This window comes from Ammospiza nelsoni, chromosome 5 (genome assembly GCF_027579445.1).
Source record: "Ammospiza nelsoni isolate bAmmNel1 chromosome 5, bAmmNel1.pri, whole genome shotgun sequence".
Lineage (NCBI taxonomy): Eukaryota > Metazoa > Chordata > Aves > Passeriformes > Passerellidae > Ammospiza > Ammospiza nelsoni.
In genome coordinates, this window is record NC_080637.1 from 60,381,154 (window position 1) to 60,504,445 (window position 123,292).

General features: G+C 43.4%; 7 protein-coding genes across 14 annotated transcripts; 2 read left to right on the forward strand and 5 right to left on the reverse strand.

Moving 5' to 3' along the window:
- The first annotated feature begins 6,847 nt into the window (after nt 1-6,847).
- LOC132073847 (killer cell lectin-like receptor subfamily F member 1) lies at nt 6,848-15,897 on the forward strand. Its single transcript, XM_059473119.1, has 7 exons — nt 6,848-6,929; nt 11,926-12,003; nt 13,300-13,398; nt 14,012-14,152; nt 14,498-14,649; nt 15,057-15,169; nt 15,765-15,897. Exons 1-7 carry the CDS (start codon nt 6,848-6,850, stop codon nt 15,895-15,897), a joined length of 798 nt encoding a protein of 265 aa, XP_059329102.1.
- A 2,152-nt stretch (nt 15,898-18,049) lies between these two features.
- On the reverse strand, nt 18,050-24,074 carry LOC132073674 (C-type lectin domain family 2 member L-like). The gene is made up of 5 exons (XM_059472867.1): nt 23,815-24,074; nt 23,073-23,156; nt 21,996-22,180; nt 21,233-21,333; nt 18,050-19,604 (listed from the first exon to the last, which is right to left on the reverse strand). Exons 1-5 carry the CDS (start codon nt 23,861-23,863, stop codon nt 19,487-19,489), a joined length of 537 nt encoding a protein of 178 aa, XP_059328850.1. The 5' UTR covers nt 23,864-24,074; the 3' UTR covers nt 18,050-19,486.
- Nucleotides 24,075-28,311: 4,237 nt separating this feature from the next.
- LOC132073548 (C-type lectin domain family 5 member A-like) lies at nt 28,312-41,162 on the reverse strand. 2 transcript variants are annotated; one of them, XM_059472641.1, is made up of 10 exons: nt 40,968-41,162; nt 40,576-40,790; nt 39,047-39,148; nt 37,647-37,763; nt 36,288-36,377; nt 34,067-34,159; nt 32,658-32,756; nt 31,613-31,755; nt 30,872-30,981; nt 28,312-30,316 (listed from the first exon to the last, which is right to left on the reverse strand). In XM_059472641.1, the coding sequence occupies exons 2-10, from the start codon at nt 40,655-40,657 to the stop codon at nt 30,175-30,177; spliced, it is 978 nt and encodes a 325-aa protein (XP_059328624.1). In that variant the 5' UTR covers nt 40,658-40,790; nt 40,968-41,162; the 3' UTR covers nt 28,312-30,174. The 2 variants fall into 2 exon arrangements, with proteins under 2 accessions (XP_059328624.1, XP_059328625.1); XM_059472642.1 differs by lacking the exon at nt 40,968-41,162 and having other exon boundaries at nt 40,576-40,806.
- Nucleotides 41,163-41,445: 283 nt separating this feature from the next.
- Nucleotides 41,446-49,871, reverse strand: LOC132073560 (C-type lectin domain family 5 member A-like). Its single transcript, XM_059472658.1, has 7 exons — nt 49,714-49,871; nt 47,620-47,694; nt 46,982-47,068; nt 44,976-45,074; nt 43,931-44,073; nt 43,166-43,275; nt 41,446-42,614 (listed from the first exon to the last, which is right to left on the reverse strand). The coding sequence occupies exons 1-7, from the start codon at nt 49,793-49,795 to the stop codon at nt 42,476-42,478; spliced, it is 735 nt and encodes a 244-aa protein (XP_059328641.1). The 5' UTR covers nt 49,796-49,871; the 3' UTR covers nt 41,446-42,475.
- Nucleotides 49,872-60,916: 11,045 nt separating this feature from the next.
- Nucleotides 60,917-78,573, reverse strand: DYRK4 (dual specificity tyrosine phosphorylation regulated kinase 4). 2 transcript variants are annotated; one of them, XM_059473056.1, is made up of 14 exons: nt 78,334-78,573; nt 74,581-74,664; nt 73,075-73,224; nt 71,822-71,957; nt 70,496-70,659; nt 69,965-70,101; nt 68,980-69,120; nt 67,219-67,357; nt 64,920-65,001; nt 64,023-64,195; nt 63,368-63,428; nt 62,702-62,831; nt 61,841-61,986; nt 60,917-61,399 (listed from the first exon to the last, which is right to left on the reverse strand). In XM_059473056.1, exons 1-14 carry the CDS (start codon nt 78,355-78,357, stop codon nt 61,173-61,175), a joined length of 1,794 nt encoding a protein of 597 aa, XP_059329039.1. In that variant the 5' UTR covers nt 78,358-78,573; the 3' UTR covers nt 60,917-61,172. The 2 variants fall into 2 exon arrangements, with proteins under 2 accessions (XP_059329039.1, XP_059329040.1); XM_059473057.1 differs by having other exon boundaries at nt 70,496-70,593; nt 78,334-78,567.
- Nucleotides 78,574-92,142: 13,569 nt separating this feature from the next.
- RAD51AP1 (RAD51 associated protein 1) lies at nt 92,143-98,451 on the reverse strand. 3 transcript variants are annotated; one of them, XR_009418507.1, is made up of 9 exons: nt 98,379-98,451; nt 96,411-96,460; nt 96,041-96,167; nt 95,282-95,391; nt 94,881-94,955; nt 94,299-94,451; nt 93,511-93,657; nt 92,825-92,984; nt 92,143-92,661 (listed from the first exon to the last, which is right to left on the reverse strand). XR_009418507.1 is itself a non-coding variant. In XM_059472681.1 (8 exons), exons 1-8 carry the CDS (start codon nt 98,396-98,398, stop codon nt 92,534-92,536), a joined length of 810 nt encoding a protein of 269 aa, XP_059328664.1. In that variant the 5' UTR covers nt 98,399-98,451; the 3' UTR covers nt 92,143-92,533. The 3 variants fall into 3 exon arrangements, 2 of the variants coding, with proteins under 2 accessions (XP_059328664.1, XP_059328665.1); XM_059472681.1 differs by lacking the exon at nt 92,825-92,984; XM_059472682.1 differs by lacking the exons at nt 92,825-92,984; nt 98,379-98,451 and adding an exon at nt 96,648-96,789.
- A 44-nt stretch (nt 98,452-98,495) lies between these two features.
- Nucleotides 98,496-118,424, forward strand: C5H12orf4 (chromosome 5 C12orf4 homolog). Of its 4 annotated transcripts, none has more exons than XM_059472195.1 (14): nt 98,496-98,558; nt 99,734-99,928; nt 100,192-100,337; nt 101,417-101,598; nt 103,042-103,141; nt 103,221-103,342; nt 104,558-104,664; nt 106,218-106,415; nt 107,936-108,064; nt 109,110-109,178; nt 110,655-110,857; nt 115,809-115,866; nt 117,108-117,175; nt 118,177-118,424. In XM_059472195.1, the coding sequence occupies exons 2-14, from the start codon at nt 99,751-99,753 to the stop codon at nt 118,267-118,269; spliced, it is 1,653 nt and encodes a 550-aa protein (XP_059328178.1). In that variant the 5' UTR covers nt 98,496-98,558; nt 99,734-99,750; the 3' UTR covers nt 118,270-118,424. The 4 variants fall into 4 exon arrangements, with proteins under 4 accessions (XP_059328178.1, XP_059328179.1, XP_059328180.1 ...); XM_059472196.1 differs by lacking the exon at nt 98,496-98,558 and adding an exon at nt 98,720-98,932; XM_059472197.1 differs by lacking the exon at nt 98,496-98,558 and adding an exon at nt 98,785-98,806.
- Nucleotides 118,425-123,292: the final 4,868 nt, after the last annotated feature.

The following is a 123,292-nucleotide window of genomic DNA, read 5'->3' on the forward strand; positions in this document are numbered from 1 at the left end:
CAAGTCTCCATTAATAATGGCATTAAGCTGCTCAAATGTACCTAAAGTTCCTCAAGTGGGCAGGAACAAAGCAGAACTAAGGATCAATACATATATTTAATTGTCATTTCAGCTATTTAATGAGACCTATGCACACCATCTTCTTTTGGTAAAGTAAGAAGCAATTCCCAGCATTGGAAAAACCCCCCAGGACAGCTGATTTTAATGTAAGATAAATGAAATTAAATCCACCAATCCAGTAAAAGGGGCTTGAGGGACTCAAATCTGTTCTCCCTGCAGGAAGGAGTGTGTGTGCATTGGTTTTGAGGACTGTGAGATTGAAGTGCAGTGTTAAAACTACCTGCTAGAAGGGTCTGGAGTTTGTCAGAGAAGGGCAGAGGAAGAGAAAAGGGACAGAGAAAAGTTCACTTGTCTGTGTAATTTACACTGCACAGTTTCTTTCCTAGCCCTGCTACTGCCTGGCTTCAGTTCAAAGCACAGTGGCCACCTGCAGCTCCCTTCTCCTTCAGCACACTCAGAATCACACCTAGAGACCATCTTGGGTTTGGTGGTGGTTTTTATAGGTTTTGGGGGATTTTCTCTGTGTGTGTCCATGTGTTGTTGTTTGGTTTTGCTTTTTGTTTGATTGGTTTGTTTCACTTTGGTTCATTTGCAGGAACAACATCTAAGGAATATTTAGGTTTTGGTGTTTTATTATAGGTTTTGGGGGCTTCATAGGTTTTGATGGTTTTTATAGGTTTTGGGGAATTTTCTCCGTGTGTGTCCCTGTGTTGTTGTTTGGTTTTGCTTTTTGTTTGATTGGTTTGTTTCACTTTGGTTCATTTGCAGGAACAACATCTGAGGAATATTTAGATTTTGGTGGCTTTTATAGGGTTTGGGGAATTTTCTCTGTGTGCATCTGTGTGTTGTTGTTTGGTTTTGCTTTTTGTCTGTATCACCTTGGTTCGTTTGCAGGAACATCTAAGGAATATTTAGGAATAACTGAAATTGTTACTGTAAGAAAGTAACTTACTGTCCCCTAAGCTCTTTTCAACAACTTTTGGGGATTTTGCCAAAAGCACCAGGAACAGCAAGGAAAAAAGTACAAAGATTTGTGGTGGAAGGCTTTCAAGCTTCTCTTGCTAATCTGTATTTCTTTGAAGTGTCCCAGGGAAGATCCTCTCAGATAATAAAACCCCAACCCTCAGAGAACTTAGACATCCAGTTTCCAAACAGTTAATTAGCTCTGATGTTCAGTTCATGAGCAATACTAGCTGGATGTTTATATAAGAACAATTTGTAACAGAAGAGAAATCAAGAGCCAGCATCAATTTCTCAGCATAGCAGGATAAATTGTGTACAGTGTTAGTGATGTCAATTGTTCCAGTTTGTCCATTATTGTAACTGCACTGAGAGCTCCTGGACTGGGGCCAGTGGAGCTGCAGAGATGATTCAGGGCCTGGAGCATCTGTGGCAGGGAAAGGCTGAGGGAGCTGGGGCTGTCCAGCCTGGAGAGGAGCCCCAGCTGAGAGGGGCCCTCAGCCCTGGGTGTCCCTGTGTGCAGGGAGGGCTCCGAGCAGGGCCCAGGCTCTGCCCCAGGGCCCAGCAATGGCACCAGAGGAACGGGCAGGGACTGAGCCCAGGAGGTTCCACCTGGGCACGAGGCAGAACTTCTGTCCTGGGCAGTGACTGAGGACTGAAACAGAGACCAGAGAGGGTGTGGAGTTTCCCTCACAGGGGATATTCCAGTCTGGACACAATCCTGTGCCCTAGGATGGCCCTGCTGGAGCAGGGAGGTGGAAGCAGCTGACCCACTGTGGTCCCTTTCAGCCTGACCCATCCTGGGATTCTTTACTGAAATCATTTAGTGATGAGAAACTTAGAACTGAAAAGGATTTCTTGTTCTTCTTTCTACTTCCTTGTTTTTCCACATTCAAGATCCACACAACACTGGGCACTCCTGTTAGCACCCTGCTTCACACTTAGCCTCCTGCTCCAGTTCCACTGCTGCAGTTCACTGGTAGCAAATATTACAGGCTGGATTAATTCCAATTGTGTTAATCCCATCCAAGCTATAAATGATCTTACTGCTCACTCTTTGTTGCTCAAGCTGGATTCTTATACATCAAAAGTCTCATAAGTTGAACCCCCTCCTCCAATGCAAACATCATAATTTAGGGGCTGTATCATCTACATTGTTATACTAATCTGTCCTGAGGCCAGTGTGATAAGAGTTTTTGAATCTTGAAACAATCAAGAAAAATTCATTCATTGTTGTATTTCTGCCTCCTGGGGAAAAAAATTAAAGGTGTCACATACTTGTAAAGAAATAAGGCTAGAGAGCACTGGAAATTTGGTGGAAGGGAGTGCTCTTTGTTCTTCATTCCTGCCATTAGGTATTAATTCCAATACCTTCTGGAAGAATTGTAAGCTGTGTGTTCTTACAAGCACTATTTGTCCATTCAATCTACAGAATTTATAGATGGTCTTGCTTTTATAACAGTTTTGCCTCCAATTTCAAAAGCAGACAGAAATTTTTTACCCAAAAGCACTTTGACATGAAATAAATGCATTAATGGCTAAAGGATTTCTAACTCTACATGGGCATGTATTTCCAGAAAGAGCTCTGGAATACATGGAAAGAAGGGAACTGATGAATCTGAATTCAGGTTTTTCAGTTTTTGAAGCAACAACCCACAAATGCATGAGGTATCAGCAATCAGCCTGGCCTGCTGCCATGGTTAACCCATCAGCAGCTCAGAAACACTCTGTCCCTCACACCTGGGGGATGGGGAGGAGAAACAGAAGAGTAAAAGTGAGAAAGCTTTTGGGCTGAGATAACACTCTAATAGATAAAGCAAAAGCTGCACACACAAGGCAAAGCCAAAAGAAGGATTTAACTCACAGCTCCCCATGGGCAGCAAGGTTGGCTCAGCCATCTCCAGGAGAGCAGGGCTCCATCACACATACCTGTGACTTGGGAAACACCCAAAACATTCCCCCTGTGCCCTCTTCCCCCAGCTTTAAATGCTGATCATGATGCCGTGTAGGAAATCCCTTTGGCCAGCTGGGCTCAGCTATCCCAGCCGTGTCCCCTCACAGCTCCTGTGCAGCCTCCTGGCTGCTGGGGAGTGAGAAGCAGAGAGGATGCTGTGCAATCAGTGCTCACCACAGCTCAACCACCCCTGCGTTACTGAGAGCTGTCACCCACACTGCTCCCAGCACAAATCCATGGTGAATGAAATGGGCTCTGGCCCAGCCAGAAAAGGGGGCTGTGCTGAGGGACAGAAGTGCTGAGCAGCTTCTGGCCCTTCCCCCGGCCTGCTGATCGGCTCAGGCAAGTCCTTCTATTTTTGTTCTTCCAGCTGCCTCCTGGAACTGATGCCCTTCTTTCCTAAGGGCTCTCAAACCTACAGGTTAAAGTGATACCCAAACCCAGACTTTCTCAGCCAGGGTAAGAGTCAGGAGCTCTACTAGACCTGAGGCAGGCCGTGTCTGTATGGCAGAATAGAGCACAGCAGGGAAGGACTTACAAAATAGATAAATAAATTTCAGCCTGTGAGTTTAAAAGTTTAAATGACATCTTTTTTTCCTGCTGCAGTGTGGGATAACCATCGCAGACATTCCTTTATGGCAGCAGGTGTCTGTGTTTCAGCCCTAGCTCTGACCATGCCTGCTGGGTGCTGCTTTTGCACCTTGCCATACAAACAGGCTCTGCTGTGATGTGGCATTTTCAGGGTCCCCAGGACAAAGGAGGAATTGAGAATCTGACTCCATGTTCTTAGAAGGCTAATTTATTATTTTATGGTATTATATTATATTTAAAAATGCTATACTAAAACTATACTAAAGAATAGAGAAAGGATACAGACAGAAGGTTACAAAAGAATGATAATGAAAACTCATGACTGCTTCCAGAGTCCTGACACAGCCTGACCCTGATTGGTCATTAAGTAAAAACAATTCACATGAAACCAGTCAAACAACCACCTGTTGGATAAACAATCTCCAGACCACATTCCAAAGCAGCAAAACAGGGAGAAGCAATCAGATAATTGTTGTTTTCATTCTTCTTTGAGGCTTCTCAGCTTCCCAGGAGAAGAAATCCTGGCAAAGGGATTTTTCATAAAATATGACAGTGACACTGTGACAGAGCAGAGGCTAAGAATTGAAACCTAAACTGGACATTTACTCATGGGACTCCCTCGGTTTAGCCTGGAAGCCTCTGTGCTGCAGCTCAGCCTTTGGGAAGTGCATTTTATTGTCAGACTGGCAGCTCAAATTCATTCAAATGTGCATTATGAGGCAGCTGGAGTCCTGGGCTGAGCTACCTGTTCTGTGGCAGGAGGGGCTGGATTTTGCTTTGCTGGGTTCTGCTTTGCAGCCCACATTGCTGTTTTCAGTCTGCCTTTGCCTCCACACGCAGTGACAGTGATGCTGTCACACCCACAAGAAGAGGTGGCATCTGCAGTTGTCACCACGTTTGCTCTGTACGTAGCTGGAGCTGGTAACTGTGCTGCCACCAGAACATCCCTCAGTGACATAACCCAGGCTTGGCAGTTGGCAGGGGGGAGTCAGTGTGCACCCAGGAGCCCGTCAGGATGGGGAATGACATGAGCTCACGTCCCTTTGCCTCCCCCCACAGAGCCCCTGAAGCTCCAGGCTGTCAAGCTTGATGTGATGCACAGAGAAATCCCACACAAAAATCCCACTATCCTTCCTTGCAGGTGCTGCAAGAGAGTCTGGACCCTCAGATATCTCCATGTTCTGCCAAAACCCCTGAAAATCCAAGGCTAAAACACCACCCCCCCCCCGACATATGGATGTTTGATACACCACCCCTGGTATTTTAGGGGCCTCACAGGGTTCTGTAAGGTTTGCATATTAATCCAGATTCATTTCCTGGGAGGAAAGAAGGAAAGGCTCTACCTGAAGAACCCAAAAGGCACAAGGTGAAGGTGGATCATGCAATAAATTAAACTCAACCCAGATTACAGCTTGTGAAGAGGCAGCTGAGGGAGCTGGGGGGCTCAGCCTGGAGGAAAAGAGGCTCAGGAGGGACCTTCTGGGTGCACAACTCCCTGACAGGAGGGGCAGCCAGGGGATGTCAGGCTCTGCTCCCAGGGAACAGGGGACAGGACTAGAGGGAACAGCTTCAAGACTGTACATGGTTACCTCTGGATGGTTGTGACTGGTTTAGGAGGAAATAATGTGAGAAGAGACTGCTAAGTGTGTAAGCAGTGATGGAAAGAGATTGAGAATTCAAACAACCCACCTTCTAACTCTCCTAAATGGGTTAAAGTTTCAGAAAAACCCCAAATAAGGAAGTGGTATTTAGTTCAGGGTTGGGTTTTGGTTATCATTTTTTTCCATTTCAGAGCCCAACTATCCTACTATAAAGGATGCTGAGAAGTTCAGGGGAAAACTGATTCAGAGGACAAAGTTCTGTTGCACGTGAGGCCTGCTGGTATGGCTGCTCTGTAGGTGTGTGTGAAACAAACCTTATCAGGCTGCAGCTCATGGTATCGATTTATCGTTCATTATCAGATAATGAACCCCTCATGATTGAGATACATTGCTTATAAATCATACTCAGGCAGCACTTCTGACTAATCTGTTCCATGACTATCAAAGGTTCTTCTTTTTTTTCTCCCCCAACACCTTTTTGTTTGTGCACTTAACACCATTACCAGCGTTGAACATCATAAGGGAAAAGTCAGTAATAGGAGTTCACAGCCCCAAACTTTGGGTTTTATCAGGTCCCTTTGAATGTAACAAAACCCTGCAAACAGCCTGTGTAAATGTTATTTTCAATAGACCCATGTAGGTGTGCAGACCTTTTCTGTGTTGAACTTGGAGGGAATTTTTTAAGTGGGAATAAAGTACAAAACCCAGAGCAGGAAATGTCATGCTCAGGACTCCATGTCTGAGTGTTTTAAACGTATTTTTAGGTTTTAGAAGGTGTTCATGTTTCAATTAAAATCTGTGAGGCTTTCCCCTGACCTGAAACACAGGACAAAAACAATGTCATCAAAATATCCTGCACCAAACATGTGGACAATGAAAAAGGAGTTTAAGGTCATAAAGGCAACTCAGGTTTTCCATCTGTGGAGTTGTTGGCTCAAGCAGGAAATGGTTCAAGCAATGTAGGAACAGCAGCTCCTTGTGACTACTGTTACAGTAAAGTATGGAAACATTCTGGTAAAAAGCATTGATCATGTTTTTTTAAGTTTTATTTTGAGCTCATATTAATGCATCATCAATATCATCTAAATTCAGCTGTTAAACCATTGAAGTGCTTTGTGGGTGGAGCAGGTTAGAATTTGAGTTACATGTTTGAAGCTGTGTGGTTGCAGTACATTAACCCCAAGACATCTTACAGTGCTACATGTACTTGTTGTTTGTCTTTCTTTCAGGTGGATAGGCTGTGTCAGATCATGCACAGGAGCACATAACAGCCACAGCACAGAAATTGTACTCCCTACTCTCCTGAGAACCAGCAAACCTTTCATACCTGTGTAAGTCCATTTTTGGGCATTCCTTAGAGAATTTCCTCTGCTTTGACCAACGAGATTTTTTCTCATATATTATCTCATATGTTTTCTCATATATTAGTGAAAATGATGGGCTTTAATCTTCATTTGCTCCTTTATTCTGAAGGGCAAGAAGAGACAGAATGGTGGCTGAAAACAGGCTTTGAAGCTGCGCTGAAAGAAGTAACTCAGTGACTTCCTTTTTTTGTGTTTCTCAGCCTTCCTCAGAGCCATAGCACAGCATGTGAGTGTTTTGGAGGCAGGCAGGCCTGAGACAGGATGCAAGTGACTGAGTTAAGGCTGCTTTTTCCATAGCTCTGAGGACAGGCTCACGGATGGCAGGGGACGTCACCTACGCGGCCGTGGCGATGCTGCCGAGGGAAAGGCCCCGCGCTCCTCCAGGGACAGCAAACCCAGGTAAAACCTCTTGGGCACACACTCTCTGCTCTCCTGAGCTCTCTCTCTCTTTCCCTCTCACATTTTAACTTGGGTAAAACTAGTAGAATGCCATAAGATGCTGCATGGGAAGGGCAAGAAGGTGGAGTAGTGGATGAGATCCTCACAGTACAAATCAGCCAAGCTGCTCCAAAGCAGAAGCACCAAAGAACAGCAGGTCAGGTCTGGTCCCAGGCTTTAAGTAACAGAATGAGAAAGAAAAAGTGTTTGTTGGTTGAGTAATAAGCATAATATTTCTTTTTAAAGAAGTAACATGATCAAGACAATGCTCCACTGAATTACTTCCTAGCCCACAAATCAGATCAATGTTTATGTTCATGGAAAAGGAGCAGTAAATTAACCAGGAAATCAGGAAACAAGTAGCAGTCTAAAGTGCAGCCACTGTCACTGAAGGAAGTATTGAATGTCCCCTAAAAACTTCCTGCTCTTTCTCTTTAATTTTCCAGTGGTGATTTTTCAGAACCAAATTATCAATCTGTGATCATTTCACATTTTTGTAAAAAAGCCCCAAAGGATTAAGCCAGTATTCAGGGTAAGGAGATGATTTGAAATAAATTTTCTGAAGAAGTGGCATTTCTACTACTTGGGAAAAAAAATGTAATTAATTCATGAAAGCATTTGGACAAAATTCTGGATCACATCTAACATGAATGACAGCTTATTATGAGCAAATAGGAAATTCTTGTTGCATCAGACTAAGGATATTTTCATGCTCTCATTAGTAATTATTGTATTTAATCCCTTATGGAAACAGCATTGTGTAATGAGCATTTTTACATGTTCTGCTTACAATGGAGATTAATAGTGATGATGGTGCTCTGAATACATGCACTTAAATGACAGAAAATAATAGCTTTTATATATTTTTACAAGAGTGGTATCCAAAAGATAAAAATTAGTTCACTTTATTATATATATTTATATATAATATGTATTTTATATATTACATATATATTTTTATATATGTAATATATACACTTTATTATATATATGGCATGAAATACTAAATAATAGCTTTTATATATTTTTACAAGAATGGCATCCAAAAGATAAAAATTAGTTCACTTTATTTTATATATATATATTATATTATATTATATTTATATTATATATATTATATGTATTTTTATATATTACATATATATTTATATATATGTAATATAAATACACTTTATTATATATATGGCATGAAATACTGCCTTAAATTCTGTGTTCATGCACCTATGGATGTTGTTTGCACTGCTATAACCTGCGCAACACAAAGAGGTCTTGCCTGGAATTTTACCCAATATCCAAAGTGATAAAACTTGTTTGTGAAGGGAGACAGACATCAAATCTTGATTAGAAGACATCCAAAACTAGTCCTTGATCATGCTGTCTAAAGGAAAAGCTCAATTTTGGACAGGCCAGTTCCAATGAAATTTATCATTAATATGTGGATGGCTCTTAGTAAACTTTTGTTGAACTGATTTTAACTCATGTTATTTTCTCATATGAAGCTACTGGCCATGGTAATTAAGTGATTTCTCAATGCCCTGTTCCCTTTAAATATTTAACCTCTCAAAAATGCTAATCATTTTTGTGGCTGTTCTGTTCATACTCCAGTGCTTCCATCCCCTTTAAGAAACAGGCACCAGAGATCCACGCAGTAGTTCTACAAGCCTTAGTTATTCTATCTCAAATATACAGAGACAAAATCTCTTAACTAATCTTTTCTTCAGTGTTTACAGCTCCCAGCCTCACTTTCCCCACTCTTATCTCTGATTATACTCAAATACATTTTGTTTGATTGGGCTTGGATTACAGCTGGACTTCAGCTGTCACTCAGGTGCTCTGGATAACAGGGACGTGGGGCCACGTTTCTCTTCACAGAGAAAAGCAAGGCACAGCTCCCCAAGGATATTTTCTGGGAATCACAGCCAGGAACCTCAGAGAAGGAAACACCGATTCTTATCTCATTTGCTGCTCCTGTGTTGTGCCAAAGTAGAATGCAAAATGAAGATTGTTTACCCAAAGTGATGGTGTTTTGTTTCCTTGCCTTGTTTCAGGGCCATGTGTGTGTCCAGACTGTTGGTCAGCAGACAGTCACAAGATTCTGTGCAGTGGAGTTGAGTGCTTGTGCAGTTTCAGTGTAGATATAGTGTAATATAGCATAAAATAATGCAGTGTAATAAAGTAATTAATTAGCCTTCTGATATCGATAGAGACAGATACATAATTTCTCCCAGATTTTGGGGTCCCCTGCTTTACAACAGGGATGAGGGGATTCCTGGATGCTCTGCCAGAGTGTGTTGAGGAGGATTTAGCAATGGCACTATCTGTGCCCAGGCTTTGCTAGGTGCAGTTGCTGTTACTGTGCATGTGCTTCAAACAGGTGTTCAACAGTATGTGAAAAATGCCAATCATTTGTTTTTGAAATTTTAAAAGTTTAACAATAATAAAATGGCTATCAAAAATAGTAATACAATTGGAGTAATAATAATTTGGACAAATTGAATTGGATAATATGAGACAATAAAAACAAAGAGTTACGGACCACCAGGGTTCCTTTTTCTGGGCAGCACGAGCCCAATAAAGGACACACGTTAACAGAGGATTAACTCTTAAAAACAATAACCTGTTGCATATTCATACACTTCATACATGATGCATAAATTCCATTCAAACACAGGATTCTGTCTGGTCAGTGTCAGCTTCTTCCTCTGAATCCTAATAGCGCCTTCAAGGCAGGAAGAAGTTAATTTCTTCTGATAAGAGAACAATAAATTCTTTTTCTCTGAAAGATTTAGGTGTCCTGTGGCTGCTACCTCGGTGTGAGTCCTTTCTTTAAAAAAAGTATCTTACATAGCATAGTTTCTATTTTAACATTTTTTATAACCTAAAACTATATTTAACACATAATTTAAGAGAATTAATACAGCATAACTTTCTAACACAACACATCTAATATTCATTTTAATATTTGTGAAAAACCAATCATAAAATAATGCATTTTTCACAAGTAGAAAAGTGTTCCTAAATCCCAGCAAGGATTAACACACCTGGGAATCCATTTTCCAGCGAAAGACTCCAGCAGTTTTTGTGTCCCAATTCCCTCACAGATAATTTGAGAGCTGCCTGATTATGAATCCTGAGTGGCTACACAGAACTTTCCCTGGGAGAAGGACAAACCAAGGAGAGTTGAATTCTACCACCAAGCTAACCCACAAGCAGTTGTAGCCTGCTCTTGGTTGTGTCCTTAACTTCTTATTCCCCTCCTTAACCTCCTGGGCTGCTCTGGGTGTTGACCAAGGCCACCTGGAGCCTCTGGAGCTTCCCCCAGACCCCTGGATGTGCTGGCCCACATCTGGACACACCATTCCCTAAGGGACCTCCCCAGGAGCACTCCCTGGCTGCACATTCACCGGGCAGAAGCTTCCAATACACAGGGATGTTTTCTGCACCTGACAACAGGCACAGGGAAGTGAAATTTCTGTTTCAGTGGCTGACAGAGATCTCCACCTTGTTGTTGAATTAGGTGAGGGTGTGGAAGCATCTGGCAGAATTAAGGTTATGTGGTGTTTTAAAGCCTCCTGCTGACTTCCAAGGACTCTGCATTCAAATAATAATTCCAGCATTCAAATAATCATACCAGCCCATACACACTGTAATAGAAGGAATGATTTGTGTTAAATATTCAGCTTGCATGGATGAGGTTTTTTTTCTTACAGGCTTAGAGATATTTTTGAAGGAATAAACGTGCATTTGAGAGAGAAATTATTTACTAACAGTAGCACAATGTCTAAAATACTTATTTTAGAAGTACCTCCATTTACAGGGCTAATGCATTTAAAAGTTTAAAAGTCCTGAGTGTTTTTGGAAAATTATTTACATTCTAAGAAGAAAAACTTTTAGGGCATTGAGAACATGAGAACAACTACATTTAATTCACAAATTTTCTGTAGTTCATTGAATTAATAATTTGAAAGAAAGCAAACAACCAATTGTATTAGGTCATGTTCTCTAAAGCATAGACTGTCTCCCCTATATGAATAACCCTTCTTTGCCAATCAGGTTCTCAGTTGGTTTTTTAACTGTAAAACCTCTCCATACTTCAGTAATTCTCATATGAAATGCTGCCTCATTTAAACCTGATGAAACTCTCTTCCTCTACCAAGTTTTTCCCTGACCAGTGAAATTTAATACAACACTTCTTTTTAAAAGCCGCAGTGGTCACAAACTAGGGTGGTAGCACAGAAGCTTATTCTTGATACAGATGGATAAAAATCTCTCCATTTATGGAACCAAAAGCAGTGTCCCAAAGGTCCAAATACCTTCCATAACACTAACCAGTAGCTCTGCAAAATACCCAGGTAAATTATATTGAAAACATCTTCAGAAAGAATCCACGTGCCTTGAACCCACACCGTGAGATTTTAATGACAGTTTTGGTTTTGTTTTGGCAACGTGCTTTTGGAAAAGGATGTCTTCAACCATCAGGTCCAGCACCTGAAATATCCTGGGATAAGCACTCACAAGTCAGGATTGCCCCCAGGAATTGCCTTACTGCAGCAGCATTTCTCTGAGTGCTGGTTGGCATTTGGCATCTCTCTGCCCCACAGAGCAGTGGTGGGTCTGGTGCCCCTCCAGCCCCTGGGGTACCCTCCGAGATGCCTTAGCAACAGATGGGGTGCTTGCCATGGACGGGATCCAGGTCCTTCCCATCCTTCAGCCTGTTTGGCTCCTGCTCCAGCCACACAGCACCCAGCAGTTCAAAGCTTATGGAGGAGGCTTTTCCTGCCTGACAGCAGGAGGAAGTGGTAAATCATCATCTTGCCTGCCGTTGCCTAGGAAAAGGAAAATGCTGAACAAGCAGCCCTGGAAACACACCCCCCTTTTCATGCAAGCTCCGCCTTTATTGTTCCTCCACCTGGTGATTGGCACAGGCACAAATGTCAGCGCTGCTCTCTCCTTACAGGAAACACCATCACGTATGCTGAGCTGCATGTGAAGCCCCAGCCCCAAGGGAGCAGCAGAGCAGAGACTTCCGCTCCTGGTACTGTGCAATTTTGTTTGGTTACTATTTATAGATGGAGTTTTTCCTATTGCCCACCAGTGAAACCTGCTATCAAGAGCTTTTATGTACTCTCTCTCAATGAAGGGCTGATCTGTCATTTCATCTGCTGCTTTTCTTCCTGGCTTCTCAGATTTTACACTTTCCTTTTAAAAATAATACTGAAGGATGTTTTAAAAATAATTTCTAAAAATGCTTTTGTGCCCTACATGGGAAATGTAGTAAAGCAAAGAAAAATTCCATGGTTTTTGTAGAACCCTCATGGGGAAAGAGTCCCAGGGATGCATTTGGCTTTGGAAGCAGGGTAATGCCCAGGTCTCTCTGTGCCATTAGTGCCTGGTGATTGTCACCCTCCTTGCACTGGGAACATCACACCAGATAGGTCAGGCAGCCAGAGGATGGAGCAGTTGCTCATCTCACGCAGGCAGGGTCAGGGAAACAGAGGTCATGACAGTGCACATCTGTCTTGTGGCACTGGCACCTTAACCCCAAATATCCTCGGTTCTGCAGCTTCCTGAGGGTTTTCCTCTGACACACACAAATGCCAAACAGCTGGAGAGATGCTTGGTTTGATGCACCTCCCTGTGCCGTGCCAGGGGGTGTCAGTATGGGGCTTTTTTTCCTGTGCATTTAGGGAAGTTATCTTTGCACTGCAGGACAGGAACAGTAACACTTGGGAGCAGAGAGGAGCAACACCCCACAGCCCATCCCTGACAGACACCACAACCATCCCTGACACCACATCCATCCCTGACAGACACCACAGCCCATCCCTGACACCCTAGCCCATCCCTGACACCTCAGCCAATCCCTGACACCTCAGCCCATCTCTGACACCTCAGCCCATCCCTGACACCTCAGCCCATCCCTGACAGACACCACAGCCCATCCTTGACACCACAGCCTGCCCCTGACAGACACCACAGCCCATCCCTGACACCACAGCCCATCCTTGATACTTTCCCTGAACTGCTCTGCAAGGTCCTGCAGGCTGTGTGCGGGTAGGTGAGAGGAGGCAATGCTTGAGAAAAATAAGTCAAAGGAGAAAAGGCAAATTCTTAAAGGTTGACAAGCACTTGCTCTGTCTGACCAAACAGATTTTGATTTCACTTCCATGTGTGCAAAATGGATGCAGATTTTTAATAAGTTAAATGCCACTGCATCCTCCTGACAGCAGACTGATTTTAGGCAGATGATTTCTCTGTTGTTTCCCCAGTGTTAAGGTTAAGTTTAAGAGTGCCAGGACCTTAAGGTGCTCTTCCTCCTGCCTCCCTGCAGGCTGCCAGCACAGGAGCTCAGCCTGGTTCTATGTGGCGCTGGTCCTGGCAGTCCTCGTGCTCATCCTGCTGGGAATCGTGGCCATACAAGCCAAGCAGTGTGAGTAGATCCTGCCTCCTGCTTCACCCCTTCACTGCAGACACGGCTAAACCTCTGACAGAGCTGAGAGAAAAATTCCCTTAGTGGCACACTAAAAGGTGTCAACTCGTACACAAATACAGGAAATGAGAAACTCCTGACAAGGGCCTGGAGTGACAGGACAGGGAGCAATGGCTTCACACTGGCAGAGAGGAGGTTTAGATTGGATATGAGGACGAAATTGTTCCCTGTGAGGGTGCTGAGGCCCTGGCACAGGGTGCCCAGAGCAGCTCTGGCTGCCCCAGCCCTGGCAGTGTCCAAGGCCAGGCTGGATGGGGCTCTGAACAAGCTGGGATAGTGGAAGGTGTCCCTGCCCATGGCAGGGGGGTTGGAATGAAATTATCTTTAAAGTCTTTCCAAGCCAGGCCATGCCATGAACATCTCAGGAGGGTTTAGCTCACTGAGCTTTACTCACTGAGTTTGCTCCTAACTGTGTATTAGGCAATGTACACAGAGATATCCTCACATTCCCAGACCAGCTCTGGGTACAGACTGCATTTCCTTATTCTTGCTGTTAACCATGACTTCTTTCTCTTTTTTTTTTTTAATTTTTTTTTACTTTGGGCTGTTCCAGTTTTGAAGGGCATAGCAGGAAAATCAGGAAGTTTGCCCCAGTATGGTCTGAACAGCACCAGCAGTGACATTTCTTCAGAGAGGACTGTCTCAGCAGCTCTCCTGAAACAGCTCGTGGAGGAGCTGTGTGAAGATGGACAGGGTGAGGCACGTTGCTCCTTTCCAGCAGAGAGGATGTGTGGTGTGCACAGTTCTGTTGTCTCTGTTCCCATTTCTCTGACACCCTGCAGTTTATGGGAACTCATGGCGCTCCTGCAGAGCAGTGGTAACAAAACCTAAAGTAACATTTCAATCACGATAGTCTTGCTCCTCTGTTGATATAAAGTTTCCAGTATTTTCATTACGTTTCTATCTGCCAGGAGCTGCTGTCAGAAATGTCATATATCCTCCTCTTGTCCTCGAGAACACTTTCCAGACAATGGTTCATAAACAGGGGGAAAAATTCCATCCATTGCAGGAGCTAAATATTCCCCCTGTCCACCCACAGGGACAACGTGTGAGCTGTGTCCCCCTGGCTGGCAGCTGCACAGGGGCAGATGTTACTTCTTCTCTGAGGAGGCCAGGAGCTGGGAGGACAGCCAGAAAAACTGCCTGGCCAGGAAATCCCAGCTGCTTGTCTTTGAGGATGAAATTGAGATGGTGAGTCTTGCAGCAGTGACAGGCTTCAGCCAAACATTTCTCCAAGAGAAAATGGCCTGGATGTCAGGAGTACACATAGACAACCGAGAGCCCCACCAGGGAAAGGATCTGAGTCTCTCTGCACAGGAGCTGGGTTTGGGAATGTCAGCAGAGCAGAGCTGAAGACAAGCACAAGAGGTGTCAAGAGTAGTTTAGACTGGGAAGAGGAAATGCTGGGGACTTTTTGGCTCAGGGAAAAGAGGAGGCTGGTTGTGTGTGGGGGCTGATGTGAGGGGCTGCTCTGCCATGGCTACACCCCTGCCCTTGCTCTTCAAAAGGAAATAAAAGCTGTGCATGAGGCAGGAGCATGACCTGGGCACAGCAGGAAAGCTCTTCTGTCAGGTAACATCCTTCAAATCATTCCACAGGAATTTATAGACAGCAAAGATAAAGATACCAAATATATCTGGATTGGCTCGGACATCGAAGACATGGAGAAAACACAGAGTTCAGTGGAAGATCACAGAGTAAAAGAAAAGAGGTGATGATTTTTGGGGGGAGGATATCTTTGGGGAAAGCAAAGTGCAACATCCCTGCTTGGAAATACAATTCTGAATCTGAGCTAATTACCCAAAGCACAGATCTAAGCCTGCAGCCTCAGGTACCTATTCAGTCTATTTCGTGGCCAGTTCCAGATCAACAGGTTCCTGCTGGGCACTTTGGGAAACTGATTTCTGCCTCCAGGACTAACCACAGCCACAGCTCATATATTTATTAATGCAGAGATATAATTACACACTTCTGCTGAAATCCCTGCCAACAAACTCTGTCACTTTGCAGACCATGTGCTGCCTCTCACCACATCGCTGGCTGGCATCTCTGCAGCTTTCTTCAGCACTGTGGCTGCATGGGGAGGATCCTTATCTTTGTAACACTAATAATGCCAAGCATCCACCCCTCAGAAGCCAGCAGTCCCTGCTGGGGGTGCCCAACCCACCTCTGCACAGCTGCTGCGCTTCAAGGGGGTGGTCAAGTGGGCATCATCCACGCCCCTCACCCAGAGCATCACCAGGATTTGTAAGCAGTGCTGAGTTTAAACCCAGCAACTCATTGCATTCCTTTTGGTCTCTCAGCAGGACAGCTCTAAAAAGCACTGAGGCTGACAAGAACTGTGCTGTTTACAGAAGGAAAAACCTGATCCAGACGGACAACTGCCAGACCTTAAAGGAGTGGATCTGTAAGAAGAATGCAACTTTGCTGGTGCTCTGAGCCACATTTCCAGACAGCAGGCAGAGCTTCTCATCAGAAGACCCATTTTACAGACAAACCAACTTGTGATGTGAATAATTTTCATCAGACTTGCAGGCAAACTTGCACTTTGCTGTGCTGTGCTCCCCAAGAAGTCAGAAGACAGGTCCTGCAATGGGGCTGCAAGCTGGCACACGAGGATTCTGGGGTGTTGAGCCTTCACACAGACAGATCTTGGCAGCAGCTGCCTCAGGAAGGGTCAGAGGAGGAGAGATACTCGTGGGGAGGAGCACTGTGCACATAAACAGTGTGATGTGCAGGAATTGTGACCCCTGTGGGGCATGAAAGGTGTGCTGGGCCCTCTGCTGTCATCCCTGCTGAGCTGAGGACTTCTTATTTGCGTTTCAGGATTTTAGTGTTTGTTGAAGTTTGTGGCCTTGGGGTTTTGTGGTTTTTTTCCTTGGGGTCTATTTGTGACTCACAGAAGCCACTTGAGGGCTGGGAAAAAATGCCTTTATTGGACAATGTCTTATTCAAAGCTGCTGCACAGCTACTGGGTGTGGACAGCAGATCAGGCATGGAGTGACTTCTAACACTTGTGGTTAATGAGCTAATTGCTCCCATCCTCTTCTGCTGCTGAGCCTTGAAATCTGAAGGGATTAACTAGGGAAAGGGCTTGGGCTGGAAAACAACATTGCAGTGCAAGGAAATAAAGTTGATAACCTTCCTCTCCACCTATATTTTTGTCCCTTTACATTGTAAATTCCAATTTACATTGTAAATTCCACAGTTATGGTATGATGAGGTACCAAAGCCAAAGACTGCTGAAATAAATACCTGGGAGTGCACTCAGTAAATGCATTACTTGGGCACTGAAATGTCATAAATAAATGCTGTTTCTGGGTCTAGAACACAAAAATGCTAAGAGCAGTCTGACCTAGTGTCTTTATTAGATTGCCATGTTTGACAAAAATGAAGAAATGTCATGAATTGAAGGTGCTACTCTAACCAAAATGGCTCCAACTGGAATTTAAGTCCTTACAGCAATGAGAAACAAGTCTAACATGGCTTTTGAGATGGTGAGCCTTTACCTTGTCTCTGCTGTGATGCACACAAATAAAGGCAGCTGCAGTTTCTCAGAGATGTTTTTTCATGCCTGTGCATGCCTGGGGAGGGTTAATGTCCAGCACTTTAGGGCTGCAGATTAAAAAGTGAACCGTACCCTCAGGGACTTCCCTTCAAACAACAACAACAACAAAATCCCAGCATAGATTTGTCATGCAGAATGCAGCATCAGCAGCTCAAGACCCATGAGAAACTGCTGTTATGTAAGAGGAAACAAGAAAAATCCCCCAAACTCAGCACAGCACGTGAGGGGAAGAGGATTGGTTTGCTCATTCTAGACAGAGAAGCAAAGAAAAGGAAAAAGTCTGAAATGAGTAAGATCATCATCTATACCTACATAATACATGCTTTATAGAGAGAGAATTTCTGACTGCTGAGAAATTTTCACTTCAGGGTACTCACAGCACACCCTTCTCCATGCAGTGGAGTTGACAATTGCTGGTTTTCTGGCAGATCTATCTTGACTCATGCTGAATTTAACAAGAAAAACAAACTCCTGCATGCTGGCTTCTCTCATATTAGTTGTGGTGTTTAGATTTTAACAATATTCATGAAACATCTATGATTTGGGCCTTCTTGCTATTATTCATGCAATTAAACAAGTTTTTGCAGGGCCTTACTGAAGTTCTTACCTACAGTTTAAGCAGTCACTTATTTAAAAGAAAAAAGAAAAAGAAATTACCATTGAAGTACTTCATCAAACTCTACTCTGAGTAAAGCAAGTTGGCAGAGTTTGCAGCTTCACTCTTCTTTTCTTAACACCCCCAAGGAAGTTCATTGCATCCCTGAGGAGTCAGATTCCAGAAGAGCTTTCACTTTTTAACCTTTTATTAAAAGTGTGACTCATTATGAGGTGTTAAAAAGGGAAAAACATTCTTTTTTGGATCAAATATTCTGCTTCATGTCAGCCCCAACATTATGATTAAAGATTTTTTCCATGTTCAAAACATGAATGTTTTACTTCGCTTCAGATTTTTTTTTCACCAAAATGGTGCCTGAGATGAAAAATACTTTTAATATCCCAATATTAAGATACAAACCACTGTAATTCAGGGGCTCTGTAAAGATATTTATTAAGTATCTTTTCAGGACTATTGCACATACCATATCCTTCAGAATCAGGTTAATGTAAAAACATTGCAGAATAACACCTTCCCCCCAACATAAAAAATAAATAGATAATTAGGCTTTTAATACTGTAGAGTCCTGTTACTGTGCCTATAAAGAATACAAGCAATTAAGAAAAGTGTAATCCAGCAAAATTAGTGATTATATTTAAATAAATATCTGAAAGGCACAAGCTGCTGACAGTATCCATGTGTATGGTCCTGCTACAGTCAAGTCCTTCTGTCACAGAAAATAATGGGGGTGAACTTCCCATTCTTCCTTCCCTGGAAACTTCATAGTTATATTCCTTCCAGGCAAATTTGCTTCCTCTGGGTCAAATGACACTTTTAATCTTTGGACAACCTGATAGATATGTGCAGGACTCAGACAATCAGAGGGATTGTGCCCTAATCCTGTTCAGGCTCCCAGCAATCCAAGAGCACTGGGGGCTGCTGAAAATGTCACCTACACCAAGAAACACTGACTGTCCACCTGGAAATGTCCCCTTGCTCAGAAGCCTCACCATGACAGGCACAGGGCAAAAGGGAGACACAGGGAAATATCCCTTGCTGTTAATTCTCTCATTCCCTTCTCCTGATTCTGCCTCCTTGCGCTGAGGACTATTCCTACATTTACACATTAATGCCTGCAGTTTCACTATCACCCCTCCAGTTCCAACTCTTCTCCTCCCATCAGTGTAGATGCTCAGTTAAATAAATATCCTTATCTATTGTGACATTTTTTGGCTAAAGAAAGTGTTGTGAGGATAACTTCAGGTGCAGTGCAGCTACATAAATCAGCTTGACAGTGTTATCACCAGGATTTAACAACATTAATGTAACATAACATTAACAAAACGTGGAATACAATGCAAGGTACATCCCATCAAGTGCAAAGAGAGGAATTTGCTGTGATCCTGACTAAAACACCAGTGTTCACTTCTGCATTGCCCTGTATCCACGAGGCACTGGCAGTCCTCCAGACAGACCCACTCCACCACCCTTGCACACAGAGCCTGGCAAAAGGAAAAGCAGAACAAAAACCTCCAACTGCACACCCAAAAAGGGAAAGAAAGAGCAGCTGATCCTACAAGAGAAAAGTAAATGGAGGAAATACTGATGGCACAGCAAAAAGAAACTACAGCTGGGCAGTAGCTGGAAAAATGGGGCAAGGAAATTACTTATCAAGATGCTGAAGAGAGCCTTTAAAATGGTATCTTTAAAGCTTTCCTCCATGGGTGGAGAATTCTGGCTACCAGAAAAGTTATTCACCACTGAGTAGGAGCTGGGACACATTCCCAGGTCCCAAAGTGTAGGCATAGCCTGTGTAGGCATCATATCAGAGCTCTGAGAGTCAGGGGTGGTGGCTTTGTCCACCTTTATCTTGCTGAGTTGATATTCAAGCTACAGACCCATTTCCTGGTTAAAGAACATCCTGAGGCTGAGACTCCTTTGGACTCCAGATAGGCACAGCTGCCAGAGCCTTTCACTTCAAACCTGTCAGGGAGAAGGGGAGACAGGGTTACTTGGACACCCACAATCAAATATTGCAATAGAGCAAAGGCAGCTATGGGCATCTCTGGTTCTCTTTGAATTCTCTTGGAATAAAGCCTGATTTATCTCAGGCAAGGCACCAGAGGAGGATGATGTTTTGTGCCTTGAAGGGACCACCATGGAGATTGTCTTTTCTTAATGTATCTCATGCCCAGAATACAAAATCCAGCACTTGTAGTACTCCTGCATCTTGTTTAGTGGTCACTTAATGTGAAACACACCCTTAGAGCAGAGACTGAAACTCAGGTTTGCCTTTCTCAGGGATGCAAGATAGGCACCACCACCTTGCACCTCTACATCCTCCTATCCAGCTCAAAGGCTCCAGCAGAAGCTGTGAAGGAAATGCATCTCTAATTCCTCCCTTCCTCAGAACCCAACAGGCACCATGGTTAAGGGTTGTTGGGGGAAACAAGAAGCAAACCTCAGTTTCCACACCATAGGTGTCCCTACATAAGAGGTAAGGGACTCCTTCAGCAACTCTGCTTTCAAACAAAGTGCTATAAAGCTCTATGGATAGGCCAAGCAAACTGGAATGGTGTCTGGAAAAGCCAAGGGACAAATCCCCACCAGCTTAGTGACACCTGAGCTTAGATATCAAGGTGTTTGCCCTCCCCTTCAGGAGGGGCCGTTTGAGGCAAGCAGTGAGGCAGAGGTCCAAGAATGGCAAGAAGCTCACTGAAAATGAAAGCTTCAGTGGATGTTTGTACTGCAGAGAGGGGATAAAAGAGTGGGAAGGACTGCAGTTTTCAACTTGAGGTGCCCATGTGTTCCCCACATCTCACATTAAATGCCTTTGTCAGATCAAGCCTTCAGGGCTTGGGGATGAAGTGAATATAGTCACACATCACCAGTAATGTCACAGACTTAAAAGTATTTAAATTTTCCATTTTTTAAGATAATTTCAGGCTTGTGAACTCTCCTTGCTTAAACCTATCAATGGTAATTCTGCCACCTCCTGCCAGCAGCTGCTCCAGGATGAGCTGCAGCAGCCTCTGAGGAGATGGGACAGCTGCAGGGAGAGGAACAAAGTGCCCCACACCTGGCACTGCTGGCACAGAACACACAGTGGGCCCTGGCCACAGAGCAGCTCATGCAACATAAATTCACATCTTCCTTTCCCTCCAGCAGCCTCTTTCTGAGGAACATTCTATAAAAATGAAAACATGTCTTAGGAGTCTCCCAAATCCCTTTGCTATTAACCTCACACAGCTCACATGCAGGTTTGTATTGTTGCAAAATATATTCTATGATGAGGAATTAGTGTTACTGCAATCTTCCCTTCCTCCCCCAATTCCCTTCCTCCCATTGCTTTTGTGTCTCTTGGTTTCACTTTCTCTAATGTCTGTTACCATCAGCCTGCCTCATGTTGCTTCTCAGCATTACAAACTCATCCCCTCACTTACATCTGCCACAGTTTTAACAATGCCATGTGAAATCTTCAGTGCATTCCATACCCTCTCCATCCCTTCAATATAATAACAGAGATTTCCTACAAGTCACAAGATCTGCATTATTTTTCTTACTCTCCTATAATCAAATATCACCAGCAAAACCCCTCCACATCAACTTACAGTTCATTGTCTAATGCTTTTCCATTTACCCAGAGGAACTCTTCATTTCTTTTATGGAGTCCAATCCATGGGTCTTGCTTTGTTATCTTCATCATAAACCTCTGTAGGAATAAACCCACACGAGAAAAGAAGTTCTGCAAGTTCGGCAAAACAACAATCTACCCTTTCCTGCTGAAGGAATAATCTTAAAACCTAAATACACAGAGGAGACTGGTCGGGATAGGGTTGACTCACCTAGAGAGAGGCTATTCTAAAATATCAAGGTCTGCTATCAAGGTCTGGAACAGATCCAGAAGAATATATTCTCCTAGGCCTTTGCTCAGGTTGGAATCTTTCCTAATACTGTGGTACAATATAGAAAAAAAATGCTCCAAGCTGCACTTTGGGTAACTATCTCCTAACTCCAAAGGTCACAATTAACATATTTACCAACTTGTGTGTCATTAACCTATCTCAATATGAGAAAATAATTGTTTAATTAAAGATAAAAGAGATGCAACAGTGTTTACCCTGATAGATGCTCTCAATATGACAATTTATAGCTGTGAGCAGCACCAAATTTAATTCAGAGAAGTACTCAGAGGTTTTTTAAACCATCAACTTCTCAAACTGATGTTTCCTGTTTTCAGGGAGAAGAGGCACAAAGTCTTCTGTGGGCTGTGACTCATTGTGGTCTTACATCAGCTTCCTAACTGTTCAGCTGAGGAGGATGGAGAAGCAGTTCCCTGGAAGAGAACTGGAAGGAAAACAGGATCCCCCTTACCAGCTCCTGGTGATTCTCGATGACCAGCAGGGAAGCGTTGTGGGAGGAGCACTGGCTCTGGCTGAAGTTCCAGGCAGCCTCACTCTCTGAGAGGAAGTAACACTTCCTCTGGAAGTACAGCCAGCCTGATGGACACAGCTCCAGGGGAGGACACACTGGAAACGCTTTGGCCAGAGAAGGCTTCACTGGGAAAAGACAAGAAACAATCTACCCTCTTCTTCCACTGGGAAAGGTTTTACTTTCTGACTGCAGCATCTAAAATAATCCCAGTGTAGCCACAGCATTGTTACTTCTGCCCAGCTGAAAGAATAATAATAATCATTACATCTTCTGGATGATGTTATTATTATTATTATTATTATTATTATTATTATTATTATTATTATTATTATTATTATTATTATTATTATTATTATTATCATCATCATCATCATCATTATAATTATCATTATTATTATTATTATATCTTCTGGATCCTGCACCCTTCTGCCTCTTGACATATCCTTAAAAGGATGGTCAGGGACACGTTGGTAGAAGTAGCTGAGAAGGTGATCATAAAGAAACACCCAAAGACTCTTCTACAGCTTGAAAATTTCAATAACTCCAATTTTTGCATGTGTTGCTTCCTCACAGTTGAATTAATAATTTTGTTTATTATAGTGGCATTTTTGAAGGACTGCAGATTGGTAGGACTACCTTCCTGTTGTTATTTGTTTTCTTGAACTTGGATTAAGACCAACAGGGATGTGACAAACTTGATACCAAAAGTAAACTAAGACTAAGCTGAGCCCTCCCTAGCCCCACTGAAGCACGTGGAGCTGTTCCTGCACTGACCCACAATTTCAAACAGAAATCACATAGTCACACAGGATCACAGAGTGGCTTGGGTTGAGAGTGACCTTAAAGATCATTTTGTTCCACCCCCTGCCATGGGCAGGGACAGATTCCACCAGACCAGGTTGTTCCCAGCTGCTCTGGGCAGCCTGTGCCAGGGCCTCAGCACCCTCTCAGTATGGAACCCCAAACCCTGGTAATTTCTATTGCTAATTAGATTTTCTTTTAAAATTCCTTACTTACCAAACTGGATACAGGAAATCAGAATGACAGCAGCAGTAAGGACTCCAGCGACAGCTCGCCACAGCCAGATGTTTGAGAGCAGACCTGAAAAAACGAATGCAAGAAATTAAAAAACAAAACAAACCCAAAATAACAAATAAGAACCAGCTGAAAGGGGAGTAGAGCCCAGGACACACAAAGCTGTTTAAAACAAATATAGCTCTCTGTGGAGAGCAGGCTGGGAGCAGAAACACTTAGCTTAACTTCACAAGGTTTATCATCTAACAAGAACTCTGAGTTACTGCAAATTTTAGTTACATCATCCAGAACTTAAAGTGATCCAAAGAGAAAGAAACGAGCAAGGAGAAAATGACGGTGGACACTGAGTGCCTAAACACGGCACGGATAAGTTCCATGGATAAGAGGCTGGAGAGGAAATAAGAAAAGCCATCCGTTCTGGAGCCCAAAACTTTTCCTGAGAAATATCCAGCCTTATCCCACGGTCACAGCTGTTTGGTCTCCTTTTGCTCCTGTCCCCTCCAGGGCTGTGGAAGCACACAGGCCCTGCCGCTGCCCGGCCGAGCTGATCCCAGGGGCCCCTCAGGAGGGTCCCCTCTCCGGGCACTCGCTCCGCTGCCAGAACGGAGCGTTTTCAGCGATGCGGCGGCTCCCGGGGGGCCTCCCCGGCTCCCCATGCTCCGGAGGGATGTCCCGGATCCCCCCCGCACCCCAGCGCGGCCCCTCGGTGTCCCCCGCCCGTCACCTTTGGTGCCGCGCCCCGCGGAGCCGCCGCGCTCGGCGCCGCTGCCCATGGGCGCGGGGCGGGCAGGGCCGGGGCCGCCCGGCCGCGCTCGGGCCGCAGCGAGACCGGCCCCTGCTCCCCTCGGTGCCGCTGCTCCCCTCGGTGCCGCTTCTCTCCCTGCCCTCGCTGCCGCTGCCCTCGCTGCCTCTGGCCCCGCTGCCGCTGCCCTCGCTGCCAGCCCCCAGGGGCATGGCCAGGGAGCCCCGGCAGTCACTCCGCAACTCCGGAGAAATAGGAAATGGGGACGCTTTCAAGGAGAAGTCGGCTCCTACAAAATCTCACCGAGATCCTGTGACATCAGCAAATTCCAGGAACTAACAGAACTAACACGAAGGGAGAAGGTTCTGTTTTGGTTTTGTCTGGTGGGGTTTTTTTTTTTTTGGTTTTGCTTTTTTCGGGTGTTTTGGGTTTTTTATGGTTTTGTGGTTCCCCGCTCCCCAATTTTATTTATTTCATGTGTAAAACGCCAATCGCTTGTTTTTAAAATTTTAAAAGTTCGGTAGTAATAAAATGGATATATAAATAGAATATAATATAATTAGAGTAATAATAATTAGGACAATTTGAATTAGGACAATATGAGACAATAAAAACAAAGAGTTACGGACGTCATGGTACCTTTTCCTGGGCAGCATAAGCACGAAAAGGGATCCACGTTAACAGAGGATTAAGCCTTAAAAGCAACAGCCTATTGCATATTCATAAATCTCATACATGATGCATAAATTCCATTCAAACACGGGATTCTGTCTGGTCAGTGTCAGCCTCTTCCTCTGAATCCTAACAGCGCCCTTGAGCCTGAGCAAGGTGGGAAGAAGTTTGTTTCTTCTGATAAGAGAACAATAAATTCTTTTTCTCTGAAAGATTTAGGTGTCCTGTGGCTGCTATCTCAGTGCAAGTCCTTTCTTTTAAAAAGTATCCTACATAACATAGTTTCTATTTTAACATGTTGTTATAACCCAAAACTATATTTAACACATCATTTAAGAGAATTAATACAGCATAACTTTCTAATGCAACACATCCAATATTCATTTTAATATTTGCGAAAAGCCAATCATAAAATACACATTTTTCACATTTCATATTTATTAATTTTCTTCTTTTGTATGGAGAAGGAGAGTAAAATCAAGTATTTAAACGTTGATTACTTAAACCTCTTTGGAAAAACTGGACAGTGATTTGCTTTACCTAGAAGAACATAAAGCCTGATGATGCTGGGTTGCCCGTGGGGATGAAGGTGCAGTAGAAATTTCAGCATTGCTTGGAAGACAGGGCCACACCTATCATCCATTTCACCTGGTGGATTTGCACAATAACTGCTGTACTTACAACAGATCCGGGCTGTGCTTTGTGTTCTAACAGCCTGAGGAACACAGCTCTCTCCAAGTCATCATGTGGGCTCTGTGTGAGGCTGGTGAGGAATTCAGCAGTGATTTATCCAAAATAAGCATCCCTCTGTACCTGGGCAGGAAACTTCAAACAGAAAACCATGGGAATAGGGGGTTACACTTTAAGCTTTCACTGCAATCTCCAATTACTTTGATTGTCAAGGATTCTGAGCAGTGGTGAGTTGCTGAAAATCATCGCCAGGTGTTTATGTTTACAGCTTAGAAAGAACCATATAAACTTTATACTTCCATAAGTATAATTTGAATTGCAGTTGATTTTGGCCTCTGCTTGCAGCAGGAATTCATTTAAGCACTTAACTGGGAGAGCTGGACTGGTCAAAGTTCCCAGGACAGCACTGGAAAAGAAAAGGAAAGATAAAAGGATGAAGAAGAATCCAAAAGATATGTGTGACAAGGCTTAAGGCATGGTGGCTTCAGGGAGGCTAGGGAACCAGGAGAGAGAAGAGGTGATGGGTCCAGAGAGCACAAGCTGGAAACTCTTCCAGAGGAATTGGAAGACATGAATCCAGAGGGGCAGAGGATGAGAGGGGGGTGTGGAATTAGGGCAGCAGGGAGTTCAGTATGTGCTTGATGTAGAGCATGTTTTACACACAAGGAGACAGTGGAGCATTGGTGTATGTAGTGCTGGCATTCTAAGAACAGCTTATTCAGCATTTATTTGCTCTGAAGGAGTGGCTTGGGCTCCTGCCATTCAGTCCTGCCTGTCACTGAGGTCAAAAATAGCATTGTGGCTTTTAACCACAGAGCGTTCAGAAGTGAGCGCTCTCTTTGTGCTCACCCACGAGTACAGAAGGTAATTCTCACAGCCGCAGGAGATTCTCCAGGCTGGCAAGAAACCCTGAGAAATGCTGTCAACATAACTGTGAATCAGCTGACCTCCAAAACTACTGCTATTAACCCCAGATGCTTGTAACTGAGACACTCACCTTCACCTTCACTTTCCCTGATCAGTTTGGCTAAGAAGCCTCCAGACAATTCCTAAAATAAAAGTTGGTTAACAAGATAGGAATTTCTTGCAGGCTAAAGGCAGAAATAACCTCCAAAGTGACTCACTGGAAAGTTACTTTAAAATATTGCCATGATGTAGGGATAAAAATGCGAACATTCTAAGGAAAAAGCATAGCATTGTACAAGAGGGCTTTCATGGGACTGATTTGAAAAGTCAGAGTTGTATCCTGCCTCCTGCCTGCTGCTACCCCAAATAATCCTTGATTACCTTTTGTCACTCTCTGATCATGGAATGGTTTGGATTGGAATAGACTTTATTTAACTCCAACCCCTCTGCCATGGGCAGGGACACCTTCCACTATCCCAGGTTGCTCAGAGCCCCATCCAGCCTGGCCTTGGACACTGCCAGGGATGGGGCAGCCACAGCTGCTCTGGGCAACCTGTGCCAGGGCTTCAGCAACCCTCTGAGTATTTTTCCTAATATCTGCCTTAAATCTTTTCTATTTTAGTTAAAAATTGTTCACTCTTGTCCTGTCACTATCTGCTCATGTAAAAAGTCTCTCTCCCTCTTTTTTTACAAGCTCCCTTCAGGCACTGCAAAGCCACAATGAGGTCACCCCAAAGCCTTCTCTTCTCCAGGCTGAACAATCCCAATTCCCTCAGCCTTTCCTCCCAGCAGAGCTGCTCCATCCCTCTGATCCCCTTGGTGTCCCTGCTCTGGCCTGGCTCCAGCAGCTCCCTGTCCTTGCTGTGCTGGGCCCAGGGCTGGATGCAGCCCTGCAGGGGGGTTCAGCAGAGAGGGGCACAGGGGCAGAATCCCCCCTGCCCTGCTGCCCTGGGGCTCTGGGTGCAGCCCAGCACAGGGGGGCTCTGCGTTGGGGCAGGGCCAGCTCTCACCCACAGCAGCCCCAGGTCCTTCTGCCAGGGCTGCTCCCTCTGCTCATCCCCAGCCTGGATTGATCCCAGGGGCTGTTTTGACCCAGGTGCAGCACCAGCACTTGGTCCTGTTAAACCCCATGAGATTCCCATGGGCCACTTCCCAAGAAAGAACAGAATTCCTTTATAGATAATTTGTGACCCACCACAGAGCAAACATCACACTGCACCTTGAAAAGTCATTCCCCATTTGAAGCCTTTGCAGCCACAAACCCAAAATGGTTCCAGAAAGTCCAGTGTGTGCTAAAAAGGAACCCCCCAATCTGCCAGTGATTGCTGCAAGCTCTGTAACACTGTCAGTGCTATCTTTAGGGTGTTCTTTGTGTGCCCTAAACCCTGCTTGCTGCTCTGACACCAAGTCTGCATTGGCAGTGCATCCTCCCTGAACTGCCCGTTTGGCAGTGAGAGCCATTTCTTGTGTTGGTACAGTTGTCATTTCGAATCAGATAAAATTGTTTGCATGTGCAATACTGCATGAACTTCTTTTGTTTATATAAAGTATTGCTCGTCTCTGAGATGTCTGCTCATGTCTGTCTCTACTTAGTTACTTCTATGCAATATCTTCTGGGCTTTTCAATGGTTTGGAGTGGATTCTTTTAAGAACCTTGCCTTCTTTTGCTGTTTTCTCCTACAATAAAATCAAAATCCCTTGTTTGTGATTTTTGCCAAGATACTCAGAGCATTTTTTCCACCAAGTGTATCCTAAACACCACAGCTGGCTTGAGACACAGTTGGGACACAGGTCCATAGAAGTAGGATGAGCTTTGAGGAGCAGCTCTTGGAGGTGTCCCTGTCACAGGTTCTCCTTGATAAAGGTCACTAAAAGAGCCAGTCCTGGGTCCAGGATGTGCCCCTCTGGGGCTGTGCTGCCAGCCTGGCCTGTCCCAGGGAGTGTCACCCATTGCCCAGCTGCAGCAGAACCAGCCTGGCATTCCCTGAGGCACTGAGCACGGAAGGAGTGAGAGGTCACACTGGGATTGCTTGGCCTTGGCATCAGGATTAGACCCTGACCACACCAGAGTGAGGAGGAAATATTTCACCCTTCTCTTGCAGTAAGGATGCCAGAGGTAATCCAAGAATCACAAGCTGTAAAGTGGAAGTTTATTGTAAAACTTAGCTCACAAGATCAGCGAATTGTGAACAAGAACAACACACAGGCAGAGGAAACAAAGCACTTTCATTTAAACTTCTGCCCTTGGTAGGGATTTCCTTGCAAGCTGTAGTTGCTCCTGAGTCCTGAGACTTCCTGTGGCTTTCTGGATTTGATGGGGTTTGTGCAGTTCCACAGTGGCCCCAGGGTGGGTTGCCCTTCCCACCCCTCTGGTGCACAGCTGCTGCCTCTGCTGCCTGCTGAAGGCTCCAACTGAGGGCCAGTGGCTCCCAGGGAAGAGGCTTTTCCCTGGCCCTGCCTCCAGGAGAGCCCACTTGATCCAAGTGATCACAGCAGCTGGAATATGAAAATAGAAGGCAAAAATCTATAACACAACATAGAATGCTCTCCCACCCTCTCCAGTAAAATGAGTGCAAGCAAAGAGCCCTTCCAACTCAGCTTCCTTCTGGAATAGGAGTACAGATCCTGGGGTCTGACACTGGAATTGTTCTGCTACAGCTTCATGTTCTTACTCTGTTCTCTAGGAATGGAAAGTCAGGGAAAGAAGTGCAAATACATTTCCAAAGCATTTGATGCAAGCAGTGAGTGAGGAGGATGGCTGGTGTGAGGGACATCACAATGTGCTTTTAATTTAGAAAGTCACAGTTTTACCTGTAGGATTCCATTTTCCCTTCCAATGGTCACAACATACGGTATATAGATTTTTTGACTGAACAATTTTTTTCCCAGTGGTAAACCAGGCTATGAGTTTCACAAATTTCACAGAGCTTTCTCCACCCTGCAGCTAAAGGAGAGAGCCATGAAAGGCAGCAATAAAGGAGGAATTATTCTGCCTAAAGGACACAGCAAGAAGAAATATTCTTGGAGTCACATGAGGCCCAGGGTCCCAGGAGTCACTGAAGAACAGCGGCAGAGTTTAGGTGATATTCCCTCTTTCATGATCACAGCTCTGTTTTCCGGGTGTCACCTGTTTCTGCTGTTGGCTTGAACATTTCTGAGCAGGAAAGCCTTCAGGCATCATTTCCACCTGTGACCCATCTCCAAGGAAAAGAGGGCAGAGCACTGTGCCGCCGTTCCCTGAGGGTCACTCCCATGCTTCTGGCCAGCTCCTTCACAGATCACTGTGGGTTTCATTGTTCTGTTTTCTGTCCAGCTCAGTTTCTCTTGGGACTCGGCCTTGCTAGTCTCTGCTGGTCTCCATCCTGTGCCCTTCCCCAGCAGATGTGAGATCTGACATTCCTTCCATTCCCCACACAGGACTGGGGCTGATTTTATGCCCACAGCTGTGCTGCTGTAGGATCCTTTGCCTTGGGCTGATTCCCATTCCCCTCCCAGGCTCTGAGATCCTGTGTGCTCTTGCAACAGTCTGGGACAGGGGAAGGTTTATCCACACCCACACCTCACTTTCTCCGGTCCATCCTGGCAAGGAGTGGGGTTGCCCTTCCCTGCAGGATCCCAGGCAGAAATCTGTGCTGCCCTTCCCTTGTTGCTGCAGGCAAGGCCAGGCTGTGGCCAGGTGGGGAAGGCTCTCCTTGTGCCCAGGCAGGGCTGGGAACACAGGGCTGGGACTGGATGGGACTTGCAGATGAGTCAGGATGTGTTTGGGATCACCCCTGTGCCCAGGCTGGACTCCTGTCCCCTGGCAGTGCCTGCCTGGCAGTGCCACCTCTGGCATGAGACAGTGCCAGAGTGCTCCTGTGTGCCAGGGCCAGCTCTTCCAGAGGGGATCCATCCAGGCTCAGGCAGCAGCAGGGAAAGGCTGGGCTGAGCTCAGCCCCGAGGCTGGAGAGAGGCTGCAGGAGAGCCTGGGAGCAGAGACTGGGCAGCTCAAGGGAAATGGGACACATCCCATGCATGGTTCCTACAGGAAGCTGGGCAGAACAGATCAGCCTGCACCTCTTGCTTTTAGCTCTCCTACAGATGCCTGTTGGAAATTGTTGCAGCTTTTTCACACATATTTTGTGTTGCTCGGGTTCCACCACAAGGTGCAATTGATACTTCACCAAATCCAATCACAGTGCAGTGCAATTCACGGTAATATCCTAATATACGGAACCTGAATAGGGAAAAAAAGTCAAATTTGGTTCCATTCCTGACATGCAGTGAAAGGCAGAGTGGCACCAGACCTGGCTGCTAAGCTGTTTATTGCCACAGGGATCAGGAACTGCCTTGCCGGAATCTGTCTCCCGTTCCTCACTTTTGTTCCCCACATCTCCACAAAAGGTTCTGGGCAATGCTTTCCCATCCAGAAACATTCCCCTGCTTTGCTCCCCTCCAGCCAATGGTGCTGACATCCCCCTCTCTCTCTTGTCCCTGCCTCCTGTCCCCTTCCTTTCCCCAGGGAGCTGCATCCAGCCAGATCCTTCCTTCCCCAGCAGAACTCCAGCTGTGTCCTCTCCTGCCATCCCTACAGGACAGCCCTGTGTTCCCTGGCCCTGCAAGGCTCCCTTTCCTTGGCCCAGGCTTGTGCTGAAGCACCTGCACCTCCAGCAATCAGCTTCCCTCACAGCACAGTCCATGATCTCCCTTGAGCTCTCTGCTCTTTGCTCTGCCTTTGGCATTCTCCTCTTCCCACACACTGCATGGCAGGGCCTTGCTGGGAGGAGCTCACATGGCTGGGTCATGTTCCACGTTGTTGATCCACTTCCACTTCTGCTCCGCTGGAGAGCGTGTCAGACCAAGGAAGTAGTAGTTATGGCTTGATTGTGAGAGCAGGTAGCTCTGGAAAGGAAGCCAACAATGGGAACACTTGAAAATGACATTTTCTTCAGCAGAGGCCCAGAAGGCTCAGGGCTAAACAGGCAGCACAGAGTGTGCAGTGTGCATCCAGCCACAGCACCTCTGCCCACTGCTTCCTAGACTGCATTTCTCACTTTTGGAGGCCCCTTATATGTATAAAAATTGCAAAGATACATCTGTGGAGCCATTATGTGTATAATTTGGAAATTAACAAGTGTGAGTTGATAGCTGTGGACACTTTTCCTTTTGGATGGGGGTGGCTAAGCCTTTCCAGGCTTTGTCCCAGCCATGGCTCTCCCAAAGCAGTGTCTGCTCAAGCTCCATGGCCTCTGTGCTAAATCCCTGGAAAAGCCCAGCCAGCTTGGCAGGGACTTTGCTCCTTGCCATGGGATCAGGCCTGGGCACAGGAGCTTCCAGGGACAGGACTGCAAGGCCCAGGAGGCCTCTCCCTGTGCAGGCCTTTGCTGCCACTGCCAGGCCTGGGCTGTGCATGGCTGGCAGCAGGTCCCAGAGCCCAAGGCCATGGGACAGGGGCTGGCACAAGTGTCACTGCTGAGCCCTTGGCCAGGCAGCTCCAGCCCCCCGAGCAGCTGCCCCAGGAGTTGGATCTCACCAGCTCTTCCCTGCTGTCAATGACCACCAGGTCTGAGCCCATGGCAGTGCATTCTGCACGGGAGGCATTCCAGTCCATTGCTTCCCTCTCTGGAAAAAAGAAGTAGCATTTTCTGCCATGTTTCTTCCATGCTGGGGGGCATCCTACAGAAGGGAAGAAGAGGTGTGTAAAATCTATGTTGACACTGACCAAAGGATACCACAACAATGGAGAGGTCAGAGAGGCCATTCCAGCCCCAGAAATGCCTGTGTGCCACTGCTGAGAATTGTCAGCAGAGCACCAGGGATCCCCCAGAGCCTCTGGAGCTGATGGCAGCCCAGAATCAGCAGGCAGGAGCCAGACAGGGAGCAGCAGCTCAGCAAACATGATCCAGCCTTGCCCAGCTTTGCTCAGGGCATACAGAGAAATGCTCAGGGCACAAAGCAGTTCCCAGATCCCCACAGTCTGGTCTGCCTGATGCAGAATTGGGCAGCACAGGTGCCACTGGCAGCACCAACATTTGTGTGCATTGCCAGGCAGGGCAGCAGGAGGAGCAGGGAGGGGCAGCTGCAAAGGGGATGGGATTCAGGGAGACAGGGCCTGCAGGAAACACTTTGGTTGGGGATCCAGCAGCTTTTGAAGGGCAGCCTGGAATTGCAGTGAGGTTCACAGGCTGGCAGTGGAGGGGCCTTGGGAAAGCAGCACAGGCACATTGTCCATCCTGCTGCCAGCAGGGCTGGGGACCTGAGGGATTGTTCCTCCTGTGCCTTCCCTGCCTCCCACTGCTCTGCTCTGGCAGCACAGGGGCATCCGCTCTTCCCTGGGGAACAGGAATGCAGAGCTGAGCCTGCTCTGCTTCAAAAGGAGCTGCAAATGCAAACCCTCCATGGGCTCCAGAGCTCCTCCTGGGAGTGTCCTAGGGTGAGGTGTGTGCTCCTGACATGGCAGAGGGGTTGTTTGTGTTCCTTCTGAACAAAATCCTGACAGAGTTCCTTTTCTTTCCCCCTTAACCATCAATCCAACAGACTTCTGGCAGCTCCCTTTGGAAAGACAGAGGATTGCCTACCTGGTCCCCTTTCAGGGATGTGGGACAATGTTGTTGTGTCCTCTTGAATGGTGGGGGACAATGTTGTTGAGCCCTTTCGGCTGCCTGCAGTTTGACCATCTAGAAATAAGAACACAATTTCTGCTTGCAAGTAATGACCACTGTGCCTGGCACTGTCAGAGCTCTGCTGGACCTGTCTGAGCCCCATCACCCAACACAGAATGCAAACTCTGCCTCTTTGCTCATGGGGCTACTACAAAAATCATAAAATGGTCAGGTCAGGGTCCAGTGAGGAAAAGGAAACACTTGAGTTGATTTACACAAGTTGTATCTTAATTATGATTTTGTTCCTTGAGTTCCATCTAGATGTCAAGTTTCTTAGTGTATATAAATTTCAGGTCACCAAGGCAGTACTGAACACACAGAAGAGCTATAACTAAAGGCACGCATGGATCCAAGTCTAATGACTCCTCTTTCCCTGTTAAAGCTGCATTAAATGCTAATTACACTTTGTTACTTTGTGCTGCTTTGAATTTATTTAATTTTTCCCATCCTTCCTGGTTAGACATTTTATAAATGTCAGAACGCTGTCAGATACCAATCCCAAACTCTTTGCTTTAAAAAAGAAGAATGACTTGCCTGCCCCAGCCCTATTTTTTAAGTTCCATGGATCAAAACCTTTGCCATGTCTCCCCCATGTGCATCTCTGAGCAGGTGGCAAACTGTGGGACTTGAGAGTTATTGGTTGTAGCAGCTCCTCAAGCTTTTTCAGCTACCAAAGGATGGAAAGAAGAAATGACAACTGAAATTTTAAAATGATTCCTTGAAAACTTTCAGAGGAAGTATCAAATGGATTGATTTTTTTTCCTGGGGTAGATAAGAATACATTTTCCACCAGGTATCATTAATCAGTTAATGTAACTTAAAAATTGTTATGAACTCAGTGCAGAGACTGAGCACAAGGTTTTAATTGAAATTAGCAGGAAATAAATTCCTTTCATTTCCAATTTTGATGCCTTTTTCAAATGAGATTTAATTCAAAATATTGTAAGATTTTTGGTGTCGCATCCCTATGGCATAAGACAACATCATCATCTTGAAATATTCTCAAGGACTACAATCATAAGACCAAAAGACATTATTTGATCTTCACTGGTTTCTTCTAAACATTTGCATCATAAATTCTTCAGTGTCTGAACATTATTGTTTTCCCTTTTGTCACAGATTTTTTTCTTTTGGAATTTTGAACTTTCAAACCCTTTGGCTATTTGCAGATTTCCTTCTACAGCCATGGGTGGCTAAAAACTGTCATTCTTGGCCTTCATACCAGACTTCCATTCCCTCTGGCTTTGGATGCCATGGCCTGGACATCAGGCAGTGGCTGAGTGACACAAATCAATTGCCAGTGTTACATTTCTAGCAGGACTTACGTGGGAGTGTCCAAGACAGGGTGAGGGCCACTACAATGGGAACCAGGACAACAACCAGGACAGACAATTGTGTTCTGGAATAATGGCTTTTACCTAGAGAGGGACAGAAACATAAAGATCAGGGAAATAGCTGGACAAGAGCCCCTTTGCCTGCATTCCAAGGTGCCTTTTCAGGCTCCCACTGGGACTCTGGAGCATTCCAGATCTGCAGGCTGGAGCCAGGCTCAATGTCCTGGCACTTGCCCACTGGCTCTGGAGCCCTGTGCTCAGGAAACTGAACAGATCCCAACCTGCCATGGGATTGAGAAGAGGGGAAAAGCTGAAGAGTCATCATTCAGGAAGGGTGATTGGTCCAGCCTGTTTCAGGAAGTGCAGATGGTGTTTAATATGCAAAAATTTCAGCTGGAATACTTCAGCCTAAATAAGACAAGCCCTTGGTTTCCCAGGTTTGTCATTCCTGCAGGATGAATGCTTTCCTAGAGCAGGAGGTGGCAGCTGTGTGGACATGGTGCTGGCAGGAACTGTGGGAGGACAGATCCTCTCTTTCAGCAGCCATTCCCCATTGCAGATGTCAGCCTGGTTTGGCTTTGGTGCCCAGGGCAGATGGAAGCTGCCAGGAGCAGTCCCATGGCCAGGCTGAGGTACTGCTCTGCACCAGACTCAGGGGAGCCAGCAGTGCCCTGGCAGCTCAGAGGGCAGAGCCTGTGCTGGGGACATCAAACACAGCGTCAGCAGCCCTGGGAGAGGGGATCACCCTGCTGTGCTCAGCGTTGGGTGCATCGCCTGCAGCCCCAGGGGCAGCTCTGGGCCTGTGGCCATTGGACACCATGGGCAAAGATCCCCAAGGAGCCACTGGCTCCCTGCCCCTCCATGGAGAGAGGAGAAGGGAGATGGGCCAGGCTAAAAGGGACAAAACTCCTGGGCTGGGGTAAAGGTGGTTTATAGAAGAAGAGCAACCCTGCATGCAAGCCAAGCAAAGCAGAGAATTCATTCCCCACTTGCCATGGGCAGGCAGGGTTTCAGCCAGGCCCAGGAGAGCAGCTTCCATCCCAAGGAACAGTGGCTTGGGAAGAGTGAATTTCCTGGAGAACTGCCAAACTGAGTTAGTGAGGGGGCTCTGGCAGTCAGAATTCTGTCTGGATGTGAGTAAGAGGCACCATCCATCAGCGCTGGATGGTATTTAAAGAGCACTGCCCTGTGACCTAGAAGGGATCTGGGATCCCTGATGCCAACACTTTGTATTTTCATCCTGTCTGATGAAATTAAATGGCAGTAATTTAAAAGTGCTTTCCAGCACTGAAAAAATTCAGACTTATAAAAATTAATTCAATAACAAATATTATTCATGCTCCAAACCTGTCTCCCGGATCCAAGGGAACTGGCTGCCATTCTCTCCCATTGAAGCTGCACTGGGAGCATTTCCTTGGTCTCCCAAGATTCTTTGTGTAATTTGCTATCAGAGGTGCTTCATGCAGAGGTTTTTGTGTGAGGCCCGTGGTGCCATTGAGTTTCTAAACCTAATTTGCATGATTTAGTCAGAATCTGTGATTGATTGAGGGAGTGTTTCCAGTTTGCTCAACTATCAAAGGATGGACAGTAATGAGGAAAACCATCTGAAATTTAAAAATTATTCCTTGAAAACTTACAAAGGAAGTTCCACATGGCCCTGATTTTTTTTCTAGATGGAGATGATGATGTTTTCTTTTTCTAAAAGATAATATGTTGTTATAAATAGGATACGTATACAGAGATTGAGCTAAAGGCTTTTATCTGAATAGGGTGAAAACAACTGCCTTTAAGATGTAACTTTGAAATTTGCTGTACTTTTCAAATGAGCTTTTACTCTTAATTATTTTAAGATTTTTGGTGTCATATCTTGAAATCATAAAAAGTTATCTTCTCCTTAAAAGATTTTCACATATCCCAATTAGTTATTATCTGCTTTTGTTTCCTCAAAACATTTGTATAAGGAATTCTTCAGAGTTTGAACATTGTCAGTTTTCAATTGGGTTTGTTCTTTTTTTTCTGTTGCAATTTTAAACTTTCAAACCTCTTGATTCTCTTACACATTTCCTCCTACAGCCATGCTGGTTTAAAAACTGCTGTCCTTTACCTGCACACCAGACTTCTGTTCCTGCTGGCCTTGACTGTCATGGCCTAGACCTCAGTCAGTGGCTGAGAGACATAAATTAATTGTTGTTATTCCATTTATAGCACTTACATGGGAGTATCTGACACACAACAATGAGCAGGAGCACAATTATCTCAGTGACCAGGACAGCAACTCGTGTTGTGGAACAACAACTTTTTCCTAGAGAGAGACAGAAAAAAGAAAAATGAGGGCAACACTTGGAATAATCCACCTTTCTCCTGCATTCCAAGGTGCCATTTCAGGCTCCCACTGGGACCCTGGAGCATTCCAGGTTGGCAGGCTGGAGCCAAGCTCAATGTCCTGGTGCTTCCCCACTGGCTGTGGAGCCCTGTTGGCTCTGCAGGAAACATTCAGCAGAGAAGGTCATGGCAGAGAAGATGAATCAATCCCTTGTGACAGGATTGACTGAGTCAGAACTGGGCAGATCTTTCACTTCAAGGCAGTTCCTTGTGAGGAGCCACAAGGACTTTAAACGGTATGGCCTAAATACAACATGGAGGTACTAACAAATCCCAAGGAATCCCTGCTGGCAGATAATGCTAATGCTGGTTTTTAATCCCACTCTTAGAGCTCTCTTTCCGCCTGGGCACTGGGAGGTAACACATCTGATGTGAATTCACAGTAAGAAAGTAAAGAAGAAAGTTCTAGAGGATCTCTGGGAACATCAGCTCTGCTGTGCTGAGCACACACCAGCAGAGTGGTTTAGGACAGAATTGACCTTTTCACATCCCTGAGCCCAGCTCCCCTGCTCAGGTGTTGGCCAGAGCAGGTTGTCCAGGACCAAGCACAGGCAGGTTGGAATATCTCTGGGATGGTGACTCTACAGCTCCTGGCATTAGGAATTCCCTGAGGGAAGAAGGCCCAGGAAGTCCCTGAGGGAAATGTGAGAGTATTGCTTGTGAAACTATGACAGGAAAGTATCTTCAATGCCCTTTCTCTTCTTCCTCATCTCCTGTTATTCACTTTTCACTGCTGGTCTCTGAGTGTCCCATTCAGTTCACATCCATTCACAAATGGGGAGAATGGTTAAAAGGTGGAAGCCTGAAAACTGCAGATCATGCTAAATGTGGAGGTGTGACAGAGTTATGGGATAAATGCAAGCCAGCAGGGAAAAATGCACATGGACAAGTGTAAAGATTAATAATGTGGGCACAAAATAAGACATGGACTATTCCATATTTCTGAAACAATCAAACCCATCCTGGTGTCCAGCACTGAGCCCCCTTGGTTCTATCTACACAGAGAGTTAAATTTTTCTATCAGTTTAAGTGCATTCTGCTGCGTTGTGGAATTAATGCCAGTACTTTGTTGTACTTTGCTGTATTCTTTCTGAACAAAATCCTGACAGAATTCCTCTCTCTCCACCTTAACCATCAATCCAAGAGGGGCTTCTGGACACTCCCTTTGGAAAGACAGAGGGTTGCCTACCTGGTGCCTCCTCATGGCTGGGGGGTAACTCTGTTGATTCCTCTTGGCTGCTGGGGGACAATGGTGCTGAGACATTTTGGCTGCTGGAGGTCAATGCTGTTGAGTCCTGTTGGCTGCCTGCAGTTGGACCATGCAGAAATGAGAATACAATTGTTACTGCAATGAAGGACCCCTGTGCCAGGCACTGTCAGAGCCCTGCTGGGCCTCTTTGGCTGCCCCATCACACAACACAAAATGCCAACTCTGCCTCTTTGCTCAGTCATGGCAAACAGCCCTCAAAGCTGCAGCACACACCAAGGTGTTCCCTTCCCAAGGGCCAAAGCCCAGAACTGACCCAGAACTGCTCCAGCCCTTCCCAGAGCAGAGGTGGATGTGAGGCACAGCACACATGGAACCACAGCAATGGGAGACAAACCACAGCAAGTGCTGATTTTGTGCTCCATTAAATGCAGCCAATTTCACCTCCTTCTGTTGTCTTGGTTTATTATTTCTTTTGAATTTGTCCTTGCTCTGGTATTGCACATTTTGTACACATCAGAGCACTATCAGATATGTGCCCCGAACTCTTTGCATTGCAAAACAAAAAGCAATTACCCCACCCAAGCTTATTCTTTACAACAAATACATTAAAGTCTTTGGCATTTTTTCACCATGGGTAGCTCTGAGTAGTTGGGAGATTCTGGGACTTGAGTCCGATTGGCTTTTGGAAACCCTTCAGACTTATTCAATGATCAAATTATGGAAAGAGAAAATGAGAAATATCTGACAGTTAAAACTCATTCCTTGAAAACTTTCAAAGGAAAAGCTGTAATAATTACACACATTGTTTCTTGGAGATGAGAATATTTTCCTTCTATGGAATTAATGTGTATTTCTAGGTAGCTCAAAAACTGTTATTAGCTCACTGATATCTATGCAGACATGGAGCACAAGGCTTTTATTCCAGTGAGATGACAAAAATTGAAGGTGCAACTTTGCTGTTTTCTCAAAGGAGCTTTTAATCCTAATTATTTTAAGAGTTTTGGTGCCACAGCTGGGTGCCATGATGCAATATCATCATCTCAAAATATTCTCAAGGGTAACAATCACATCAAGGATAGGCATGATCCGAACTTGACTTCTTTCTTCAAAACATTTCAGTCTTGAATTGTGCAGGGTTTTAACTTTGTCAGTTCTCAACTCGGTTTTGTCTTTTTATCTCCTGGATTTTAAAACTTTCAGACCACCTGGCATTTCTTTGACAGATTTCCTCTCACAGCCATGGGTGGCTGAAAACTGCTGTCCTTTGCCTTCACAGCAGACTTCCATTCCTCCTGGCTTTGGATGCCACGGCCTGGACATCAGTCAGTGGCAGGCAGACGCCATTTACGTGCCAGTGTTCCATTTCCAGCAGGACTTACCCGTGGTGAGTGTCAGATACAGGGCTATGGCCAGCAGGAGGATGATCACAAGCAGGACAGCGAGCAGAGCAGCAGCTCGTGCTCTGGAACAATGGCTTTGACCTACAGAGGGGCAGAAACATCCAGGTGTGGGGAGCAGCTGCACAGAGCCCCTTTGCCTGCATTCCAAGGTGCCTTTTCAGGCTCCCACTGGGACCCTGGAGCATTCCAGGTTGGCAGGCTGGAGCCAGGCTCAATGTCCTGGTGCTTCCCCACTGGCTCTGGAGCCCTGTGCTCAGGGAACTGAACAGATCCCAGCCTGCCCTGGCTTTGAGGAGAGGGGAAAAGCAGGAGAGTCCTCCAAGGCCTGGATTGCAGAAGGACACAGAGAGGGTGGGTGGGTGACAGAGGAAGCTGCCTGAAGGAGAGGGGGCTCAGTAAAGAGGAGGTAAAAAGGGCTGCTCAGAGAGAATGGGATCCAGGCAGGAAAGCACCTCTTTGCTGAAAGCTAGAGATCAGTACCTGGAAATATTTGTGCAAAAATAAGAAGGGAGTTGGTAGATATTTTCCAAAAATGCACTGGAAGAGAAATATTAAAATATTATTGAAAATATATAAAAACATGAAATTACAATGACATCGAACCTTTATTTAGGTAACATCCATTGTGGATTCCTGTCAAGTTAGCTGTGAATGCATTTGTCAAAAGAGGCTAAAACCCCATTTCCTGGGATATTAATAACTCCAGTTATCTGAAAAGCGACGCAGAAAGTTCACACTTTGTGCAAAAGACAAGCAATGGATGGCAAGAAATAATTTCTGCCAGAGTGAAAGCAGGGTTAGGAAATAAGTGAAAGAAAAATGAAAATGAAATACAGAGACACACTCTATGAAGTGTGTCAATTTTCAGGATACACATTTATGGCAGATATTGCAAAACCAATGCAAACATATATGCAACCATTTAAAACTCATTAAAGAAAGATAAATCCCTGGTTAGAATTTTTCAAAGTGTTTGATCCCAAATCAGACTAAATCTGCCCATGAAACATTTTTTCACACTGGTGCATTCAACAAGCAGTTGGCACAGCCAGAGCAGGAGGAGGAGCCCCCAGGCAGTGCCTGCTGCGCTCAGGGAGCAGGAGCAGCTGTGCAGGAGACTGCTGTGAGCACCAGCAACAGCAGCCACTCCATCCTGAGCAGTTTGCTGCAGCAATCTCAGTCTGCTGGGGCAAAACAGGCCAGGGCCAGCAGCAATGGATGTTCAGCTCTGGAATGCTCTCCAAAAAGGATAAAAATTACTCTCAATCTCACCCCAGAGACACTGCCTGACACTTGCACCTTAGCAAGAGAAAAGTAGATCTCCCAACAACTTGCCTTTGTAAATATCAACAACCCTCTCTGGACACTCCACCTGCAGTTTTCCAGCCCTGGCCCTCATGTTTCCCTTGGGCTCTTTGGGGCTTTGGTGCTGCAAGGAACTCTCTCAAGAGATGTGGGAGAGAGAGTGGAGAATGCAAAGAAAGCTCAGTGCCCAGCACTGGACCTACCTTGGCCGTCAGGGATGGTGTGTAGCCTGGCTCTGGGTGGTTCAGGCAAGTTGCGGTCAGAGTTAATGACATTTTCTGCCATTCTGGTTCCACTCTGCTCTCTCCTGCCTCGGCTGCTGTGACAGTGACACTCTGGGCTGGACACGACTCAGAGCTCCCTCCCCTCTCCAACCTTCAGAAGGAAGTTCTTGACCGTTCCGGTCATTTAGAAACTTCTAATGAAAAGAGAAGTCTATTTCTACTTCATCTTTTGAAGGTTCATGGTTTTATGTCAGCAACATGAGCAAATACAAATTCATTGTCTCCATGTTATTTTCTCAAAAATCCCTTCCCCAGGATTTTTTCTCCTGGGAAGCTGAGAAGCCTCAGAAAAGAATGAAAACAAGAATTACCTGATTGTCTGGAAATGTGGTCTGAAGATCATCTTCCAACAGGTACATCATTGATTGGTTCTATATGAATTGCTCTCAAAAAATGACCAATCCCCATCAGCTGTGTCAGACTCTGAAGAGTCAGTCATGAGCTTTCATTATCATACTTGTGAAGCCTTCTGAAGTCTCCCTTCTCTTTCTTTAGTAAAGTTTTAGTATATAATTTCTTTTAAAATAATATATTAAAATATCATAAAACAATAAATCAGTCTTGTGAGAACATGGAGTCAAATTGTCATCCTTAACTTCATCCTGGGAACCTCACAACAAGAGAAGTCTATTTCTACTTCATCTTTTGATGGCACAGGATTTATGTCAGCAACATGAGGAAATAGAAGTTCATGGCCTCCCCGAGGTCACCTGTGTTGGGAAGTGGTTCTGGATCGGAAGTGTCTTGAGTTCCCAAAGCTTCACGCACCCACACACAAGCACTGCTCTGTGTTTTGAAAAGAAAAGCTTTATTCCATGCAGTAGAGAGGAGAGGGACTGTACAGGTCCCAGCAGTCAGCCCAGACACCTGAGGAGAGCTCTCTGGGGGGACCCAGAGCACATCTATAGAGCTGCCATGTCCTGTGACCAATCTCCAAGGAAAAGAGGGCAGAGCACTGTGTTGCCATTCCCTGTGGGTCACTCCCATGCTTCTCACCAGTTCCTTCACAGGTCACTGTGGGTTTCATTGTTCTGTTTTCTGTCCAGCTCAGCTTCTCTTGGGACTCTGTTCTCCAGGCCTTGCTGGGCTCTGCTGGTCTCCATCCTGTGCCTTTCCCCAGCAGATGTGAGATCTGACATTCCTTCCCTTCCCCACACAGGACTGGGGCTGATTTTATGCCCACAGCTGTGCTGCTGTAGGATCCTTTGCCTTGGGCTGATTCCCATTCCCCTCCCAGGCTCTGAGATCCTGTGTGCTCTTGCAACAGTCTGGGACAGGGGAAGGTTTATCCACACCCACACCTCACTTTCTCCGGTCCATCCTGGCAAGGAGTGGGGTTGCCCTTCCCTGCAGGATCCCAGGCAGAAATCTGTGCTGCCCTTCCCTTGTTGCTGCAGGCAAGGCCAGGCTGTGGCCAGGTGGGGAAGGCTCTCCTTGTGCCCAGGCAGGGCTGGGAACACAGGGCTGGGACTGGATGGGACTTGCAGATGAGTCAGGATGTGTTTGGGATCACCCCTGTGCCCAGGCTGGACTCCTGTCCCCTGGCAGTGCCTGCCTGGCAGTGCCACCTCTGGCATGAGACAGTGCCAGAGTGCTCCTGTGTGCCAGGGCCAGCTCTTCCAGAGGGGATCCATCCAGGCTCAGGCAGCAGCAGGGAAAGGCTGGGCTGAGCTCAGCCCCGAGGCTGGAGAGAGGCTGCAGGAGAGCCTGGGAGCAGAGACTGGGCAGCTCAAGGGAAATGGGACACATCCCATGCATGGTTCCTACAGGAAGCTGGGCAGAACAGATCAGCCTGCACCTCTTGCTTTTAGCTCTACTTCTAATGCCTTTTTGTCATTGTTGGAGCTTTTTCACACATATTTTGTGTTGTGCTGTCTCCACCACAACCTGCAGCGTGTACTTCATCAAATCCAATGGCTGTGCAGAGAAAGTCTTGGTATTGTCCGCTTATGCTGAACCTGAATGGGGAAAGAAACTCAAATTTGGGTCCATTCCTGACATGCAGTGAAAGGCAGAGTGGCACCAGACCTGGCTGCTAAGCTGTTTTATTGCCACAGGGATCAGGAACTGCCTTGGAACTCACTCCTATTCCTCACTTTTGTTCCCCACATCTCCACAAAAGGTCTGGGCAATGCTTTCCCATCCAGAAACATTCCCCTGCTTTGGTTCCCTCCAGCCAATGGTGCTGACATCCCCCTCTCTCTCTTGTCCCTGCCTCCTGTCCCCTTCCTTTCCCCAAGGAGCTGCATCCAGCCAGATCCTTCCTTCCCCAGCAGAACTCCAGCTGTGTCCTCTCCTGCCATCCCTACAGGACAGCCCTGTGTTCCCTGGTCCTGCAAGGCTCCCTTTCCTTGGCCCAGGCTTGTTCTGAAGCACCTGCACCTCCAGCAATCAGTTTCCCCCACAGCACAGTCCCTGATCTCCCTTGAGCTCTCTGCTCTTTGCTCTGCCTTTGGCATTCTCCTCTTCCCAGACACTGCATGGCAGGGCCTTGCTGGGAGGAGCTCACATGGCTGGGTCATGTTCCACGTTGTTGATCCACTTCCACTTCTGCTCCGCTGGAGAGCGTGTCAGACCAAGGAAGTAGTAGTTATGGCTTGATTGTGAGAGCAGGTAGCTCTGGAAAGGAAGCCAACAATGGAATCACATGAAAATGACATTTTCTTCAGCAGAGGCCCAGAAGGCTCAGGGCTAAACAGGCAGCACAGAGTGTGCAGTGTGCATCCAGCCACAGCACCTCTGCCCACATCTCCGGAGATTGCATTTCTCCCTTTTGCAGGCCCCTTATGAATACATATACAATAACAATAACAATAAATAACAAATGTAAGATTACATCTGTGGTGCCATTACAGGTGTAATTTGGAGCTTAACAGGTGTGACTTGATAGCTGGGGCCACTTTCCCTTTGGAAGGGGGTGGCAAAGCCTTTCCAGGCTTTGTCCCAGCCATGGCTCTCCCAAAGCAGTGTCTGCTCAAGCTCCATGGCCTCTGTGCTAAATCCCTGGAAAAGCCCAGCCAGCTTGGCAGGGACTTTGCTCCTTGCCATGGGATCAGGCCTGGGCACAGGAGCTTCCAGGGACAGGACTGCAAGGCCCAGGAGGCCTCTCCCTGTGCAGGCCTTTGCTGCCACTGCCAGGCCTGGGCTGTGCATGGCTGGCAGCAGGTCCCAGAGCCCAAGGCCATGGGACAGGGGCTGGCACAAGTGTCACTGCTGAGCCCTTGGCCAGGCAGCTCCAGCCCCCCGAGCAGCTGCCCCAGGAGTTGGATCTCACCAGCTCTTCCCTGCTGTCAATGACCACCAGGTCTGAGCCCATGGCAGTGCATTCTGCACGGGAGGCATTCCAGTCCTTTGGTTTCAACTCTGGAGAAAAGTAGTAGCATTTTCTGCCATGTTTCTTCCATGCTATGGGGCAGCCTGCAGAAGGGAAGAAGAGGTGTGTAAAATCTATGTTGACACTGACCAAAGGATACCACAACAATGGAGAGGTCAGAGAGGCCATTCCAGCCCCAGAAATGCCTGTGTGCCACTGCTGAGAATTGTCAGCAGAGCACCAGGGATCCCCCAGAGCCTCTGGAGCTGATGGCAGCCCAGAATCAGCAGGCAGGAGCCAGACAGGGAGCAGCAGCTCAGCAAACATGATCCAGCCTTGCCCAGCTTTGCTCAGGGCATACAGAGAAATGCTCAGGGCACAAAGCAGCTCCCAGATCCCCACAGTCTGGTCTGCCTGATGCAGAATTGGGCAGCACAGGTGCCACTGGCAGCACCAACATTTGTGTGCATTGCCAGGCAGGGCAGCAGGAGGAGCAGGGAGGGGCAGCTGCAAAGGGGATGGGATTCAGGGAGACAGGGCCTGCAGGAGACACTTTGGTTGGGGATCCAGCAGCTTTTGAAGGGCAGCCTGGAATTGCAGTGAGGTTCACAGGCTGGCAGTGGAGGGGCCTTGGGAAAGCAGCACAGGCACATTGTCCATCCTGCTGCCAGCAGGGCAGGGTGCCTGAGGGATTGTTCCTCCTGTGCCTTCCCTGCCTCCCACTGCTCTGCTCTGGCAGCACAGAGGCATCAGCTCTTCCCTGGGGAACAGGAATGCAGAGCTGAGCCTGCTCTGCTTTCAAAGGAGCTGCAAATGCAAACCCTCCATGGGCTCCAGAGCTCCTCCTGGGAGTGTCCTAGGGTGAGGTTTGTGCTCCTGACATGGCAGAGGGGTTGTTTGTGTTCCTTCTGAACAAAATCCTGACAGAGTTCCTTTTCTGTCCCCCTTAACCATCAATCCAACAGACTTCTGGCAGCTCCCTTTGGAAAGACTGCGGATTGCCTACCTGGTGCCCTTTCAGGGATGTGGGACAATGTTGTTGGGTCCTCTTGGTTGGTGGAGGACAATATTGTTGAGCCCTTTTGGCTGCCTGCAGTAGGACCATCTGGAAATAAGAACACAATTTCTGCTTGCAAGTAATGACCACTGTGCCTGGCACTGTCAAAGCTCTGCTGGACCTCTCTGACCCCCCATCATCCAACACAGAATGCAAACTCTGCCTCTTTGCTCATGAGTCTACTATAAAAATCATAACATGGTCGGGTTGGGTTCCATTGAATTAAAGGCAACACTTGAGTTCATTTAAACAAGTTATATCTTAATAACAGTTTAATTTGCAAAGAAGACCCTATGGAAAATTCATACAAAACTAAAACTTAGCATAAAGTTGTAACATCCCATGAAATCTCTCAGCCAATTCCCAAGTCCTCTGCCCTATCAATGGCGGTGACTATCTGCTACAGAGTAGTTCCTCCTGCAGGAAAAAGACAGACTCCCACATGGATTTCCCCTGGCTTCCCCTTTCCCTGTCCCCTCCTGGCTTCATACCCTGGTGGCCGACCCCCTCTCCCCTGGATACCGATCCCCTTTGCCCTGCCCTCAGCTCTGCTCCCCACACCTTCCCCTTCTTAAGCTGCCGGATCCACATGGTTCTCTCTCTTTCTCACTGGTCCCCTTCAGCCTCATGCTTCACTCGAATGAAACCTTGCAAAAAGAGCCTTCTTGCCTCTCTGGCTGAGCCAGCTGTGGTGAGTGTTAGGTGGGGTTTGACTGTGTTGCCTGAATGCTGACCCAGCCTGCTTTTCTACAGCAGAGCTTTGTTGGGAACAGATAATAGGCAGCAGCACCCACCACTCAACACCTGCATTTTTATTAACTCAAAATGCACCAGTTTTGATTTGGAGCAAAGTGAAACTGTTTGCTCTTGAACGTGAAAACTACCTTGATTTCATTTCTCAAGTTTGATCTAGATCTCAAGTTACTTGGGAGTATTTTTTCAGGTCTGTAGCAGTTCAGAGACAGAACTGAGCCTCACAAAAGAACGATAACTGAAGCCAGACCTGGATCCAAGCGTAAGAACTCCTCTTTCAATGTTAAAATTAAAGCTGTATTAAATGTAAATGACACCTTTTATTTTCTGTTGGTTCATTATTTGTTTTTAATTTGCCCCACCCTTTGCTGTTTGACATTTATAAATGTCTGGGCACTGTCAGATATCAATCCTGGACTCTTTGCCCTGAAAAAGAAGAACGACTTGCCTCCCCCAGCCCTGTTTTTTAAGTTCCAAGGATCAAAGTCTTCCCCATGTGCATCTCTGAGCAGGTGGCAAACTGTGGGACTTGAGAGTGATTGGTTGTGGAAACTTCTCAAGCTTTCTCAGCTATGAAAGGACGGAAAGAGACAAGCAAAACCATCTGAAGTTTTAAAATGGTTCTTTGAAAACTTTTAAAGGATATACCAATTGGTTCTATTCATTTTTTTTTCTTATGGAAGTAAGATTTTTTTCTACAAAATATAATTTATCTTTTTATGTGCCTCAAAATATGTAATGATCTTCAGGAAAGTCCATTAAGATGTGATTTACTTGCCTCCTTCAAATGAACTTGAATTCCTAATTATTTTAAGATTTTTGGTGTTATGGACATCTTGGTCTCATGATACAACCTCATCACCTTGTGGGATTCTCACAGTTAGCAATTGCACCACTGGTAGGCATTATCACATCTTACCTTGTTTCTTCAAAACATTTATATAATAAATTCTTTATAATTTGAATATTGTCAGTTTTTCATTGGGATTTTGGCTTTTTTATCTGTTGGAATTTTCAACTTTCAAACCACTTGACTCTCATACAGATTTCCTCTTACAGCCATGCTTGGCTAAAAACTGCTGTCCTTTACCTTCAAACCAAACTTCTGTTTCCTACTGGCTTTGTATGTCATGGCCTGGACATCAGTCAGTGGGAGAGAGACACAAATAAATGGCTGTTATGACACTAAAAAAAGAACTTACATGTGATTATTAAATACACTGCCAGGACCAGTATGAGGATTATCACCACCAATATGGCAACACGTTTTCTGGAATAACGGCTTTTACCTACAGAGGGACAGAAGAATAAAGATTAGGGAGCAGCTGGACAGAAGCCCCCTTGCCCTTCATTCCAAGGTGCCTTTTCAGGCTCCCACTGGGACTCTGGAGCATTCCAGATCTGCAGGCTGGAGCCAGGGTCAATGTCCTGGTGCTTCCCCACTGGCTCTGGAGCCCTGTGCTCAGGGAACTGAACAGATCCCAACCTGCCATGGCTTTGAGGAGAGGGGAAAAGGAGGAGAGGCCTTGCAATCAATGCCCTCCCTCTGCTTCCTCCTCTCCTTTGTTCACTTTCTCTGCTGCTGGGGACAGGAGCCTGGGCTAGGGGGGTCTGGGTGTGCCCCATCACATCCTTCTATTCCTTTGCCAGGAAAGCCAACAAGTGTTCAGGGGCACAGGATGCAACACCTCAGCTGTCCCTGCTCTGAGTGTGGAAAGCAAACAATTGTATCCTCCTGCCTCCTCATGGTTTTGTGTCACTGCATGTTTGGGGAATCAGGATCAGCCCCTCTGCTCTTCTTGTTTAAATTCCCATCACTTTATCAGACAGCTAAACTCACCTGATGATTTGCAGTTTGTTGCAGCATTTGTGTCTTGGGCTTTCACTTTCACTTCTGCATAGGTACAGCCTGAGCCTGGGAACCAGAACAGAGCACAAAGAGAGCTGAGAATCAATTTAAATTAAATAAAAATGACTGAAATTGTGAGAAATGCTGAACACAGGACAGCAACTGGTTGATGTGACTGTGGTTAACAATGCACAAATTATATTTTTCTCCATTATAGGCACTGATCTGTGCTCTGTGGCGACCAGGGATAGGACCCAAGGGAACAGCTGGAGCTGTGTCAGAACAGGGTCAGGGTGGACATCAGGGAAAGATTCTTCCTCCAGAGGGTGCTGGGGCACTGAACAGGCTCCCCAGGGGTGGTCACAGCCCCAAGGCTGCCAGAGCTCAAGCAGCATTTGGAAAACACTCTCAGGGATGCACAGGGTGGGATTATTGGGGTATCTGTGCAGGGCCAGGAGTTGGACTGGATGATCCTTGTGGGTCCCTTCCAGCTCAGGATATTCTGATTCCATGTTTCATGATGACTCTTTCACCCTTGGAGCACTTGCTAGATGCAGGAACAGAACTGATTTCTTTTCGAGGCAGACAATACCAGAGGGCACAGGGGCACACACTCACATTGTCAGCCTTGACAAAAGGGGAGGAAAGTGCCAAGGGTGGCCCAAGGTTGTTCATCCTGACAGGAATGGTGAGAATGAGTAAAACATCAAAGCCTGAAAACTGCAGATTGTGCTAAACTTGGAGGGGTTTGAGTGTTTATCTAAATAACCCAGATAACAGGGAGAGTAATGAAATCTATTCCATCATCTGCAGATAATAACTACAGAGCAGCAGAGAAGAAAACATATGGAGAGGAAAGAAAGGTCAGAGGGAGATAAAAAGTGGGTAAAAAGTAAAAAATATGACGTTGCAGTGTTATAAAACTCTCCAAGTCATTGTGATATGCAACACTGATCCCCCTGGATTCTATCAGTGTACAGAGCTAAGATGGAAGTCAGGGAATTGAGCTCTTTTTAGAAGATGGAGACAATATCTGGGAAATCTTGTGCATAATTTCAGTGAACACATAGAAGAGTTGGTAGGGGTTTCCCTAAAAGGCACAAGCAGAGAAACACCCAGATGTTACTAGAAATCTATCAAAATTCTGAATAGGAATACATGGGTTAAATTCTAAGGAAAATGGAACTTGTTATCAGGTGGCATCTACTGTGGTCAATTGAACTCTGAATTCATCCATTGAAAGGGGTGGTAAAACCCTCTTTCCTGGGGTGTTAGTAAGTCCACACATCCAAAAAGACATGCAGAGGGGTCACACTTTGTGCAAAAGACAAACAATGGATGCAAGAAATAATTTATGCCAGAGTAAAAGCAGGGTTAGAAAGAAAGGGAAGAAAGATGGAAATGAAATACAGAGACACATGGCATGTAGTCTGTTACTTTTTGGGATGCACTTTTCTGGCAGATATTGCAAAACCAATGCAAACATACATGCAACCATTTTAAACTCATTAAAGAAAGATAAATCCCTGGTTAGAATTTTGTGAAGTGTTTGATCCCAAATCAGACTAAATCTGCCCATGAAACATTTTTTCACACTGGTGCATTCAACAAGCAGTTGGCACAGCCAGAACAGGAGGAGAAGCCCCCAGGCAGTGCCTGCTGCGCTCAGGGAGCAGGAGCAGCTGTGCAGGAGACTGCTGTGAGCACCAGCAACAGCAGCCACTCCATCCTGAGCAGTTTGCTGCAGCAATCTCAGTCTGCTGGGGCACAACAGGCCAGGGCCAGCAGCAATGGATGTTCAGCTCTGGAATGCTCTCCAAAATGGATAAAAAGGACTCTCAATCTCACCCCAGAGACACTGCCTGACACTTGCACCTTAGCAAGAGAAAAGTAGATCTCCCAACAACTTGTCTTTGTAAATATCAACAACCCTCTCTGGACACTCCAACTGCAAGTTTTCCAGCCCTGGCCCTCAGGTTTCCCTTGGGCTCTTTGGGGCTTTGGTGCTGCAAGGAACTCTCTCAAGAGATGTGGGAGAGAGAGTGGAGAATGCAAAGAAAGCTCAGTGCCCAGCACTGGACCTACCTGGGTCATCAGGGACTGTCAGAATTCTGGGTCTGGTTGATTCAGACAAGTTCAGGTCAGCATAAAGGACATTTTCTGCCATTCTTGTTCCCGCTTCTCCTTTTTCCCTCCCTCGGCTGTTGTGACAGTGACACTCTGAGCTGGGCACGACTCAGAGCTCCTCCCGCCTCAAGCCTTCAGCAGGAAGTTCTTGACTCTTCCGGTCACACCTCAACTTCTAATGAAAAGAGAAGTCTATTTCTACTTTATCATTGATGGCACATGGTTTTATGTCAGTAACACGAGGAAATAGAAGTTCATGGCCTCCCTGAGGTCACCTGTGTTGGGAAGTTTTTCTGGATTGGAAGTATCTTGAGTTCTCAAAGCTTCACCAACCCACACACAAAACATTTTGCTCTGCTGCGCCACACACAAAACATTTTGCTCTGCTGCGTCCTGAGCTCTGTGGGCTCTGTGTAGCTCACAGACATTGTCTGCTTCTCTGAAAGGGAATTCTGGAGGCAAAATGGGGTCAGAAAGAGGGATTGGTCCAGCCTGTTTTGGGAAGCACAAAAGATGCTTAAGGCAGCAACTGGAATAGTGCAGCCTAAACAAAACTATTCCTTGGCTTTATAGGTTTGTAATATCCCTCTGGGCAGCTGGGGTCAGCTGTGTCCCCTCTCAATTCCTTGTGCACCCCCAGCCCCCTCAGTGGTGGGGTGGGATGACAAACAGAGGTCTCTCACTCTGTTTAATCTCTGCTCAGCAAGAACTAAAGCATCCCTGTGGTCTCAACACTGTTCCAGCACAAGTCCAAAATGTAGTCATACCAGTTACTATGAGGGAAGCGAACTCTATCCCAGCCAAAACCAGCCCAGGGCCCCTAGAATTTAAGAAGAACATGAAGGTCCTTGAATGGAGTCTCACAGGAAGGGAAAAAAGCTGGTAGAAGTGTTGGAAGGAATTTCCTGTGAGGAGCAGCTGAGGATTCCTTGGTTTGTCCAGTTTGGAGAAAAGGGGTCTGAGGGGTGACCTCTTTTCTCTCAGGAGTCCCAGCACAGGAAGGACATGGAACTGTTGGAGAGAGTCCAGATGAGGCCAATACAGCACTGAGAAGCTGGAGAACCTCTGCCATGAGGAAAATCTGAGAGAATGAGATTTTTCAGCCTGGAGAAGAGAAGGCTTTGAGGTGACCTCACTGTGGCCTTGCAGTGCCTGAAGGGAGCTACAAGAAAGATGGAGAGAGACTCTTGACAAGCGCCTGGAGTGACAGGACAAGGGAGAATGGCTTCCCACTGACAGAGAGTGGGTTTAAGTGGGATATGAGGAAGAAATTCTTCCCTGTGAGAGTGGTGAGACCCTGGCACAAATCCCCAAAGAAGTGTGGTTGCCCCATGCCTGGAAGTGTCCAAGGTCAGGTTGGACAGGGCTCTGAGCAAGCTGGGATAGTGGAAGGTGTCCCTGCCCATGTCAGAGAAGGTGAAATGAGAAGATCTTAAGGTCCCTTCCAACCCAAACCATTCTATGATTCTATGATTGCTGTATTCCCATCTTTATAGAAACATAACACATTGCTTTTCTCATTTAAACAAATTATAGGAAAAAGTTGAGTGGTTTTTAAAAAAATAAATACCAATTCTGATTGAACATATTTCTTCAATAGAAAGACAATTTTCTATTATGGATATATGCTCTCAGGGCCATCAGATCTGGAACACCCTCTGGTGCCAGTGGTCATGGCAGAGGCTTCTTCAAAGAGCCAGAGAGGTGTTCTGGTATTCTGTGCCTCATGTCCCATAATCACAGGCCCAGAGAAGCCAAGCAAACACCAAATGTGTGAGAGAAAGAAGAGGAAGTGAAGCAGTTTCTGTGGTGGTTGATGACTCAGAAGTTTGTACTGCAGTTAAATGAAGGTTTGCAGTGGCCCTCAGACCTGACAGGGAGACGTGTCTAGAAATTCTGTGGCAGGCTGAAATAATGAGGCCTAAACAACAGACCCTGACCAAGGCCTGAACAACAGACTCTGAGCCAAAGTTGCCTCTAGATGAACCTTCCAACCAAATGTTATATATATATATATATTCAATCATTAATGAGCTATTGTTAATAAATGACATTAATAACATAACATAACATAACATAACATAACATAACATAACATAACATAACATAACATAACATAACATAACATTTCATTAATGAAATATTGTTAAATTAATTGTGTTTGTTTATTGGCAAAATATGTGTTTACCTTTCCACATCCAGAAACTGGATAAGGCCACATCTGGCCTAGTTAGGGGTGTACACAATCAAAGACAATTCCCTTGGTTCCCCCTTGAGCCCTTGACAAACCTTTGGAGTAAATCCAATAGAGGAATGAAACTAGAAATTATTAATGTCAGTTTGTTTGTTTAAGAGTATAAAAAATGGCCTACTGTCACAACTAAGTTGGGAAGCCATTCCACATCCCCACAAAGGTGGAATGGGTCGGAGAGAACCTTAAAGATCATCTTATACCAAACCCCTGCCATGGGGGTGCCCCTTCCAGGTTGCTCCAAGCCCTGTCCAACGCAGCCTTGGACACTTCCAGGCATGGGACAGCCACAGCTTCTCAGGGCAACCCTAAGTATTCTGCAATTTTTCAGCTCCACCAAGTCTCAATTCCTTTTTTCATTCAGAATTTTCCTTTTTATTAGGGAATTGCATTGCTAATTTGACAGTTGTAACATGGACTGAGTGTAGGAAACATCCATTGAGTTAAATCAACTTTTTTGGTTTTTATTGCTGGTTTTCTGGAGTGAGAAGCACATGATAGCATCAATCCCACAAATTTTGCCATAAAAATAGTTCCCCTCTTTCCTGTGGAATATTGCCTACGCTCATCAGCAGGTTCTGCTGCATCTTGAGAGAATGCTGACTGTGTGGGCTGGTGCTGCTTGAAGAAGGAAGGTGCAATACCCCACTGAGTTGATGCTTTTGAACTCCATTTGACAAGGATGGTGCAAATGCCATGGGGAAGAAGTTAAAACAGGGATCCAGCTCCCCTTGTAAATCCTTTTATGTGATACTGAGATGCTGCATAACTTAATACTGGAGATAGCACACAGGGCAGTTTGTATTGTATTTCTGAGCACTTAGCCACACTTTTCAGAATTTAAATGTATACTTATTTTTTCTCTGTGGTATTGTGTATTTCCCACAAAACTATGATGGGTAAATATCTTTAGTAATTTAAAGATATTTTCCTGTGAGTATGTATGGGTGGGACAATGGCCCTGCATGTCTTTGTTAATAATGAGATGTCTGTGTTAATAATTCTGCTGCAATTCCTTAGCACCTAATGAATTTGGCTTCCTAAACACTAGCTAAGGGCATGGGCAACATCTGACAGCATTTTCCTAACAGAGAAGCCCTCACACTCCCACTTCACTCCTACTCTTGCCAGCTCTGTTCCCATTTTTCCAAGATGAGTCATGTCCGTCTTTTGGCCTCTGCAATCCCAAACTCAGTGTGCCCATGACCAAGAAAGACAGAAGAAAGAGAGATTTTTAACATACCAGGCTCTTGGCCAATACTTACATTATGCAGCCTCAGGTCAGAAGTGAAGAATCTTCTGGGGTCAGTTGAGTCCTATGTATCTCTGTATCTTATCAAGAAAACAGATCTGGTGAAGATTTCATTACAAGATCCAAATTCAAAGATAAGTTATCTGCAAATCATCTATTCTGAAATGGATAAAATATTTAAAATATAATATACATTATGAACGAAGAATGCAGTAAACACTTGGAAAAACAACCCTCCTTTGGGTTTCCTTTGGGAAAGCAAGCCTTTTGGGCCTTTTTTCATCACTTGACAATTCCAGATAATGACTTTTATTTGGTTGTAGTAAAAAGGAAAATTGAAACAAAAACCAAGCATGTGAGAGAGAGAGGCTTAGAAGGAAGATTTCAAATAGAAAACCTCACTAAAATTCTACTTACAGTAACTAGGATGTCTTTCCCTCAAGCTATCTGTTGCTAGGGTTCTGTGGATGTGGTTGACAGCTGAGCAAATGTGGATTTTTCTGGATTTAATGTGCTTGCTTACTGTATCCAGACCTATAATAATTGGGAGATATTTTCTGATATGTAAAAGATTTGAAAAAACCTGTAACTTTTTTGGGACCAAAATTATTTTCTAATATAAACAAAGAGTTTCTGCTACCAAGGAGGAAAAAAATCATTGTTAACATTAAATATATTTTCTGAAAATAATGGAATGTTTAACAATTTTGAAATCAAACATTTCAATTTTTCCTTTCAGGATGTTCTTTTAGGAGAAATTAAATGCTTTGGGTTTACACCAAATCACTTTTTAAAAATCATTATTAAACAAATAAGAACAAGTGTTTCTTCTAGTTTTCTCCTGCCGTAATTCACAGCCAAAAGGTCCCTGTCTGGGTCACAATCCAAGAAAGATTTAAAAAGTGGTTTTAACAAGAATCATTTTGCAACCAGCTCATGACCATAAGGAAGGCTGGCTACCTCATTCCCTCCAAAGTTTACCCATTTTTAGACAAACATTGTGACATATTTTGTGCAACATATATTTATTGTTGTGTGAAAGAGGAACTGAGAACAGCTGAACAAAGTAAAACCACTGGAACTGGTATAAACTCTTTCTCTCTGTATCTGGATAAAATTAAGCTGTCGGCTTCTCTTTTATATTTAACGGAAAACAAAACAGTCTGGTTTTTATTTAGCAGCCTTGGTGGCATTTTTCCCCCTCTAAACTCCAGCTGCTTTAACATCAGACATCTATACTTAGTGGTTGCCTGACAGTGGAAAAAACAAGAATTCCTAAGGATGTCCTACCCTATGCCTGACACATCTCAGTGTGCCAGGGCCTCACCACCCTCACAGGGAATGATTTCTTCCTCATATCCATCCAAACCTGCTCTCTGTCAGTGTGAACCCATTGCCCCTTGTCCTGTCACTCCAGGCCCTTGTCAAGAGTCTCTCTCCATCTTTTCTGTGGGCTCCCTTCAGGCACTGCAAGGCCACAGTGAGGTCACCCCAAAGCCTTCTCTTCTCCAGGATGAACAATTCCCAATTCCCTTTCCAGGCTGAAGATTCCCAATCCTCTTAGCCTTTCAATATACCTTTTGTCCAACATACTTGGAGCATGACCCTTGGCAGAGGGGGATGAAGAGGAAATCTGTTCATCTTACGGAGAAGCATATGCTGCCATTTCAGAAGGCACCTACTGGCACAATATCAGATCCAGGCAGCTCTCCATGAGGGCTGAATCCACATGCCACCCAGCCAGTGTGGATGTGCAGTTCAGCCCCATCAGCTCCTGTTCCTCATGGTCACAGCAGAGGCAGAACATGCTGGAAGGATCCAGGAAGGTGGGGAAATGCAGCAGTGGAAATGCAAGCTGGCCAGAACAAAAGCATGGGAGGAACAAGAGGAAGAGCGTTCTCTTGATTCCTGAGAAGAACATCACCATCATCTCTGCAGTCTCTGAGTCTTGCTGATACCTTGGGCAGCTAGAAGAAGCCCAGATTACTCGGAAGTGCTCAAGGCTGGGACTGTTGCCAGGAAGGAGGGCCGGAACCCAACTGTTCTATATTCAATTTAAAATGTAGGAAAGATCAACACTTTACATAACATACCCTGGCACCCTGCCTGAGTGAAACTGTACTAAGCCATCTCATATACATCTTTAAACATTTTTAACAGCTGTTTTGTCCTACAGACCCTAAACAAGGCAGCCAAGTCTTTACCTCCTACCCAGTACTGCTCAGGGTGGGTGAATGTTGGCTCTTCTCACCAAGGAAAAGGGGCACTTCTGATGAACTTGTCCTGCCACTGCAGATTCTAAAATGAATCCCGGTTGTGCCACTCTTGTGGGATGGTTACGGACAAATTTGTAGGAAAGAAGCTAAGCCTTAATGCCATGGCTTATCAGAGGGAGCTGTTGTGGCACATGGAAAGGGCTCCTGTGATAGCAATCTGGAAGAGTAGAATAAGAAAAATGCCTCTGCTCCATGTGCTATACCTTGGTGAGAGTGAGTCATTGGAGAAAAGTGCATCATCTCTTGTGCTGCCTGAGACCTTTCAGGCTATTGACATAAAAACGATAACCCTCAGCAGGTTTCTGACCAGTTCTGCCATCATCTCCAATTTGCCCAGCTGCATAATCCACTACATTATCCCAGACCTATGGATTCTGGAGGACATGGCAGTTTACTCCTATTAACTTTCAGGGAAAATGTAGAAAAGCCATTTGTATTATTTTACTGGGGCAAGTGTTGGAAGAACAGATGAATAACAGAGAAGGAGAGTTACCTGATCTGATCCTCAGGCACAGGGTTTATAGAGATCAAACTGTATACAGATTGCTTGAATCTCAGGTTATGTTGTTGACAGTCCTGCTTTAGACAGGACTGTACAGTCCTGAAGTATATTTATGTCTTCTTATTTCAGTTCTCTAATAAAATACTGACACTTTTTATACTGTCTGCTCCAGAGAAGCCCAAGACTCTGTTTTTGGGGGGAACGAGGGCTGAAGGATACAGTAATGCAAATTGAGTATTTGGAGGTTAGGACAGCACAGGGATACCAAAACTGAGAGACTTTGGCCCCTCTGAGAGATGAACCAAAGAGAGAAATAATCATGAAGTGGGGAGGGAAAAAGGCAAGGGAATTTGCATCTTGCAGAGCTGCCCATGGGAGAAATTTTCACTGCGGTTAGTTCTCCACTTTTAGGCAGAAAATCCTTTCCTCACATGGAGAAGAGTGTGAGATTGGAGGATGCAACTGAGACACTGCTGGAATGTGCAACTCTCCTGGAATTACAAGGAGAAGTGGTTTGGCTGTGTGACAAGGATTGGAGTTGCATGGTCTCTTGGGTGGAACAGGATGTGGTGGTGTTTGCATGGCACTGCTGAGGGGCGTGGGAGAGATGTGCAGGAAGATTCCACAGATTGGCAGTGAGCAGAATGCCAAGGAAGATTTTAAATTATAGATGACCTGAGAAGAGGGAGGAAGATAAAATCTGCTTCCTGTAGAAAACTAAATGCTCCTACAGGAGCCAAGTGTGAAAAGAAAGAGAGTCAGAACTACAGGACGCAGTGGCACCTCAGAGTATCTGCCTCAGGCAAAAGACAGAGACAGACAGGAGAGAAAAGCAGTGAAGTTCCACTGAGTTTTCTCTCTGGGGATTAGGATGACATGCAACAAACTCAGAAGGTGAAGAAGAAGGAAAATGCTATGCCCAGTACTCTCAAAACAGCCCTGATTGTTCCACTGCTGAAATCCTTTGCTGGCAGCACACACATCCCTGACTCAAAGCCAGCTTCCACCCCACATCTCCCCAGCTCAGCAGCTCCCTTTTGCAGTGCAGGAAGCAGCAGAATACTGTTATATAGAGCCAGCTGAAGCAATGTGAGTATCATTTCACAGTATTTTCATTCTGGTGAGGTTATTTAATACCTCTGTTCTTTCAGGACAAATTTTAACAAAAAATTCAACTTAAAAAGAAATTGGGTTTAAAAACGTCTGAAGGCTGATACCCAAATAGGTTTTTAACTGAGTGGTAACTTGAAACTATTGTAACTAGGCTAAAAAATATCCTTGCATTCCACTACTCACTTCTTTGACAGCCCTCTTTTCCATGAATACATCCCAGATTCTCTATATTTCAAAAAGCTATAGCCCTTGTGGAAGATGGTGCCAAGCTGACTCACCTTTTGCCATACATCTGCAGGGCTATTTTGCCATACATCTGCAGGGCTACTTCTTCCAAATCCTATGGATCATATGGAAGCAGCAGAGGAGCTGTAAAGCTCCTTGTTGAATAACACATGCAATCCTGAAGGAAAGGGGGTGGAATAAGGGAGATTTTTTCACAAGCTGCCTTGTGAAAAGACTTCACCTTTACTTAATGTAATTTCTCAGCTCTTTCACTGCTCTGGGCTTGTTTATCCGTAGCTGTGTTGCACAAATCCTCCTGTTCCAGGAGTTGTCCCTCTGCAACTGTGAAAAGCCCTTTCCTTCTTCATAGGCTGAAAATCCTGGATGCCCAAAAAACCTGAGGATAGAGAGGTGGAGATTCTCTTTATAATAAGTAATTTGCTAAGTGGGTTAGCAGGGACAGATACATCAGCATGTGAGGGATATTTACAGAATGAGGAATTGTAGGATTGCAGTTCTTTTTTCCCCCTTTCCCTTTTCAAGCTTTAAAAAATACTGCTAAAGGCAGGGGCATCCCAGGTGATGGCTAAAGGCATTTTGGAACAAATGTAAAGAGTGTCTACACAGCCATTTTCTGAACAGACTTGTCACTTGAAAGCTCAGAGCACTGGAAGCACAGGGAGGGTCAAAGATGAGCAGTTCCCAGGCTGATAAATTTGCTTTACTTGTCTCACATAGCAAACAGGAGGGTACAGGCACACCCAGAGCTGCAGAAATTGATGCCTGCTGATAAATCCTTGCACAGTAGATCAGGAGCAATCAGGAGAGTCTCTGCTTTTGAAGGCCTACCGATGTGGGCTCTGCAATGGCTGTGCATTTGATGTACTGCAGTTTTACCCTCCCAGGAGCAGTGGTTGAAGTGCAACTATGCAGAAAGCACTCAGTTCCAGAAAGGCTGTTATTTACAAACAGTTTTGTAATGAGGTTTCAGAGACAGAAGTGTTCTAATAGTTGGTCACTGAGCCTTTGTGTCCTCACAGCTCGGTTATCTGAAGATCTGTATCTGACATCCTGTAAATACCCACTGCTGCAAACGTGCTGGCCCCTGCACGTTATCTTCAACTCAGTGATGTGGCTTCCTAGAACTTCTCCATATTGTGATACCCCTCCCAACCTCACATCCCAAATCACTTATCTGTGCTGTAAAACTGCCCAACAACTGGAAGATAGAATCATAAAATCATAGAATGGTTTGGGTTGGAGGGGACCTTAAAGATCATCTCATTTCAACCCTCCTGCCATGGACAGGGACACCTTCCACGAGACCAGACAGACAGGCCAATGTGCATAGACGGACAAGAAAGCAGCCACCTCATTTTCTTGGCAAATGTGGTTAAAAAATGGCAATACATAGAGAAACTAATTATGATGCATGGATTGGGCTTTTCAAGAAAGGAAATTATCATTGCTTCTTTCCTCTGTGAGACTGCGTCATGGAAAGTCTGAGGGTGGCTCCAGCTGAGCATGAGTCAGAGGATTTTTCTCAGCATTTTGTAGGTTGCCCTCTTACACAGAGAATTTTCTCATTATCTGCTTTCAAATGGCACAGGGATGAGGATGCTACCTGTGTCTGATGGACTGACTTCTTTCTGCAGAGGAATGTGAAAACAGTGATTATATCTCAGGGCTAGATATTTCTGCCAAGTAATTTCTATTTATTTTTATCATCTCTGAAAAAAATCCAACAGTTATCCACAAGAGCCCTTATTAGGAAAGAGTTTGAAGATGGAGATTGCCACGAAGGCTGCAGGAATTAAACCAGAACAGCAGGTCAGCAAGGAAAGAAAGACAGCAAATTCATGGCAGCTACAGTGAAATGCCATCTATCTGCCTTCTATATGGAAGGATGATCAAACTGAATTACAGGCTCAGATGACTTTGCCACTTTTCCCTCAACACTGAATGCCTTGGAAAACCCATCAGCATATGCCATGAGAAATAATATGATGATGCTTACTACAAAGAGCTACTGAAATATAACAAATTGTGAAGAAAACATGGCTCCAGCACAGAAGCCCATTTATTAAATGAGGTTTACACCTTCATTAGGGTGACATCCATTCCAGGGGTCAAGGGCATCTCAATATAATTGATCCCAAACTTTGCTCCTGAGGTAGAACGGACAAAAACCCAAGTGCACAGTTGTGAGAATCAGATACTCTAACTTGGGAAGGGAATGTGACGGAGCAGATGAAGAATGAGCAGCAACTGCACCAAACTAGTAAATTCTTGTTCCAAGGGTCTGAGAAATGTGATGAGGGCTCTGTCCACACTCTGCAGTGCACCCACCCTGTGCAGAACAGAACTCACTTTTCCTAGTACATCATTCTGCTGCAGAATGGGAATGGGAGCATTTTATAGTCTCCGTGAGGGTTCAGCTGCAAAGGAGTCTCTCTGACACCAGAGGTACAAATAATTCTGACACTGCAAGCTGGCCTGCTTGTTAGGAATGTCTGCATCACAGCAGGATGGTATTTGTCTGCCAAAATACTCTTGTAATTCTCTGCTCAATTGCCCTCAATAATGGGCTATTGCCCTTCTTGGGTCACTCATTTTCCAGGCGTTTCTTCAGGAGTCCCAGGATTTGCCTGAAGCTGAGGGGATGATCACAGCAGTCCATTCTCCCTGAGGTGACTCCTACCAGTAAGTGATTCAGCTGTACCTGTCAGGTGGCTTGTTTACTCCTGTAACACTGGAACTGTTTGAGGACCATTCCCATATCCTGTGAATTTTTCTTTTGCAAAAGAGCCTGTGGGAGCTTGCTGCTATGGTGACTCTAAACACCTCTGAACACCTCTTTCCCTTGGGGCTGCTGCAGTGTCACTGCTAAAGTAGCAGCTGCTTTTGGTAGGACAATTTTCTCATTATTCCTTTTCAACTGAATTTCTAGCTATAAGCTCCAGTAAATGTAACAGGTGTAATGAGGTGGGTGCTTTACAAATGCAGTGAAAAGATAGTCTGCTGTTCGAAGAGTGAAATACCTAAATTAAACACATTAAGTGCATAAGCCAGAGGGATCATAGAAATTAGTTTGGTTTTTGCTGGGGTTTTTTCAGAGTATTAAGTTAAACTTGCCATGAAGGACAATTTTCCCAAATCAAACTAGCTTGCTTTAATCCATTCTTCCTGTTGAGTCCCTGCAGAAATGGGCCCAGAATACCACTCTGCTTTGTTGTTGCTAGAGAGCTAAAGAGCATAATTTGCGTTTCTAAATCTGCTAGGAAGGTGTGACAATGGTTTTCATCTAGCAGCTTCACTATAAAAAGAGGAAGATGTAGCAGGAGGAAAATGAGGATGCTGGGCTTGATTTCTCTTATTTGTTTTATACATAAGTAAATTCAGTAATCTTATCCATTAATTATTCCTGACTTACGCTGCTGTAAGAAAAAGGATTCAGATTCTTCAGTCAACACATCTGTTCTCTTAGATCCAGGAAAATATAAAATTCAAAAGTCTGTTAGAACACCAAGAATAAGCCACTCTCCACCTCTACAGTCTCCATTTTATTGCTGCTGGTTGTGAAGAATCTCTTATCACAAAGATGGAGATGAGGAAAAGGAATGGTTCTCAAATTCTGTTTTGGTTGACTAGATGATTTCACGGTAAAAAGAACATTAAATATACTTACAATATGCACAGCCCATGAACAGACAGATATAGCTTATATTCCTGAGTACAAATAATACCTACAAAATACACTAGGTATGCAACTGAGCCAATCTTAGCTTGTACTCTGTGTTACTTAATTGGTGGGAAAAAAAGAGATGTTTTTGGAAGAGCTCTTTCGCCACTGTCTTCTGCTTGATCATATTTAATAGGCTTTTCCATGTGGTTTTCCAAGTATTTCTCTGGAATAGCATGCTTCCTTGTGTTCTGCACATCACTTTCTGCTGTGCCTGTGAAAGGAGTCAGTCTGTCAGCCAGGTCACTTCTCACTTTGTCAGCTGCATTTTTCCAGAGATTCTCTGCAACAATAAATCATTAAAATGAGAGGGTTAAGACTGCAGACTCTTAACAGCAGGTAAAACACAGGATTGAAACAAACTCCCAGCAAATCAGGTGAAAGTTTTCTCAGGGATCTCACAACCCCCACTGCTGCATTCTTTTGCTCTGAAAGTGGCATGCACTGTGGTGTGGTGTCAGATACTGTTTTGCTCTCAGCAGGGAAAAGGGTTCTCTGCGTGAATCTTCAGCACTTCCAGTCTTCTTGCAGGCAGCTGAACTAAAACATAAGGCATGCAGTTCTACACAAGTGAGGAATGGTGCCTGTACCCACCCCATTTCAGGGGCCATCCATTATCTCCACACTTCCACCTCCCCTCGCTCCAGGCAGATGACACTGAACACAAAGAAACACTAAACACTGGTGGTATAAATGCCTTAGTCCTGAGGTGGAACATGCTTACGAATAGTCTCTCTTCTACTTTCCAGCACAGAGAAGGAGCCATCACTCATCTTCCTTGGGGCCTGTGGCTTCCGGAAGATTTTGGGCTCCTGGATCCACGCGTGTTTCATCGCTTCATCGGGAGTCATGCGCAGGGAGGGCTCCCACCTTAAATCCACAGGAGACAAATCATTATTCAACTATTTCTATCTGAAAATTAGTAAGAGGCAAGAAATTCAGCCCTGTCTTTTGAAAGTCAAGTCAGGAGGACATGTTTTTGAAACAAGATAATTTTCTTTTTATCCCAAAACCACGGAAGAATCTGTGATCTTCTCCAGCCTTCAAAACCTATTTATGTCAGCACTGTGCCGATCAAATCCTCTGCAACACCAAACCATTTTTAATATGCAGTTCCTGCTTCTATTAGGGTAGGTACCCAACATTCTTGTTTAAGGTTTGGTTTTTTGCTCCACTGAAATTATTTTCTGAAAATTCTGATTCAACCTGCAAACCAAAATGAATCCATGATTCACACAGACTTGGCAAACAGAGAACACTGAAAGCAACCCTCTTGTGAAACTTGGTGGGATGATTTTTTCTTTCTTCCCCATGTTATCACAAGTTTGCAGTTTCTTTAGAATTTCTTTAGGAAAGTGCTACTGAACTGCTAGAAAGAAATTTGAAGTCACTGCGAAAGAAAGCATAGTAAAGTGTCCATAATAATAGTTATACAAATGATGCCACATGGAAAACAAAACAAAACAAACCCAAAACACCCCACCAAAAAATAAAACAAGCTAACAAAGCAGATACCAGGATTTTAAAGGCACAAAAGAATAAAATCAAAGTCAAAAGTAGCTTGTTGCGTACAGTATGAACTCACATTAAGCATCCTTTCAAGAAGTCCAAGAAGCCAGCATCATGGGTGTTCAGCACTGTGCTTAGATCCTTGGAGTCTGGGCATCTCTTTTTCCCCTTGCTGTTAGTTACAGATTTAGGAAAACCTTTGGAATCTTAGGAAAAAAAAGACATCCTCAAAAATTACATTAAAAACCTTCACTAAATACCTTAAAAAGTTGTATAAAGAGTATCCACGTCCATCCCACTAATTCCAGTTTTGCCCTGTTGCATTGATAATCTACCAGAATTTTGGCAAACAGGATTGATTACATCCTAGAGATCATATCCTACATTTTGTTTGGTTTGTTTGCTTTGAGCAATTTCCAAACCAAATTTATACACAGAGAAATGAAAAATGCAAATTAGTTCCCAGAGCCCACTGCATTCCTTTCAGCAACAATATTTTTAAAGAGCAACATCTCTATCACTTTGGCAATTAGAGGCCCATAAGACAGGAAGAGCAGAGCTCCAGGTTTGTTTATAGGCCTCATTTTATCCTTTTACTTTTTTTCCATACCTCTTCCTGGAAGTATTTTTATCAGCTAGGAATTAGCTAAAGATCTCTGACCCTACTCTCTACCAGTGCTATTAATTAGTGATTAACGACCAGGGAGGGATCCAGAAATGACAAATAATCAGAAGAAATTACCAAAGAATGTTCTCCTCCTTGACGCAGCCTGGATAAAATCAGCTGGTGGAAGACCCAATACCTTCATAGAAAATTAATTCATAGAGTTACTCCTCATTTAATGAAGATACTCAACAACCAATAGGTGAGGTGTGGCATTTTGCCCTCCTTATGAAAAGAAGTTGAATGTTGCAATTTACTTTGAAATGTCTGCAAAATATTTCCTCTTATTGTGGAGAGAATTAAGGGATTCCTTAGTGCTGCCTGTACACATCTTTGCATCAAAAATAGCTTGGCCAGCAGAACCAAGGCAGAGATTGTCCCTCTCTCCATGGCACTGGTGAGGCCACACCTCAAATCTGTGTCCAGTTCTGGACTGGTCACTTCAGGAAGGACATGGAGGGGCTGGAGCGTGTTCAGAGAAGAGAACTGAGCTGGGAAGGTGCTGGAGCAAAAGTCTGATGAGGGGAAGCTGAGGGAGCTGGCAAAGGGGCTCAGCCTGGAGGAAAAGAGGCTCAGAGGGGCCCTTCTGGCTCAAAGAGCCATTTGGCTGCAATAAACCTCCCTCTGGAAGGCCAGGCCATAGCCAATCATATTTCATTATTGCTTGAGGTTTCTCTTTCTTTCTGGTGGTGCAGTTTATCAAATGGGTGTGCAAACCAACCCCAAAAGTTACCTCCATGATGCAGGCAAGTTGGTCAGCTTCATTTTCCCCTGGGAAGAGCGGGTAGCCTGTGTAAAGCTCTGCTATGATACAGCCTAAGCTCCACATATCAACAGCCATAGCATAAGGATGACCAAGAATCACCTCAGGGGAGCGATAAAAGCGGCTCTGAACATAGGTGTACACTGGATCAAAAATCAGACAAGAAGCAAAAATCACAGTTGGGACTGAAATGTCAATTTGCAGATTTCACAGAAAAGAGGCATATGTTCAGGAATCATAAATCTGTCTATCCACAGATTGCTCACATAGGCTCTGGAAACATTTTCTAATCCCATCCTAAAAGTAACGGGTGGTACACTTTCCCCCGTTCTATTTAGAAATCGTTTTTCAACAAGTTTCACTGAAGTAAATTGCTCTCCTAATGCTGTGATTCAGTTTATCCATGCTCATTTTCCCATTTGAAGGTGTTCCATTTGCATCAATCAACAGTTCCTAAATTAAAAGTACAGTTCCCATTTCCCTTCCTGTGGTATTCATTACAAAAAGTATCAATTATAATTTAACCATCTCACAGAGAAAGGCTCTCTGGATCTGACAAACTTCTTGATAAGTGAAATATTTGGATTATCCTCTTAAGTTTGTTCCAGCTAACCACCCTTGAAACTGCAATTCTGATTTCAACAGGAGTGAAGGAGCTGATTTGGCTTGGGACAAAGAAGAAGAATGGTAATATCTTACTTGTCTCTACCAGTATTTGCTCCACCACCAGTGGCTGAACAGTTCACCAGGTTCTAATTAGGGGCATAGGTCAATATATTAGCCCAATCCAAGAAATAGCTTTTCCACATTATTTAAAATTAAGAAAGCTTATTAAGAAAATTACATCAACTTGACTTTTCTGCAAACCTCTTTGGTCTTCATAGCAGCTTGATCCAAAATCAATAACTTTGACTGAACCTTGCCCATTGTGGTATAATAGTATGTTCTCCTAAAAAGAAAAAAAAAATCACAAGGAAAAGAGGGGTTTAGCACCATATTAAGCTAGGGAAAATCAGAATGCAAATCGTATTTACACTTCTCTGCATAATGAGAGCTTCAAAATCCAACCTCCTTTGGAATGCATTTGCTAACATGAGGGGGCAGCCAATAATGTGCAATTGTGCAAAGCAGAGGGGAGATTTGGTACCCAGGCTGCAGGTGAGACAGAAAGGGCACCAGGGAGCTCCCCAAAACTCAGGGTTGTTTATCTAGTAAAAGCCAAACTCCACCTGGCTTTGTGCTGTGCTGAATTAACCAGAACCATCCTTTTGTAAGCACAGAAAGCCCCTGGCCCATGAAGGAGCCACACTCCACAGTTCTCCCCTGCACTGCCTGCCCCAGACTCTGTGTCAGCTCACCCCTCCCCACCTGTGTGATGTACAAGTCTCAAGGGAGGGATAAATGGACAAGGCAGGGTCCTGTGGATTCTTAGCTGGGTGCAGGTGGGTAGAGCACTGGATTCTTGCAAGTCCAGCTGGAGAAGTGATCCTTAAACAGCCAGCTCAGGGATATATGTGTGTGCACTGATGAGCAAACACAGCCTTCAGCTCATTTCTGCAGAGCTGAGTTTTATCCTCATTAAAAGTCTGTCTAAATGAAGGATTTCCTTCTCCATGCCTCAGCAGACAGATGGTTACCTTTATCAACCAGTTTTACAGTGATTATATGTCAGGGCTTTGAAGGACTGAACACTTCCCAGGTGGATGCCAAATAATGATGAAGTGGTTTCCTGGGTAATTAGCTCATAAGGAAATGCTTCATGTGCCAGGAAGGAGAAGCTGCTACTGGTGAAAGTCAAGGCAAGGACTGACTTCCACAATCCAGGTGCTTTTGTTTCTGATAAGGGAAGCAGCATCCCATCTCTGCAGCTCCATATCCCTTCATGCTCATGGTAGGACTCTGTCTCTTATACTGATTCCCTCACAATGCAAGGGAGATGATCAAAACTGGAAAACCAGGGCTGACTGAAAAACCAGGCTTTGGAGGCAGTGATTACCTAGCATAAAGGCCAGAGAAACTCCATATTCTACCTAATGCTGAGAAATATCATAGGAGGCAGATGGGATAACAGATGTGAGTTTCAGGCAACATAAATTCATGAAACTGTACAATTGTTGAATGAGAACAAAATTGTCTTTTAGTTAACTCATTACATTTTCACTAACATGTTGCTCTATTTAAATACAGACTACACTAATTGATGCTGCCAACGTCACTCCTTGTCAGTGGCTGCCTGGAAACAGATTTCCCATTGGGCTAATTGTTTTTGATTCATATATATGGGTTATCTTGCAAGCCTCTCTTCTCACTGCAAATTGGTCTGGCAAAGATATTGGTAAGACACTGGGTATAGAAAATATGTGACTTCTCAGAATTCTAAATCAAACTACATTTAGCAAAGCGAGAACAGAATTTTATCCTTAGCATTTTTACCTGAGAACTTATTTATTTCTTTATTGGTTAATTTGTCCTTTTGAGAAGGAAATCAAGAGAAACTTTAATCTGAAGTGAAAATATAATTAAAGTCCTTCAGAAATCTCAGAAAATTGCAAAATATTAAATTTGGGGCTTAAGGAAAATGGAAATGTTTTACTATCAAATGATTTTTGATAGTGATAGTGACAGAACAAGGGGTAATGATTTCAATGAATGCTTAGCAGATACAGCAGAGGGAATTGGAGAACAGATATTCCTCCAAAAAACAGATGAACACCCGAAATACTGTTCCACAGAATTCTTTTGCCATTTACTAGGCTACTTAATTTTATAGTTATGCCTAAGAAATTAAATAGACTTAAGAGGATAACCTGAAAAAGGCTGTCTTGTGAATATTCCTAACATTACAATGTCCTTCATCTTGAAATACTTGTAAAACTAAGTACTTTCCTTTTTCTCTAAGCAAAAAGTCATTACCTGAATTTGATTCATATTTGCATATGTTTTGGCAACCAAATAATCTCATTTAATGTTTTGGTGCATGAACTGAATCTATGGTAACAATCAGTTGACTGTAGCATGAACATAATCTGAAGTAAATCACAGCTTCTGTACAAACATCAGACTAGGTTTTTAGGGTTTCTCCTGACAGTTCCTCTCAATCAATAAAGAATAGGATAAGCTCATTTATTCTCTACAGAATACCAGGTGATGAAATGATTGTACTTACAGGCTTCAGATCACAGTGAATGATTTTTTCCTGGTAGAGCACTTGCAAGCACCTCAGCACACACCGAGTGAAGTGGCGAATCAACGACAGGCTGAAGCCTTGGAAATTGTTCTTTTTGATCAGCTCATACAAATTTATTCTGTGGGGGAGGAAGAAGCAGCAGACAGAGAGCAGATAAGAGATTGGAGATTTTATTTTTAAAGCATGATTAGTTTCCAGTGCATTAAGAGCTTGTCTTCCCACATGGAGGACTCATGCAGAGGAAAATGACAGCTATTTTCCTTCCTGCAAATGCTGCCCTGCATTTGATATGCACAAACACCTCCCAGATTTAAAGCAGATGTAAAATCACTGAACTTCCTTGCTAAACTCTCTGTTGTTAAGCAGCTGTGCTGATTTTTACCAAATACAATAATCATTCAGGAACCAAAAAAAATTTTTTTTCTGTCTCCTTTTGCTGTCATTTCTCTTTGCTTTGGTGTCTTGAGTAAATAATTTCTGTCTAAAGTTTTTTAACCAGCAGTAAATATTTCTAGGTAACCCCCCCCATCAAATCAGGTCTCAGTGGGTTACTATATCCCTCTGGTGACCATCACATCTTAGCAACTTCCAGTAGCCCTGCTCAGTAGCCTGGAGAAGAGAAGGCTCTGGAAGATCTCATTGCAGCTTTCCAGTGCCTGAAGGGGTTTATGAAAAGGAGGGAGAGAGATTTTTGATAGTGATAGTGACAGGACAAGGGGTAATGATTTCAAACTGAAAAAGGAGTAGGTTTAGATTGGATATTAGGAATAAATTCTTCCCTGTGAGAGGTGTCCTCAGCACTAGCACATGTCTGCAAGGACATGACCAACTGGAGCTTTCTGCCTTCCTCACTGGAGTGTCCACTGGTGACAGGCACGGCCCATTCCTTTGGAATTAAAGTTGCCCAGACTTAACGGAAAAGATCACAAATCAAAGGTTTTCATGGTATTTTAAAGGCAATGAAAATTTTACCAGACAAACATTTTTCTATGACAACAAGGCTTCAACTCCTCTGTGGAGACCTAAAGATAGTGGCTCTCCCATTTCCCTGTGTATTTCCATAGAAGCTTTCAGAAAAGACTGGTCTGTGGCTTGCCTGGAGAGGAGTCACCTCTCACCCCGTGTGCCTGTAAGTGACAGACTCACATGCAGCAACACAAGGGATTTAGGTTTCTTTGGGATCAAGCTGTGCATATCATGCTGAATCTTCAGCAGGGTCTGCAGCACATGCACCAATGGGGGCTTTACTCTAGGGGCTGGAGAAGTGTGGGTAACCTGGATAATTCCAGTTCGATTCCCTGATTACAAGAAGGCTGATGAATAAAATGATCTGACCTCTCCAAAATTCCTCCAGAACTCCTCCTAAGATGCCCTGCAGCAAAGATTCATAAAAAGTAAGATGCAGTTTTATTTTTAAATTATTTGATATTATTCATATTTATATACCCTGAAGTTTACCAGTCCTGCATTTACTCTTTTCCTCACAGGTCTTTCAGGGAAGAAGCCTTCAATACCCAGCACAGAAAATAAGGGATGGATCATGTCATTGCCCGTGTGAAGTCTGAACGTGGCCTTTTTCAGTTCACCTTGGGTGATCAAAGGCTCAGTTATGCAGTCTGTATTTAGACAGTGTTGCTTTCTAGCTGCCAATTCTTCTGAAGAAGACATAAAAATTAAATCTTGTAAGGCACAAGAGCTACAATTCTCCTCAAGGTGTATGTAAAGGAAAATGTACTTTACCCTAGCAGTTCAAAGGAGATACAGAAGTGATTGCGAAAGTAGAAGTACTCCTTCATGTGGATGATATTGTGAGTATCATCTTTGTCTTTCTTCAGCAGAGCATCAAGGATCTTCACTTCTACCAAAGCCTGGCTGTGAAATCTGAAATATCACATGACATGGGAATGGTGACATCACCTCAGGGTAGCATTTGTATTTCTGCAAATGCTACAAACACCATGAGCTTATAATAAGCTCAGCAGGTGGGACAATTATTAAAATGTTTCATTCAACCCCGTTAACCACTGTAATTTGGATTTCTTACTGTTGATTCCTAGTCTAAATACACTGGCCTTACATAACACTTCAGGGTACCTAATTTGACTTGTCTGAAAAAACCTTGAAATTAAAAGGTTTCCAGTGAGCATCCAGACTAAAATCCTGGTGCTCTCAAGTCTATAGGAATGTTTCACTTTCCTTGAACATGTTTCACACCTACCACAGTCAGACAGGGGATTCTGAAAAGCATCTTTACACTTAGTGTTCAGTGAGGGGGAAAAAGGAACAGCTGAACATCTGTTTCACTCACTCTGCTTCAAGCTCACAAATTTGTAACCAGCCACTTAACAGGAACAGGTTGCTTAGGACTACAGTGTAGAATTCTTCATGTTCAAGAAAGTGATGGGTACCTTCCAGCATATTCCCGTGGTTTTGGAACCTTGTGGGGATGCTCCCTGCTCTCAATCCTGCACAGCTGGTTACCTGGGTTGTGTATTCACTGTGCAAGAGACAGAGAGACCCTGTCAGCCTGGAAAAACTGTGCTTGCTCTCCTAGGCTGTCTCTCCTCCAAGTCCAGGCCAGTTCCTGACATCCTCTTTCCTCCCTCTGCCCTCACTGTGTTTAATGAATGTACAGGAGGTTTGATTTTGATTTGTTCACGTTGTCACAGTTTGCCTGTATACAAGAGGAGTGATTTTACTGGTTTAAAGTCAGCAGATATCTCACCTTTTCTTATTCCTTATTATTTTCAATGCCACTAACTCATTGGTTTTGTGATCCAGGCATTTGGCCACCTGCCCAAACGACCCTTTCCCAATGACCTCCAAGACTTCGTAGCGGTAGGCAATGTGGTCATGTAAAACCTTCAAAAGAACACAAAGGGCTCAGATTGAAGGAGTACAACAAAGATCAGGCTTCCCAGCAGCTCCTGTGTGTTTGAGTCTGCTCTCCATGACAGGTGGTGGGCTAGCTGCAGGTGAAGGCTACATCAAATAAGGGTAACAAGGAAAATCCCAAGTGATGCTTCCATAGCCCTGCTACCTTGCATCAACCCTGCATGACATGCAAAGTGAATTCTCCCCACCCTGCATGACATGCAAAGTGAATTCTCCCCTCATCTTTAAAAGGCATTTTTTCACTATGTGAACATTTATCTTCTAGAAACAACATTTATCTCACAGACAACACTTAAGAGCTGGCATAAAATCACTACAAACTTACTGAGCTCAAAACAAATACCATAATTTTTCCACTTACCTTTAAGTAGGAACCATGCTCATCATCATAACAATTATTATTCTGGGTTTCAGGCAAACCTTCAATCTTTTTAGCTTCCAGGCCAAGAAACCAGAGCTCTGTATAATTGAAAATTTCTTTTTGCTCATAGACTGTTAACTGGTTTCTAAAATTTTTCAAGGCTTCTAAATCAGAAAACAAGAATGTAAAACCACAAATCAATAAAATGTCAGAAACCTGATGGCAAAGTGCTTTTACAATGGAACATTTCACAGTAGAGCCCACCACTTTGAGCAGGATGCTGAGAAAAGCTGTTAGAGTTCCCTTCCAACTAAGATTTCTCTTTTTCTACAATTTCATACAAATTTCTATTTATTTTTTTTTCTGGCTTGCAGTATTAAGTTCAATAAAGCACTCATCATCTGTCAGCAAGACTTTTAAGACAGTTTAGGTTAAAATTATTTAATTGTGAGGGAAGTTATGTACATAGATTTTGTGAAAATCCTATCTGCTGTCTATCTGGTCCCTCAGGCTCCATAACTTATATGAAAAGTTACATTTTTATTGGTTTGATTGCTATATTTATAAAATGTCAGTACTGTCTAGTTAACCAAAGCTTTCAAGTACTTGTTTTTCTGATAAAAATCATCAGTCAGATGCTTGAGGTTAGGAATTAAATGGAGTCCAAATCTGCTTTTCTCCTAGTTCTGATTCTTCCTGCATAAAATTTCAGCTGCCCTAACACCTCCACTCCCATCATTTAAATGTGGATATATATTCAGACAGGAGCATTATAAATCTATGTGTTGCATGCATGTGTGGGTGTTTTGTTAAACAGTGGCAGATCTTCATCCAGCAATGCAGGGATGCTAAATCATTTCAAAGCAAAAGGCCACTACTTTTTTTTTTCCTAGACTCCTTCTAGAAATAGATTAACTCTGTCAGAAACTTTCTAGATCTCAGAACTCCCAAAATGCAATTTAGCCCACATCAATAAAATGGGACACAGCCACAAGGAAGTGGGAAAGGGTTTTATCCCTGTAATGAAATATTGCTCTCACCTGCCCCACCTAAGTCTTAGATAAATACACATTCTTTTTGATACTGCACGTTTTTCTTCTGTATTTGTGTTAGTCAAATCATTCCCTTACTGGGTACTTCCCCAAGCTGGATAATCAGAAATCACTGAGTCCCATCCATATTGCTGTGCTTTAAATTGTTAAATATTTCAGCAGCCATTTAACATGGCACCTCTGGTCCTCCCTGATTGTTCTGACTGTACACACTCCTCATCTGTGCAGGCAGCCTGTCACTCCAGTCCTGTCAGTTTATCCAGGGATATTCTACCTGAAGCTGTCATAGGCAGTTTGACACCGATGCTGGTGCTCTCCAGTTCGGATGGTTTTGTATGGACTCTGGTATCACTCTCAGGAAGACTGTCTGGAAGGTTAAATTGAGGAAAATTGCCTTGAATTCCATTTTCCTGCCAAGCAGAGAAAAATTTAAAAATTAAAAACTGCTATATTCACAGAAACAAAGCTGCAATATATTTATTTTGGATTAGTTGAGTAATCTCTATGTCAATTCTGTGCTGAGATAGAACAAGCAAGCTTGAGCACTAGGATACCCTGCTTATTCAGACTGCAAATTCTGCCAAAAGCACTAAGGGCTGTTGGACCATGGAAAGATAAATCTCTACAAATGAGAGAAGGAAGTTCATCTTCCAGATCCTTTCAGTATAAGGACTCTATAGAAATGCTATGTATACCAATGCTGGTCAGCCTTGGAGGGCTGTGGAACAATCCCTCTTGGAAACCAGGCCAAACCAAGTGAAAGGCAGGAAGTTGATTTGGAATAACCAGTATGGATATGCCAACAAATGGTGCCTGAATGACTTTGTTGTCTTCTCTTATGAAGTGATGGGCTTGGCCAGTGGGAGAAAAGCAGTGAGCATCATGGATTTTGCTTTGAGCAGGGGCTGTGACACTGGAGCCCAGTGAGTGGGAGATGAACTGGATAAATGGATCATAATGTGAGCATCCTGCTCCAAGTCTGCTCTGCTTGTAGTGAGAGGTTGGGCCAGATGTCCTTCAGAGGACTCTTCCAAACTAAATGGAAGAGTATTATTATTTCTTATTTCTTATATATTCTTATTTCTCATCCTTTGAAAAAGTCCTCATAGAAGTGGGGCTGGATGGAGACAAAAACCAGCTCAGTGTCTGTCTGTGTCAGATGGGTACCAAAGCCATATTCCAAAACCAGCACATGGTTGCCAAGACCAGGAGAATCCAGGGGATGGGATGTGGACTAACAACTGGGCAAGCTTGGTCCACTACATCCTTGCAAGAAGTCCTGATTAGTACCCCTTCAATAAAAGCATCTTGGTGCTTGTGGGGTTTGAGTTAAGGATGTGTGCAAGTAAAAAGGGGTTCTTTTCAAAATGAAGCATTTTTCCATACTTGTCTCTAATTCTGACCCTTTTTCTCTCTTCCCCCACACTTACACACTTGTGACACTTTGCCACTGACACTCTCTCAGTGGCACTTGGAGGGAGGCTGGTTCACCAGGCAAAAGAGATGTCCAGGAGCTTTATAACTCACCTGAAAAGAAGGGAGGACACTCTGCAAGCTCTTATTTGCTATTTGAGGCAGGCTGCTCTCAAAGGAGGGAGGGTTTGCAGCATCTACAGCCAGACCATGCTTGACTTGACCTTCCAGATGTGGGAGGGAAAGGACACTACGACTGACTCTCTAAATAGAAAGCACAAGGAAATGTCACTTAACGACCTAGCAAGCAGTTCTGTGCCATGCCTATGAACAGCAGAGGGATGTAACTCCTTGGAAAATGTGTGTGGTTCACTTCTGACACCTAAAGGCAAAGGGGAAATGAGCAGATGCTAAGGCAGCTCCAGCTGTACTAACGGGCAGCACGAGGTTATCCAGGCAATCCAGCACAATTTAGGGAATGAGACTCCTCACAAGAACACTTCCATCCAGCATCAGAGCAGTGACTGCTTCAGCTGCAAAGGGTGGCTGGGTTTGGAAGCCCGGCAGCCATTCCAGGCAGCAGGACTCCTGTGAGTGGGGAAAATAAAGCCCACGCAGCGTAAAAAGTAGCATGAAGAGTCAATGGCAGAAAATACCATTAACTATTCCCAGTGGCAGAAGAGAAACTGGGACTGGACTGCTGCCAAACACCAGGGGTGGAGACAGTGGGAAGTCTTCCCTGCACTGGATTCTCTATATTTACTTCCCCCTCATTTCCTATGGAGCTCCATTTGACTGGGCCCCTTTGTTGCACTCCTTACTGGTGAGGAAAAGGCAAGCTCTCAGCAAACTTTGCCTAAAAATAAATGCTAATGCTCATTTAAATAATCCAGGATTACTAGTCCTTCCTGACTTCTTCCATTTATTATTTTCAAAACACAGCTATATAATTTTTTAATTGCAGTCAGTCATTAAAGGGCACAGTTTTATGAATGTCTTGTATGTCTTATCATTGTCTTGAATATCTCAAGTCAGACAAGTCAAAATCTTAGCAGCAAAGAAAACTCTTTCAGGTAGACTATTTCTTTGGTAAATAATAAAACAATTATTTGAAATAGATCTGAAATAGATCAACTGTGCACTGTGAAATGCAGAATTAGGTCTAGAGAGCAAAAGCTACAGCCCACATAAACCTGTGAAATTTTTCTCCTCAGAGAAGCATAGAAACATATTTGGCAAGCTTTTGACAACAAAGGTGAGGTTTGATATTTTCTTAAAAAGCAAAGGACAATGCTCTCAAGGCAATCAACTTTAATGAGTAAATTTTTTATTCCAATAAATAATGGAATAGCCTTTAAAAACTTAGAGCTGGCATTCCAGTGGACTTTTCCCAAAAGCTTCAAGAAATGAAAGTGATGTGGTAGAAGAAATTCCTCAAATGCTACTGAACCCAGCAAAACCAAAATACTTGCAGGCATCTGGGACAGTCATACAGCCACAGAGAAAATGGAAGAGGACAAGGAATAGAAGACTTGCCTCTGCCCATATTAATTTATTTTAAGAGATCACTTTAAAAACAAGCATTCAGGTATTTTTGAAGTCAGCTGAAGAGTCACATACCTGATGGAAGACTCTGTTAGAGCTCAGATGATCCCTCTCTTGAACAGTCAGCTGAGACTGAGAAAAAGCATCCACATGGGAAGACTGCAAACATAAAGTGAGGCTTTAATAAAAATTATTCTGGAGGAAAAAATTATGGAACCCCTGCCTGATTTCTGTATTCCCCTCCTTTGTGGCAATGCCTGTGCCTGCAGAAGGTGTGAGAGAGGGCCACAAAAGCTGCTGAAAACATGTTACACTCTGGCAATGCCTTTCTCAATTGAGCAGCTGTTTTGTGGGCTGGGGCAAAGACAGTTTATTTTGTTATTAGGCCTCTCAGATGCTTGGTGTGCCCCTGTGCTCAGCCAAGGGAAAGGGGCCTCTGCAATCCTAAATATGTACTTGGAAGCTGGTAGTGAGTCTTCTTGGAAGAACAACTTTAAATTGCCTCATGAGGTAGATTGTGAGCCCATACATTGCTAAAAGCAGCATTAAACTGATTCAGCTTCTGGTACAGATTTTGTAAAAATAAATTCAGGGTTTAAGTTTACTGAAATATAGAAAAGCCCCATTGGCTCCAATGGGCAGATAGTATTAGCAATAAATACCAAAAAAATAAAAAAAAAATGGGGAAAGTCCTAAGCAGCTCACCATTTTAGAGTTTGCTGGTGCTTTCAGCAGTTTTTCAATAAACATGCTAAGTAGCAGTGTACACTTTTGCCCAATAACAAACTGCAATGAAATGAAGAAGTCTTTAGGATAATTTAGACTGAGAAAACTCTGTGGCTAAAGCAGATTGGAGCTCTGCTCTGTAGGCTGCAGTGAACCCCACTGGGTTTGGTCAAAAGGGCTCCTGAAAGATTCTGTCTGAGCCTGGAAGAGGCAGGACAACTCAGATTAGATGCTGCACCTGTGACAATACACTGCAGATATCCATATATAGACATAGACAAACATAAGTATATATATATATTTATATATAAAAGCTGTAGTGGGTGAGGGATGCTTGCATGCAAACTGATCCACACACACACACTATGACATTGATATATGCAGGGCACATTAGCACTGCTGCAAACAGGGAGATCAAACTGAACACACCCCAACAATGGCTCTGGCACATCCTGCCCTGAACAGAATCACAGACTGGTTTGGGTTGGAAGGGACTTTAAAAACCAAGCAGTTTCAACCCCTGCCATGGGCAGGGACACCTTCCACCAGACCAGGCTGCTCAGAGACCCAGGCTCCAGGAATCCACAGCTTCTCTTGGACAACCTGTGCCAGGGTCTTGCCACCCTCACAGGGAACAACGTCTTCCTCCCATTTCTTTCTCCTTTCCCATGGGAAAATATTCAATCTAAACCTGCCCTCTGTCAGTGTGAAGCCATTCCCCCTTGTCCTGTCACTCCAGGCCCTTGTCCAGAGTCTCTCTCCATCTTTCCTGTGGGCTCCCTTCAGGCACTGCAAGGCCACAGTGAGGTCACCCCAAAGCCTTCTCCTCTCCAGGCTGAACAATCCCAATTCCCTCAGCCTTTCCTCCCAGCAGAGCTGCTCCATCCCTCTGATGATCTTGATGGCCTCCCCTTTATTGACTCCAGAGCCTGTAGCATATCCACCCTTGCACATGCACTTAGATTAGAGACTCTAAAAGACTTTTCCAAACTAAATATGAAGCTAAATCTCTGTGTACAGATCTACCTGACCACATGGAGGAAATGCTGCCTTTTGACAGGTTCAGCTGTCTCACCATCAGCCAGGAAGACACCACTCAAACTGAGCAGACCAGCTGAAAACTGCCCTTGAGATAACTGTGCTCTGTGTGTGCTCTTCCTGTTCACAAATAAATAAACAAACCCTTCTGCAAGGGCAAACCTCAGATCTAGAACAAACTGAGAACAGCTCTGGCATGAGATGAAGGGTGGCTGTGAAACACAGGAGAACGGCAGGACTAAAACCTGGACACAGTAATTCCCATCTTTGGAACTGGAGATCAGCCAGCCAGGGATAAGAGATGACATGCTGAAAATCCAAAATATTACCAGTGCCAACACAGCAAATGCCACAGAAGAAGGTCACTAGACTACTGCATCCTAAACAGGAGTGTCCTAGAGCATGACACAGTTTACCAGAGCACCAAATATCCTTGTATGAATTTCTTTAGATCATGATTCCATGGAAAACTCAGTGCCACAGTATTTTCCCAGACAATGTACAGACAATCTTATGCAATCTACATATCTTGCATTTCAAGGGACCATCATATTTATTATGAAGGTGAGTCTGGGATACACACTCAAAACTCTAATAATTATATCAGCCCAGCTCTTAGTAAGATTATTAATTTTAGCACATGTTATACTTTTTCCTCACACTTCATCCATACTTCATTCTCAGCAAGCTATGATTTTCAGTTTCTGAAGCTGATGAAAAGATTACATTTCATTTCAAGGTAGTTTCTTAACTGCTTCACGCTTTTCTAGATACAAGTCAATACAAAGGCAGGATTTTATAGAGAAAAAGCTATCACTGAAAACCAAAGAAACAAAGACTTCACATACCTGTGCAGACTGCAGAGTCTTCACTCCAAAAGGGCATTTTATTTCTTAGCAATTATTTTAAAAAGCTAGGCAGCTATGTCTAAATTCTTACATTTTTTAAAGTAGATTTACTAACAACAGAGCATGAAAAATTTAAAAAATATATTTAAAACTAAGCAAGAGCTAAGGAAGAATGTGAGTGGGCTCCAAGATGTGCTGCCAGAATTTGGATTTGGAATCAATTTAATTTCCATTCAGTGGGGAAAGATTACCAAGATTTTGAGGTGAACATTTCTCTTTTTACAGTGTAAAATCAGTCCAAGCCTTATTTTAAACCATGGAAACCTGTGATCCTCTTTGTCCCCCTTTCTCAAAACCTACTTACTAAGGCTTTATAGCTCTTTAGGCAATTTATTCAATAAAATGAGTAAGTGACCGACCTTCATAAAACTCCCCCAAATGGGTAAATAATATAAAAATCTATTTGTGGAAAAACTGATCTGTGCCTACACCAGTCCTGCTGGTGGCTGAATGGGGAGCAGGTGGATTTATTGGACAGTCCACACAGTGGTTTTATTTGATGGTCTTGATCCAAGTGACCCAGAAGAACTGCTCTAGCAAAACCTGGAGCTGCCCTATGGGCTCTGCAGCTGAGCTGCTGTGGCTGGGCTCATTCTGGCAGATGCACTCCAAAGACAAACTGCAGCACCTGTTACTATTCCACTCCATTTCACCCCTGGTTTCCCTGCTCCTGTGGCACTCAGCCTTGCTACAGCTCCAATGCTGCAATCCCAGACTATCATCTCCTGCTATTCCAGCCCTGGAAATCCTGGACCACCTTGCTCATTCCAGTTACCACCAAAGAAACAGAACAAGGTCCTCATCCACCACCTAGCCCACAGTCATAAAGTTTTAGCTTTACAGCATTCTGTAAAATCAGGCATCATGACACACTTCCATAATTCTCAAAATGTCAGAGTATTTCTTCAGTACATGTTAACCATAGAAATCAGAAATGCATTAAAATTTAGGAATTTTTAAAATACACAACTACATGAAAAAAAGACCCCTTCATTCACATAGGCAATCTCTTCCCCCTGTTCTCAAAACTGAATAAAGCCTGTACAATACATGGAGAGAATACAACACAGGTGCTAAACCATGCAATACATTAAAAAGCCATAGAAAATACACTCTCTCACTCAAAACACAGTAGGAACACAAACATTTTCCCCACCTTGTCAACTATTTCTGTCAGCATTACTGCGAGAGCTGTTAGGTGCAGGACAGGAGCTGTTTATTCCATTCAGGGAAGGCATTTCAGGAAGCCCACCTTCATCTAGTCAGAGCATAGCAGGAGCACTTCCATGCACAGTGCCCTGAGCAGAAAAAAATGGATAATGCTTCTGCTTGGCTTCAGATTTAAATTTTTCTCCCGGAAATATGCCAGTGACTATTAGCTGCTCTAGTATTCTTTTGGTGGCCATCTGTTCCCTTTCTCAGCCTCCTTCTAGCCAAATATAATTTTCCATATTTATCATGGCAAGTCAGTAATAAGAAAGACAAATATAACAGGATTGGCTGTTCTCCTTGTCATCTCAGTCTGTTCTTTCTCACTGAGCTCATGTGCTTGCGAAACGAAAAAACACTTGAACTTGGATTTTGTCAGAATTTGTCACAGCGACCTTGCTATACACTGAGCAAAATCTCTTCAACAAGACTGACAGACTGGAAAATGAAAATTAATTAATTCCTTAAGGGTTGGTTTCTCATTGGGCATTGTGTGTCAGTGGCACCTTGGTCTGAGGTTCTTGAGGGCATTAGTGCAGAGCTGCTCTGCCCTGTGGGATAATGAGTGTGTGGATTATTTTGGTGTGGATAATGAGACAGAACTTAGCTGCCCTCCTGTCTTTCCTCTTTCTCCTTTGGATGCTGTGCATGTATGATGGGGCACTGATGGAAGCGTCTCTATTCCCCAGCTGTCTTAGGGGAATATCTAAAGCAAAAAACCAGTGTGGTCTTCCTCCTTCATACAGCCAAAGAATGACATGTTCCCTGATGGTCTGAAATCTGTCAACAACCCAGAATAGTTCTACTTTCACTCAGAAACCAGGGTTTTCAAGGAGGAAAATACACACTCACCCACTGAAGGCTGCTGCTTTTACAGGTGCTGCTGGAATGGCCAAAGGACAAACAGTTATTCCTCTGCACCCATGGTGGTCTCTGCAAAGCCTCTCCTGATGTAATTGCTGGGCTGCACCTTCCCAAAAGACACATTGCTCCCACTTCCATCACTCCCACTTTTCCATTCATCCAAGCTTGGCAACCCTCTAAGCAACAAGTCCTCCTTGGTATTATAAACGTCATGTGCAAGAGAAACTTCTTTTCTCACCAAATAACCACTCAGGCTGTCATGCCAGGAGGGGGGCATGCAGATCTAGAATGGCTGGGGTTGGAAGGAACCTTAAAGATCATCCAGTTCCACACTTCTGTCATGGGCAGGGACACTTCCCACTATCCCAGCTTGCTCAGAGCCCCATCCAGCCTGGCCTTGGACACCGCCAGGGATGGGGCAGCCACAGCTGCTCTGGGCAACCTGTGCCAGGGCCTCAGCACCCTCACAGCAAAGGATTTCTTCTCAAAATCCCATCTAAACCCTCAGTGGGAATCCATTTCCCCCTGTCCTGTCACTCCAGGCCCTTGTCAACAGTCTCTCTCCATTAGCAGTCCCAGGATAGCCTCCATAGAAAGGAGTGCAATACAGATCTGCCCATGTTTTAGCCATCCCTCATTTCAAAGAACATCCTCTATTTTGTTTTCCTTATTTCCTTTCTTTGCACTGTTTTCTCTCCTCTTCATTTTATTACATTCTTGTAACCATACTCAAATTTGCTGTGAGAAGTCATACAGGAATAAAAACAACATTCAGGATCATTCTTTTATATTATCTGAAGAGGACCAACTAATTTTTGATGACATAAGGCATTGAATACAGTTTTCCCCTCCATTTCTCAACACTAGCCTCAAAGCAAAAGAAACTCACTAGGATTCTTACTAAGTTTTAGTCATGCTACAATGAAGTAAAAAGGAGTACATAAAATGTTTCAGCTATAAATTTAAAGTAGATTTTTTTAAGTTTGAAGGAAAGATTTATCCTTGTAACTAATTTTTTTTTTCATTACCCACTTCACAAAGACGTTTAATTAAAGGAGCTAAGTGCAATTGTACATAAATTCCTTATGGATGTGATCACTGCCCATGATCATCATACAGACAATATCTTTACCAAATTTCTAAATTTGCCAACATCTCTGTGAAGTAGAATAGTATTAGTGGTAAAGGAAATTAAAGAGCTTTCCCTGCAAAGAAAACCCCCTGCATCATGGAGTAGAAAGAGGATTCATTCCATCTTAGCTAAACATTCAAGGTAAACAAATTTCCCTGTGGAAGCACTCCTGTCTTTTTATTGGCTTTTCCTGAGAAGGAGCCTGTTCCAGTAACGTAGACTAGATATCCCAAACTTTTACATCCCTAGAATTAGATTAGATTAATTCTACTCTTTATAGCACTTACTCTGCTACTCCTGCACTTCAGTCTTCCTGACCCGAGCGAGGGCAAAAAGCACAGAGGAGCAATGAACCGAGCTGTCTCAGTGCTGTGCTGTGGCACCAATCCAGGCTTGAGCAGTGCCACAGGGAACATCCAATGCTGCCACTGCAGGCTGAACCAGGGAAGATAAATACCAAATTCCCAAAGTGAGTGGTGTTGACAGAAAACTTCTTAAACCAATTCTGTTCTATTTGTTCTAATAAAGCATAGGAAGCATGCTTTTTGCCTTTTGCAAGATCAGTGCAAAGGGAATGGGTGATTTAAGGTTTTGCATACATTTACTTGGGCAAAGAACCCACCAGATGAACCAATCAGTCCAAGGCTGATAGAAATAGAAAAGCCAGTCATGAGGTCTGGCTCCTTTAGAATGTTTCTTCCACAGAGGAGTGCAAAAGCATGGGATATGATAACATCAAGATTCTAACATTTAAGTTAGCTGCTAGTAAATTGGCTCTTTAAAGTTTATTAACAATTCCTATCACACTTAAGATCTGCTCTTTCTTCTAGCAAACAAGAAAAAAAATACAACAGTGTTTGTTCTAAATGTGCTCAAAAGCTGGGTAAGAATCATGAATGCAGTTTTACATAGGAGAGAATTAAGGCGCTGTGTTGCTAAGGATGTAATTGCTAGAACCTTTTGAGATAATTCCTAACATCTGAGTAAGTGTCCTTAATTGAATTCAAATAGAATTTGGGGACATGGGGATTTTCCAAACAGCTCTCTGACTGTATAAAGCCAAAAGGACCCCAGCAACACCATCATTTCTAGAAAACAGACTGGGCAAAGAAATGACAGCCCAGAAATCAGTGCTCCAACTGATTTCTCTAATGCATCAATCTGTTCTCAGGACTATTCCAAGAACAGAAAATATGGTTATTCCTGGACTCACAAACTGAAGAGGAATCACATGAGAAGCAGGAATTGGACACAAACCAGATAAACTGATTTAAATTGAGTGGGGTGCACAGATGAAATGTAGGTCTAGGTAAGCTTGTTGAAATGTAAGTCATAGGCAGGAAAAAAACCCCCAAAATTTGATAGGCAAACTTATCATAGGATCATAGAATATCCTGTGTTGGAAGGGACCCACAAGGATCATCAGTCCAATCCCTGGCCCTGCACAGACACTCCAACAATCCCACCCTGTGCATCCCTGAGAGTTGTCCAAACACTCCTGGAGCTCTGGCAGCCTTGGGGCCGTGACCATCCCTGGGGAGCCTGTTCAGTGCCCCAGCACCCTCTGGGGAAGAACCTTTCCCTGATATCCACCCTGATCCTCCCCTGACACAGCTCCAGCCATTCCTGGGTCCTGTCCCTGGTCACACAGAGCAGAGATCAGGACCTGCCCCTCCTCTTCTTCTTGTGAGGAAGCTGCAGAACTGCTGTGAGCTCTGACCTCAGCCTGCTCTTCTCCAGCTGAACATACCAGTGCCCTCAGCTGCTCCTTCTGTGGCTTTCTCTTCAGGCCCTTCACCATCTTCCTGTCCCTCCTTTGGACACTCTCCAACAGCTTTAGATCTTTCTTATATTGTGGCACCCAAAACCACACACAATATTCAAGGTGAGGCCAACCCAACCCAGAGAAGAGTGGGACAATCCCCTCACTGTCTGCCAGCGATACTGGGCCTGGCAAGATCACGATGGAAAAGGATTTTTGGCTTGCTTGTGAAGGTCTGAAAGCTTTGCAAGAACTTTCCTTCAAGAAAGAGCTCCATCTGTTTCTACCCATTTCCAGGTGAAATGTGGGAAGTGCCTGTGTTATCCATGTGCTGCCTCAAGTGGAAGCTGGAGGCCAATCCAGGAGAACCAAGGCCTCTCAGAACCTGTGTAGTTCATAATTACAGTTACTTAATACCTCCCCAAATCCTACTGACATCACACATTCACCTGTGTATTCAGATATGTTTCCTAAATAATGCCCTCTGAGGAGGACAACCAGGGAAATAATTTCCCAACCTCATCACTTCAGAGGGGTTACACTGTATGAAATCAGTACCTCAGCAATGAGTGACCTCTCACAGTAATTTTTCTCCAGAAAGTCACTTTAAACAGAAGCATCATGTGTCAGATTTAAACTTAGAAACACTTTGAAAAAATAACATAGGACTTTTGATTTCAGAGTAATGCAACTTACTGTAAGCATTTCTATATAGCAATTTTTTCCCTCTAAAATAAAAAATAGGCCAGCTGTCGGCAATATACATATACTTTTAAGATACCATAAAGCCTTTTACTTAAACCTAAAGGTCAATCTGAAATCTTTTTCAGAACCCTAGGTAATCTGAGATTCCATAAATTTATTATTTGCTTACTATTTATGCAGAAACCTGTAAGAACCCCCTGTAATTTAAAAATGTTAATTTCCTATCTTTGCAGCAATACTAATGATACTGCTTTCATTAAAAATTGCCATCAAAAAATCAAAGATTCATAGAGTATCCTGAGCTGGAAGGGACCCACAAGGATCACTGAAGCTCTGCACAGGACAGTCTCAAGATTCACACATCTTAATTCTACTTCTCCAAAGAAATTTAAATAATGGTTAATGCAATAAAAATATCATACGGAATTGATGGCAGATGGTACAACAGACTGAACTATCTTCTTTCTGTTTATTTTCAGTTCCTCACAACAGGTATGTCACAACCTAATACAAACATTTGTACATCAAACAATAAAAAAAAATGCCAACCATGATTACCTTAGGCTGGACTCTTTTATTTCTTCTCACTTGTAAACAAGAGTTACTGAAGAAGCTGAAATCACAGCAGCTCTCACTGCTCCTTTCTTGCTTTTCCCATAATGACAGAGCTCCGTGTTTTAAATCAGTTTCCATTAAATTGTTCTCTTTGTGAGTTAAACCTGACACTGATCCAACCTGTGCCCCTCTGTGAATAAAAGCTTGGGCTGACTGATGATTTTTAGGGTGAGCTGGCTGGAATCAAGTCCCAGGTTGTTTTATCATGTTCCCCAGCAATGACACAAATCAAACTGAGCTGAACTGGGAAGCTGATGCTCTATGAAATCTTAGAGGACTTTACACCAGCACAACATGTTTGTCAATTAGGCTCAGCAGCATTGGAAACCCATCCCTTGGGGTGCCTCATTTGCTTTGCTTTCCTTCCTTCTGTTTTTTTAATTCTCTTTCAAAGACAGAGCTGCAGCTTTAGCTCACCTGCTCTGAACATGAACTGCCTAATGAGGGTAAATCCAAGGTAATATCCAGTGTTATTGAGAATCCCAGAAGTGCCCCTGAGCACCACACTCCCAGCTCCCCCTTAGCATTCAGAACTCTGGACAATCTTAGAATAAGAGTTTCTATGTAGTCCTGTCTCTGTTTACAGCCCAATCCTCTATGGACCCCTTAGATATTTCATCAGCAAAATGCCTGCAGCTGGAGCAGCCTCAGCTTGGAATATTAAAGGAATGGACCTCAGTGGTCTTTTATTCAAGTATTCCTGGCAGACTCCATGGGGAAATATCTAATGCTTATCTTCTTTACTTTTCTTGTGGGAATAATAAAACAATTCATATTTTTTAAAAAAATGCAGAAAAAATGCAACACAAATTTTATTAAAGTGAAAGAAAAATCTTTTAAAAGCAGAGGAGCAATGCCAGCCTTAAAACAATAAAGGCACGGTAGATTTGGAATTTAAAAATAATAAATGAGATCTTTAAATCATGGCATCATAGATTGGCCTGGGTTGTAAGGGACCTTAAAGATTATCCAGTTCTAACCCCCTGCCACGGGCAGTAACACCTCCCATTATCCCAGGTTGCTCAGAACCCCATCCAGCCTGGCCTTGGACACTGCCAGGGATGGGGCAGCCACAGCTGCTCTGGGCAACCTCAGCACCATCACAGGGAACAATTTTTTCCAAATATTCAATCTAAACCTGCTCTCTGTCAGTGTGAAGCCATTCCCCCTTCTCCTGTCACTCCAGGCCCTTGTCCAGAGTCTCTCTCCATCTTTCCTGTGGGCTCCCTTCAGGCACTGCAAGGCCACAGTGAGGTCACACAAAGCCTTCTCTACTCCAGGCTGAACAACCCCAACTCCCTCAGCCTTTCCTCACAGGAGGAAAACCAGAGGAAAGCTTTCTATTGACATGTAAGTGCCAGTGAACCATTTAATAAAAAAGGCATATGACGAATGTAATCAGAACGAGGGGATAAATATGGGAATGAAGTTTGGCTGTGTAAGTGAACTACCTAATTGTTACCAGAAAAAGGAAAAATTCAACCAAACAGCACAAACAATAACAACAACTAAAAAAAAGAAGTAAGTCTGTGGCTTCCCAACATTTTGAATTTGGCTCATGAAAGAAATCACTTCTTTCTCCAAACCTCATTTCACTTATAACCTCAGTCATCACAACTGCAATTACATGGCTCCTACTAAAAAAAAAAGTAAGGATTGTACTATCCATAGGTTTTTGAGCAGAATTGTAAGGCAGGATGCAACTTCACAGGACATCCCTGTGCTTATATTTTCCTCTAGACCAGCTCTGAGTGTTTTAGATGGCTCTGTCCATCTGGGATTCTAAACAAGAATCCCAGGGATCTTGTTTAGGGAGGCCGGACAGCCTTCTGCTGTAATCTACTTTTAGCTCTTGCAAGATGTCTGCATTTAGCTGCACAGGCCAAAAGCCAGTTTTCAGGAGTGCTGCAGGCACTTGGGCATACCAGGAATGCAGGTGCATGCCTGGTGCAGTGGCTCACTGCTGTCCACTTCTTCCCACCCCCAGGCAGTGGAGAGCACTGGAAACCCCTGGGATTCAGGCTGCTGTCTGCATTTCACATGCTGTGTACTCAGATATGCCTTGAACAATGTGCTTGGCCTCCTTTTCTCCAGGCTGAACACTCCCAGTCACTCCTCACAGGACTCACTCTTTAGGTATCTATCTCAGTATCTACATACACTGAATTTTAATACAGTAATCTCAATACATTGATGATAAATGGGCCAAAATGTCCATGCCTGGCACATGTGTATTGCTGTCCTTAATTAAACAGTAGATTTCAAGTATGTATTTTGCCTCGCTTTCTCTTTGGGGAGGAGGAATTTGTCAGAAATCATCCCCCAGTGGTGTTTCAGGAGAAATATGTATTTATTGAAAGAGCTTTCCTATTATTTGTAGAAAATATTTTTAATAGTGCTCTGCTAATGTGCATTATAAATTCGCAGCATATTAAGGAGATTTCAAAGGAGAACTGTTTCATTACTGCACAAAGAATAATTAGAATTAAAGTAGAGGATCTCAAGCAGTGCCTTAAAATCTAAACAATTCTGTGAAAGTGATATTGCAGTGTCACTCTCACCACACCAGCCATGTTTTGAGGAGTGCTACCCCAGCCTTGTCTCACTTTTTGAACAACAACACTCACTTTACACCCTTTGTAAGACCTCTCTGCATGTTCAGCCACAGAGTGCAAACTAATGTCATCATCAGGACAGTAATAAATCTTATCACATGTTAACAAATGCAGAATTTGCTCATAAATCCATTTTTTCCTTTGCACAGAAGAAATGAAGAGTGCACAGAGGAGCTGCTGGCAGTATGTTCTGGGTAACATGTTTCAGGAATGATATGGATGAAAATTTGGGAGTTAGGCAGTGTTCCCACTTAGGAACAGACTGTGATGTGTGGAGGACAGAATGCTTCCCTTCAACTTCAATAACACGCTTTCCCACTCTTTTGGGAGCAGCTGGAAAAATCTGCCTCCAAATTTCTTTGGCAAGAAAGATGAATCAAAGCAAATGAGGAAAGGAGAAGGAGGAGCTGATCTCAGACAAGCTCCAAAGGGGATATAGCTCAGCAGGGAATGTGTTCTCCATTATCACTTATTACTGCAACCTCACTGTGGCAAGTGAGGGTACAGAGCACAAAGGTGATGGATGAGGAGAATCAGACTTTATTCCATACACAACCCCCCACCCAAATCAGAGATGGAAAACTCATCTCCAACTGGCCATGATTCTTCTTAAAATGATCACTTCCAAACAATTCAGAGCTACATATCTCTCCTGCTGGTTTGAATGTTTCCAGATCTTTGGCAGCTCTCCACATTTGCAGTTCCTCTGCAGGTAGCCTAACAGCAGCCAACTCTGGGTAAATATAAATCATCTGCCTTTGATTTATGGGCAAGATTCAGCCCTCCTAGAACAGGCTTTGTGCAGGTGGAAGTGCAGGTGGAATGGGTGGGAGCACCAGAACCCATCCACGTGGCAGGGAAATGAGCTTAAAAGAGTTTCAGTTAATGATCTTTCTCTCAAGCAAAACAGCTGGGCAGCCTTCCCAAAACCTGGCAGTGGTTTCATGGTTACATCTCTGTAAGGTTTTCGGCTGTTTAGGTTTGTAAGGTTTTCTGTGAGCTGTTTAGGTGGCCTGGAAAGGCCCAGGAATGGCCTTGAAGAGCCGACGCTTCAAAGGACGAGGAGAGACTTCTGATCTTGTCTCGGTCTTGGTGTTTATCAATTGTTTATCTAAAAGATTTTCTTTCAGCCCGACAGAGGTCTGCACAGCAAGTCAGCCATGGGCACACTCCCACAAGCCCCTGGGCGGTCACTTATCTTTATACCCGAAGTTACGTGTACAATATTTACCATTTCTCCCCAATACCTTCTACCCTTATTAACCGGTGCACTTCTAGTAATAACCAATCCCAAAGTGCCACCACCACCACAGAAGATGGAGGCCAAGAAGAAGAAGAAGAAGAACAGGACACGCTCCAATTCCTCCATCTTACTTCTTTAGACCCCCCTGTACAAAAATCCTAAACCCTGTGTTTTACACTTTAACTAACTTATCCCTTCACCATACACCCAGTGAATTCCTCCCAGTCCTCATACAAGTGTCATCTCCTGTGTAGGATCAAAGCCCTGCCACCAGACACTTCTGGCAGCATTCCAGGACTCCCGAGCCCCCCAAGGGTGGTCTCGGCCTCTCTGCACCTCCATCCTGAGGTGCTGAGATCCCACACATCTCCACAGCCACATGAACACAGCCAAAGGGAACATTTTTTACAAGGGAATTGAGTTCTACCTAAAATTACTGCAGGACTTCTAGATGTTATCAGAGATTATTTACAGAGATTATTTACAGGGGCATGGAGTGACAAGACACAGGGGAAAGGCTTAAAATTGAAAGAAAGTAGGTTTAGATTGCATATTATGAAGAAATTCTTTCCTGTGAGGATGGTGATGTGCATTAAAACTCTGTATTAATGCGTGTGAGGACACAGCGGGTTCATCAAAATAGTCAAAGAATCATGGAATGGCTGGGGTTGGAAGGGTCCTTAAAGCCCATCCAGTTCCACTCCCCAGCCATGGCCAGGGACCCCTTCCACTATCCCAGGTTGCTCAGAGCCTCATCCAGCCTGGCCCTGGACACTGCCAGGGATGGGGCAACCACAGCTTCTCTGGGCACCCTGTGCCTCACCACCTTCACAGGGATAGTGACTCCACCACCTTCCTGTGCTGCCCATTCCAATGTCCAATCACCCTTTCTGTGAAGAAATTCTTCCTGAAAACTGGTCAATTGCTGCATATTTTCAATACAGAGAAGCACCATAGCATTCTAAGTTCCTGGGGAGTTCCCTTTCTGCCTCTGTCTTCTGGGGTCTCTGTAGCTCTCCTAACTTTGTTGTCCTGAATGCATCCTTTTTCCTCACTTAGATATGCTGGGGAAGATCAAGGAATCCCAGAAAAAAACATAAGGCTGGAAGGAACCAGTGAGTCATCTTGTCCCACCTCCCTGCTCCAGCAGGGCCATGCCAGAGCACAGGGCACAGGATTGTGTCCAGATGGTTCTGGAATATCCCCAGTGAGGAGACTCCACACTCTCTCTGGACAATCTGTTCAGTGCTCAGTCACTGCCCAGGACAGAAGTTCTGCCTCGTGCCCAGGTGGAACCTCCTGGGCTCAGTCCCTGCCCGTTCCTCTGGTGCCATTGCTGGGCCCTGGGGCAGAGCCTGGGCCCTGCTTGGAGCCCTCCCTGCACACAGGGACACCCAGGGCTGAGGGCCCCTCTCAGCTGGGGCTCCTCTCCAGGCTGGACAGCCCCAGCTCCCTCAGCCTTTCCCTGCCACAGATGCTCCAGGCCCTGAATCATCTCTGCAGCCTCCACTGGCCCCAGTCCAGGAGCTCCCTGTCCCTGCTGTGCTGAGGAGCCCAGGACTGGACACAGCACTGCAGATGTGCCTCCCAGGGCTGGGTAAGACTTGCCCATTCTTACATTTTTGACTTACAGGCAGCTCTGCTCCTTATGAAATCATGACAGAGACTTAGAGGCAGCTGTGAACCCCACTCACAAATTGCATCAACATGACTTTAACCCAGGGAAGGGCTAATTTATGCTCAAGGAAAAATATAACAAACATCTGGAGAAGAACTGTATGTTAAGCTTATAACTGAATTAAATAATGCAAGAAATACCTAACATTATAAGTCACTGATCTGTGAAAATGCATCAGAGTGAGGCTGTGTTGTTGATAATACTTGACAAGTTAAGATGGTTAAGGCTTATTAAATTCCTAAATTTGTTTTTCTGTTCTTGATATTTTGCTCACTTGTCATCTGACCCTCTGACATGCAAACACTGCAAATACAAGTGATAGCCACATAGCTCCACTGCACTGGAATGATAACTTGATGTTATTATGCCCTCTAATGTTGAGTTCCTACATAGTTACAGACTTTGAACATTCTAAAAAATATGCACCTATCTACTAACCTTTATGCTGGGATGGGGTTCACAAGGTATTTCTGAAAGAACTGTCTGATTATAACCCTTTAGAATCTTCAGCTTAATGAATCCTGCAAATATAATAAAATGAAAGCAAGACTTACACAGACTTACTGGAAGTAAAAAAATGTGTAACATATCTCTCATCTGTTCAAGGAGGAAAACAGAAAGAGAATCTGTCATATTTGGCTCTACAAGATGGTCTATCACCAAGCAGATAAATATCATCTGGGTTTCAATCAGTTCTATTTCTTGTGATTTCTTTGTACATAGGAGTATTGTAAATGTCTCCAAGGGCTGTCAGTATGAAAAAGAATTTGGTGAAGGAATTGAAATACCTGAGCATTAAACAGAGCTTTAATACACTAAGGACCATGTAGATTCTTTTACACTTGAGGCCAGTTAAGTCCTTCCATGCTCTTATTCAGCTGAGGTTGGGAAAAATTAACCTTTAAATTCTGAGTTACATTCAAAAACAATTTCAAAAAAAAACAAACAACGGGGGAAAATACAAAAGGCAAGAAAATGAAATTTCAGTTTGTTAATATCCAAAATGTACAAGAAAAACTCATGGTCCAAGTCTTCATTTAAATGTACACAACTGTTATAAATATTGGGGGTGTGAAGACAGATTCAGCAGAGCAGAAACAGCCTCAACCCAAAAAAGTTCTTTTTTTTTCATCACATCTTTTTGGATTCTTCTCAAGAGAATACTGTCACACCTGAGTGGAGACAGAACAGAAATTCTTTGTAAGCAGCAGGACAGAGTGTTTTAAATGCAAAGAGCAGGGTTTTGTTCAGAGGGTCACCAGAAGTGGTTACATCCTGTTTTCATCTTTGTGGTTTGCACTGAAACGCTTCGAGTCTGTTGAGCTAACGAAAGTTGGACCAACAAAAGTGATTTGACATGAAAGGCAGAATAAATTTATCTGCTCAGAGCAAATGACACCAAATCCCTCTGCTAAAAATTAAAGAGCAGTTTATGGAATTCCTGATGCACTTGATCTCAGGAAATGGCATTTGGGCAATTTTGTTTCTATAAGGAAAATAATGGGAAAAGATTTGTTTCCCTAATTAAATCCCATGTCTCTGAATGAGGATTAAGATATATCTCTATTATTTAACCACTTTAAAGATACAGGTTTTCATATTAACAGACTATCTGAGAACAACCAATACAGACCTGGGAAATTAAAGTTTTGGATCTTTTTAATTACAGAAGGTAATAGTCACACACTTAAGAGGTTCTGAATCAAAACAAAATTCTGTTTTTTTTCAGAAATAATGAAAGCTGGAACGGTGATCTTTGCCTTACAATAACCTGATTCATAATGCATCAGGAGCAGACAAGCAATCTGCAAGGAATCACTGAAACCATTAGCAGAAGGCTTTGCAAAGGCATGGATTACACCTGAAGGATGAGATGTGGTCCCCAGGTACCTGGACACTGCAGAAGTGGCCCGTGGGAATCTCATGGGGCTAAACAGGACCAAGTGCTGGTGCTGTACTGGGGATCAATCCAGGCTGGGGATGAGCAGAGGGAGCAGCCCTGGCTGAAGGACCTGGGGGCTGTGGGTGAGAGCTGGCCCTGCCCCAACCCAGAGCCCCCCTGTGCTGGGCTGCACCCAGAGCCCCAGGGCAGCAGGGCAGGGGGGATTCTGCCCCTGTGCCCCTCTCTGCTGAGCCCCCCTGCAGGGCTGCATCCAGCCCTGGGCCCAGCACAGCAAGGACAGGGAGCTGCTGGAGCCAGGCCAGAGCAGGGACACCAAGGGGAGCAGAGGGATGGAGCAGCTCTGCTGGGAGGAAAGGCTGAGGGAATTGGGATTGTTCAGCCTGGAGAGGAGAAGGCTTTGGGGTGACCTCACTGTGGCCTTGCAGTGCCTGAAGGGAGCCCACAGGAAAGATGGAGAGAGACTCTGGACAAGGGCCTGGAGTGACAGGACAAGGGGGAATGGCTTCACACTGACACAGGGTAGGTTTAGATTGGGTATTGAGGAAAAATTGTTCCCTGCAAGGGTGGTGAGGCCCTGGCATAGGTTGCCCAGAGAAGCTGTGGCTGCCCATCCCTGGAAGTGTCCAAGGCCAGGCTGGATGAGGCTTGGAGCAACCTGGGATAGTGGAAGGTGGCCCTGCCCATGGTGGGGTTTGGAACTGGATGATCTTTAAGGTCCCTTCCAACTCAAGCCATTCCATGACTATATTATATTCCTTTGGTAATGCAATTCCCTGAGTCACAAGTAATACATGGAGAAATGGATCTGCTGCCATGAATGCAATTTTACATAGGAGAGAATTAAGGTGCTGTGTTGGTAAGGATGTAATTGCCAGAACCTTTTGAGATAATTCCCAACATCTGAGTAAGTGTCCTTGACTGAATTCAAATAGAATTTGTGGACATGGGAAACATCCACTGTAATCCATAGGCTTACATAGGAAATTACTGACACTGTGGATTAGTAAAAGCTCAGTTTCATTAATCAGTAGCAATCACTTCACTGCTTTACAAAACCCCTACCTTAGCAAGGTATCATGATCCTCAATGAAACCCCAGGAGCTCCAAGGAAATTCCTCATTGTCTGAGCCTGACTAATGCTGCTGACTTCCAGTAAGAGCATACACAGGCAAAAATATCTGCCAGACTGCAACCAACATTTAAAGTGACCTTCAAAATTAATACATTCAAGGAATACAGTTAGACATTATAAAATATTTTATTTTAGTTTTTTTTAAAAATACAACATTCTAAAAAACATTTCCCTATCATCATACTGCCATAGTGCTGTCTAGACTACATTAATGCCAAGACTTTAGGTACTAAAGAATTAAAATTATCACAAACCAACATCTCTGAATATAATACATCAAAAAGCTGGTGGCCAGATATCATTTTGATTAAACATTATTATTCAGTAGCACTTAAAAGATGCCTAGCAATTTGCAGAATAAAAACTCATCTTAACATGAGACACATCTGTAATAAGAGTCCTCCAAAATGGATGATTCCAGGATGCTGCCCACCCTGTGCTTATCAGCAAAACCCTTTCCACAGTCTTTTCCTCTGTGTGGCACTTTGTCACTGACCATTAACTGCTGGTAGCACTGGGATGGAGAGGTTTGACTCTTGCCAGTCTGGAGAGGCCAAGTCTTAGGCAGTGAGTAGGTGACTTAACAGGAACACATTTCACAGAGGCATTACTGCTTCCTGAGGGAGCTGGAGATGATTTTGAAACAAAAAGAAGGTATTAGAGGTTTAAAGGAGGAAAAAAGTATCATATGACTGCTATCTTTTAATTGTTTTCCTAGCAGGACAAAAGAAGCATTCTGAAAAGGGTGCAAAAAGGTCCAAACCACAGAGGCACATGGAAATCACTCACCAGGGATTCCTCCCTCTGGGAGCCAGTGCAGCAGGAATGGTGCACAGGTTAATTACCCAGCCACACACCGCAGCAACACTGGGCAACTGCTCCCAGTGTCCTGGGCATTTTCAGGCACTCCAGAGAAATACTGAACACAACTCCAATGGGGAAACGAGGACTTGAGAGAAAGGAGCCAAACAGAAAGAACCATGTACAGAAAAGAAGAGCAAATATGAAGAAAAATCAAAGAATCAGGAGTCAGCAGTAGCATGCTCAAACACCTTGAGAATATAAAGCTTTTAAGCATTTGCTTTATTACTGCAGCTAAAATACTCCAGTATTTTTAAAATATTCTTTGTTTAGAACAGATAATAATTTAGCACATGCCAGAAATAAAGAAAGCTCTAAATAAGAGAGAAATGGACATGAAAGGATCTTTTGATTAAGGTCTGATCCACAGTTTGGAAAACATTTTGTAAATCCCATGCAGATAAAGCAGTAAAGGATAATGCTGCAAATGAAACATAGATATAGCTTTTCTTCCTTTCTCTCTTCTTTGTTTTAAAGAAAATCTCTATAAAATGTATACAGAGGGCAGGCATTTTCCTGGAATAGCTTTTTTTTTGTCTTATTTTTTTTAGGAGAGATTGCCAAAAGCTAAAGTCAACTCATGTACATGTCTATAGCTGCAGCCTCACCCATACCTGGTGGTGTCCATTTAGGCTTTTTGTCTGTGACAGGACTTGATGCATGTAGAGGCCTCCCAGCTGCTTCCAAGGGACTGGACATCACCTTCTGCCTTAGCTCAGAGTTGTGCTCCATTATCCAGGAAGGAGAAAGTATAGGTGATGCTGGGATGGAAAAGAATTACTTTAGAAAGATGCTTTTTAGCAGAGAAATCATCACTTAAGATGACAGACCACTGCACAGCAGAAATAATGAGGATGGTACTAGACTGTCCCATCCTGAAGCAGTAAATATTAACACAGACACCTTGCCTGTTAGGGAATGACACAGACATGGATGCAGCTTGCTCTTCCAAAAGATGACAGTCACAGGAAGGAAAGAAGGGAGGCTATCTGCTTTTTAAAATAAGCTTAAACAAACCCAACAGTGAAAGCTCCAACACCCGATACTACCCCAGAATCACTGTTTTGACACAAACTCCAGAAAACAACTGCAAAAATGAACAGAGGATCTTTAAAGAGATGAAACTTTCCTGGACAAGGAGGGCAGAAGGAATTTCTCCTGACATAAAAATGCAGAGAAGCAGTGACATTTTGCTGGTCTGGGAGTGAATAAGCTCCAGTGAGTAAATTTAGTGTGAAAGTGCAAATGAGATGTCAGGAGTATGAGGGATGATGCTTCAGTAAGGAGGGAGTAAGGAAAAATGCAGTCAAAACAGCATGAATTTCACTAAAAATCCAAACTAAATGTAATGCATCACAACCAAAGCACATGTAAGGAGAGGATTTGGTGGAGAAGAACTTACTGGGTACAGACTCTGGGTCAGAATCATCAGGATCATGGGCTCTGTCATCACTGTCAACCACCAGTGACTTGTGATGTGCTGGAACTTTGGTTGCTGCTGTCCTTTGCCTCCCATCACCCTCAGGTGCATCCTCATCCATAACCCGATTGAGACCTACAAACCAGAAAGTGATTCAATCAGCTTAAATTCACAATAAATTTATTTTCTTCCCCTACAATAATTTGGTATCTGAGCCCAGAATTTATTTTGGTGATATGAAGCTATACTGTTCAGAAACATATCACTGACACCTGTTTTCATGTGCTTCTCATTTTATTTTCTCATTGTCAAATTTATCAACATTTATCTGTAATCAGGCGAACAAAACAAAGACCAAAATTTCACCAGTCCACAGGTTTGCTCATTTTAAGACTGGGGCCAAATTTTTAATGAAAGAATTGACACATCCTTCAACTTTTATTTAAGATAAAGACCCTTTTTTCCACATCAACAACAACAACAACAACAAAATAAACCAATGGAAACAAAGAAGACATAAGGTATTTAAATGTTTTTTGTGAAAAGAGTGTGAGAACAACTTACCTAAAAGTTCACTGTCTACACTGCAATTGGAAAAAGGGGGTCTCCTCTGTGTATTTTCTGTTTCAATATTTTTACCTGTTTTAAGATCCAGGGGAAAAAATTTCAAACACTGTACAAAAACACATTATAAAAAGTAAAATGAGCAAGAAATTAAAATAGCTGAAGTTTTTATCTGTCTCTAATCCAAGTATATATTAGGAAAACCTTATAGAAGAGTTACTTCTTCTCACTGAAAAAAAAATCTCAAGAACATAAGAAAACAGACAATACCTAGAAACTCTCTCTTGTCACGACATCATGAAATAAAATATAATTTTCAATCTATTTCAGTGTAAAATAAATTCCCATGTTCAAATTCACTGCATATAAATAAAGAGTGTTGCATGGAACTACAAAGTAACCTTGCTCTTCTGAATTTTGCACTTCGTGGGGATATGAAGATTTTTCTTTGACAGATAAGGCTAAGGCAACTTCCAAATCTCTTTTATAAAGTTTCTCATCCAAGGATAACCTAGGGAAAGAATGACAACATGTTAAATAATAAAACAATTACATGAGTGTTATAAAACTATTTTTGCTCAGTGAACTCTTTAAATTCAGATACTTGTGAAGAGATTCATATTTCAATACATTTTATAGCATGTTTTGTTTTGTTCCAAATATCACGTTTTAAAATTATTTAGACAAAATACACACTAACTTTTAAAGCACTCTATACTTTAAAGCATTATGACTGTAAAACAGTGTATGTGTGCATATATATACATATATATAAATATATGAACTATTAACTGGCATTACTACAGAAAAAAAAAGTGATTGCCTTTGTTTGAAATGCCACATCAAAATGTAATATTTAAACATAACTCTACTAACAAAAATTAGATTTCTCTTTTTCATTGACACAGACTTTGAATCTTCCTTTAAATATGTTCTTTTAGAAGAAATCAAATTTGTCTTTATATTTCTCTGGTTTAGGAGCCCCTAAGAAACTCAGAATTTTTAGAGTTATCTGAAGGTGCATTAATACAGCAAAAATATTTATTACAGTCATGTATTACTTGTTTGTTCTCAGCTGTTTAAAACTCTAGGGAAAAGAAACCAAACCCAAATATTCTTATTAAAATCCAATTTTACATAGAGTTGACCACATTTCTTACCTCTTAGTAAGTGTCTGTGTCTGTGATGGAGTCACTTCTTTGGGCTTTTTTGACTTCTCTTTTTTCTCCTTCTTTGATTCCTTGAGCTGTGTTCTGGACTTTTTGCTTGAAGGTGCAAAGTCTTCATCTGTTGGAAAACAGCAACAAGCTCTCATGAGTTTTCCTATATTTTTAAATTTCATCATTTTCATTGCACACTGAAAATATGTCAAGATAACTTTATCTGGAAATTAATCCTATTTTAAAAGAACACCATTACTATAACTGCACTATCCTTGAGTATTTAAAATGAAAATTCAACAGACTCTCTCTTACATGTGCTTTCATGAGGCAATTTCAAATTCTTGCTGTACAAGAACATCTCACTTACCATCATCTTCCAAATCCCCAAACTGAGAATAATCAACAACTTTCTTGTTCCTGTGGCCAAAAAAAAAAAAAAAAAAAAAAAAAAAAAGTTATCAATCCTTTTTGACTGAGCATCTTGATTTGGTAACACTATTAACACTATTGGGTAGATCATGTTTTACAAAGAAAAAAAAGCAATACATGTTCAGAGAACAGAATCACAGAATCATGGATGATCCATGAGTTGGAAGGGACTCACATGGATCATCCAGTCCAGCTCCTGGCCCTGCTCAGGACACCCCAGCAGTTCTACCCTGTGCATCCCTGAGTGCTGTCCCAACACTCCTGGAGCTCTGGCAGCCTTGGGGCCGTGACCATTCCATGTTGCAGTGCTCCACCAGCACCCTCTGGGGAAAGAACATTTTCCTGATATCCACCCAAACCCTCTCCTGGCAAAGCTCCAGCTGTTCCCTGGGCAGAGAGAGCAGAGATAAATCTACAACCAATGCAACTGTACACAATGGTTCATTAGGAATAGCTTGTAGATGTTTTTAAAATACTCCACACCTTCTCCGGACAATCTGCTCAGCACAGGACAGAAGTTCTGCCTCGTGCCCAGGTGGAACCTCCTGGGCTCAGTCCCTGCCCGTTCCTCTGGTGCCATTGCTGGGCCCTGGGGCAGAGCCTGGGCCCTGCTCGGAGCCCTCCCTGCACACAGGGACACCCAGGGCTGAGGGCCCCTCTCAGCTGGGGCTCCTCTCCAGGCTGGACAGCCCCAGCTCCCTCAGCCTTTCCCTGCCACAGATGCTCCAGGCCCTGAATCATCTCTGCAGCTCCACTGGCCCCACTCCAGGAGCTCCCTGTCCCTGCTGTGCTGAGGAGCCCAGGACTGGACACAGCACTGCAGATGTGCCTCCCAGGGCTGGGCAGAGGGGCAGGATCACTCCCTGAGCTGCTGGCACTGCTCTTCCCAGTGCACCCCAGGATTCCATTGGCCTTCTTGTCCCCCTGGCTCGTGGACAGCCTGTTGTCCACCAGGACCCCCAGGTCCTTCTCAGCAGAGCTGCTGGCCAGCAGGTCACCCCCAGCCTGTGCTGGTGCATGGAGCTGTTTCTCCTCAGGTAATAATCCTGCAGTTGCCTTTGTTGAATTTTAGACGCTTCTCTGCAACCTGTCCAGGTCCCTCTCAAGGCCTGCACAGCACTCTGGGGTATCACCCACTCCTCTCAGCTTTGTGTCCTCTGTGAACTGCTGAGGGGACATCAAACCCTTCTTCCAAATCATGGATGAGCAATTTAAACAATTCTGAGCCCAGCAGTATCCCCCCTGCAGGGCTGCATCCAGCCCTGGGCCCAGCACAGCAAGGACAGGGAGCTGCTGGAGCCAGGCCAGAGCAGGGACACCAAGGGGAGCAGAGGGATGGAGCAGCTCTGCTGGGAGGAAAGGCTGAGGGAGTTGGGATTGTTCAGCCTGGAGAAGAGAAGGCTTTGGGGTGACCTCACTGTGGCCCTGCAGTGCCTGAAGGGAGCCCACAGAAAGATGGAGAGAGACTCTTGACAAGGGCCTGGCGTGACAGGACAAGGGGCAATGCCTTTACACTGACAGAGAGGAGATTTAGATAGGGTACATGGAAAAATTTTTTCCTGTGAGAGCTGGTGAGGCCCTGGCACAGGTTGCCCAGAGCAGCTGTGGCTGCCCCATCCCTGGCAGTGTCCAAGGCCAGGCAGGATGAGGTTTGGAGGAACCTGGGATAGTGGAGGCTGTCCCTGCCATGGCGGGGGATTAGAACTGGATGGTTGTTAAGGTCCCTTCCAACCCAAACCATTCTACGAGAGAACCGAGGGGGACATCACTAATACCAGGCCTTCAACACGACCCTGTGCCACTGATCCCGACCGCTCCGCTGGAAGAGAAAGGTGCCACCCTGGAATCCCGCAGAGGCCCCGAGGGGATCGGGCGAGCCCCCGGTCCCTCAGCCCGGCACACGCACCTCCTGGCCGGCCGCGCCATCCCCGCCGCCGCCGGCGCCGCTTGGCGCCTTCGCCACAGGCGCAGCGCCGAAAGTGCCGCTGCGGACGCGCAGCTGCGATGACGGGAGCGGGGAGGCGGAACATCCCGGCTCGCCCTTCCCCGCGGCCCGGTTAACCCGCGACTGGCCGCCCGGAGCCAGGTGAGCCGGGACGGGACGGACCGGGCACGGCCGCGAGGCTCCCGGTGCCCGCGGGCGCTGCCGCTTGCAGCGGAGGGAATGCGGGCACCGGGAGCTGCCGCGGCGGGGAGGGCGCGGAGGGGCTCCCGCAGGCCGTGTCCTGCCGGCTTGGAGCCTGCGATTTCCGATCCTCTTCGGAACACTCCCTGTGTAACAGCTCCCTCCCCACCTCCTCGCTGCATCGGGGAGCAGCAGAAGAGCGTGGTCGGGTTTGTGTTTCCCAGGATTTCCCTTTGAATCCGCTCCCAGACAGGCCGGGACACCGCCTCGCATCAATACTGGTTGCCCTGAGATGTTTTTGAAACTGGTTTGATTCGTCTGTGTCTAGCACATAGGTTTGTTCACTAAAAAACCCACCCCAAAAAAAAAAAAACCAAAACAAACAACCGAACCCTAAACCCGTGAATTCTGCTGTGGAATTTTTTATTTTTATTGTTTTTTTTCTTTTCCTCGGGGTGTGGTTTTTAGCACTGGGGAGGGTTCATCTGAATCAATGTGTCCAGCTTTGTAGGGGATGTTAAATACGGAGGCATGTGAATGAGCAGAGGAACCCTGTGGAGGGTAAAAATACCAGCACGCTTATCTCAGCCTGTATTTTCACTCTACACAGCCCCCTTTGCATCTCTTTTGGCTTATTTTTAATGCAGGTTACAGAAAGACAAAATCAGCTCTTTCTAAAAATCGTTGCAAACATCCGCTCCCCCACTCCCCCGGCCTTGCACCTGCAGAAAGGAGGAAATAAAATCTCAGTGCACTCTGCAGGATTTCAGCTTTTGAGGCATCCATGACAGAAGTTTAGGTGTTTTCTTTATTTTTCTATTTATCAGGATTCCCATCTGCCTTGCTTCTGCTTTTAAGTCAGGAAATTTTGCAGTGTAATTTTTAAGAGCAATTACCCAAGTTTATATATTGACACACTCAAATACATTTTAGAAGCATTTGATATTTTGGAAACTGGTATTTATGCTTCAGTTCCAGATGCATGTATTTGGAAGTCAAAACTGAGTATCTATGAAAATTTGGGGAGTTAAGTATTTTTGGCAGTTAATTATTAGCAAAGCCATGGCTTTTCATTACCATTTTTTACTTATGAGTTTACGAAAATGTAATTCTTGTTAATTCCATTTTTGTTGCAGGAAACAAACTCAAGAGGATGAAACCTAATAAAGGAAAGATTATAACTAGAGAGAGAGACTATGTGTACGAATTCAGTGCTGGAAATGAACATTTTGTGCTTACTGTGCCTCTCAAATTCCCTGTGCAAGAGAATATCAGTCATTTGCATGGACGGCTGATGGTTCTGCACAACCTGCCTTGCTTTATAGAAAATGGTATGAATTGGTTTCTTAAATTAATCTCATGTATCCTTGTCCACAAGCATCTTACAGCTTGCTCTAAGAAACCAAAAGAACAGTGTTTTACTGGAACAGTGTTTACAAAATTGGTTTTTAAACAGCAGAACATCAGAGAAAATTACTGTCAGTGCTAGCAAGTGCTAGCAAGGAAAAGGTTTTCAGGTGAAAAACTGTTCTTACAGGTTTCCTGGGTGATTGTTGATGTGTTCTGTTGATGGACCATTTTCTTCTTGTAACAGACCTGAAGCAATCTCTTAGTAAATTTGTAGAAGAGGAAACCATAAAAGATTATGACAGAGAAGCTGAAGTGGCTCTGGAAGCAGTGAAATCAGGAAAAGTAGACATCAACCAGCTGGCAGATACCTGGGCTAAAGCTTATAAAGAGGTAAGATTAAGGCTGGAAAGTTAATATTCAAGGCTTGCTTTGTGAGAGTATGTGTGTGTGTGCAATCACAGTTGTGAGGATTAATTATTACACTAAAATTCACTGCAATTCTTGCAGTTTTTTCTCTTTTTCTGAAAGTGAGCATCAAGTCTTCATCCTACAAGTTCTTCTTAATTTTAATAGAGTAGAAAGATAGAAAATGGAGAGCCAAAAAATGGTGGTTTGTTCATTCAACAGTTGATACTCAAACAAATATAGGCACAAGGCTCATAGTGGCTTAGAATTAAAGCAAGAGGTAATGAAGTGACACTCCTATCCTAAAACTCAGTAACAGTAATTAAGGTTAGAAGGAGAAAGTGTATAGTTGAGAGAGACTTTTCAGTTCATTTTTTGGGTTCATATTATTTAGGAAGGATTATTTAGGAGGCTTTAGTTGGAATAATGTCTCCAGTTTCACATGGGATCTTAAAAATAGTGGAATGTAAAAGAACTGGAGGAGTCCTAGTGAAAAGAAAAAATTTATGACAAGCCTGCAGTGTTTAAAGAGAAGTTTATAGGAATTGAATTTGCTTCTCATGAAATATAGAAAAAGGTGAAAAATCCCATTAAAAGCTTGCAAAACTGGCATTCTTGGGCTGTTCTTTGTTCAATAAAAATAGCTTTTCTTGAATCAGTGTTGTTGATGGAATTCTTAGTGACATCAGCAGTTAGTCATCCTCACTAGCAAAGCATTTTTGTTTGCACAGCTGGTGTTCTGGGCCTTATCTAAAATTCACCAGGTGCAAATATTATTGTGGATATTGCTGTTCTTTCCAAGCTGGTGTTGTGTGAAAATTGGTAATTCCTTACTGTAGTCCAAGCCTTAATGATTCTGCCTTTAGTTGCTTTGAAAGATAAAGAATGGGAGAGGAGAAAATTGAAATCTAAAGTAGAATGCCAGGAAGCTTAAATTAGGGAAGATAATTTAAGTATGGTACAGGCTGTGTGTGGGCCCCCATGGTTTTGCCCCACCATTATGAGGGATCTTTATATGTCCTAAGAGGAATCTTATCCATTAAAATCTCTTACCTTTTCTTTAGACAACATTAGAACATGCCAAACCTGAAGAAACCAGCTGGGATGAAGATTTTGCAGATGTTTATCATGATCTGATCCATTCTCCAGCTTCTGAAATGCTGTTAAACCTGGAACACAATTATTTTGTTAGCATTTCAGAATTAATAAGTGAAAGGGACGTGGAGCTGAAAAAGCTACGTGAAAGGTATTACTTTTTTTATTATTTAGGTTTTCCTTTCTTTTATTAGATAGGGGTACATGCCACTGGGTGTGTAAAGTCATAGGACAATGTGTGTAGTTGGTATTTGTCTGTGCAAACCCCGAGTCAGACAACACTTGGCTGGCACAAGAGTATTTAGAGCAAGGGGGAATGGCTTCAAACTGAAAGAGTGAAAATTTACATTGGGTATTAGGAAAAACTTCTTTACTTGGGGTGTGGTGAGGCCCTGGCACAGGTTGCCCAGAGAAGCTGTGGCTGCCTCATCCCTAGAGGTATCCAAGGCCAGGTTGGATGGGGCTCTGAGCAACCTGGTCAGGCAGAAGGTGTCCCTGCCCATGGCAGGAGTTGGCATGAAATGAGCATTCATGTCCTTTCCAGCCCAAATCATTCCATGATTCCATGATGTCATTAGGGTCAGCTACCTTATATTACTTTGGTGACCTTCTGTTATTTTCAGTGACTGAAGAGAATGTAAGTTTTGATTTCCAGAAAGTGTTGAGTCTGTGTGGTAATTGGGAATGGGGCTGTGGCTGAGCCTCATCCCCGATGGCTGCAGGGGATGTGCAGGACAGGGCAACAGCAGTGAAGGCAGCGAGCCATGGAGTGCCCAGGTGTGCTGATCACCAAAGGGAACAGAGGGCACACAGGTGCAGTGCATGTAAGGTGAGGGGTGTCAAAGGTTGGGCTGAAGGCCAAGATGAGCTGATGTTTGTAGATTTCTGAAGTGATGTTACTCTGTATGGGTTGAAGCTTTCTGAAATGGCATGGTGGCACTCTGTGTGTCATGGTCCTCTCGACAGCAATGTATTCCATGACAAGTTTGAGGCTGGAGTTCTGGAATAAGCTTCCACAGCTGCAAGCTGCAAGTGACTCCTTTATCCACAAGAGGGAACACGTTGAGTGTGGATTTTTCAAAGTAATTCCAGTAGGTCTGGTTTAGCATTCTGAGTAGCAATATTCCTCTTGAGCTGTGTGTGTTTGAGCTCACACTAGACAGTGCAAAATCACTTCATGCTATGGTTACTAATGGACTGAACTGTATGTATTTCTGGTTTGAGGGTCAATGTTGCCAGTAGGGTGTTAGCAAATCTTTTTGCTCCTATTGTCTCTTCTCAAGCATGCATACAGAAGAAACAGCAGTATTGTTGTAGAGCTCAGGTGTAATGTAGCTGTGAATTGAGTCTGTTGGAATTTATCACATCCCTATGTTGGTGGCAGCTGAGACTGTCCCAAATGAGGGTAAATGATGTTCTGTTTACACAGGGGCTGACTGACCTGACCCTTAAGGCCAGTTTGTTTTGTGGATTTATATTGCTAAATCTGTGACTGTTCATTCTGTCAGTAACAAACAACCAAGTTTGTTGTTTTATCACAGCAAAAGGTGTTCTGCTGCCAGTCTTCTGAATTCTGTGTTTGCTTCCCTTTCAGGCAAGGAGCTGAAATGGATAAGGTGATGCAGGAGCTTGGGAAGTCACTGACTGACCAGGATGTGAATTCCTTAGCAGCTCAGCATTTTGAGTCTCAGCAGGTAACTAGAATATGCCATGCACATAATCTCCTTAAAAAGAACACTCACATCACTCAAACTATCACTGCTCTCCTGTCAGGATTTGGAGAACAAATGGACCAATGAATTAAAACAGACTACTGCTATCCAGAAGCAGGAATATCAGGAGTGGGTGATAAAGCTTCATCAAGACCTAAAGAATCCCAACAACAGCTCAGTCAGGTATTTAATTCCTCTGTGATGCTGAATTTCAGCTGAAATAGTTCAAAGTATTTGTGTTTGCATAATCTCCTAAATAGAGTACTATAGTCCTATTTATTATGATATGATAATATCTATAAATAATTTGCTTAGGATAATCAAAGGCAAATAGACCATCATAAAGAAATATGTATAATTTCAGGAGTTTCTTCATTGTGTGATGTTACAACATCTCTGTACCAGAAAGTGTTGTAATGCACTAAAGTGCAGCTTAACATGAGTGGAATTTCCTCCTGTTTCGCCTTCCTCTCCTATATCTGTCTTTAACACTGTTTCACAAAGCTTTCTGTTACCACCTAAGCATGTTCTGGAGAATAATGGTACTTTAAAAAAATGGTAACAGTGGTTTGAATTAACAATCCTCTTTTTTCTTTCTGTATGTATGCCACTGGACAGCTAAAAATGGAATTTTTTAGCGTGAACACTTGTGGAGAGAGTTGAATGAGAAGCTTTCCTCTGTTTAAGGAAATGGCAGAGAAATTAGAATTTGTAAATTGGGTGGGATCCTTATTCTTTATCACTAGGACACTGCTGCTTGGCGTTTGAAATCAGTAGAATTGCTTGCAAGTTTATAAGAGATCTTTGGAAGTGAGGCACTTTGAAAACAGAAACTTCTCACTAATGCAGTGACAAATTGAATGCTGTTCTTTCATGTATTAGGAACAGTATTTGTTGTATCACTACCAGACAGTTGAATTTAGCGAAAATATTAAAACTGATATCTGAAATGTTTCCTGGGAGTTTGAACACTGTGGAACATTTGAGAAGGTGGTTTTTAATTTCCCGTTTTGTGTGGAAAGAAGAAAAGAAATGCTTTATTAAATAACTTCATAAATAAGGTTTTGGCTGCTGTGAATAGGTTGAAGAGAATTCTTTTTGTTTTCCTTTTATTCCTGCATTCTTATACTATGTTATAACTAGGTATTGTGACTTATTTTTAATTCTTAGTCTTGGAATGCTTTACAAATGGGCTAAATAATGTAATCTAACAGTGAAGTTTCCTCCTTCTGCTGCCAGGAAGGCAAAGGTGAAACCTCATGAATGGAGCTCATGCTCATAGGTTTGATCTCCTGGTTTCCACAGGTCAGCTGAGAAAACTTGGGATAACTTTCCCAATGTTGTTGGTCTTGAATCAAAATTAGGATTAACTTCTTGGTACTTCTCTAATTATTTCAGTGATGAAATTAAAGTTCAGCCCAGCCAGCTGAGGGAATCTGTGGAAGGAAATGGGAGAATCTATGAAGAGCAAAGGCTGTTGGAAGAAAGCTTTACTATTCATTTAGGTAAGTGGAGTAAACCCAAGTAAAGCTGGTAATTAATAATGTATCCAAAGCAAGTATTATTTACACTATTTAACTCTCAATGTGCATTATCCATAGTTTGGAGTTGTTTTGTGTTTGTTCTTTACATGTGTAAGAGAACAGCATAAACTGTATCAAGCAATGTCTGAAATAGGTGGAAATCTTAATGGAAAATATTCTAGAAGTAAATTTTTGTCTGTTTTGGTTGGGTGACTCATGTGAAAAAGCACAGCAACAGCAAAGTATATTGCCTAAAAGTGATGCTTTGACTTTTCTTACTTGTGGTAGAAAAATGTGTTTACGAAATTCACTTCCTGAGATCAGTTGACAGTAGAATAGATACTTGCAATTTGTATTTTTGTTTGTGCAGTAAAGTCTTCTTGAGCTGTTTTCACCATGTTATGTTGTGCAGGAGTGGTTTAGGTCACTTAAAAAATCATCAGCAAAGGCATCAGACTGAGGAAGTTTGATACAAATTTGCAAAAGAGCAAAAAGGTTCAAAGTCAAGGTTCACTCTATTACTATGTAGGTAAAACACAGAGAGGAAAACTGGATTATAACAAAATCTAAAATGATTTAGACAGAGATGGGCAGCAACAATCCTTCCCAGTATCACAAACTTGGGAATTTGCAAGCTCTGAGAGGCATGTCTGTCAGAGGGAGATGCTGGTGTGCCTGCTGTGGTGCAGGAAAGCTCCAAGGACATCCCTTAGGACCATGGTCCATAGGGTTGTGAGATGATTGCCTTGAGTCATTTGGAAAATGTTCATCCTCAGGTTGAATTGCTGGAGTTTCCAGAGCTCCAGCAGCAGTGGTGCTGTTCCCCTTGGGCCATGATCAGGTAGGGGATGTTTCCAGGCTGTCAGGGGCTGACTGATGATCTCTTCCCCTCCAAGCAGCTCCCACTTCAGCCACACAGCAGTTCCTGGGATGGCCCAGGGATGCCTCAGCACCCAGCTCATTGCACAAATGCTAAGGCCTAGCAGGAGTTCCTGAGCTTGTGGAGTGGTTCTGGGAAGGGTGGAAGGATACACCACCACATATCAGTATTTCATCCCCAGCCCTGCAGTACTCCTCAGGAGGAATTTCTTCACAGATAGGGTTGGAAGGGTCTGCCCAGGGAGGTTTGGAGTCCTCATCCCTGGAAGTGTCCAAGGAATGCCTGGACATGGTACTCAGTGGGCTGGTGACAGGGCGGGGATTGGGCACAGGTTGGACTTGGTTTTGAAAGTCTGTTCCAAGCTTAATAATTCTGTGATTCTGCAGTGGGAACAAGGCTCTTTTCAGGCATGGGCAAGCCTCACTTTGTGAGAACACCGCGTCTTTATTGCTGCTTTGTGAATTGCTGATGTGTCTGTAAAACTGCAAACTGAATGAGTGGCTGAGAACTTCCTCTGGGTGTTACTGGTTACAGCTCCCTTCCAGATTTTAGGGAAGCACTTTGTGCCCTTCTATTTCAATCTGAGTCCTGAGTTTATGTTGTACTGCACTAAGTTAGTCTTCCACTGGGATTGGGCCACATGTGCTCTGTGCAGGAGCTCAGCTGAAGACCATGCACAACCTGAGGCTGCTGAGAGCTGATATGTTGGATTTCTGCAAACACAAGCGCAATCAGCGCAGTGGGGTGAAGCTGCACAGGCTTCAGACTGCCATGTCCCTCTACTCAACTTCCCTCTGTGGCCTGGTGTTGCTGGTGGACAACAGGATCAGCTCATACAGTGGAATCAAAAGAGGTGAGTCTTCTAATGAGAGGCACTGTCAACAATGAGTAAAATAATAAATTAGAATAAAATAATAAATTAGAATAAAATCTGGCTGTCTTTTCTCACAGAAAAATATTCTTTGTAAAATTAAAATTCAGTGGAGGGCACTCATGTTTTGCATATGGTATGGAAAAAGGGCAACAAATGCAAAAAGAGATATGGATGAGGATGGAGGATAGTGTTGTGCTGTTATCTCTCATCTCTTCCCTACATTTTGTGTCTGAGTAACAGGCAATATTGAAGAGGACTCCTCAATATTGATTTAGACAAATTTATTATAGGAGTTTCTAACTCTTTCAATACCAGATTATCACAATGAAACCTATTTGCAAAAATGAAAAAGAAATATGCCCAGATTTTAAAGTGATAGGTAAATATATAAAAATACCATGTCCTTTTTATACTGTGAATTTTGTTAAAAATGAACAGTAGGAACATGGCTTCCCTACTCCTGGAAAGTTTGATTAATTTGAGTGAGTGTCTTTTGAGTAAGTGGGCACTATGATGGTGTTTTCTATCAAGATGAACCAAAGGAACTTCTGTTTATTCCTGGTTGACTCTCCCACTTCTGTCTTGAAGTTTAATACCAAAATTGGGAGTGGGGCTGTGGAGCCTCATCCCCAGTGGGTTACAGGGGATGTGCAGGACAGGGAACAGCATTGAAGGCAGTGAGCCATGGAGTGCCAGGTGTGCTGACCAGTCACCAAAGGGAGCAGAGGGCACACAGGTGCAGTGCATGAACGTGAGGGGTGTGAAAGGCTGGGCTAAAGAGCAAGAAGGGAGGATGCTTGCAGCCCTCTGAAGTGATCTGATGTTACTCTCTATGGGCTGATGCTTAAAGCCTTGGGAAATTGTATGGTGGTGCTCTGTGTATGGTGGCTGTCTCAGCTGTGACATCAGCTGCTACAAATACACTTGGAATGTCTTTTTTTGACTATTACTTGTCATTATTCTTGCATGATGTAAAAAAAATGCACAATGGTGCTTGATATTTCCTGGAAACAGTTGGAATCAGGCTTGTAGCAAGAAGGAGAGGGAAGTGAACCAGGAAAACCTACAGTTGCATTTGTTGGTTGCTATTGATGGTTTCCAAGTAGTTTAATTGTAACAATATTATTTTGTACTTGTTTTGCAGGTACTGTAACTGTTTAAGTATTTAAATGAATAACAAAAGGAGAGTATCTGGTTTTATGCTATATTTTAGGCAATGAGAGAAGACAGAAATTTAAATAATGCCATTAAACACAAAATTGCATCTTGTAGCCACCAACTAGATCCTGTACCCACAGTAGAGGGGAAAGTATTGAGACCATGTCACAATCTGTCAAATAAAATCCTCAATAAATTTTGGAAGAGGAGTCCAGTAGGGCTTTATCTGCTTTTGGAGAGTTTGCCTTTATAGCTGCATTTACTTGATCAGTAGAGTAGAATTACATAAGGTTACTGAGCACCACCTCAGGACATGCATTTCAATCTTATTTTTTTCCTAGATTTCGCAACTGTTTGCCAAGAATGCACGGATTTCCATTTTCCTGGAATCCAAGAACAACTTGAAATTGTCCAGAAGGTTGTACTTAAGGCTAGAGCACAGCGTAGCAGCAAGACAAAAAGACACCACGGTCAGTGACAACCAAAATTACCCTCCTTGAAATAGAACAGTGGTCAGAGGGATGTTTGTGGGCAGGGCAGAGTCCCTGCCACTCTTCTGCAGTTATTTCATCTGTAAAATGGAATGTTTGGGTTCCTCAAGAAACTGTGTGAAATTCACAGAGAATGTGGTGTTCGGGTGTTGTCTTTGCTGCTCCTTTAAAATGAATCAACTTATAAAAGTTACATTTTAGCAGCATGGGAAGTACATCAGGCCATTCTGCTTTCCTGAACTTCCTGTAGCAGCACAAACTTTATCTGTCTTTATCTTTTTATTGCCACTTACATTTAAATCTCTGAAAATTGCAGAAAAAGAAGTTTATTACCTTTCCCCCCTTATTTTAAAGTGAATGCTGAAAACCAAATAAGAAATAGACTAAATGTGTATTTAGCTCTCTTGTGCTGGCCAAAGTTTTGGGAATGGTTTTCCTTACATTTGTGTTTGCAAGTGGCTGGGAAATGCTCTGACCACATGGTGTTTAGGCAGTGCAGTTGTACATCATGTAACTTTGGTTTCCCTCCAGAGAGCTACTTATGTGATCTAAATGCATCTAGAACATGAACAAATATGAGTACACAGAAAAACAAGTTCCCTTGAGAACCTGCATATTGCTGCATCTCAAGGGAAATGGTGAAAGCTGGTTTTATGCTGCTGATTTATGTAAATCTCTTAGGACCAATTTTGTTTTAATTTGTTGAAATTAAAAGAAAGCAATAGCAAGATAATATGTGATTGTGGGGGCAGCTTCCAAAGGTTCTTGTTATGTCTGAGAATACTGTTTGCTGTTGTCCAAATGAAGAAATATCATGGGATGGTAAGTAAGAAAGGCAGGGATTTGAGGTAGGATTCAGTTTGGGATGTGTTGAAGACAGCAAAAACTCTTCTACCCATCCCCCTTGCATTTTGAGGACTTCATGGTCAAAATTCAAGCCAGATATCAGTACATGAACCTTTTCATGCCCAAGTGTAATTAACAGAGGATATGATTAATACTTGTTCCATGTGTTCATACGCAGAAAACAAAATCAGTGGGAATGAAGATAAATTAAAGAATATCGAACGAAACCAGTCGAACATTTTGCCAGGTGAGTTGTGTGGCATTGACCCCCTCTTCCTGAAGCAAATTGTTTTATACCATCCACATTTTTAGCTCTAAAGTCAGAACATAAATTATAAACTGAACCCAAGCTGACCTCAATCAGAGGAGAAGGATGTTCCTGTGGCTGAGGCAGAGAACTGGGTGTCAGGACATCTGGTTTCTATTCCCAGCTTTGCCACTGCATCACATGGCATGGGGCAAATCACTTCTCTTTGCCTAAAATTTCCTTTTGGAATTTGAGGGTGAAAAAAATAAACCTCCGAGCATCTTGTAGGAAAGGTAAAACTTCAATACTATCAGCTAATTTTATTTTTGAAAATGGCTATATGTATATTACTGCTGTGGTACAGAAAAGCAGTTTTGAGTGGATTTTTTAACTTTCAGAAATCCCTCTCTCAGGGGAAGTATCTTCAATGTATATTGTGATGTTTAGTAAGGAAAGCTGCTGTTGAATTTAAGATGCAGGGGAAGGAGTTAAGTCTGTACAACCGGTGGTTGAGTGAGGGCTTATTAAAATTGATTTCATGACTGTCATAAATATTTTTAGTGGGAGTGTATTGTAAATCAACTTGCACCAGATAAATCCAGGTGTCTTGTTGCAGTGGCCTGTGTTACTGCTCGTAGATGGTCACTGCTGGGGATTCCTGCCTGCTTTGCAGTCATCCAGAAGGAGTACAGACCCATTCTGCAGCTGTTCCAGTTCAAAGAAAAGATTTTAACTTCAGTGGCCAGTGGGAATAGGTTTGAAGGAAGATGTTTATTTGTTGACTGAAAAAGTGGGGGCATTGCACACCTGCTTTTCCCTTGACTGTACTGTAGACTTTGGATCTCCAGTGCAAAGGACCAATGGAGAGACCTGGATTTCACTGCCTCTCACCTTTGATAAATGAATACTAAATCTAAAAATACCCCCAACAAGATGTCTTGGTTCCTTTTTTCAAGCAACTCTGTAACTCACCTTCCCACTACTCTGAATTATTTTAAATTCTAATGGTCACTGATCCCCTTGTGTTCCAGTGGCATATCTCAGTTGTTACATAACCCACTATCTTTTTCCACAGGCTCTGTGCATCCTCTATTTGAACCCATCCTTTTTTGGCCTTTCCGCCTCCCACATCTGTCTGCAATTCCGTGCTTGCATTGTGTATTTTGAGTATTGCACCTCCTCTGGGTTTGTTTTTCTGTTTTGTGCTATATAGAGATCATATCCTGTGCTGGCACTGTTATGGTTCATTACACCATGTGGCCATGATGCCAGTGGAACCCATCAAAGCAGGGGAGAGAGTGTGGGATGGATGTAAAACAGTGACAGTCCAAGAGATTTTTAGATCTCCTGTGTATGTCCTCATCTCTGCTGTATATTTGTATTTGCCTTTTATCTTTCTTACACTTCCAAACAATTGGATTTCAGTACACATCACTACTATGATTTCTTCCCTTCCTGCTTTGCCTTATTGTGCAGGAGAGTTCTACATCACAAGGCACTCAAACCTCTCAGAAATCCACGTTGCCTTTCACCTGTGCGTGGATGACAACGTCAGGTCTGTGAACGTGACCGCCCGAGACCCGGCCATCATGGGGCTCAGGAACATCCTCAAGGTGTGCTGCACACACGACATCACCACCATCAGCATTCCCCTCCTGCTAGTGCATGAAATGTCAGAAGTAAGTAAATGGAAATGTTTGGGCTGGTTTTATATCCTTGGATTTTTGCAAATGGTGTGTTTTGTGCTGATTTAGGCCAAATGGGATGGTTTCCTCACTCACAGGCCTCTGCCACACCACATGGTAGTTGTATATACATGGTGACCCAAATTAAGGAGCCATGTTTTTAATAGACCAATTAAAAACATCTCAGCCAGCTGAATGACTCAAAGTTTTTATTCCAACCCCTCCTTTTGGACAATTCACTTCCTAGATCCATCTCACTGCAGTGGTACAAGTATTAATAGAAGATGGGACTACACAACTGGTAGTTCTTGCTTAGAAACTGCACCTTCAGAGTTGCTGATGCAGTAGTGATACCAGATCCCTTCTTTTAATTATCTTTAGCTGCAAACATTAAAACTAACTTTTGGAAGCAGCAGAACTGGCAAAGCTTGGCTTAGAGTTCTGTAAATCTAAACACTACCTTCTGTAAATCTTCTACCACCTCAGCCCTACACAGGAGCAACCAAATTTCACCTTCACTTTGACCTGTCTCCTTTGCTGCCTAATTTCTGTCCCTGTTTCCTCTCTAAGTCCCCTCAAATACTGGTTGGGCAAGAGGTAGCATATTGCTGATGCTCTTTGTGTTCTTACTTACTGTGCTGAGTTTTGTATTTTCTTCTGTAGTGGGACTCTGGTGTAGGGCTTGTCTCTCAATCAGCTGTAACATTTCTCAGTGCACAGCAATTTAAAACTATTGGCAGCCTCTTTTCTCTGTCACACCTGGCTCACAGGGAAGAAAAGGGGTGGGAAGGCAGGGAAAGAAGTGATGGGCAGGGAGTACAGCCATATGCCTCCTATCCTGAAGAGCTGTAAACCTAAAGAAATGAGAAAAAGAAGATAATTCTGTCATCCATGCAAGGATATCAGTAATAATTTCAGTCTGTTGGAGAGGTTTCTATTTTAAATAACCCTTTGATTTTTCACTGTTAGACTCAATGTTGCCTTTCCTTTGTGGAAAGTGGCTGACTCAGAAAGATAAATGTTCACCAGTGGATTACCTTTAACAGTGACAGGTTTTATAATAGAATTTACTGGAACACAGAGTGAAAGTCGTCCTTTTTTCAGGATCAGGGTCTATCATAATGAAAAGGTAAAAAGACAATAATGAAGCTCCTAAAGGATGTGTTTCCCTACATAAAAGTAGGCTTTCAGGAACAGATTAGATTATTTATGAAATTTTTCATCTTTTGTACTGAGATCTTTCTTTGGGTGCAAATACAAGTAATCAACATGCAGGACAGCAGCCTGGGTCACTCATGGGACCCAGTCGCTGTGTTTCAGACATTTATTAAATATATCAACCTTTTTCTTAATCAAGGTGCCACCTGATTATGTTCTTCTGGTTTTTGTTTCCTTTAAACCTGGCTAGTTTTAGCTTCTGCTTGCATATCTGTATTTTAAACTATAAATAAAGCACCACGACCAAGTGTTCAACATGCCTTGAGATGTGTGAAACTGAAGAATTGTCTTGTCTAGTGCTGGATTCTTAAAAGATCCTGGTAAAACGATTTACCTTTTGTATTAAGATTTTAAGTCTTAGCAGAGTAAGCAGAAGGTGAGCTGGATGGTAACTGTGTGTTTAGGCACAAGTGCTTTGTATGACTTGCATTAGCAGCTTGCTTATTACAGTGCTTGGCAGCTGGCTGACCTGCTTTGAAACACACAAATCTGTAACTCCTTGTTGAGGGAGAAGTGAGTAATGACAGATTTCTGAAAGTTGCCCTGAACTCGGTGCCTTTGGCAGCCGCAGTTCTGACTCTGCATTTACCACCCACAGAAGAACATTTTTGTGAGGTGGTTAACCAGGAGCCCAGCTGCAGAGATGTTTCCATGCTTCCCTGGGACAGGCATTCATTAGCAGTGTTCTCTGTGCTTTTTCCAAAGGTTTTCTCCTAATGTAGATGGATGAGTGGTGTTTATAGCCTCACAAAAGTAATTACGGTATCACAGACTGCTTTGGGTTGGAAGAGACCTTAAGCTTATCTGTCCCATCACCTACCATGAGTAGGGACACCTTCCACTCTCCCAGGTTGCTCCAAACTCCATCCAAGCTTTCCTGGAACCTGTGCCAGGACCTCACCACCCTCCAATCTAAACCTGCTCTCTGTCAGTTTGACTGTATTGATCTCAAAGAAGCTGTTAGATTTCATTATTTCTATGAAAAAAAAAATATCAAGAGTTCTGTTTTCCTTTGTTTTTCTTATGGCAAGAACAACCAAAACAGATCTCTCTTAAATTAAATGAAGGAAGGAAACTGGATTTGATACCTGAGAAAGGCAAAAGCAGGCAAGTTTGATTTCAGGCCAAGTGAGGTGTTACTGATCACTGGAATCTACTATAAACTGGAAAATGAAGTGGCTCTAACAGCAAGGCATAGCTAAAAATGCCAGAGCTGGCACCCTCCCTTGGTAGCTTCAACATTGCTGTTGTCCACACAGCAGCAGTGACAAAAATGTGACTCTTCAGTGACCTCAGTGCAGTTGTCTCTATTACCATAAATTAAGACAACTTTTTTTTAAAGTAGAAATGAAAGAAGTGTAAGCTGTGTAACAAATATTTATGAACATGGTTTATGTCCATAGAGAGGTTATGATGGGTGTATTGATCTCAGATTTCTCATCTGAGTTTCATGGCTTTAAATTTTTATCTGCTCATCCAGTGTTTAGGATTTGCACAGATGCACCAAGTTAAACACCTTGCTAATTCTAACTGAAATTTCCCACTGAAGTTCAGTTTGAAATATTTTTCCACATGATGTATGTGGACTTTACTGTTTTACTTACTTGATTACAGCATGGTTCTGCAAAGACCCAAGCCCTAAGCAGCCCTATGTAGTGAGCCTATAATAAATTAAATTAAAATAAAATCAAAAGGATTGTATCTTTCTCACTTTGAAAAATATGTGAAAGACCAGTGAAGCTGGTCTCTCCTCCCCCTCTTCTTTTGGTTTTTTTTTTTTGTTAATGAGTCAAAGAAATCCTAATTGGACAAAATGCTTGCATCTTAAAAAGGGTTGAAGTGTCTCTGCTAGTGAAAAACACCCAAAGTTCCAGGTGTTTTTTTTTTAACTTTCTTGAAAGCTGTTATCCAAAACTCCCTCTAAGAGGTTGGCTGTTTGCTTTTTTGCTTCTGATGTCCTTCTCTGTATTTTGCATTGTTGCTTAGCTGATTCTTCATTTCCACACCAGAGAAAACTCATGGTGATGTGGTGAATTCATGAGAACTTTGGTGTATGAAGATGGATTAGAATTGAATCACTGCTATGTCATTTTCAGTTCTTTTGGCTTGCATGGAGCAACATTCTGTTATCTCCCTGGATGCCCACAAACCTTAATCTCTGTTCCTCTCAAATAGTCCAAGGAATGGTGTCATATCCTGCTGTGTTGATCAGTCTGTTTAAGGCTCAGTTCCCACCACTGATTGCTCGAAGTGCTCCTGAGAGAGACTGTTCTTCTTAGTTACTTGTTTTTTACTAAGCCAAAGCAGTGATCAAAACCAGCTATAAAACTTACTTGTGACAGAAAGCACATAGGAGCAGATGAGTTATAATAAACACCAAGTGTTGCTTCCAGAATCCTTAAAAATTAAAAAAGTCAAAAGGCAACCACAACAAAAGTACAAATCCAAACTTGTCCATCACTGTTCTGATTACTGTGGTGTATACCCTAAAAGCAGCATGTGATTATATAATGAAAGATTTATGAAAATATATTTCAAACTTACCCAGTTTTTAACATACAATGTATTTTGGGGGATTGCCGGAGATCTTCCCACCTGAGGAGGAACTTTGGCTTTCAGTAGTTGTTTAATGAAGCCACACATCCAGTTTATCAGTTGTGTTATCATTGAGCATTCTTAGATAACCTTGCCTCTCAAATAACTTTGTTTAATCCTAAAATTAAGCTTTCTGATAACAACAGATTGCACTGTGTGTTTGACATTGCAAAATAGAGACTGGCTTTAGTGAAAAAATGTAAAGCTTAAGTGAAAAATTTGTAAAGCTTAAGTTTGAAAAGTTTCTTGGAATGATAAATCAGTTTCCACATCTGTATTCCTGTATTCAGAGTAGGAAGTGCTCATCTTCATGTTGAAGAGTACAGCAGAAACAAACAGCTATTGTTTTCTTCTTCCTGAGCAGTGTTTGCAGTGAGTCATTCTGTCTCTGATGGAATTACATCATCATGGTGTAATTTGCTTTCTAGCATACAGCCAAAAAATGTTTCATGAACTTTAATCTTAAATAATTTTACCCCAGGGCTTGTAGCCCTATCTTAAACCACTGTGGTTTTCATGTCATGTTTTGCTATTTAAGTTTAGGTAAGGATTTGCTGGCTGTTGCTATCTGAAACTCCTTCATCAGATGCAGATGATTTGTTTGTTCTCACTCTTACCATAAATGCATCTTAAGGAGGAAGGGCTTCTTCCAGTTCCAGTATTAGAGAGAAGGTTTTACTGAAGGTTGTGGGTATGCCAAGAAATATTAAACAAAATCAAGAACAGTTAGAAGTTATCATTGTGCTTTTAAGATGTAGTCAGGAGCCTGCCTTTGATTTGCTGAAGCATGAACCTGTCAATTATCAGTTGAACATTAGACTTTTTCTGGAGCTCCACAGGGGAATGGAACAGCACAGTTTCCAGTGGGTTTGGCAGCATTTTTATTCAACACCTCAGTTTAAAAATGTTTAATATTGTTCTGACACTGGCTGTCCTAGCAGTAAGGAGTGGTGGTGCTTTTATGGTCATCTGTAAGGTGTGTACACCTGCCTAGAATGTTCTGAAAACTAGGTCCCAAATCCTGCTTCAAAATTATGTTCTAGGGAAAAAAATGTATCGCTTTCAATAATTTCCCTGCTATTCTTGCTGTTAAGATTTGTGGGGCATTGAGGTTTTTCATTTCTTCATTTAGGAGATGACCATTCCATGGTGCCTGAAGAGGGCAGAGCTCGTGTTCAAGTGCGTCAAAGGTAGGGGAGTGGAGCCCCAGTGGGATCTGGGGAGCCAGGCCAGAGCAGGGACATGAACTCATTAAAGGGCTGGAGCAGCTCTGCTGGGAGGAAAGGCTGAGGGAATTGGGATTGTTCAGCCTGGAGAAGAGAAGGCTTTGGGGTGACCTCACTGTGGCCTTGCAGTGCCTGAAGGGAGCCCACAGGAAAGATGGAGAGAGACTCTGGACAAGGGCCTGGAGTGACAGGACAAGGGGCAGTGGCTTCACACTGACAGAGAGCAGGTTTAGATTAGATATTAGGAAAAAATAGTCCTCATGACCCAGTATGGTTTTCTCTCTTTCCAAGTGTTGTTTTTACTTTCTGCATTTTTAGAGCTGCACTTAAATAGTTGAACCAGTCACTTTATTTCAACAACCTGCTTGAGGAACCTCTTCCTGTAGTAACTGACCTTTAGTAGTTCACAATGGATATATTATCTATACCATCCACTTCTATTAAACAAGTGTTTTTCTGAGTGTCTTTACGTGCCATGAGAGGATTCCTGTGGCCTTTGGTAGTTCATTACTTGAGCAATAAATTAGTGTGGAGCTTTTTCCCTATAGAATCATCAAAGAATCATAGAATTGTTTGGGTTGGAAGGCACCTTAAAGATTTCAACCCTCTGCCAAGGGCAGGGACTCCTGTCACTATCCCAGGTTGGTCAGAGCCCCATCCAGCCTGGCCTTGGACACTGCCAGGGATCCAGGGGCAGCCACAGCTGCTCTGGGCACCCTGTGCCAGGGCCTCAGCACCCTCACAGGGAAGAATTTCTTCCTCTTATCTAATCTGAACCTTCTCTGTCAGTGTGAAGCCACTGCCCCTTGTCCTGTCACTGCAGGCCCTTGTCCAGAGTCTCTCTCCATGTTTCCTGTGGGCTCCCTTCAGGCACTGCAAGGCCACAGTGAGGTCACCCCTGTTTCTCAGTGAAAGGAAGCCATGGCACACTGTTTGGAGAAACCCTCACTTCTGTGCATCACTGTGCTGCACAGGAGGACTGATAATTGTGTCCTCAGTGTAGGTATTCTGCAGAACTCATCATTAGATTTTTCTACGTTTCATTCAGATTGCCCAGGTCTGATTTAAAGGTAGTTGAGGACATCCCTAATTAAGGCAGTTCCCACCCTACTTGTGTGTGAAAGCTCCCTCACTGCCTGCTCATGCTGTAACTGCTGGGAAGTATTGCACAGGTTACCCAGACTCTGTCACTGCTGGTGTTTTAGGTTTCATGATGGAAATGGCCTCGTGGGATGGAGGAATTTCTCGGACTGTACAATTCCTGGTACCACAGGTAGGTGAAACCAAAGTCATATCCAACCCAAGAGCCTGCTGGTAACAAGTCACATGTCAGCAGATCTAGTTGTAATTTTTTTGCTTTTGCCTGCCTTTTTTGAGTGAGTTTAATTTAATCTGTCTGGTTTTGTTTCCTTGCCTTTATAGGCAAGGAGTAAGTAAGAGGAGTAAGGGTGAGTTTATAGTTTTGAATACCCAGTAATATTTTCTGAGATTATGCTAAAATTTCAAACTTTCAAACAAAATTCACCTTTACAAGTAGTGAATGCATCACCTTTGAAAAAGGTACTTTTTTCTGTTAATTACTTAATTACATTTTTCTGTTAATTACTCCAATGGTCTAACCTTGTGTTACATAACTTGAGTTGTTTATTAGTCATATTGTCTAACAGCATAGAAAGCTGCAATGCAGAAAGTTCAGTCATACTTTCACCAAAAAAAAAAAAATTACTCCAGGTATTTGAAGTTAGTTCTGATTTAGATTCTGAAATTATTTAATTTGGAGTTCTAGCTGATCTTCAGAAACAGGAAGATATCCAAAGATGCCCAGCATGAGGTTTGTTCTAAAAAGCAGTAAAAGTAGAGTTAATGTTAGGAAAGGAGTAACATGTATTTCTTGACAAATTAAAAGCTGCTGAGCAAGGAAGAAGCCACAAATAAATTCCAAATTTGAAGCTAGTCTTGAAATGCAGAGAGCAGGAGTCCTGTAGATAACAAGCAGCACTGTCCTGCTTATGTTTGGCAGAAGTAATCAATCCCTGGAACAAGAAATCTACTGGAAATGGTTATGTGGGTGTCACATAAATATACACCCAGTTTTTTTAGGTCAGTCTTTTAACTGAATTCAGTCCGATTGTAACACAGTTTGAAAATTATTTTTGTTGTCTTCTGAATAGCAGCGATTCTCTTAAATACCAAGAAACAAAATTGAGAGAGACTTAATTCTTCCAAACTACAAAAAGACAAAGCTTACCTGCTTGTTGTTTTTTTTTTTTCCAGACAATTTCAGAGGAAATGTTTTACCAGCTGAGTAACATGCTGCCACAGATCTTCAGAGTGTCCTCCACACTGACTCTGACCTCCAAGCACTGATTTCTGTGAGGCACTAACCTGTATCCTGTTGGCAGAGGAAGAGATTTAGGAAATTCTGGACTAGGATGTCTCTTTCCTATGGACTCATGACCCCAAAGTGGCATTTGTTGCAATTTCAAGAATTGTGTTGTAATAAAAGATAAATGTTGTCTGTTCTTGGCTGTTAGCAGCTGATTTTGGCCTCTTGTTTTGTTTCAGCACAGGATTGATGATAAATTTCTCACCTTTTCTGAAAGACATTCATTATAACTTGTAAGAAATCTACAGAAATATATAGGTGATTCTCAAAAATAGGTACTAGCAATAAGAGCTTATGCTAGGACTGGGGTCTTCTGCCTTCTACAAACATTTGCTGAATTTTCTTAGTGACTTTTAAAAGAATATGGAGCACGTCACAATAACCTTTGGAATTTGTCATAGTGACCATGGAATAAAGTTTATTACTGCCTCATTTTACTGCTGCAAAATGAAAGACTTGAATCAAACATTTACCCTGTTGCATTTTGTAGATGGTGGAAGTGTTTAAAAACTTAATATATACTTGTGACAACAATTAGAAATTTTGAAGTTTAGGTCTTCGTTTTTTTACACTTTTTGCTTTATTTCCAGACTTTGCATTCAAAAGTTTATCATATGAACAACTTTATAGAAACACTAAAGTGTTCTGGACACTGTTATACAGATAAAATTTGCTGCTTATTCATTAACATTTTATGACTAATCAAAAATGCCAGGGAGACAGCTCAAGATGCAGGTATGAAATTTCTTGGGACAAACTTGAATCCAATCAAAAAAAAACCAATCAGACACCCCCTGCATCCCACTGATGGGGGATAAGGGGGACCCTGGAGCTGCTTTTCCCCCATCATGGACAATCTTGGCACTCAGCTGTGCCAGGAGCTGGAAGCAGTTTTTCCATGGACACAGGGATTGGGATTCTTGGGATTGCCAGAAGCACTGGGAATTCTGAATTCTGTCAGGAATTGGGATTCTTGGGATTGCCAGAAGCACTGGGCTCTCAGCACAGCAGCTGTGGGTGAGGGTTCCATGTGGTGGGATTTCCAAATCCACAGTCCTGCTCTGTGGGAATCATGGGAATCCTGGCAGACCCTACTTTGAATCAGAAATTTCTTCCTATGTACTGCTGAAATTCTGCACTAGAAACTAGAGAATCTGGAAGCCAATTACTACCCAAATAATTTTCTGTCTTCACAGTTTGTTTTTTTAATGTTATTTAGCTTAATAAAGGCAAATATTGAAAAGCTCTGTTTTGGGGAAGCTGCATTTAAATTTAAAATTCTCACAGAGTACCAAAGGAATATTCACCATTTCATGATGATTGTAAAGTCACTGTGTAATTAACAGACTCAGCTTAGTATTTTTATCAAGTCTTGCATGCTGCAGGAAGCCATGTAAGTGACCCAGCAAACATCTCTTGCTGAACTGTCAAATACTTTCTTTTCCTCTGCCAGCAGCTTCTAAAGAAGAATCATGCAAGTAATGTGACCTAATTTGGTGTTCTAGAAAAGAAGGATGTAAATTCCTCTAGAAGGAGCTGGATTAATCCTGTTACAGCTCATTTTACATTGCTGGCCTTAAACTGAAATCAAACTCTGGTCTCAGAAAAGCAAGTGCTCTAACACTATTCTGTCTGGGAAAGGTGTGGTGGCAGAGCTATTCCTTTTTAGAAGTTGTAATGCTTATCTGTGTGTGAAAAAAAAATCTGTGTTACCTACCTATACTAGTTTTATATTTTCCTTTAGTCAAGTAAATCTACCAACAAGGAACACCAACAGTTCTTGAGCAAGCATTTTGCATATACTTTGAGATTTTTTGGTGATAAAAATTATGCCTTGTATTTTTGCCAAAGCATGAAGACTCCATTTAATATAGTAGCACTTGGGTGAAACTGCCACTAATTTCTAGGAAAATAACTCAGCTTTTTGCTTTTTATTTTTGAAATGTTTGTTTTCAGTCTTCAGAGGATTGCATCTAAACTTGTCATCAGAAGAACCAATTAGTCTTTGATACTGAAATGAACCAACAAGCTCTAGTGATGAGGTTTTGGAAAGCCAAAATGGAAGGAATGTATGGGAAAACTATTAATTCTGCTTGCTGAAGTGTGACCCTTGTAAATGCTGAATAAGAGAATCTTTGGAGGATCTGTGACAGAGCATTTGATATTCCCATTTTTCTTAATCTGTTCTCAAGGAAGTGGTGCTAAGAGCAGAATTTTAGCTGTCTTTGGAGAAAAGCAGAATATAGAGATGGGCTGACCTAAGCTGTACCTTCTCTTTGGTCTGTGCCTGGCCGCTGTAGAATACAGGGTGCAGTTTATGGTGAAAAGCCACCCTATAAATTCTGTTTCAGTCATGAAAAGCTATTCAAGATTAAGAGGAAAATGACTTAATAGGCATGAGGTTTTCTATTTGTATATGCAGTGCAGATTCCTTGGAAGGGTGGCAGTATTGAATGCCTTGAAAATGTGTAAAATTATACTCGTGGCTTGAACTGAATAAAGTATTCTTGCTATGGGGAGAGGTGAGGAGCAAATGCCATTGTTCAGCTTCTTTACCTTGCTCATGGTGACCACTGTAAACTGCAGGTGCCCTTTACAGAGTCTGAACTGAGGTTATTGCAAGAAAAAAATGCCAAGAGTGTGGATCTGTCAAGGATATCACTTAGTGCCCTTTGCTTCTTGTCACCAGCTCTGCAGCCTGTGTCTGTTTGCTTCAGTGGGAGCTGCTGACAAACAGGAGGAGAATGCAGGCAGTCACACACATGCACAGGCCTTGCCCTGGCCAGGTGCTTCTCCTCTGCTGCAATGCCAGAAATGTCACTGTTAGAAGGTGGCACTGCCCAGACAGGTGGGAGTCCTACCTGAGATCCTTTCTTCTGCAATAATTCACTCTGGACAGTGAAATCTTAATGATGAAGGAGTTGTTTTATAATTTTTCCTGTTGTATGAGAGGTGATTGAAGCCACAGAAGGTGATTATGCAGAGGGGATATAATGTAAGGGAGGAAATTATCATGGAATGGTTTGGGTTGAAAGGGGCTTTGAAGAACAACCAGTTCCATCTGAGACGATTGAGATTGCCCATTCTAACCCCATTCTGGTATTTCTGTGAGCTTAAAAATTAATCAGTTTGTTGTATCTGTACCTCATTTTCCCCTCATTAGAGGAAAGTTTAATTTATACTTGTGTAGTATTTTGAGCATTAGTCTTTCATGCCTCATTTACTGGGGTTTTTTTGCCAGTGCTATACCCAAAAATACAGAGCTATCCCCTGGTATTCACACCAGGTCAGCTGAGTAAAGAGATGCCTGTCCTCTTCTTGTATCTTTGCCTCATGGAGCTCTCAGGACACACCATCAGTGCTGCATAAAAATAAATTTATTACTTCATGCTATATACTGGATGTGATAGAGGTCAGTAGCAACCACAGGACTGTTGTCCTATGGGACCACAGAATTAGAAGAATATGTTGTTGTTATTATTATATTTAAGGACAAACAGTTTTATTTCAAGTTGCATAAGCTGAAGAGCTTGATTTTATGATATAACAGCAATTAAACACTAAGGTGTAATCTTACCCCAATATTTAGAAGCAAGTTGTTTTGAAGGTTATTCCTTGGAGGTTAGGCCAGATTCTGGGTAAAGAATGGTGGTTCATAGTTCTCTATTTCCTTTCCCACTTCTGTCAGAATAACCTGCAAAGGGAGAAAAACAACATTCACCCTTTATAATAAAGGCTGCAAAAGAGAAAAGCCATGGAAATGAGTCAACTGAGGATGTGAAGTTAGTGTTGCAAGCTCTGCCAAGTGCAGCTTGGAGAAGATGAGACAGCTTGAGCAAACACTTCCTCTGGGCATGCACTTTCCCAATTAAAAAAATATGACATATTTTTTTAATTGGGAAATGGACTGTGGACTTCAGTTTGTGATGCTCAGTTCTGGTCTCATTGGCCAGTTTCTCCACTTTCAGAACAGATATAGAACAGTATTTTCAACCAGCCCTATGAAGGACTGAGAAAAGGTGGAGAAATGTTCTCTGCTGGAGTAATTATCAGTACCCATAGGGAAAAAAGTCACTGAACAAAACAAGGTTCTTGTGTCATGTTTTTTAACATAGAGAGAAATATGAAATATCTAGTATCAAATATTCTATGTAACATAGAAAACCTCTTATAAAATCAATGTTAAATCATGCAAGCACTCTGCATGGACCAGCACACAATTATGTGCTGTATCTCACTGCTCAGAGGAGCCGTGGTAGGTGCTGGCATCTCCCTCATGGCCATTGCAGTTCACACCAGCTTTTAAATCTTCACTCTAGTCACTGAGAATGCAGCAAAAAATGCCATGATAGAAAAGGCACCAACCTTGTGCAGTCTATGGCCTATAGGATGTGATGTTAGCTTTGATTGACATCCTGTTTTATATTTTGGCATTCACCTTCTGCTCTGTGTGTTGCTTGTGTCAATTCAATGTCTATCAAGTTTGCTGAGTTACTCCAAAATTACAGAGATGTAACTGAGAGCAGGATTTGGCCTTGTGTGCCCTTCCCAGGGTGCTGAGTTTGAAGAGACACACACAGAGCAACACTGGCTAAATGGCAACTGAAGGGGAATATGAAAACCATCTGTAAATATTTAAAGGATGCAAAGACTAAAGAAGAGGCGGGTTTGGACTGCATGTTCCAGTAAGAGTTTCAACTCAACTAACAGCGATAAAACTAATAAAGGAAAATAGGGAAGTTTTAGAGAAGCAATATGTCTGGAAACTTAGAAATCAGTGTCATACTGTACACATATTTCTCTGAGAATGGAATGATAGCCACTGTGTCATTTCCAAGAAAACAGGAGGATACAGCTATACCTTTTTGATATAAAGTACTCTTAAGTTGTCTGGGAGATGGCAAGACAAGACTTCATGTCTGCCTTTCTGTTTGGTCAGCAGAAAAGGATTGATTTCTCCCTCTCTCTGTTCCATCTTTAGGAAGCACGTGGATGATGATCAGG

Excerpts from the sequence above, each read along its gene's own strand:
- DYRK4 (XM_059473056.1), bottom strand. The coding sequence starts at position 78,357 with ATGCTGACAGAAATAGTTGACAAG. Across the intron at positions 69,121-69,964 it reads ATAATAAGGAATAAGAAAAG|ATTTCACAGCCAGGCTTTGG; the intron begins GTGAGATATCTG and ends GTGATATTTCAG. Across the intron at positions 62,832-63,367 it reads AAGGAGGAGAACATTCTTTG|ATTCCAAAGGTTTTCCTAAA; the intron begins GTAATTTCTTCT and ends TTTTTTCCTAAG.
- LOC132073674 (XM_059472867.1), bottom strand. The coding sequence starts at position 23,863 with ATGGGCAGCGGCGCCGAGCGCGGCGGCTCCGCGGGGCGCGGCACCAAA. Across the intron at positions 23,157-23,814 it reads CGCGGGGCGCGGCACCAAAG|GTCTGCTCTCAAACATCTGG; the intron begins GTGACGGGCGGG and ends TCGTTTTTTCAG. Across the intron at positions 21,334-21,995 it reads TCGAGAATCACCAGGAGCTG|AGGTTTATGATGAAGATAAC; the intron begins GTAAGGGGGATC and ends TTATTCCTACAG.
- LOC132073548 (XM_059472641.1), bottom strand. The coding sequence starts at position 40,657 with ATGGCAGAAAATGTCATTAACTCTGACCGCAACTTGCCTGAACCACCC. Across the intron at positions 36,378-37,646 it reads CAGCCATGAGGAGGCACCAG|GAAAAAGTTGTTGTTCCACA; the intron begins GTAGGCAACCCT and ends GTCTCTCTCTAG. Across the intron at positions 30,317-30,871 it reads GTGGAACATGACCCAGCCAT|GTTCCGTATATTAGGATATT; the intron begins GTGAGCTCCTCC and ends TTCCCTATTCAG.
- LOC132073847 (XM_059473119.1), top strand. The coding sequence starts at position 6,848 with ATGGCAGGGGACGTCACCTACGCGGCCGTGGCGATGCTGCCGAGGGAA. Across the intron at positions 13,399-14,011 it reads GGCCATACAAGCCAAGCAGT|TTTTGAAGGGCATAGCAGGA; the intron begins GTGAGTAGATCC and ends GGGCTGTTCCAG. Across the intron at positions 14,153-14,497 it reads GCTGTGTGAAGATGGACAGG|GGACAACGTGTGAGCTGTGT; the intron begins GTGAGGCACGTT and ends GTCCACCCACAG.
- C5H12orf4 (XM_059472195.1), top strand. The coding sequence starts at position 99,751 with ATGAAACCTAATAAAGGAAAGATTATAACTAGAGAGAGAGACTATGTG. Across the intron at positions 103,142-103,220 it reads AGCATTTTGAGTCTCAGCAG|GATTTGGAGAACAAATGGAC; the intron begins GTAACTAGAATA and ends CTCTCCTGTCAG. Across the intron at positions 108,065-109,109 it reads CAAGACAAAAAGACACCACG|AAAACAAAATCAGTGGGAAT; the intron begins GTCAGTGACAAC and ends GTTCATACGCAG.
- RAD51AP1 (XM_059472681.1), bottom strand. The coding sequence starts at position 98,398 with ATGGCGCGGCCGGCCAGGAG. Across the intron at positions 94,956-95,281 it reads GCAAAATTCAGAAGAGCAAG|GTAAAAATATTGAAACAGAA; the intron begins GTTACTTTGTAG and ends ATCTTAAAACAG. Across the intron at positions 94,452-94,880 it reads TGTAGACAGTGAACTTTTAG|GTCTCAATCGGGTTATGGAT; the intron begins GTAAGTTGTTCT and ends TCTGGTTTGTAG.
- LOC132073560 (XM_059472658.1), bottom strand. The coding sequence starts at position 49,795 with ATGGCAGAAAATGTCCTTTATGCTGACCTGAACTTGTCTGAATCAACC. Across the intron at positions 45,075-46,981 it reads AGTGTATTTAATAATCACAT|ATGGTCCTACTGCAGGCAGC; the intron begins GTAAGTTCTTTT and ends TCTTATTTCCAG. Across the intron at positions 42,615-43,165 it reads GTGGAACATGACCCAGCCAT|GTTCAGCATAAGCGGACAAT; the intron begins GTGAGCTCCTCC and ends TTCCCCATTCAG.